The sequence below is a fragment of the Rutilus rutilus genome (genome assembly GCF_951802725.1).
Source record: "Rutilus rutilus genome assembly, chromosome: 11".
Classification (NCBI taxonomy): Eukaryota; Metazoa; Chordata; class Actinopteri; order Cypriniformes; family Leuciscidae; genus Rutilus; species Rutilus rutilus.
Window position 1 is genome coordinate 41786210 of NC_140216.1, and position 108485 is coordinate 41894694.

Consider the following 108485-nt stretch of genomic DNA (forward strand, 5'->3'; position numbering starts at 1 on the left):
ATGTGAAGGTCGCATTTGAATGCCGTTTGCTTCACCGCGACAAAGGCTACCCTGATTCAAAAGCGATGCCAAAAGCACCCTTTGTTTCCCCGTGAAAGGAAGGATACATAAAAGGATCCTTAGCGGCCTATCCTACCCCATAAATGAATGCGCGCCGGTGACGACTGCATTTTTATTTTAAAAAAAGATGTCCGAGAGTTCAGTGGTGGATGGAAAATTCACATTTAAATGTATTATGTTTTCATGTACTCAAACAGCTAGTGAAACCATTGTTAAAAGCCACAAGTTTTTCTTTCTTATAAACTTCATCTTAACTCTGTCACCATTGTGTGGCTTCATTTGTCAGGTGGTTTGAGGCAAAACTTGTGCTAATATTAGTTTAATGACCTATTTGCAGTGGTGGAAAGTAACTAATTACAAATACTTTCGTTACAGTACTTGAGTAGATTTTTCGATTTTTTCTACTTTCTTGAGTATAATTAAATTGTGGTACTTTTACTTTTACTTGAGTAGAATAAAAATAAAGTATTCAACTTCGCTACATTTATTTTTCACCAAAAGTACAGAGTACTTTGATGCCGACGGAGCAACAGAGCGACCTTACATTTCACAAACACATTTCAAACTACTGCGTGCGGTGGAGGCTGAGCCCTCAGCCCTCAGCCCTGCGCTTCAGCCTGAAAGCGCTTCAGCCAATAACAGACAGGTCTGACTCGGGTGCAAAACCAATCAAAACTTCCAGTTCAGCTGGGGGGCGGGGCGTTCAAACCGCGCTTTGTCATTCAATCACTGGCGCTCGTGTTTAGAATCTGTATCGCTAACGTTTCCATATTTTAGTGAATGTAAGTGTGAGCTATGCTCATATTCTGATTTTAAAATGTAATTATGGCAAATCCTGAAATGGGTCATCCCATTGATATTACCAGAGCACTGAGCATTTGAAGTAAATAAAAAACTCGGCTCATAACATGGACACCGTTATTGCATGGACGGAGCAAGAACAATGTAAGTGTCTTGAAAACATGAACACAGTTCAATTGAAAGGTAAAGCTCGCCCTCTTTAACAATACAATTAAACTAAATGTACGAAGCAAACTTTGTACAAAGCTGAAAACCCTCAACAACAGTGAAATTGGATTGCATGATTTATCTGTCAATCAGATGCATGTAAAAGTGTAGTTCGTTACTATAGCAATAGTCGGCTCCCAGCACATTTTCGGTAGAACGGGGAAAAAAAGGGCATTTAATTTTACATGTTATACCCCCACTTATTTTATTTTATTTTTTTTACTGGCACTTTTTTATTCATAGCTCTCTCTTTTTTATCAGACCTTTCACTAAACCTTCTTTGCTTTCAATTATGAAATTATTCAAATGATCTTACCTGGACTTACTTTTAAAGATTAGTAATACAACATTTGCTCTTGACAACAGGGAAAGCTAGTATGTTTGCTTAACATACCGTCAAAAACTACAATTTATGAGTTTAATATCATGTTTTGCTTCGAAATCAAAATTACTTGAAATCACTTCTGTGGTTTCATGTAGGAGAATATATTATTTTATTAAATTCTATAATACAGGCTGTTGATTAGCATTGCATTAATGGGTTAGGTCACCCAAAAATGAAAATTAGCCCATGATTTACTCTCAAGTCATGGTGTATATGACATTCTTCTTTCAGACGAATAGTTATATTAATTAATATAAATGTCCTGGCTCCTCTAAGCTTTATAATGGGAGTGAATGGCTGGAAAAAAATTAAAACCCCAAAAAGTGCATCCATTCATGATAAAAAAAAAAAAAAATACTCCACTCGGCTCCCGTGGGTTAATAAAGGCCTTCGGAAGCGAAGCCATGGGTTTTTGAAAAATACCCATATTTATAACTTTATAATCTAAAATAACTAGCTTCCGCCAGAGGTATCCTACGCAAATTGACTTGCGCCACAAGAGTAACCTGTGACACATGTATGACGTAGGATGTACTGTAGGAGTATCGTGAGCTTAGACGCCTCTCACGGCTCAAACAAATAGGGCTGATGCTGCTCTTCTAATATATATTTTACATTGTGCGTCGAGTCAGGGGTTAGTCTTCCACCGTAAATCGATGCGTATGGTCGTCTGGCGGAAGCTAGTGATTATAGTTTATACATTTTTCCTTACACAAACACATGGCTTTACTTCAGAAGGCCTTTATTAACCCCCTGGAGTAAAAGTGGAGCATATTTATTATGAATGGATGCACTTTTTTGGGCTTCAAATTTTCTCCAGCCGTTCACTGCCATTATAAAGGTTGGAAGAGGACATTTTTTAATATAACTCTGATTGTGTTCGTCTGAAAGAAGAATGTCATATACACCTAGGATGACTTGAGGGTGAACTATCTGGGGCTAATTTTCCTTTTTGGGTGAACTATCCCTTTAAAGACACATCATTCTTATGAAAATACCTGAGATAGCTTGATGAACACGGATATATTATAGCTATCATGTGTTTGTCTTCAGTTTCATCTCTATTTGCATGTTTTTATATCCATATTGGCATTTCCTGAAACGTCATTATGTGAATCATTCTATGAATCTCACTTGTGGACTTTCTGCGTGAGGTATGAATCAGTGTGTACTGGGCTTCCAGTATGAATGAAACAGAATTGACATGAGAGTGTTTAGCGCTCCATATCGCTATCATCTCCCCATTTTGGGTAAAAATAGAAAAATAATACTAAAGTAAAGTACTTTGTAACGTAGTTACTTGAGTAGTTTTTAAGCAAACTACTTATTTACTCTTACTTGAGTCATATTATTTTTCAGTACTTCTACTTGTACTCAAGTAAATTATTACTTAAGTAGCAATACTTTTACTTAAGTACAATTTGTTAGTACTCTTTCCACCACTGCCTATTTGTAATATTTGCACTAGTCTTACCAATGAGGAGGAGGAGCAGAAGTGTGTGTGTGTTTATGTCTGTGTGTTCAAGGACATAAAAGACTGTATCTGTGTCCCAAAGTGAAGGCTACGTCCTTCTAAGGACCAAGCCTACCCAGCCTTCCCAGCCGTCGAAGGACGCTCCGAGTCTAACCTTCGTAGGATTGTAATTGCCACCAGGTGTTCCCCATTATGCTGTCGCCTAGCAACGCTGAGATAGGAGAGCTGCCATCCTACGCGGCATCTATTAAAAATAAAAATGGAGCAAGACTACATCATTTTAGTTTTATTATTTTATGTTTTACTGGAGGAGATGGTGGGGATGTTTCATCCCAGGCGCCGCCGGGTGATGTATCTCCGGCTTTGTCAAGACCGTGGCCAGGTAAAGTAAACTGGTTTGCTGCATCCCAATTCAGAAGTTGCGTCCTTAATTAGGGTTGCCACCCGTCCCTTAAAATACGGAATCGTCCCGTATTTGAGAATAAAATAACGTGTCCCGTTTTGAATCAATACGGGACGGGGTTTGTCCCGTATTTTCGGAGTTGTCTTCAATGCAGCATCTCTCATGCAAATCATCCGACCGGCATTCTGTGAAGACTCGTCCTATTCTGCCCCTGATTGGGTAATACTCGCTGCCGCTGCTGCCATCGTTGGATTGATTGGTTTGTTTCAGGGTCACGGCCAATCAGAGTCAGAGGAGGGCGGGTTGGCACTCAGAGTGTCGATTTGAAAGAATGGCGGAGGCTGCTACAAATACAGATACATCTTCATACCTCAATCATCTCCTGAGGCAGATAGCGTAATGACAGTTTTTTAATCACCTCAATAATTTTCTGATTGATTACATTAGATTTCATATGCTGCCTATTTGTTAAGAAATAAGGTTAAAAATGTAAATGAATCATGTTATGGTATGATTGGTTGGTAAAACTTTACAATAAGGTTTATTTAACATGAACTAACAATGAGTAATACATTTGTTACAGTATTTATTCATCTTTGTTAATGTTAGTTAATAGAAATAAAGCTGTTCATTGTTTGTTCATGTTAGTTCACAGTGCATTAACTAATATTAACAAGATTTTAATAAAGTATTAGTAAATGTGGAAATTAACATCAAAGATGAACAAATGCTGTATAAGTGCAGTTCATTATTAGTTAATGTTAATTAATGTAGTTAACTAATGAACCTTATTGTAAAGTGTTACTGATTTTTTTTATTACGGTTAAGGTGTACAGTCAGACACATAAGCATTATTTTAATAAGAGATATATTTAATAATAGAAATATAGTGCCTATGTGAAGCAAATAAACAACTTAACTAATTTAAATGATTGCATCCTTCAATAGGCTACTGTAGAATTAACAATAAACTATATAAAATAGATTAACTTACCAATAATAAAAAAAATTGACATATACACGCCCCCCTTCCCCCCGCGCGGCAGGCGTCCCTTATTTTTCTGTATTGAAGGTGGCAACCCTATCCTTAATTGCTGGAGTAGCAGCTACACAAGTTGAGACCGTACTTGTCATGTTATGATAGGCTACTTATGAAAAAAATACACAAAGCTGTTCAAATGTTTAGTTATAGGCTAAGTTACCTCATGAAGATGCGATTTTTATGTATTTTATTCTCTTGATCATGGTGATCTTATTCAGGCATGTTTCCAGCGTGCTTTGTTTTAATGCAGTCGAAGCATAAAACACAAAACAATAAATAAACACAGTGAAATATACCTCTTAAATAAATACAGTGAAATATACCTCTTAAATAAATACAGTGAAATATACCGCTTTAATATATATATATATATATATATATAGATATAGATAGATATAGATAGATATATATATATATATATAGATATGGAAACATAAATCCATCATTATAAATGAAAAGGGCTCTAGGATAGACATCTGTCATTCTCTGCTATGAGTCTGGATTACTGTTTTCTGTTCAACACATTTCTGACATTAGGAGTTACTATGTCGCTTTTTCCCAAGTAATTGCACAGGTTTCAACACAAAGTGTGCAGCGCAATTGGAATTATCATTGTTATACAAAGTGAGAAAAAAAATGAATGTGATGTTTTCAATATTGCTCTGAACGGTTGCTGTGGTTACCAGTGCGTTATCTCGCGCACAGCGCATGCGCGCCACTCTACCGCTTTTTCCGTTATAGTGAAATAACAAAAAGTATAAACAAATGCGTTTCGACTATATATCTACTGACATACAGCGATTTTTTTCTTTAAAGAGTTATACAAATGCTAAACGTCAGTTTAGTAAAGTTGATTGAACACACCAGTGGTGTGCACAGACCTCCTCAGGGGCGGATGTTTGTTTTTACATTTATTTATTTACATTTACATTTAGTCATTTAGCAGACGCTTTTGTCCAAAGCGACTTACAAATTAGGACTACATTAAGCGAGTCATCGTGAAGAGGCAAAAAGAACGCAAGAAGTGCTCAAAATACAAAGTTCAGGTATTGATTAGAGTAGTATAAGCCCGATAAGCGAGGATTTAGAGGAAAAGGAAAAGTTTTTTATATTATTTTTATGAGGTTAAGTGCTCAGGGAAGAGATGGGTTTCCAGCTGTCTTTTGAATGTTGTCAGGGATTCTGCATTCCGGATGAGGGTGGGGAGAGCGTGCCACCAGCAGGGAACTGTGAATGAGAATGTTCTGGAAAGTGATTTTGTGGCTTTCTGTGATGGAACCACGAGACGTCGCTCATTGGCTGATCGTAGGCTTCTGGTAGGGATGTAGACTTATAGGAGTGAGTGAAAGTAGAAGGGAGCTGAGCCTGTGATAGATCTGTAAGCAAGCGTCAGTGCCTTGAACTTGATGCGAGCAGCGAGAGGTAGTTACTTCGTGGTACCTTGATGGGGTGATTGATGATGAATGAAGGCCTGATCTTCCTGATGTTGTGCAGTGCAAACCTGCATGATCGAGCTGTCTTTGAAATGTGATCTGTGAATGTCTGTGGTGGTGTTACTCCAAGATTTCTGACCGACCTTGATGGGGTGATTGATGCTGAATCTAGCTGGATAGTGAAGTCGTGCTGTAGAGACGGATTGGCAGGGAGGACGAGAAGCTCAGTCTTTGCCAGGTTGAGCTGCAGGTGATGTTCCTTCATCCATGCCGAGATTTCCGCCAGACAGCTTGAGATCCGTGCAGCCACTGTGGGATCATCTGGTTGAAATGAGAGGAAGAGCTGTGTGTCATCAGCATAGCAGTGGTAGGAGAAACCGTGTGCCTGTATGATGTGTCCCAGTGATGTGGTGTAGATGGAGAAGAGGAGGGGACCAAGCACTGAGCCCTGAGGAACCCCTGTGGTCAGTTGATGTGCTCTGGATACCTCGCCTCTCCATGCGACCCTGAAGGACCTACCTGTGAGATAGGACTCAAACCAGTGGAGGGAAGTTCCTGTGATGCCCAGTGATGAGAGGCTGGACAGAAGGATCTGATGATTCACAGTGTCGAAGGCAGCAGATCCAGGAGAATGAGAACTGAGGATTTGGAAGCAGCTTTTGCGATCCACAGGGCTTCTGTGACCGACAGCAATGCAGTTTCAGTTGAGTGCCCTTTCTTGAAGCCGGATTGGTTGACATCCAGCTGGTTGTTCAGAGACAAGAAGGATGTTACTTGGTTGAAAGCAGCTCTTTCAAGTGTTTTCGCAATGAATGGTAGGAGAGAGATAGGTCTGCAATTCTCTACAGATGATGTGTTTAGATAGATAGATAGATAGATAGATAGATAGATAGATTGTTTATTTAGCCACACAACAATGCCGGTGGAATTTGTTTTCGGTACAGTATGTTTAAGCTCTACATCATACATTACAAACAACAAATAGACAATACACTTCACAACATGTAACAATACAAGATACAGTGGGTTCATGACCATGCTTAGTGTATGAGAGGACAATCTAAACTAAAGAGAGGAGTTCAGAGTCCTGATGGCTATGGGGAAAAAGCTGTTTGTGAAGCGTTTGGTCTTGGTAGAGAGTGACCTGTAGTGCCTCCCTGAGGGAAGGAGCTGAAAGTGGTGGTTCGCTGGATGTGAGGGGTCAGAGATGATTTTCTTTGCCCACTTTACAATCCGATGTGTATAGAGGGAATCGACTGAAGGCAGTGGTTTCCCTATGATCTTGGATGCTTTGTTGACAGTCTGCTGTAGTTTTTTCTTTGTTTGGCTGTCTGTGCTACCATACCATACTGTTATTGATGATGTAATGATGGACTCGATGATAGCGGAATAGAACAGAACAAGGAGCTGATGTCTGATCCGGTATTTTTTAAGCTGCCTGAGGAAGTAAAGTCTTTGTTGAGCCTTTGCAATGATTTGATTAGTGTTAGTTGTCCACTTCAGGTTATTGCTAATGTGTGTTCCTAAGAATTTAAAGGAGTCAGTGATGGTGATTGAATTGCCATTTATTTGTATTGGTGTTTTAGGAAATGGCCTACGTCTAAAGTCAACAATGAGTTCCTGGCTTTTGGCTGTGTTGAGCTGGAGGTCATTGTTCGAACACCAATTTACAGCTTGGTCCACCACCATGCGGTACTGTGTGTCATCATTGTCTGAGATGAGGCCTACAATGGTTGTGTCGTCCGCATACTTTATTATTTTCACTGAAGTGTCCATGGATCTAAAGTATGATGTATAAAGGGAAAAGAGCCAAGGGGAGAGAACACAGCCCTGAGGAGCTCCTGTACTGAGGGTGAGAGGGTCTGAGGTTATGTTATTAACTTTCACCCTCTGTGATCTATTCCACATGAAGCTCCTTATCCAGTGGCATATGGCTGGGTCAATGTTCATGTCCAAGAGTGTGGTAAAGAGTTTAAATGGGTTAATAGTGTTAAAAGCGGAACTAAAGTCTATGAACAGGATGCGTGTATAGGTGTTTGGTGACTCCAGATGTTGCAAGGTATGGTGGCGTGCTATGCTGATTGCATCCTCAATGGACCGGTTGGCTTGGCAGGCGAATTGATATGAGTCCATCTTCAAGGAAGTGCAGGATTTCAGGTATGCCAGAATAATCCGTTCAAATGCTTTCATTACCACAGTTGTTAGGGCAACTGGTCTGAAGTCATTGAGGCAGGTGATCTAGTGTTGTTTTTTTAAGCAGTGGAGTTACCCGAGCCTGCTGGAATGCTGTAGGGAAAGTGCCAGTATGGAGGGATGAGTTGAGGATGTGTGTGAGTGCTGGGAGAAGTGTGGGAGAGATGGCTTGTAGAAGGTGTGAGGGGATGGGGTCTAGAGGGCAGGTGGTAGGATGACTGGAGAGGAGAAGTGTAGATACTTCTTCCTCGGTTAGCGGAGAGAAGGAGGAGAGAGGGTTATTGGCTGTGGAAGGGGTCGGTCTGGGTTCCTGTGTGTGTGGAGCTGAGAACTGACTGCTGATAGCTGGTGTTTTGTTGGTGAAAAAGTTAGCAAAATCGTCAGCAGTTACAAAGGAGGCGGGTGGTGGTGGAGGTGGACAGAGGAGAGAGCTGAATGTCTAAAACAGTGATCGTGTGTTAGAGGAGCTGTTGATCTTGAAGTATGAAGATTTTGAAGCATTATCATCCACAGAAAAGGAAGAGAGGAGAGATTTATACATACTCAGGTCAGATGTGTCCTTTGATTTGCGCCATTTCCTCTCCGCTGCCCTGAGTTTGGTCCGGTGTTCACGAAGAACCTCAGATAACCAGAGGTTGGAGGGAGTAGCGCGTGCTGGCCTGGAGGAGAGAGGGCAGATATTGTCTAGAGAAGAGGTTAGAGTGGAGCATAAGGTATCCGTTGCAGTTTTCACATCCAGAGATGAGAATTGTGAGGGTGGGGGAAGAGAAGAAACGGCAGAGGAAAGATGGGCGGGAGAAAGTGAGTGTGAGTTGCGTGTGTAAACCAGGTCCAGTTGATTGCCTGATTTGTGAGTGCCTGTGGTGATGAGCCGTTTGAGATCGAAAGAGGCTAGGAGAGAGATGAAGTCTGTCGCATACGGCTACGTCTGTTGCATATTTATTTAATAAATCACCTGTATTTAAAGCAGTACCCGTCTGTCTGTTGTGTTTTTAAATATTTTAATGACTTCCTCACAATTAATTGGAGCTCGCTGGATGGAGAGCAGCAGTCGGTCAGAGAGCCTCTCTTCATTACCAATGAAGAGACGTTGATGCAATTAGAATGCAGAACACATCAAACAAATATAGGGAAATGATGATAATATTTCTAAATATTACTTTACCAAACAAAACAGTGAGAATCAAAAAGGTAATTATGAGGAATTCATGTTAAGTTTTGTTGATGTTGTAAATTGTATGTTTTCATGAAAGTGTTAGCTATCATGAAATCAGTAACACTTTAAAAACTAGATGTACCGCATGGCGGTACAAAATATGACCGCCGCTCAGGCCTGCACTGGCTTTCCACAAAAATAAATGACGGGGAGCAATTTGGCTGTATTGCGTGTTTATGTATATACCTAAAAAAAGTAATAGTATGTGCATGTCTGTCTGTGTGTGTGTGTGTGTGTGTGTGTTTGTGTATGTGTGTGTCTGTGTGTGTGTGTGTCTGTGCGTGTATGTATGCGTGCGTACATGTGTGTGTGCGTGTGTGTTTGTGTGTGTGTGTGTGTGTGTGTCTGTGCATGTGGATTTGTATGTGTGTGTATGGGTGTGTGTCTGTGCGTGTGGATGTCAGTGTGTGTGCATGCTTGCGTTTGTTTGTATTCCTGCATGTGTGTGTGTGACAGTATCATCCTAAACCAGCAACCCTTCGCTCAACAGCACCATCTACAGGCCGATGAGTGTACAGTCACTAAATGTGCACATAAATGAATTTATTTTATACCCCCCCCATGTATGAAATTCTACGAAACTTAGCATACCCCCAGAGGATGTCAAGTTAATCATACACATGAAATATGGTGCAGTTCTGAACATCTCCACTGAAGATAGGGGCGATTAAAGCAGAATAATATTGCATTTTCATTTTTTATGGGAGGGGCGCAAATCACAAATGAGTGATTATGGGCTAGGTTGATGTGGGCCCTTAAGAGCAACATACCATAAAAATGTCTTCATCCTCGGTTCCACGGTTCAAGTAGTTATTTAGGAAAAACTGCATTTTTTGGGTTTGGGGGGGCCCAGCGCGGGGGGGGGGGGGGAGTGGCCCCCGGGGACCAAACGAAATTTTTCCGTAAAAGTCTAGTGGGGCTACATGCCCACCAAATTTCATGTTCCCCGGTGTTTCGGTGTCCCTGGTATCGTTGACGGAAAATTCAGTAGATTGACAAAAAAAAAAAAAAAAAAAAACCTTTGACAATCCCTATATGACCGCTTTCACTATCACTAGCTACGCTAGTAGCGGCGGTCATAATAAGGTTTCATTAGTTAAATTTGTTAACGAACTAATAATAAACTGCACTTCTACAGCATTTATTAATCTTAGTTAATAGCCTATTAATTTCAGCATTTACTAAAACCTTATTAACATCAAAAGTTGTATTTGTTAACATTAGTTAATGCACTGACTGTGACATTACATGAACAAACAATTAACAGTTGTATTATTATTAACTAAGATTAACAAATACAGTAACAAATGTTTTGCTCATTAGTTCATGTTAGTTAATATGAATAATAAACAAATTAACCTTATTTTAAAGTGTTACTATGAAATCAAATATATAAATTCCTTACAATTTAGAGTTGGACATGGACTTAACATTCCCTTTCACTAGATGTATTTCCCAAGCTAATAACACTTGCTAAAGCATAACTCGCATGCTGCCGCAACGTTTACAGTAGCAGTAGGTAGGATAATGTAACTTTTCCATAGATAGCACACGCCTATTTGATGTGATTTTTACATCTGGAAGACGTATTTTTAAGAGTGTTTGCTCATCTGCAATACGTCTATAGGACGTTTCCTGCAGATGTCAAATAGACGTTTAGAAGATGTCAGTTTAACATACATTCTAAATCATTAAAGACATCTTCTAAATGTCTATTTGACATCTGCAGGAAACACAAAATCACATCAAATAGGCGTGTGCTATCTGGGACGTTACTGATGCTCGTGTAGTTTGAAGACTCGCGGCGAACTGCTGAAACTCCGCCTACCACTTCAGCTCCGCCAAATGCTTCCGCCAAAAACATTTTTTAAATAATATTTTTTTGTATTATTATTATTGTTAGTGGCAATGGTGTATAAGAGTATTGCTATTTATTATAATATTTATAATTATTATTATTATTTACATTTATCAGAGAGGGGCACAATACATTTTGAGACAAAAGGGGCAGGGCTTAGTGAAAGTGAAAGTACATTCAAGTGTGTTTTAGGCCCCATTTACACGTACATGGTTATTTTGAAAAACGGAGACATTTCCTTTCGTTTGCGCCCTTCGTTTACACGCAAACGGAGGATTCGCCAATGAAACAGATTCTTTCTAAAAAACTCCGGCCAGAGTGGAGATTTAGAAAATCTTCGTTTGCACGTTTGCATGTAAAACTGAGAAAAACAGAGATTTAGCAGAGCCCGTCTACGGAGAGCCTACCCACTCCCTATTAAGCCCTATTGTACCGAATTTTGGCTGTAGTACCACCAGAGTTCCACTGGGGGCGATCGCCATGAGTGCAAAATGAATGGGAGTCAATGGGGCTAGACAGCTAAATGTGTCTCTTTCACCCGATTGCCGTTGAGAAATCTCAGATTTGATTGTAGGTTTTGCAAGTTCAACATGGGTTTTAGGTCGAAAGTTGAATGAACGAGTACTTATGTCCTTTTGATTTCTTACAGGTTGAGTTGTTGTTGCCCATAACACGCTAGCATTCTGCTAATGACGTCAGCATTCTGACGTCATTGACATTTTGAAAGACTTTTTAAAGCAAATAAGTGACTCTAAAAAATCTAACACCCAGCAATGTGTAATTTCTTTGCATCTCCTTTCGAATACAACATTCAAATTACTAGACAAAAAATTATATCCTGAGAAAAGTGGATTTTGAGGGGTATACCGCCATTGACCTCCATTCATTCTGCACTCGTCCTGTGAGCGCCCTCATATGGAATCAGAGTGGAACTGCAACCAGTTCAGAAGCCGGAAGTGTACTGAGAGTGAAACTTCTCGCCATATTAGACATTCTCTGGATTTAGGCAGCGACGTCACAGATTGTGACTATTTTCGGGATTCTGATTGGCTAAGGTGGGATTGAGCTTCTCGTTACACTGCCACCTACAGGTTTGGCATGCTCTTGACAGCATATACACAGGTTCGTGTGCACGATGTTATTTTTGAAAAACAAGACAAGATATGATAATAGAGATTATACAAGAATTACAGTCACTTAAGCAACTCAGTATAAAAGTTCAGTTTTTGTGGGTTCCGGCTCACATTGGGTTGAAAGGTAATGAAGAGGCAGATGGTTTAGCTAAAAAGGCCATAGAGCAAGAAATAGTTGATATTCAGATTCCTTTCAGTATATCAGAAATTAAATCAATTATCAAAAATAATATATGGAAATTATGGGACAAAGATATCAAAGGTAGGCATTTGTATCAAATTCAGTCATCAGTGAGTAAGGGAAGAGTGTCAGGATGGAGCAGAGGTGAAGAAAACATGATTACAAGGTTACGATTGGGGCATACGAGGTTGAACAATACAATGCATTTAATAAATAAACATCCAACAGGGTTATGTGAGGTTAATGAAACAGTCGAACATGTTATGATGTACTGCAGGAAGTATAGACCCCTTCACGGTTGACGTCACAGGAGAATTCGCAGTTCGCAATGCGCATGTCGGGGTCAGAAAGTTCATTCCATCCCATTGAATTGTGTGTTAACCAGAGAATTTCTCGTCAAGAAATAAATGCCTACTTGTTGTGTCGTGAACTGTGAAAAGTTTTTCAGGATTCCTGCAGGATCTCATCCGTTAATATAAAAAAATAGACGACATCTGTGTAGATAGATACTGCTATCTGCTAAATCTGTAGCATGACATAGGTCACAATTAATGCCAGATATCAAACAGTTCAAACTAAACTTCACTTAACTATTAAACCAGTTTACAGAAAACATTTGTTTACTTACCATGGCTTATCTCTACCGTTGTCACAATAACTGTCAATAACACCACAAACACAAGCATCTTTGATCGTAGCATTGTCCTAGTCTGCCCATTTATAAAAAATTTAAATAAAACTATGAACAGTTTTCTGTACACTAGCCGATAACGTTAAGCTATGCAGGTTAATAGTTTTGTAAATGTCAAGGACCTGTGTCATGGTAAAGACGGAGTCTGCTGCTAGTAGTTAGCTGCAGGCTAGCGCCAACATTAAGTTGTTAAGAGCCATGGTAAATAAACAAATGTTTTCTGTAAACTGTAGACTGGTTTAATAGTTAGGTGAAGTTTGATATCTGGCATTAATTGTGAACTGTGTCATGCTACAGACTTAGCAGATAACAGTATCTATCTGAATAGATAGCAGTACCAGTGAATATCTGGCCACTTGCTAACGTTGTCTACCCACAATATGCCGGTCTATTAGCCGCACCACTTTTCTGACCCCATGCTGCGCGCGCACCCAACCTAGGCATTCGATGTTTACAAACATTGAAGGGGTCTATACAGCTGAAAGAAATGAGTTGAAAGAGGAACTAGAGAATAAGGGTGAACAGTTTGCAATTAAGAATTTATTAAATCCAGAAAGAAACATCAAATCATTATTGTTGCAATATCTAGGAAGAACTGGTCTGAACAAGAGAGTGTAAGTGTTGATATTTTTTTTATAATGTTTTTCTTTTTTTCTTTTTTTCTTTTTTCTTTTTTTTTTTACTTTCTCTTTTCTCCTTCTAATTCCGCTTGAGAGGATGAGGGTGGACGGAGGAGCTGAACACGCAGCGCAGAATGAAACTCTATAAAGACTCTGGGAGGGTGGAGGAGAGAGAAGAGAAAGGAAAGGTTGAAGGTGTTTTAAGTTGAGTTGGGAGGTTAGTCAGGACTCAGGAGTTTGTAGGTAGAGTGTAAATGGTCCTTTTCAAAGATAGGTGGCGGTAATGCACTTATAAGTCTGCGATCCGCCGTAAAGCAAGAAGAAGAAGAGAAGATGTTATTTTTGAAAACAAAGAGGGGTGAAATGTGGAAATGTGCGTTTATGAAAATAGCTATCCACGTGTAAACGTAGCCTTATTTACAAGCGCCATTTTACACCCGGCTTTAAGAATCTTTAAATAAGAACAACGGATCATCCAAGTATCAAGTGATGTTTGTATATGTAAGTTTGATGCTGTTGATGGAAAACTTGAGCCTCGAGGTGTTTAATAACTTTATATTCAGAGCAAGTGTCCCTGTGTGGCGAATGGAAATTAACTTACTTCCTCACTAACGTAAGTAACCATGAAATATTAAAGTACATTACACACGAAATTCTTAATATACATTTCATTTTTATACTATTCTTTTTTACTTATCAATAATTGGACATAGACATAGGCCTATAGCCTAGAGACTAAAATTGGGTAAAAACCTGGGTAAAAATCTGGGTAAAAACAAAACATTAGACCTACATAAAGCGTATTTTATGTTAAAATACGCTTTATGTAGGTCTAATTTTTTGTTTCATTACTAAAAGCCAAACTTTCTTGAAACCACAGTGTTGTAACACTTTTCTCTTTAACATCTGTTGGTTAGTTTTAACTTTTTTTGTTGTTGTTGTTTTCTGTTTCTTAAACTGTACTTTCTGTGTAAATGAATGTCAATTATAAAGAGTGCTGTTGTCACAATCTCCCTTTATATATGATGTAATTGTTATTGAAAATTTAATTAAACTAAATCAATAGGAAACATTTTATTTTAAAATAGTTGGAAAAGATCTTGAACAAATATCTGTGTATGTCAGTCAGTTTCACAGATGTATTAAATGTGGGCTTACAGTAAACTGTCCCATTTGTACAATATTTGAGGCTTCAGTGGAAGAACATTAAACTCTAGTGTTACAAACTTCCCAGTCTGTTCAGCCGAGATATTTCTGTATTAAACACACAGATGAAATACTGGTGCAAAGGTGACAGATCTGACTGAAGAAGAGAATCTGCTGATTCTGATGATACCAGTTCTGAACATTCATTAACATGATTGATAAAATCACATTAAATGTTGATAATTATTTGATTAGAAATCAGAAATTTGATTAGTTTTGTCTCCATAAACACACTGAAAAAAATGTCAAATGAAATGTATTGTATTTGAGTGTGTGTGAATGAGTGTGTCTGATCTCTTACTCGAGCAGCTTCATGAAGACTGAATGAATCATGGACGACACACACACATTCAGACATGGAGATTCTTCTCCAGGATTCAGGTACTTCAATCTTCATATGATCTTAATGTTATAGAAGACTCATTTTCTGCACATAACAGGGTGTTGTGTGTGTTTGCCAGGGTTGGTATAGTGATCTGTTGTCTCTATCCTATTCTGGTGCCGGGATATACAGTAGTTGGAGCCACTCAGGGTCTTTAAACACTTTCCAAAGACACACAGATACAGTAGACAGCTAGATGATATATGACATTTAGGCCTGTCGCGATAGTCGATAAGTCAATTAATCGCACGATAAAAAAAAAAAGAGCTCGATAATTTTTCCGGCCGCGATAATTCCATTTGCATGCTTGTTTGTTTTCCTCGTCTCTCTCTCTCAGTCTCTACCATAGGGTCTCTACCAAAGAGACTGGATGACCACTCTTGGTTCTTTAGCGTATAGGAGGAGTGAACTCTCTTGTCAGTTGCATGGTCTTTGTGTGGGGAGGCGGCGCCGCGGCGCTTGTTAGTCACATGGTCTTTGTGTAGGAAAGCGCCGGCGGGACTGTTTGCGGCGACTGCCGGGAGAGAGAGAAGACGCTAGTTGTGAGTTGCGACAGCGAGCCCGATCACATGAAAATGCGTATCTATACCACGAATGTTATTTCTCGTGCCATTTATACGCCAAAAATAGTTTTTGCGTGCATATGATACGCTCTTTATGGCGTGTAATACGCACGCACTCCTCACCCCTAATCCTAGTGCGTAGCATATACACGCAATAAAGCGCGTCTCCGTCTTCCCGACAGTACACAATCACTTGACAAAGTAACAGGAGGACAAAGTAACAGGAGTAACAGTGCAAAATTGTGCGATATGGCTTGTTGAGGCTTTTTTTTTGTTTGTTTACAAAGGTCCTAACTGTCAGTTTTGCCTGTTATGGAATGTATCACTATTTATGCCTAATGTCTAAAGCCTAATGTTTAATATTTTTTGAAGTGCAATTTTGTTTACATCCATTTTATTTATTAACAGACATTTATTTTGTTAACAGACACTAAGAGTCCATTGCTTTTATTGTTTTTGGTTGTTTTGTTCATTTTTTTGGATATTTAAAATGTTTTCCGTTTTCAATGTTTAATATTCTTTAGAAATAAAAGTTTATAGATCGTTGAAAAGGTGTACCTGCATTATTATGCCATTATAATTATATTAAATGAAAATGGTCTCAGAACGACAATATTATCGTTTATCGCGATAATTTCTTGGACAATTTATCGTCCAGCAAAATTTGTTATCGTGACAGGCCTAATGACATTATCCTTGGACAGTCTCACTCTTCAACACACTGTCTTAATAGACAACCTTCTCATGTGGGATTTATTTTCATGTTAAATCAGCCAAGTTGATTCTTGTCTCTGTTCTGTTAAAGTCAGTTTAAGGGTGACAGATCAATCTCACTGGAGTCCAGCTGTGTGTCCATGAGGAGTGACGCGTCTATGGCGAAGTCAATCAACTTTAAGGGAAAACACTCATCAGCTGATCTGAGGTACAACATTTTTGTTTAGACAGACAGAGAGACCACAGACACACACAAATAATGCATGTATGGCATAATTTGGCAAATATCCACTTATTATCAAAACTCACACTATTATAAAGCGCTGCAATAGCAGGAGTCGAGCACAGGATCAGGTCTCCTCTCACAGCTGATCCAGAGCTTCAGTCCTGATGTTTGACGGACAGACAGAGAACTTTGAAAAGCGCTGAGCTTGATTAAGTAACTGTATTTGTTATTAGTTACTTTCCGCCTCTAGATATACTTGATACCCTGAGGGTCTCGTCTCACACAGGGTCTTTATACACTTTCCTATTAAAAGAGCACACATCTATGTCAATAAACAGGTGAAATGATCCTTGTACACTGTAATCTCTCTTCAACATTTTCAGAAGCTTTTCTGCATCTGGATGTAAAAAAACAAAAAACCATTGCCAAAATGAACTCTTGTCTGTTTTCTATTGAAGCCAAAGTTGCAGACAGAAATCAAACCCATCGGAGTCCAGCTGTGTGTCCATGAGGAGTGACCGGTCTATGAGGCAGCCAATAGCATTTAAAGGAAAACACACATCAACTGATCTGAGGTACAATATTTTTTATCTAGAGGAACTAGATCAGCTCTTCCCTGATCTTCTCTGGAGCCCCTAACACAACCACGACACATTTTCTTATGTCTCCCTCATATAAAACACCTGTTTCAGCTCATCAGCTCATTAGTAGAGACTGCAAGACCTGAATAGACAGATGGATGGTTTAATGTAGATAAACCTCATATAGAGACCAATCTATCCATGTAAAATAAACTATATATATTCTTGTCTGTATTCTGTTGAAGTGGATTCCCCCAGCAGAGATCACAGGCACCAGAGTCCAGCTGTGTGTCCATGAGGAGCGACCGGTCTATGGACAACATGACATCTAAGAGAAGACAAACATCAACTCAAATGAGGTACAACATTTCTGTCTAGACAGACTCATCCTGATAGTAACTCACTGTACCCAGACTATCCATTATTAATAATAGAAAAAGTAGAGATGCACCGATTGATCGCCTGGTGACCGGAATTGGCCGATTTTCAAGTGATCGGCCATGACCGGCGACCGGCCGGTTAGTCTGACATATGCCGATTTTATGCCGGTCAAATGCACCCGACATGATTAACATCGCGCAACATCAGCATCACACATGCAAACGGAACGCAATAGGAAACCTCGCGAATTACGGCCGTTTCACACCGCAAGCGTGAGCGGTGCATGAGCAGCGTGTATTTTTTTCGCCATGCATGTTAATCAACGAGTGCATTCACACCGCGAGCAGGAGCAGCGCGTGAGCAAGCAGGAGCGTCGCGTGAGCAGTGCGCGGGTTTTGGCGACGAGTCTATATTTGCTGCTGCTCACGCTCAATTAAAGTGAAAGCAGACTTTTGATGGACAAAATAAGTATTAATTAACACAAAAAAGTGCCCAAAATGCACAGTGTGTTTTAACAAGAAGTAGGGTATGTCAGAAAATAATATTTATAGAAATTTTACCCATTTAAACTTGATTTTATTATTCAGTTTGGGTAAAAAAATACTAATTGTGAATAATCAGAAAAATTAGACACTCAAACTAAAATGTGTTTGCGTCAAAGTGTGAAAATTATGAATCAGGTCACATTTCTTTTTCTACTAAAAAGAGTTCATTATTGTTACCATCAGTATTTCACAGACTTTCAGAGCCTCTCAACTCTTTCAGGAAGTTCAGGAGCTGCAGGTTATGGAAGTTCATTAAACCGGCCTTCAGATTTTCAGATTGAATTGAATGTTGATTTATTGAATTCAATAATTTGGACATTGTTGCTCATTTTTACCTTTAATATTATAGTAATGATCAAGTGAAGCAGGTCCACTGTATAGTTTACTGCATTAGATTTTTCCCTACAAAATGTTCATGTATCTCAGATATTTCCAGATTTATTTGAATTGAGAACAGAATCAAATAATGAAATTTATATCAATATCCAATTCCTAGAGACTTGTGCAAACGACCAAATAACAGTTTTACTGATATATAGACCAACAGCACTGTTGCTTGTGTGATATTGTCTCATTATTTAACCCTCTGGGGTCTGAGCTGTTTTCTGGGCCCTGGAGGTGTTCTGACATGCTCTGACATTTGTGCTTATTTCTGTTACTTGTGACATTTTCATGGCTAAAGTCTAATTACACTGTATTCAGCACAAACTCTGCTACAATAATATATCAACAGCATGTGTGTAAAAGTTTGTAGTTTTGAGATAATGACATTTATGCGTGGTTTGTGAAAATACAAAAAAAAATTCTCACTGAAATAAGGTCATGAAACCCATACTTATTATTTCTTCACAAGACTTTTGAAAATTGTATGACGTAGCCTAGAATATTTGCTCTAAAACTATGTGAAAATCACCCTGACTGCTCATTCAGAGAAGACAATATATTGATTTAAAATTTTTACGACGTGTTTTGTGTGAAAAAGCAATATGCGAAGGGGCGGATCATCTCATTAATATGTAAGGCTTTTTACACCTGAGAAAGACAAAGACACTCCCTAATGGCCCTATTAGGAGCTTATCAGGGCCCATCATTCTGACCAACCTTGCACAAAGAATGAGGAGATTAAAAAAAGAATGGCTTTTAAAATTGTTTGGATTTATTTACAACATAATCCAAAGATACACAACAAAAAAAAAAAACACTTATTGATAACAATGATCCAAAGAAAGAGACCTTTGTGCCATTCCTAAAAACATTGTACATACCTTTCATTTCCAAGGTGTTTGATTTTCACTTTACCATGTTCATGTACAGAGACATGTACTGTGAATGTTGAAGTCAGCAGGACTCAGTGGCATCTGGGCCCTGAAAAAAAAATTCACAGAATACACACACACACTCACACAAATGTTTCCAACAATATATTATATAATGAACACAGGTTTGTTGTGCCTTGTAGGTATAGACTATGCGCAGTGCTGCATAAAATAATAACAATATAGCAGCCTATATACATTTTCAAAAAGATTTCAGTAACAACTAAGCTAGAGAAAAATATATTGATTATCATGTTACTTCAAATGTTTCCATTCGTTATGATGATATGAAATGAGATAATAGTAAAACATGAAGCCGTTTGGAGCGTTTTGCTTTTCCAAAATATGATGCATTCAAACGCGATCGCGATCAAAAATATGATACATTCAAACGCGATCGCGCTCAAATATAAAACATTATGGTTAGGCCTACCATATACATATCTACGTTTGAGCAGATATCCACAAACACAGTAACAGTAAACACGGGTCTAAATATTATAATATTCACCATATATCTAGCAACAGTTCAACTGCAATGTGAAATTTATGCAATAATAACAAACTAATATGTAAGAATTTCTTACCTTATCTTTCTTGTCTTGAAATCGCATTCTTCTTCTGGGGTAAAGCCAATGTAAACTCACGTCTTTCAAACTCGACGAAAAGCAGAGACTGATGAAGTGTTTTGTTTTTGAGGTAACGAGCGCGTTCGCGTTCCATGTGGAGATTTGCATGTGAATATCTTTTGCGCGAGTAGGCGTGGCCAAATTAACTGTAATGAGCAAGCGTTTGAGAAGCTGGACATCTTGTTGGTTTTATACAAATTACTTAAACAGAAAATATTTGTTTTCAGTTTGAATCCGATCATTTAAAAGTACACACTTAAATGTTTATAAAGGTATATGGCTCATAAATGTGTGACAAGTATTCGCTGAGTTTTGTTTCAGTTTATAGACGTGCTCAAGAAAAAAAAGTTCACCGCGACGGAGAGGCAGAACGCACACCCTGTTTATTTTCTTTATTTTTCAAAAGCACAATGTTTTGATTTGATTGTAAGTGGACACATACAAAAGTAGAAATATCACAGATTCTTTTTTTATATTTATTTTTTCTTTATGACCATAAATGACGGAGTAATTTAAGTTTAAAGTGCTACAATGTAAAAAAAGTCCAGCAAAACGCGGGGGCGCGTTTGCCGACCTCAGAGGGTTAATTAGAGAGTGTTGGTATTTTACTAAAACTTTTCTCTTTATGTTTTAATCTGTCAATCTTTCACTGGTCCAAAGCAGATTCAAATCAAACCTGCTGAAGAAGTTTCAGTGTCTGTATGAAGGAACAGCAAAGCAGGGAAACCCAACACTCCTGAATGAGATCTACACAGAGCTCTACATCACAGAGAGTGAAAGTGGAGAGATCAATAATGAGCATGAGGTGAGACAGATTGAGACACAATCCAGGAGAGCAGAAACAGAGGACACACCGATCAAATGCAATGACATCTTTAGACCTTTACCTGGACAAGACAAACCCATCAGAACTGTGCTGACAAAGGGAGTCGCTGGCATTGGGAAAACAGTCTCTGTGCAGAAGTTCATTGTGGACTGGGCTGAAGGGAAAGAGAATCAGGACGTCCAGCTCATATTTCCACTTCCTTTCAGAGAGCTCAACTTGATGAAGGACAAAACACTCAGTCTTTCAGATCTTCTTCATCGCTTTTTCTTGGAAACTAAAGAAATGGAAATATCCAGTGATGAATATAAAGTGTTGTTCATCTTTGATGGTCTGGATGAGTGTCGTCTGTCTCTGAACTTTAAGAGTGAAGTGAAACTGTGTGATATATCTGAATCAGCCTCAGTGGACGAGCTGCTGATGAACCTCATTGAGGGGAATCTGCTTCCCTCGTCTCTCATCTGGATCACCTCCAGACCAGCAGCAGCGGATCTCGTCCCCTCTGAGTGTGTCCATCGAGTGACAGAGGTACGAGGCTTCAATGAGCCACAGGAGGAATACTTCAGGAAGAGAATCAGTGATCAGAGTCTGGCCAATACAATCATCACACACCTGAAGTCCTCGAGGAGCCTCCACATCATGTGCCACATCCCAGTGTTCTGCTGGATCTCAGCCACTGTTCTAGAGGAGATGTTGAGTGAAGCAGAGAGAGGAGAGATTCCCAAGACTCTTACTCAGATGTACACACACTTCCTGATCATTCAGACCAACATCAGACATGAGAAGGACTATGAGAAGAGAGTGAAAGATGAAGACATGATTCTCAAACTGGGGAAACTGGCTTTCCAGCAGCTTGTGAAAGGCAACCTGATCTTCTATGAGGAAGACCTGAGAGAGTGTGGCATTGATGAGGCAGAAGCATCAGTGTACTCAGGATTGTGCACTCAGATCTTCAGAGAGGAGTTGGGCTTGTATCAGGGGAAAGTCTTCTGCTTTGTTCATCTGAGCATCCAGGAACATCTAGCAGCTCTATATGCACACATTCACTTTACAAATGAGAACAGAAATGTGTTTGACAACACCATACAAAGTTTCTTTACTAAAATCTTAAACCAGAAGAAATATCCTTCATTATCTGAGCTGCATCAGAGAGCTGTAAATAAGGCCTTCAAGAGTAAGAATGGACATCTGGACCTTTTCCTGCGTTTCCTTCTGGGTTTCTCATTGGAGTCCAATCAGACTCTCTTACGAGAACTACTGACACAGACTGGAAGCTGCTCCTACAACAAAGAGGAAACAGTTCAGATCATCAAACAGAAGATCAGGGAGAATCGCTCTCCAGAGAGATCCATCAATCTGTTCCACTGTCTGAATGAACTGGGTGATGATTCTCTGATGCAGGAGATCCAAGATTATCTGACATCTGGAGAAATAGGAGAAACCAAACTCTCCTCTTCACAGTGGTCAGCTCTGGTTTATGTGTTGCTGACATCAGAGCAGAAGATGGAGGTTTTTGAGCTAAAACAGTTTATTGGAGCACATAATACAGCAGATAAAGTTCTTCAGAAGCTGCTGCCTGTGGTTAAAGAGTCCAGATCAGTTCAGTAAGTCACACTGACAACAGTCATTACACTGATAAAACATGATCATATTTATGCGTTTAGCATGTGCTTTCGTACCAAAGCAATACTGTAAAATGAGAAATTCATATATATCCTAGGTAACCCTTTACAATAACAGTACATGAATAATCATATACTAATCCCTGAATTAATAGTTATTTCAACATGAACTCATGATTAGCAAAGATATGAACTAATCCTAAACCAATGTAGAGCTATAAAGAGTAATAGAGTCATAAGGATTCACACATGAATAACAGAAGCCTTAACTGTTAGTACATGTTTGATAATTAATGCATTAATTAACATAGGGGTAAACTAAATCAACCAGGCTCCATAAGAATAAACAAGTACTCTGAATTTGAATTAAACATGATTTCATATCTTAGTGCACGTGCACATGAAGGGGGGTGTGGGGGGTAAAGGAGAGAGAAGCATGAAGAGGGAAGTTAGCTAGAGGAGAGATGTCCTTACAACGACTAACGTTAAAATTGTATATTCTTGATAATTTTGATATGGCCGACACACAGGGAGGAGGGAGGAGGGGGAGGGGACGGGATGAGGAGGAGGGAGGGTCGAGCTAGCCTCCGTTTTGTTTGACAATACTTCAAACGTCAACAAGAAGTGACATCACCCAACATCGCTTAGAGCAGCTTTAACTAGAAGGAAGAGATGATCGGTTCACGAGCAGCTTTAACTGAGGCTAGAGCGATCTGTCAGACACATTAAAGAGCCACAAAACGGTATTTATCGTTTAAATTTCTTTAAAAAATGACCAAATTTGAAGGGTGAGACTTTGTGTTTCATATCAAAAGTAGCCTGGTCTGTCCTGTCTGTCAGTGTGTTGTCAGTGTGTTGTCGGTGGACTCTCTGCTCCGCCATGTGTTTTCTCTGCTCTGTGTGAGATCATGATGTGGCGTGAGAGAGGCGTGGCTTGTTGGACATAGCAACAGTAACTAAAGGGGCAACAGTAACTAATTGAACGTTCGTCTTTGCGAACGTTCAATTGTCGTGTCACTATAGATCTTTGTTTGTATCTTTAAACTAACTTTGCAAGTGACCTCTGTATATTACTTTCTGCCCTTGGTATGTGTATTGCTTTTAACATCCTTCTACGTAGGCTACCCCCTTCTCTACAGTCACACCTTTTTCAGTAAGAGACAATATTTGCCCCCTTGAATCAATTTTTCCAGTGCATTTTTTACTTTTATAAATACCTTTATAAATTAAATAATGCTTTAAATAAAAAAAATAAAAATTCAATAATTAAGCAAATAGCTGCCTGTATTTATGAATGAATGCTGCTGTTCTGCTGTGGCTTTTGTTGGAGCTATTATTATGTTATGGTATTATGTATTATTATTATTCTGACAAAACTGAACACCACTTAATATTAACACCTTTCGTTTGTTGAACTGTTGTATAAAAAAAGTCACATTTGCATTCGTGTGGATATTCGTATAATGTGATTAACATTAAACAGGAACTCACACAGTTTTTTTGAACGAAGAGAGATTGAATTGAATTGCCTTGCCAAATCGCGCTATACTGCCGTTCTCGACCATGTACCTTTGTAAAAGTGGGTATTTAGCACTTACTAGCAAGAACAAATATAGACACAGACTGTGCATAGAGATCGATTTAAGATTCAAACTCTTCAAAGTTTCAAAGTTCCTGTGATCACATTACGAATATCCACACGACTGCAAATGTGACATTGATTTTATACAACAGTTCTACAAATGAAAGATATTAATATTAAGTGATGTTCATTTTAAACAGTATTGTCAGTATTTTTTGCAACAAAATAATAGCTACGAAATCCACAGCAGTGTTGGTGAACGAATCTGCAGCTTTGAATCAATGATTCAATGATTCATTCATAATTACAGTCACTTGCTTTGTTACTGAATGAATGAATGACTCGATGACTCACTCATAAAGACAGTGACTTACTGCCACCTACTGGCGGTTTTAATGTAAAATTTATAAGCATCACTTTGTTGTTTCCATCATTGCATATTTCTCTATTGATTTTTTTTATTTAATAAAATTGTTTATAAAAAAATTGGTGAAGGTGAAGGCGAAGGTGAATCGATTTTTTTTCTCCCAGCCCTAAAAATATTTGTTCAAGCTTGTAGTAAAATTTTATGAATTTATGCATAATATGAATTTCTACATTATTTCTAAATTATTTGTTAAGGATATTGAGTATTGTCTGTAATAAATAGAGTTCATAAACCTCTGTTTGACTAGTTTATTCTGAACCCGCTCAATAAGTGCCGCTTCGCCCTGCCCACCACAAGCACATTCTCAACCTGTGGGAAACACTGATATATACAAAAAAAGGTTTACCATCAAGTCACTGAAAAGGATGTTTAATCTTCATCAAATTCTTTCCAAAGCTTCTGAGCTCATTTTACTTTTGATAGTTTTTGATAGTGTTATGGTGCGTATTTCTAGACACTTTTATCCTTATGTTGATTATTCTCAGGTTAGGTAAAGTATGTCAAATCTGTCCTAAATCATAAGCATCTGAATTTTCATACTCACAATCTATAGGTCAGAAGACTTCTTCATGTTCTGTTCAGTTCAGTTTATTAGAAATCAAAGACTTTTGGCTGGCAAGCTTCTTAGTTTCAGTTAAATATAGTTTTATTATTGACAGGTTAACTAGATTACAAAAAGGCATACTTCTAACAGGACAATTGCATATTTTCCACAACAATAGTTATAAGCATGATTGGATGATGTGAAGAGGTGACAACTGCTTTCATATACAAATCTGTTGAGGAGAAATGCATATATATCTTATCATTTATATCAGTGTTTCCTGAACTGAGAGACTGAAGAGTGTCATTGTTCTCTACAGGTTGAGGGATTGTGGTGTTACAGATGAAGATTGTGCTGATCTGACTTCAGCTCTGAGATCAAACCCCTCACACCTGAGAGAACTGGATCTGTCATGGAATGAAGTAGGAGATTCAGGAGTCGAGCTGCTCTCTGATCTACTGAAGGATCCTCACTGTAAACTGGAGATACTGAGGTAAGATTGTATAAAATTTCCCAACATAGTCCTCTATTTTAATGGTAAATAATGGCTGCCATACAAATAAAAAATCTACTGTGAAATTACTAATGGAAATGTTGATTTTTATTTTCATTAGATTTTTTCCAATGTGTCTGACATCATTTTACAACATTAATGATAGATTAAACATGACTGGATGATGTAAAGATGTGACAGCCGTGTTCATATACAGATATGTTGATGATTTTTGGGTACCTGCATAAAAAAAAAATGAATATTTGGTTAAACTTGATTTTAAGGTGTCATTGTTACAGTGTAATTATATATTTAAGTACTGAGTAATATTAAGCAGCTACATGTACTCACTATAGGGTTAGGGTAGGATTAGGATTTGGTTGAGGGTTAGTTACGTGTAATTATGCATAATTTATTGTTATTACTATGGTAAGTTCATGTAACAGATGTAACAAGGACACTGTTAAATAAAGTGTTATTGAATATTCTTGTTATTTTTCTGATATGGAAACTAACTAATCAAGCAGTTTGTAGAAGTGGGTCTGAACCTTAGACTGGACCTGTTAATGGTGCCGTGGATTAAGTGTCTGATTGTGAAGTTCCTCTGATCTGAGCTGTAGATCCTGAACTGAGAGACTGAAGAGTGTCATTGTTCTCTACAGGTTGAGTGATTGTGGTGTTACAGATGAAGATTGTGCTGATCTGACTTCAGCTCTGAGATCAAACCCCTCACACCTGAGACAACTGGATCTGTCATGGAATGAAGTAGGAGATTCAGGAGTCGAGCTGCTTTCTGATCTACTGCAGGATCCTCACTGTAAACTGGAGATACTGAGGTAAGATTGTATAAAATTTCCCAACATAGTCCTCTATTTTAATGGTAAATAATGGCTGCCATACAAATAAAAAATCTACTGTGAAATTACTAATGGAAATGTTGATTTTTATTTTCATTAGATTTTTTCCAATGTGTCTGACATCATTTTACAACATTAATGATAGATTAAACATGACTGGATGATGTAAAGATGTGACAGCCGTGTTCATATACAGATATGTTGATGATTTTTGGGTACCTGCATAAAAAAAAAAATGAATATTTGGTTAAACTTGATTTTAAGGTGTCATTGTTACAGTGTAATTATATATTTAAGTACTGAGTAATATTAAGCAGCTACATGTACTCACTATAGGGTTAGGGTAGGATTAGGGTTTGGTTGAGGGTTAGTTGCATGTAATTATGCATAATTTACTGTTATTACTATGGTAAGTTCATGTAACAGATGTAACAAGGACACTGTTAAATAAAGTGTTATTGAATATTCTTGTTATTTTTCTGATATGGAGACAAACTAATCAAGCAGTTTGTAGAAGCGGGTCTGAACCTTAGACTGGACCTGTTAATGGTGCCGTGGATTAAGTGTCTGATTGTGAAGTTCCTCTGATCTGAGCTGTAGATCCTGAACTGAGAGACTGAAGAGTGTCATTGTTCTCTACAGGTTGTGGGATTGTGGTGTTACAGATGAAGGTTGTGCTGCTCTGACTTCAGCTCTGAGATCAAACCCCTCACACCTGAGACAACTGGATCTGTCATGGAATAAAGTAGGAGATTCTGGAGTCAAGCAGCTTTCAGATCTACTGCAGGATCCTCACTGTAAACTGGAGAAACTCGAGTAAGATTTTATAAAAGTCTCAACGTCGTCTGTTTTTCTCCTGTGGTGAATACTGAATGATATACAACAATAATATATACAAAAAAGGTTTACCATCAAGTCACTGAAAAGGATGTTCAATCTTCAGTGGATTATTTCCAAAGCTTCTGAGGTCATTTTACTTTTGATAGTGTTTTATGGTGCGTATTTCTAGACACTTTTAACCTTATGTTGATTATTCTCAGGTTAGGTAAATTACGTCAAATCTGTCCTAAATCATAAGCATCTGAATTTTCATACTCACAATCTATAGGTCAGAAGACTTCTTCATGATCTGTTCAGTTCAGTATTTTAGAAATCAAAGACTTTTGGCTGGCAAGCTTCTTAGTTTCAATTAAATATTGTTTTATTATTTACAGGTTAACTAGTTTGCAAAAAGGCATACTTGTAACAGGACAATTGCATATTTTCCACAACAATAGTTATAAGCATGATTGGATGATGCGAAGAGGCGACAACTGCTTTCATATACAAATCTGTTGAGGAGAAAGGAGAAATTCATATATATCTTATCATTTATATCAGTGTTTCCTGAACTGAGAGACTGAAGAGTGTCATTGTTCTCTACAGGTTGTGGTATTGTGGTGTTACAGATGTAGGTTGTGCTGCTCTGAGATCAGCTCTGAGATCAAACCCCTCACACCTGAGACAACTGGATCTGACAGGGAATAAAGTAGGAGATTCTGGAGTCAAGCAGCTTTCTGATCTACTGAAGGATCCTCACTGTAAACTGAAGATACTGTGGTAAGATTGTATAAAATTTCCCAACATAGTCCTCTATTGTAATGGTAAATAATGATTGCCATACAAAAAAATTTATAATGGAAATGTTGATTTTTATTTTCATTAGATTTTTTCCAATGTGTCTGACATAATTTTACAATATTAATGATAGATTAAACATGACTGGATGATGTAAAGATGTGACAGCCGTGTTCATATACAGATATATTAATGATTTTTGGGTACTTGCATAAAAAAAATGAATATTTGGTTACACTTTATTTTAAGGTGTCATTGTTACAGTGCAATTCTATATATAAGTACTGAGTAATATTAAGCAACTACATGTACTCACTATAGGGTTAGGGTAGGATTAGGGTTTGGTTGAGGGTTAGTTACGTGTAATTATGCATAATTTACTGTTATTACTATGGTAAGTTCATGTAAAAGATGTAACAAGGACACTGTTAAATAAAGTGTTATCGAATATTCTTGTAATTTTTATGATATGGAAACTAATTAATCAAGTAGTTTGTAGAAGCGGGTCTGAATTTTAGACTGGACCTGTTAATGGTGCCGTGGATTAAGTCTCTGATTGTGAAGTTCTGCTGATCTGAGCTGTAGATCCTGAACTGAGAGACTGAAGAGTGTCATTGTTCTCCACAGGTTGGAGGATTGTGGTGTTACAGATGAAGGTTGTGCTGCTCTGACTTCAGCTCTGAGATCAAACCCCTCACACCTGAGAGCACTGGATCTGTCAAGGAATAAAGTAGGAGATTCTGGAGTCAGGAAGCTCTCTGATCTGAAGGAGGATCCTCATTATAAACTGGAGACACTTCTGTGAGTAGTGATGATTAAAACTTTTCATATTTTAATTGAAAGTTAATTTAGTTTCTTAGTTTTCTTTCATTGTGATGTTGAATTACTCACTATAAACATGTTTAATAAGAGTTTAATTCTTAATTCTCTTTAATAGTTTATAGCAACAATTAAATATCTTCAAGTTTCTTTTTATTTCAAACAATTCAATATTTTGCTTTTATCATTGTCAATGTCAATTGCAATAAAAGATAATGGTAAATATTTATCACTAGTTTCTTTATCATAAATAAACCTGACCCAGTGACACAGAAAGAGGACAGTCATACAGGGTTATAGATAAGGGTCAAGGGTCATCATTCATGGTGACTTAGAAGCAAAATCAAAATCTGAATGTTTAAAAACAGCTTTAACAATCGTGTATCGCAGTATTATATTATAATCTCTCACTTAATCATCCAAGTAGTTTCTTTTAGTTGTTCTAAAGTTGATAATGCAATAATGTCGCACACATTTGACTGTCTGTGTTTTACTTACAGGTTCTAGATGTTAGTCTGACCTTCTCTGGATCAGCTGATGGAGAATAAAGAGCCTCTACAGACACAATCACATTCAACAGAATCAACAGACACAAACCCACAGTGATCATCACACACACACACATGTGTGTGTAACTTTACAGAATGATCCAATCCTTCATCCAAAGTCAAACCAGGAAACCTTCAACCAGATGAAACTGGATAAATATTCTGAATGTTCAGATCCAGTCTGACCTCTGACCTGTAATGCCTGAATCATAATCATACACTGTTCACTCGTTGGCCAGAGGAGAACTGAGCGACTGAGTCTGGTTTCTGCCAAGGTTTTCTTCTCCATTCTGTCACTGATGGAGTTTGAGTTCCTGCACTGTCGCCTCTGGCTTGCTTAGTTGGAGACACTTAATATTCAACAATATTATTGATCTTTATATATTCCCATTATATGAGAACTGAACTGAGCTGGACGATGACATCACTGTTTTCTCCAGAGTGGCTGTATAGATAAATGAACTAAAGCAATAACTTTTTTACAACAGAAACAAATCAACACTGAATTTACTTAAGCTGGACTATGGTATTATTTTCTTCTAGATCTGTTGTACAGCAGGAACAAACTTTGTTGCATTATTTTCCTGTTATCACTGTAAAGCTGCTTTGAAAACATCTGTATTGTAAAAAGCGCTGTATAAATAAAGGTAACTTGACTTTTGTTTCTACTGAAGTGACATTTATACTGCAAACGCTCTACTACAAACATCTCCATATATAATATTTGTTTAATGACTTAAAGTCCGCGTGAACCGGAAGTTGCAAACGACTTTTCTCCAGTGCTGTGACGTATTTCCCAGTGAAAAGGAATATTGAACAGAGGGCAGGGTTTTACTCTAGCGCTCCTCCTCTCCATCTCTCGCTCATTACAGACTAACGGTTTGAGGGGAGTGGTTAAGCGTTTCCCAAACCAAGCCGTCAAACCTACGTCATCAGGGAAGGTCCTCCAATGCAGAGGGGAGGGGCATTTTCAGATTTTGATTAAAGATTACGAAGCTAAAAAAAATGTTTCTGTGTTTTAACTTGCACGGATTAATTGTTTACCACAAGACTAGTAATATGCGCTAACAAAGTAAATAGGGTCCATTTTGATTTCAGTTGGACTTTAATTTGAGTAATTCAGCCCACCAAACATATTCAAATGCCTTTGATTATAGTAACATTCACAATTAAATCATCTATTGTCTTTTATTTCTTTTTTATTTAAAAGCAATGATACAGCACCACTTTTAAGTGTCAAATGAAAATCTATTTTTTTCATTTAGAATTGCAGAATATACATTCTTCTGTCTTTAATCTATTGCCAACTCCACATTAAATCTTCTATATGAATGATTAACTGTATTCTATTATAAGTCGATTCAGCCGTCAGAGATGAAACTCAGAGTCCAGCTGTGTGTCCATGAAGAGTGACCGTTCTGGACAAACCAGTGAAATCAACTGATCTGAGGTACAGCATTAATGTCTGGATGGAGAGATAGAAATAACTAACTAGATCTTTCTATGTGAGGTTTATCTGTCAAATTAACTATATTAATGCTTGTCTCAATTCTATTATCTCTGTTCTATTCTATTACTAATAGCAACTCACATTACTTTTACATTTTTAATTTGTGGTAATATATTATTGTAATATTTGTTCATGACTCTCTATTAACTCTTTCCCCGCCATTGTCAGGATTCCATCACCTTCTCCTTCCACTCATTCCCTCACTCCGCCCACTCAGTCATTCACACGCTCATAGTCACCTGATTACTAATCACCATCACCTGGACCTCATCATCAGTTCACCCATATATACCTGCTACGAACACTCAGTCATTGTCTGATCTCGTCATTACATGACACTCAGACTCTCTACACTACCTACTTGAATACTCACCGTCGATCCCGATCTTCATCAGCCTGTCTTCAGTCCTTCATCTGAGTTACTCATCATCTGCATCTGCAAGAGAGAGAGAGAGAGACTTGGTTATTCATTCAGTTAAGCTTCATCAGTTAATCTACTTCCTGTTTACTCACCTTCACGCTGTTACCGATCCATTCTGCTATTAAAATATCTAACTTACCATCTTGTCTGCTTCGTTTGTGCAAACCTGACAGCCATTGATGGAAATCTCCAGCTTTCCGTTGTAACACTTCAAATTAAAGACAAACTGAAACACAAAAAATAAGGGGAAACCACATCCAAGTATATTTGCCAAACAACAGTTCAGAACAAATGCATACCAATTTTTTTTTTTTAAATGAAAAATACAACCACACCAGAAATCAACAATAGGCCTACACCACAATCACCCAAAAACAGCTCCAAAGAGTCCTTCACTATCAACTTAGTCCATAAAATGTCCACACAGAAACTCAAACTGATAATATGGGAATATAGATAATGTCGGTGTAATGCTTTTATTGAAACATGTCAGTTTCAACATGTTAAGGAACCTGTAATCCCTGTAATCCAAAGATCAGTTCAAAGTCAGTTCAGTGGCGACCACAGTCTCGTTACAGCAAGTTGAAAAAAAGGGGGAAAAAATATAATCCACAAGGGAAGAAGAGACGAAGAAGAGTTGATGCTGGTGTAAAGTCTGTGGTGAATGCATAGATTTCGGGTAGCAACAGACAAACACAGTTGATGAATTATACGCCCTACAATGACTCATTTCACATAAAAAGACACAGTTGCGCCTGCTTCCATTTATTTGTGATTACAAGAATGCATAAAACAACTATATTCTACGATCTTTGTTCTTGTTCAGATGCTCAGGGCACTGTTTAGCCAGAAACAGGTAGATGGAGTAATATTCCAATGACAGAGTATTCTGTAATTATTGTAATCTAACTATGAATACCTATGTGACTGAAGACGAGAAGCATTTCTTGTATGACTTTTCTTTGTATGTAGATTGCGTAAGAAATATTTGGGTGATCTCACATTAGTTGGTGATGTTTGTATTGATGTGTCACAGGTTTGTGAGTCGAAGCATGCATGGAGATTGGCATCGTATATATCATGGAATGAAGAAAATACAAAGAAAAGCTTACTGGTGGAGAGGAGACCGTGATGAAGCCAATCAGTATATGTATATGTTCATGTCACACACACTGAAATAATACATGCATGCAGAGTTAGTTATGTACCATATTGTTACAGGACTAGAGAAGATGAACCCCATAACTGTAAGGGTATTTGATACCACCAAAGTTGTGCACAGATTTCTCGACATGTGCACCACAAGTGGAAGAAACTGTGGCACAGCTGATGTCATTTATAAAAAAATCAACGATGTCCTGATAGAGCGTAACATACCATGGAAAAATTGTGTCGGCCTGTCAGTTGACAATGCCCCAGTTAACACTGGAGCCAAAAATTCAATTGCAGCAAAAATGCTTAAGGAAAATCCCAGCATTTACATTCATGGATGCCCCTGCCATATAATCCATAACACTGCCAAACACGCTGGGAAGAGGTTTTTGGAAGTAAGTTTCAACATGTTTGCTTTCCATTAAATATCTGTTAAGCTAAGGTGAAGTAAATAATTTGCTATATGACATAATATATGTTTGCGCTCATATCATGTTCTGCAGATATCTGGATTTGACACTGAGGATCTTGTGGTTGACGTTGGATACTGGTTTAAGGGCAGCACAAACCGTAAAGGTTACTTGAAAGGTTTGTAATTCAATTAGCTCCAGTGTCATACACCCAAACTGAGGAAAAATTGGGTTAATTTTGTTTGTTTTTCTTACATATTTTACCAGAATTTTGTGAACTCCATGGCAGTGATTATATGGAAATGCTGCTGTACATTTCTGTGAGGTGGCTGAGTTTGGAGATGTGCATCACCCCCATTCTGCAGCGGTATGGCCCACTCACCAGCTACTTCAAATCTTTAAGTACTGTAAGTCACACATTATATTGGCACTAGTTCAACATGGTTATGTGAGACACCCAATTCTAACAACCTGTCTATTTGCAGATGAGAAACAACCAAGGTTCAGAAGGCTGGTGGAGGCGTTTTCCAATCCCCCGACGCAAGTCTACCTCCTGTTCCTTCAGGTCACATTCCCAGTGTTCTCTACACTGAACCTCCTTCTCCAAAGAGAAAAGGCATCCATATTCCAGCTGTATGAAGAGGTAAATGGGAGGGCAGGGCTATTTTGGCTATTTTGATGTCTCCTTTCTTAAGTGCAACACCCCTGTGAAATATAGGTTGTGTTACTTTGTCAAGAAAGACAATTAAGCTATCTAAAGCTATCTAATTTCAAAACAGCTGAACATATTTTTTTATTCTGTGCACTACATGTGTCCCTTGATAAATTACTTGTACAGAGTGAAAAGATAACTTAATTATCTAAACTTAAATCTACTCATAGTCATTTAACTGAGTAGCAATTGCATTAATAATGCATTTGAATCTTTTTTGACATTACATTTTGCAGATGACGAAATTCATCAAGAAACTCTGTTCGAGGTTCATGACACCAGCAGCACTACGAGGAGGAGAAGTCCATGACATCTCCTTCAAGGACTCACTGCACCAACTGCCAGGTAATGCTTTGAAGTCACATAGGGAGATCACAACAAATACACCTTTTCTATGGATTGAGTGGTCTTTCTGATGATGGAATATGGATACAAATTTTTTTTTTTAAGTATCCCAATAACAATATATTCACCCCTCTGCCATTTGGTAGAAGATATAAGAGCATCAGAAACAGCACTAGTAGATTCAAAGACAGCTTCTGTCCTCAAGCCATCAGAATGCTGAACTATACTCAACCATCTTCACTCTCCTAAATAGCACACTTGTCACTTTTTAGAATTAATCCTTCAACTTAAATTAATCCTTTTTTATTTTACCTTTTCTATTTATCTACTTTCTATTTAATTTATTTTTCTGTAAAGTTGAGATTGCTTTGAGCACAACAAATTTCATGACTGATAAATGTTATTTATGTGTATATGACAATAAACTTGAAACTTGTATAACCCAGAGATATCCTATAAGATGCCTGTATTTGACTAGCTTTCTTTATGTCTTCTGTCTCACTGATAGGAGAAAAACTCAAAGTGGGTTTCACCACCAGAGCTGCGCTCAACAGGCTCCTTGAGGCTGGAGAGGTCACATCACAGAAGGCTCAACAATTCCAGCAGGCAGCACTGGCCTTTTTGGTCGGAGCTGTGGAGTATGCCATGGATAAACTCCCGTTGAAAGATGCTCTCCTGAAGCATGCAAGATTTATTGATGTGCAGCTGAGTGTGGGGTTGAAGATGCCCTATACTTTGTAGACAGGCAAGGGTTTTCACATACTGATTATATATATTTAAGTTTAATGGTCATGATCACAAAATAAATCTGTCTCTCACTGTATTCTAATCAGTCTTGTACACATGTGCTCTTTTTAAGATTTCAGGAACTCCTTCCTTTTCATGACCCAAAGGAACAAGACCAAGTAAGTGAGGAATTTATGGAGTACCAACTCATGGACATTGCCTTGCCCCAGGACCCAACAGTCTCTGATGTTGAGGAGTTTTGGGGAAGAATGTCCACAACAAAGAACAAGGTAAGAAATATTTTGCACACAACATGACTTGCTCATTAGTAATTACGATGAAGGGAAAACATTTGAGAAATAGAGGCCCCTGGTTCCTTTTTTCAAAGGTGACTGGCTTGAACCAATTTGGGAGGCTATCAAAGATCGCAGCCGTGGTTTTAGTACTTCCACATTCTAATGCTGATGCCGAGAGGGCATTTTCGATGGTTGGTTTGAACAAAACCTCAACATGGATGTCTGGGGGATGTCACTCTTGCCTGTCTTCAAAACGTGAGAGCCCTGTTGACATTTTAAAAGACTTTTTAAAGCAAGTAAGTGACTCTAAAACATCTAACACCCAGCAATGTGTAATTTCTTTGCATCTCCTTTCGAATACAACATTCAAATTACTAGACAAAAAATTATATCCTAAGAAAAGTGGATTTTGAGGGGTATAGCGCCATAGACCTCCATTCATTCTGCACTCGTCCTGTGAGCGCCCTCATGTGGAGCCAGAGTGGAACTGCAACCAGTTCAGAAGCCGGAAGTTCACTGAGAGTGGCACTTCTCCCCATATTAGACATTTTCTGGTGTCGGCTTGCAATGCCATGAGATAGGTCTGACTGCAGAACCGCAGAACCATACGCCATAGCAGTGTGAGGACGACAGCGCCAGCCTTACAGTCTGGTGCCGGAAGTGGCCGCGGCAAGGCATTGCCCTACTTCCATGTTTTGGAACGTTTTAAAGTTTAAAACAACATTATAATAAAGACTTTGTTTTAAACGATTTAATTGAAAAGATATAATTAAGATTGATTAACAATATTATAAATTGAACAAAGTTTAAAAAAAAATATATAATAATAATAAAATGAAAACAAAGCTTGAGAGTTTGAACATTTTATTTAATTGAAAATAATTTTAAATAGTCAACCAACATAGACCATACACAATAATATGATGGACTGAAAACACACAAAAAAATATTGATTTAAAAAAAATTAGTTTTTCCTCTGAAATATAAAAATAAATCACACACTAGCTGTTTTCTAATTAAATAAAAATACAAAATCAAACTAAAATAAATTATATAAAACAAAATCAAACCAAAGAAAATAAATCTTATAAAAGTTATACAGGCACACATTTACAATAATTCAAACTTATCCCTGTTGTGGGTTTAAATGTTTAATGGGATGCATTCATAGATATGAAATTATAACAAAATACAAATACACAAATATATAATTCTTTGTGTTTTGTTAGCTCAAGTTTCAGTGTGCATTTGTTTTTACAACCTTTAGACGTAAATGAAGATAAATGAATATGTTATGGCTAAATCATGCAGAAAACCATCTAATTCCAAAGGGACTAATATTAAATATGTGTACCTTGAAATGCAATGCAAGTCGCTTTGGATAAAAGAGTATGCCAAATGCATAAATGTAAAATAATATCTATTTGCCACTGTATATTAAAAAATAACTCCAGATGTTCATCCCTCCATGAACAACAGCCTTTTTGAAGTGGATTTTAATATGATTGTTCAATTTGTCCCGTTTTGTTTGGTTTAAAAATACTGCCATCACAAAATGGGCAGTGAAAATGTCTGCAGCATGTTATGCATTGGTCCAAAGGTGTTAGCGCTGACCCTCTCTGAATCGTCATGTGCTTCTATAGGTGAAATAAAATACAATTAATGCAATTCTCATGGTCAGAAAATTACCAAATGATGTAGAATACAACGCCAACAACAAATTAAATCACAAACCATGAATATGTAACCCAACAAAGTGATACTGTGATATTGTTAAATATTAACTTACAAAATACTTTGTTTCAAAAAACAGTTCAGTACAGAGCCGTTTTGTATAAGCGTATAACGTTAAGTATGTTGCATCCGTCAAAGATAGAACTTCTTTTTACCTTTTTCTCTTCTTCTTTTCCTTGTTTTCCGTGTGCTCCGCCATAGTTAAACCTTTTACTGTCTTTTACTGTCTAAACCTTTTACTGTCCTTTTACTGTCTAAACCTTTTACTGTCTTTTACTGTCTAAACCTTTTACTGTCTTTTACTGTCTAAACCTTTTACTGTCCTTTTACTGTCTAAACATGAACTCCGTACACTTCCGGCATCAGAGTGTTAGGCTGGCCGGTCGTCTTCACACTGTTATGACGTATGGTTCTGCGGTTCTGCAGTTGGTTATTATTGAACACCATGTGACATCAGCTGACTACTGCGGCTCTGAGCTTCTCTGATGCTGATAGTGATGTTGGGATGTTTTCTCTTTCTGTAGATGATGTTTTGTCCCGGGGCTCGATATGCCTGGATGACATGGTTCAGGGGGACACTATCGCTCGACTGCACTGTCTCTATGTCGTGTTCAGAACACCTCACAGTTTCACATGAGAAAAGAGCAGATATTACACACTTTACACACATATTCTCCCGTTACCTACAATCTCATGTGATAAATATTAGATATGATAGATAAACTATTTTTCTTGAGCTAGCATGAAAACTATATCCAGCGATTAAAAAAGACTTCTACACAAATAGTAGGAGAGAGATAGGTCTGTAATTCTCTACAGATGATGTGTTTAGTGTTGTTTTTTTAAGCAGTGGAGTTACCCGAGCCTGCTGGAATGCTGTAAGGAAAGTGCCAGTCTGGAGGGATGAGTTGAGGATGTGTGTGAGTGCTGGGAGAAGTGTGGGAGAGATGGCTTGTAGAAGGTGTGAGGGGATGGGCTCTAGACGGCAGGTGGTAGGATGACTGGAGAGGAGAAGTGTAGATACTTGTTCCTCGGTTAGCGGAGAGAAGGAGGAGAGAGGGTTATTGGCTGTGGAAGGGGTCGGTCTGGGTTCCTGTGTGTGTGGAGCTGAGAACTGACTGCTGATAGATGTTGTTTTGTTGGTGAAGAAGTTAGCAAACTCATCAGCAGTTAAAGAGGAGGTGGGTGGTGGTGGAGGTGGACAGAGGAGAGAGCTGAATGTCTTGAACAGTGATCGCGTGTTGGAGGAGCTGTTGATCTTGTTGTGGAAGTAAGACGATTTTGAAGCATGAACATCAACAGAAAAGGAAGAGAGGAGAGATTTATACATACTCAGGTCAGATGTGTCTTTTGATTTGCACCATTTCCTCTCCGCTGCCCTGAGTTCGGTCCGGTGTTCACGAAGAACCTCAGATAACCAGGGGTTAGAGGGAGTAGCGCGTGCTGGCCTGGAGGAGAGAGGGCAGATATTGTCTAGAGAAGAGGTTAGAGTGGAGCATAAGGTATCCGTTGCGGTATTCACATCCATAGATGAGAACTGTGAGGGTGAGGGAAGAGAAGAAGATACGGCAGAGGAGAGATGGGCGGGAGAAAGTGAGTGTGAGTTGTGTGTGTAAACCAGGTCCAGTTGGTTGCCTGATTTGTGAGTGCCTGTGGTGATGAGCCGTTTGAGATCGAAAGAGGCTAGGAGAGAGATGAAGTCTGTCGCATACGGCTATGTCTGTTGCATATTTATTTAATAAATCACCTGTATTTAAAGCAGTACCTGTCTGTCTGTTGTGCTTTTAAATATTTTAGTGACTTCCTCACAATTAATTGGAGCTCGCTCGATGGAGAGCAGCAGTCGGTCAGAGAGCCTCTCTTCATTACCAATAAAGAGACGTTGATGCAATTAGAATGCATTACACATCAAACAAATATAGGGAAATGATGATAATATTATTAAATATTACTTTACCAAACAAAACAGTGAGAATCAAAAAGGTAATTATGAGGAATTCATGTTAAGTTTTGTTGATGTTGTAAATTTTATGTATTCGTGAAAGTGTTAGAAATCAGTAACACCTTACAATAAGGTTTCATTAGTTAAATTTGTTAACGAACTAATAATAAACTGCACTTCTACAGCATTTATTAATCTTAGTTAATAGCCTATTAATTTCAGCATTTACTAAAACATTATTAACATCAAAAGTTGTATTTGTTAACATTAGTTAATGCACTGACTGTGACATTACATTAACAAACAATTAACAGTTGTATTATTATTAACTAAGATTAACAAATACAGTAACAAATGTTTTGCTCATTAGTTCATGTTAGTTAATATGAATAATAAACAAATTAACCTTATTTTAAAGTGTTACTATGAAATCAAATATATAAATTCCTTACAATTTAGAGTTGGACATGGACTTAACATTCCCTTTCACTAGATGTATTTCCCAAGCTAATAACACTTGATAAAGCATAACTCGCATGCTGCCGCAACGTTTACAGTAGCATGGTAGGATAATGTAACTTTTCCATAGATAGCCCACGCCTATTTGATGTGATTTTTACATCTGGAAGACGTATTTTTAAGAGTGTTTGCTCATCTGCAATACGTCTATAGGACGTTTCCTGCAGATGTCAAATAGACGTTTAGAAGATGTCAGTTTAACATACATTCTAAATCATTAAAGACATCTTCTAAATGTCTATTTGACATCTGCAGGAAACACAAAATCACATCAAATAGGCGTGTGCTATCTGGGATGTTACTGATGCTCGTGTAGTTTGAAGACTCGCGGCGAACTGCTGAAACTCCGCCTACCACTTCAGCTCCGCCAAATGCTTCCGCCAAAAACATTTTTTATAATATTTTTTTGTATTATTATTATTGTTAGTGGCAATGGTGTATAAGAGTATTGCTATTTATTATAATATTTATAATTATTATTATTATTTACATTTATCAGAGAGGGGCACAATACATTTTGAGACAAAAGGGGCAGGGCTTAGTGAAAGTGAAAGTACATTCAAGTGTGTTTTAGGCCCCATTTACACGTACATGGTTATTTTGAAAAACGGAGACATTTCCTTTCGTTTGCGCCCTTCGTTTACACGCAAATGGAGGATTCGCCAATGAAACAGATTCTTTCTAAAAAACTCCGGCCAGAGTGGAGATTTTGAAAATCTTCGTTTGCACGTTTGCATGTAAAACTGAGAAAAACGTAGATTTAGGCAGCGACGTCACAGATTGTGACTATTTTCGGGATTCTGATTGGCTAAGGTGGGATTGAGCTTCTCGTTACACTGCCACCTACAGGTTTGGCATGCTCTTGACAGCATATACACAGGTTCGTGTGCACGATGTTATTTTTGAAAAACAAGACAAGATATGATAATAGAGATTATACAAGAATTACAGTCACTTAAGCAACTCAGTATAAAAGTTCAGTTTTTGTGGGTTCCGGCTCACATTGGGTTGAAAGGTAATGAAGAGGCAGATGGTTTAGCTAAAAAGGCCATAGAGCAAGAAATAGTTGATATTCAGATTCCTTTCAGTATATCAGAAATTAAATCAATTATCAAAAATAATATATGGAAATTATGGCAGCAGTTATGGGACAAAGATATCAAAGGTAGGCATTTGTATCAAATTCAGTCATCAGTGAGTAAGGGAAGAGTGTCAGGATGGAGCAGAGGTGAAGAAAACATGATTACAAGGTTACGATTGGGGCATACGAGGTTGAACAATACAATGCATTTAATAAATAAAGGTTAATGAAACAGTCGAACATGTTATGATGTACTGCAGGAAGTATAGACTCCTTCACGGTTGACGTCACAGGAGAATTCGCAGGTCGCAGTGCGCATGTCGGGGTCAGAAAGTTCATTCCATCCCATTGAATTGTGTGTTAACCAGAGAATTTCTCGTCAAGAAATAAATGCCTACTTGTTGCGTCGTGAACTGTGAAAATCGCACCAGTTGTGGAGTCAAGTTTTTCAGGATTCATGCAGGATCTCATCCGTTTATATAAAAAAATAGACGACATCTGTGTAGATAGATACTGCTATCTGCTAAATCTGTAGCATGACATAGTTCACAATTAATGCCAGATATCAAACAGTTCAAACTAAACTTCACTTAACTATTAAACCAGTTTACAGAAAACATTTGTTTACTTACCATGGCTTATCTCTACCGTTGTCACAATAACTGTCAATAACACTACAAACACAAGCATCTTTGATCGTAGCATTGTCCTAGTCTGCCCATTTATAAAAAATAAAAATAAAACTATGAACAGTTTTCTGTACACTAGCCGATAACGTTAAGCTATGCAGGTTAATAGTTTTGTAAATGTCAAGGACCTGTGTCATGGTAAAGACGGAGTCTGCTGCTAGTAGTTAGCTGCAGGCTAGCGCCAACATTAAGTTGTTAAGAGCCATGGTAAATAAACAAATGTTTTTTGTAAACTGTAGACTGGTTTAATAGTTAGCTGAAGTTTGATATCTGGCATTGATTGTGAACTGTGTCATGCTACAGATTTAGCAGATAACAGTATCTATCTGAATAGATAGCAGTACCAGTGAATATCTGGCCACTTGCTAACGTTGTCTACCCATTCTGTTAGATGATCGGGATCAGGCAGACAATCGCCATTAGCTAAAACAAGTTTATTATGGTTCTGCTCCCGTTCCTGAGTTGGCAAAGATAGTGCATACCCTTGACACAATATGCCGGTCTATTAGCCGCACCACTTTTCTGACCCCATGCTGCGCGCGCACCCAACCTAGGCATTCGATGTTTACAAACATTGAAGGGGTCTATACAGCTGAAAGAAATGAGTTGAAAGAGGAACTAGAGAATAAGGGTGAACAGTTTGCAATTAAGAATTTATTAAATCCAGAAAGAAACATCAAATCATTATTGTTGCAATATCTAGGAAGAACGGGTCTGAACAAGAGAGTGTAAGTGTTGATATTTTTTTTATAATGTTTTTCTTTTTTTGTCTTTTTTTTTTACTTTCTCTTTTCTCCTTCTAATTCCGCTTGAGAGGATGAGGGTGGACGGAGGAGCTGAACACGCAGCGCCGAATGAAACTCTATGAAGACTCTGGGAGGGTGGAGGAGAGAGAAGAGAAAGGAAAGGTTGAAGGTGTTTTAAGTTGAGTTGGGAGGTTAGTCAGGACTCAGGAGTTTGTAGGTAGAGTGTAAATGGTCCTTTTCAAAGATAGGTGGCGGTAATGCACTTATAAGTCTGCGATCCGCCGTAAAGCAAGAAGAAGAAGAAGAAGAGAAGATGTTATTTTTGAAAACGAAGAGGGGTGAAATGTGGAAATGTGCGTTTATGAAAATAGCTATCCACGTGTAAACGTAGCCTTATTTACAAGCGCCAATTTACACCCGGCTTTAAGAATCTTTAAATAAGAACAACGGATCATCCAAGTATCAAGTGATGTTTGTATATGTAAGTTTGATGCTGTTGATGGAAAACTTGAGCCTCGAGGTGTTTAATAACTTTATATTCAGAGCAAGTGTTCCTGTGTGGCGAATGGAAATTAACTTACTTCCTCACTAACGTAAGTAACCATGAAATATTAAAGTACATTACACACGAAATTCTTAATATGCATTTCATTTTTATACTATTCTTTTTTACTTATCAATAATTGGACATAGACATAGGCCTATAGCCTAGAGACCCTATATGTTAAAATACGCTTTATGTAGGTCTAATTTTTTGTTTCATTACTAAAAGCCAAACTTTCTTGAAACCACAGTGTTGTAACACTTTTCTCTTTAACATCTGTAGTGTTTGTTTTAACTTTTTTTGTTGTTGTTTTCTGTTTCTTAAACTGTACTTTCTGTGTAAATGAATGTCAATTATAAAGAGTGCTGTTGTCACAATCTCCCTTTATATATGATGTAATTTTTAGTGAAAATTTAATTAAACTAAATCAATAGGAAACATTTTATTTTAAAATAGTTGGAAAAGATCTTGAACAAATATCTGTGTATTTCAGTCAGTTTCACAGATGTATTAAATGTGGGCTTACAGTAAACTGTCCCATTTGTACAATATTTGAGGCTTCAGTGGAAGAACATTAAACTCTAGTGTTACAAACTTCCCAGTCTGTTCAGCCGAGATATTTCTGTATTAAACACACAGATGAATTACTGGTGCAAAGGTGACATCAAGCACGGCGCTACACCGGGGCTAGGGGGCGCTAAAGCCCTGTCAAAAATCTGTGTAGCCCCAGTTAAGCCCACGCAACCATGCAGGGTGCAAAAGACCCGCGCTCTTAGTTCGTACCGGAGTACATCTGATCTGACCTCAACACGCAATAATCGTCAATAAGCTCATAATTTGTACTAAAATAGTCTAAATTTTTAGTTTTAAAAAACATTTTAAAAAGCTGGCTATGTCTATTTTGATGTTTCTGCGCAAGTTCATAGACAGTGAGGTTCGGATTTGTTCCGATCAGAGCTCGTGAGCGGAGAGCACATCTCTGAATATTCCGCTCTGGTCACTCATTCGGGTCGCTTGCTCAACCCAGAATGGCCTGTTGGTTCGAAAATATGTGGAATTTAAGGGCTGCCTCCGACTAATTTTTTTCTAGTCGACTAGTAGTTGTTCATTTAAGCCATTCGTGGACAAATCGTCCCTTGATATTAATTTAATTACATAGGCTATAGCCTACAGGATAATAAGCGTTATGACCGCACGCATAAAGCTTGCCACAAAGAACCGGTTAAAGTAATGATTATGAATGTGTCTAAAATAGCAAGGAGACATTTAATTGTTTAGTAATAAACTGGTGTTTTCTGTGTCGCTGCAAAGATGAAGCTGACGATTCGGACTGGCCATGAACGCCAGAGAGAAATGCACATTTCATTACATAATCAGAGAGTAGCCTATTTCTTTTGGTTTGAATATTTTCTTTTAAAAGTAGACATTTCAAGCTTTCTGTAATAGATAGCCTATATTTCTCACATCTGTGAGGCACAAGCTGAGTTTCGGCACCCTCTAGTTCACATGCAATGCAAGTGATCGTGCCTGTGCCTTATTACATTGCCTGCTATATATTTGCTTCTTATTCATTTAATACAGGCAAATGATTGATAAAACATTGATCAAAATTAAGATACAATTTATACAAAACGAAAATCTTTTAAAAAGAGTTTTCTATAAAACAAAACTTAATGAAGTCGTCAAAATCATGTTTTACCAAAAACAGCGCCGTTGCTAGGAGGGCGCCAGCGCCTCTGCCTTTCTGCGCCTCTGCCTTTCTGCGCCTCTGCCTCGCGAGTGGATGATAGCCCTGAAGACGCCTAGCAATGATATACCTTTAGTGGTAGTATACCTTTAGTTAAGTCATACCTTAAGAGTCTTCGTAGCGCGCTAAGAGACAATGTTATCGGAAAATGAGGCCCCATGCGTATGATGCGTAATGGAGATTCTAAAGCGCTCTTCTTTGGTCAGAACCATGGAGAGTGATCGCGGATAGGTCTGTCCTATGCACCGAAACTTTTAAAAATGCAACAAAATATTTAAAGAGCATCAAGCTGTTAAAATATATATTATGTATACGCACAGATAATAACATATGCTATATTAGTCAATATTTTTTATTAGGTTAAGCAGTGATTGGATAACGTTTTTTATTTTTCATTTAACGTTTTTAATTTAAGGCCCACCCACAATTGGTCTGGCTTATCCAAAACTGGAATCCTGGCGCCGTGCCTGGTTGGTCGTGCCAGTTTTGTGGCTATCAAATGTGTAAATAGCATCGCAAGAAGTACACATGACAAAGCCAGCACTTTGGTCATCATTTCATTATTTCGGCAAATGTCTCCCACACTCCCATAGCTTCCACTCCCCAGTCTCCACCTTTTCTCTTGCCGCCTCCATCTCTACCTGCAGACTGAGCTCGTGCGTCATCGTACTTCTTGCCAGTTATTCAGCCAATAAAGTGTAGGCCTATGTATTTCATAGAAAATTGTGTCTAGTACTATATAAATTACAAAGGTTTAATTGGCATCTTTATTTCAAACGACCCGACCGACCGCAACCCGAATATCATTAAAAATATTTTTGGATGACTCGTAACCGCAGGCACCCGCTCATTTTGAATCAACCCGCGCATCACTGCTGTGTATCATAGCTGCTTTTATTGAAAAAACGAGAACCTCTATATTATAGAGTAACTTAAGTAATGAAAATCGATTGTTTTCTTAGCACCCCCACGTATCGGTCCAGCTCCCCATTAGCACCAGTAGAGAAAAAATCCTGGCGCCGTGCCTGGGTGACATCTGACTGAAGAAGAGAATCTGCTGATTCTGATGATACCAGTTCTGGACATTCATTTACATGATTGATAAAATCACATTAAATGTTGATAATTATTTGATTAGAAATCAGAAATTTGATTAGTTTTGTCTCCATAAACACACTGAAAAAAATGTCAAATGAAATGTATTGTATTTGAGTGTGTGTGAATGAGTGTTTCTGATCTCTTACTCGAGCAGCTTCATGAAGACTGAATGAATCATGGACGACACACACACATTCAGACATGGAGATTCTTCTCCAGGATTCAGGTACTTCAATCTTCATATGATCTTAATGTTATAGAAGACTCATTTTCTGCACATAACAGGGTGTTGTGTGTGTTTGCCAGGGTTGGTATAGTGATCTGTTGTCTCTATCATATTCTGGTGCCGGGATATACAGTAGTTGGAGCCACTCAGGGTCTTTAAACACTTTCCAAAGACACACAGATACAGTAGACAGCTAGATGATATATGACATTATCCTTGGACAGTCTCACTCTTCAACACACTGTCTTAATAGACAACCTTCTCATGTGGGATTTATTTTCATGTTAAATCAGCCAAGTTGATTCTTGTCTCTGTTCTATTAAAGTCAGTTTAAGGGTGACAGATCAATCTCACCGGAGTCCAGCTGTGTGTCCATGAGGAGTGACCGGTCTATGGCGAAGTCAATGAACTTTAAGGGAAAACACACATCAGCTGATCTGAGGTACAACATTTTTGTTTAGACAGACAGAGAGACCACAGACACACACAAATAATGCATGTATGGCATAATTTGGCAAATATCCACTTATTATCAAAACTCACACTATTATAAAGCGCTGCAATAGCAGGAGTCGAGCACAGGATCAGGTCTCCTCTCACAGCTGATCCAGAGCTTCAGTCCTGATGTTTGACGGACAGACAGAGAACTTTGAAAAGCGCTGAGCTTGATTAAGTAACTGTATTTGTTATTAGTTACTTTCCGCCTCTAGATATAGTTGATACCCTGAGGGTCTCGTCTCACACAGGGTCTTTATACACTTTCCTATTAAAAGAGCACACATCTATGTCAATAAACAGGTGAAATGATCCTTGTACACTGTAATCTCTCTTCAACATTTTCAGAAGCTTTTCTGCATCTGGATGTAAAAAAACAAAAAAACATTGCCAAAATGAACTCTTGTCTGTTTTCTATTGAAGCCAAAGTTGCAGACAGAAATCAAACCCACCGGAGTCCAGCTGTGTGTCCATGAGGAGTGACCGGTCTATGAGGCAGCCAATAGCATTTAAAGGAAAACACACATCAACTGATCTGAGGTACAATATTTTTTATCTAGAGGAACTAGATCAGTTCTTCCCTGATCTTCTCTGGAGCCCCTAACACAACCACGACACATTTTCTTATGTCTCCCTCATATACAGTAAAACACCTGTTTCAGCTCATCAGCTCATTAGTAGAGACTGCAAGACCTGAATAGACAGATGGATGGATAAATGTAGATAAACCTCATATAGAGAACCAATCTATCCATGTAAAATAAACTATATATATTCTTGTCTGTATTCTATTGAAGTGGATTCCCCCAGCAGAGATCACAGGCACCAGAGTCCAGCTGTGTGTCCATGAGGAGCGACCGGTCTATGGACAACATGACATCTAAGAGTAGACAAACATCAACTCAAATGAGGTACAACATTTCTGTCTAGACAGACTCATCCTGATAGTAACTCACTGTACCCAGACTATCCATTATTAATAATAGAAAAAGTAGAGATGCACCGATTGATCGCCTGGTGACCGGAATTGGCCGATTTTCAAGTGATCGGCCATGACCGGCGACCGGCCGGTTAATCTGACATATGCCGATTTTATGCCGGTCAAATGCACCCGACATGATTAACATCGCGCAACATCAGCATCACACATGCAAACGGAACGCAATAGGAAACCTCGCGAATTACGGCCGTTTCACACCGCAAGCGTGAGCGGTGCATGAGCAGCGTGTATTTTTTTCGCCGTGCATGTTAATCAACGAGTGCATTCACACCGCGAGCAGGAGCAGCGCGTGAGCAAGCAGGAGCGTCGCGTGAGCAGCGCGCGTGAGCAGTGCGCGGGTTTTGGCGACGAGTCTATATTTGCTGCTGCTCACGCTCAATTAAAGTGAAAGCAGACTTTTGATGGACAAAATAAGTATTAATTAACACAAAAAAGTGCCCAAAATGCACAGTGTGTTTTAACAAGAAGTAGGGTATGTCAGAAAATAATATTTATAGAAAATTTACCCATTTAAACTTGATTTTATTATTCAGTTTGGGTAAAAAAATACTAATTGTGAATAATCAGAAAAATTAGACACTCAAATTAAAATGTGTTTGCGTCAAAGTGTGAAAATTATGAATCAGGTCACATTTCTTTTTCTACTAAAAAGAGTTCATTATTGTTACCATCAGTATTTCACAGACTTTCAGAGCCTCTCAACTCTTTCAGGAAGTTCAGGAGCTGCAGGTTATGGAAGTTCATTAAACCGGCCTTCAGATTTTCAGATTGAATTGAATGTTGATTTATTGAATTCAATAATTTGGACATTGTTGCTCATTTTTACCTTTAATATTATAGTAATGATCAAGTGAAGCAGGTCCACTGTATAGTTTACTGCATTAGATTTTTCCCTACAAAATGTTCATGTATCTCAGATATTTCCAGATTTATTTGAATTGAGAACAGAATCAAATAATGAAATTTATATCAATATCCAATTCCTAGAGACTTGTGCAAACGACCAAATAACAGTTTTACTGATATATAGACCAACAGCACTGTTGCTTGTGTGATATTGTCTCATTATTTAACCCTCTGGGGTCTGAGCTGTTTTCTGGGCCCTGGAGGTGTTCTGACATGCTCTGACATTTGTGCTTATTTCTGTTACTTGTGACATTTTCATGGCTAAAGTCTAATTACACTGTATTCAGCACAAACTCTGCTACAATAATATATCAACAGCATGTGTGTAAAAGTTTGTAGTTTTGAGATAATGACATTTATGCGTGGTTTGTGAAAATACAAAAAAAAATTCTCACTGAAATAAGGTCATGAAACCCATACTTATTATTTCTTCACAAGACTTTTGAAAATTGTATGACGTAGCCTAGAATATTTGCTCTAAAACTATGTGAAAATCACCCTGACTGCTCATTCAGAGAAGACAATATATTGATTTAAAATTTTTACGACGTGTTTTGTGTGAAAAAGCAATATGCGAAGGGGCGGATCATCTCATTAATATGTAAGGCTTTTTACACCTGAGAAAGACAAAGACACTCCCTAATGGCCCTATTAGGAGCTTATCAGGGCCCATCATTCTGACCAACCTTGCACAAAGAATGAGGAGATTAAAAAAAGAATGGCTTTTAAAATTGTTTGGATTTATTTACAACATAATCCAAAGATACACAACAAAAAAAAAAAACACTTATTGATAACAATGATCCAAAGAAAGAGACCTTTGTGCCATTCCTAAAAACATTGTACATACCTTTCATTTCCAAGGTGTTTGATTTTCACTTTACCATGTTCATGTACAGAGACATGTACTGTGAATGTTGAAGTCAGCAGGACTCAGTGGCATCTGGGCCCTGAAAAAAAAATTCACAGAATACACACACACACTCACACAAATGTTTCCAACAATATATTATATAATGAACACAGGTTTGTTGTGCCTTGTAGGTATAGACTATGCGCAGTGCTGCATAAAATAATAACAATATAGCAGCCTATATACATTTTCAAAAAGATTTCAGTAACAACTAAGCTAGAGAAAAATATATTGATTATCATGTTACTTCAAATGTTTCCATTCGTTATGATGATATGAAATGAGATAATAGTAAAACATGAAGCCGTTTGGAGCGTTTTGCTTTTCCAAAATATGATGCATTCAAACGCGATCGCGATCAAAAATATGATACATTCAAACGCGATCGCGCTCAAATATAAAACATTATGGTTAGGCCTACCATATACATATCTACGTTTGAGCAGATATCCACAAACACAGTAACAGTAAACACGGGTCTAAATATTATAATATTCACCATATATCTAGCAACAGTTCAACTGCAATGTGAAATTTATGCAATAATAACAAACTAATATGTAAGAATTTCTTACCTTATCTTTCTTGTCTTGAAATCGCATTCTTCTTCTGGGGTAAAGCCAATGTAAACTCACGTCTTTCAAACTCGACGAAAAGCAGAGACTGATGAAGTGTTTTGTTTTTGAGGTAACGAGCGCGTTCGCGTTCCATGTGGAGATTTGCATGTGAATATCTTTTGCGCGAGTAGGCGTGGCCAAATTAACTGTAATGAGCAAGCGTTTGAGAAGCTGGACATCTTGTTGGTTTTATACAAATTACTTAAACAGAAAATATTTGTTTTCAGTTTGAATCCGATCATTTAAAAGTACACACTTAAATGTTTATAAAGGTATATGGCTCATAAATGTGTGACAAGTATTCGCTGAGTTTTGTTTCAGTTTATAGACGTGCTCAAGAAAAAAAAGTTCACCGCGACGGAGAGGCAGAACGCACACCCTGTTTATTTTCTTTATTTTTCAAAAGCACAATGTTTTGATTTGATTGTAAGTGGACACATACAAAAGTAGAAATATCACAGATTCTTTTTTTATATTTATTTTTTCTTTATGACCATAAATGACGGAGTAATTTAAGTTTAAAGTGCTACAATGTAAAAAAAAGTCCAGCAAAACGCGGGGGCGCGTTTGCCGACCTCAGAGGGTTAATTAGAGAGTGTTGGTATTTTACTAAAACTTTTCTCTTTATGTTTTAATCTGTCAATCTTTCACTGGTCCAAAGCAGATTCAAATCAAACCTGCTGAAGAAGTTTCAGTGTCTGTGTGAAGGAACAGCAAAGCAGGGAAACCCAACACTCCTGAATGAGATCTACACAGAGCTCTACATCACAGAGAGTGAAAGTGGAGAGATCAATAATGAGCATGAGGTGAGACAGATTGAGACACAATCCAGGAGAGCAGAAACAGAGGACACACCGATCAAATGCAATGACATCTTTAGACCTTTACCTGGACAAGACAAACCCATCAGAACTGTGCTGACAAAGGGAGTCGCTGGCATTGGGAAAACAGTCTCTGTGCAGAAGTTCATTGTGGACTGGGCTGAAGGGAAAGAGAATCAGGACGTCCAGCTCATATTTCCACTTCCTTTCAGAGAGCTCAACTTGATGAAGGACAAAACACTCAGTCTTTCAGATCTTCTTCATCGCTTTTTCTTGGAAACTAAAGAAATGGAAATATCCAGTGATGAATATAAAGTGTTGTTCATCTTTGATGGTCTGGATGAGTGTCGTCTGTCTCTGAACTTTAAGAGTGAAGTGAAACTGTGTGATATATCTGAATCAGCCTCAGTGGACGAGCTGCTGATGAACCTCATTGAGGGGAATCTGCTTCCCTCGTCTCTCATCTGGATCACCTCCAGACCAGCAGCAGCGGATCTCGTCCCCTCTGAGTGTGTCCATCGAGTGACAGAGGTACGAGGCTTCAATGAGCCACAGGAGGAATACTTCAGGAAGAGAATCAGTGATCAGAGTCTGGCCAATACAATCATCACACACCTGAAGTCCTCGAGGAGCCTCCACATCATGTGCCACATCCCAGTGTTCTGCTGGATCTCAGCCACTGTTCTAGAGGAGATGTTGAGTGAAGCAGAGAGAGGAGAGATTCCCAAGACTCTTACTCAGATGTACACACACTTCCTGATCATTCAGACCAACATCAGACATGAGAAGGACTATGAGAAGAGAGTGAAAGATGAAGACATGATTCTCAAACTGGGGAAACTGGCTTTCCAGCAGCTTGTGAAAGGCAACCTGATCTTCTATGAGGAAGACCTGAGAGAGTGTGGCATTGATGAGGCAGAAGCATCAGTGTACTCAGGATTGTGCACTCAGATCTTCAGAGAGGAGTTGGGCTTGTATCAGGGGAAAGTCTTCTGCTTTGTTCATCTGAGCATCCAGGAACATCTAGCAGCTCTATATGCACACATTCACTTTACAAATGAGAACAGAAATGTGTTTGACAACACCATACAAAGTTTCTTTACTAAAATCTTAAACCAGAAGAAATATCCTTCATTATCTGAGCTGCATCAGAGAGCTGTAAATAAGGCCTTCAAGAGTAAGAATGGACATCTGGACCTTTTCCTGCGTTTCCTTCTGGGTTTCTCATTGGAGTCCAATCAGACTCTCTTACGAGAACTACTGACACAGACTGGAAGCTGCTCCTACAACACAGAGGAAACAGTTCAGATCATCAAACAGAAGATCAGGGAGAATCGCTCTCCAGAGAGATCCATCAATCTGTTCCACTGTCTGAATGAACTGGGTGATGATTCTCTGATGCAGGAGATCCAAGATTATCTGACATCTGGAGAAATAGGAGAAACCAAACTCTCCTCTTCACAGTGGTCAGCTCTGGTTTATGTGTTGCTGACATCAGAGCAGAAGATGGAGGTTTTTGAGCTAAAACAGTTTATTGGAGCACATAATACAGCAGATAAAGTTCTTCAGAAGCTGCTGCCTGTGGTTAAAGAGTCCAGATCAGTTCAGTAAGTCACACTGACAACAGTCATTACACTGATAAAACATGATCATATTTATGCGTTTAGCATGTGCTTTCGTACCAAAGCAATACTGTAAAATGAGAAATTCATATATATCCTAGGTAACCCTTTACAATAACAGTACATGAATAATCATATACTAATCCCTGAATTAATAGTTATTTCAACATGAACTCATGATTAGCAAAGATATGAACTAATCCTAAACCAATGTAGAGCTATAAAGAGTAATAGAGTCATAAGGATTCACACATGAATAACAGAAGCCTTAACTGTTAGTACATGTTTGATAATTAATGCATTAATTAACATAGGGGTAAACTAAATCAACCAGGCTCCATAAGAATAAACAAGTACTCTGAATTTGAATTAAACATGATTTCATATCTTAGTGCACGTGCACATGAAGGGGGGTGTGGGGGGTAAAGGAGAGAGAAGCATGAAGAGGGAAGTTAGCTAGAGGAGAGATGTCCTTACAACGACTAACGTTAAAATTGTATATTCTTGATAATTTTGATATGGCCGACACACAGGGAGGAGGGAGGAGGGGGAGGGGACGGGATGAGGAGGAGGGAGGGTCGAGCTAGCCTCCGTTTTGTTTGACAATACTTCAAACGTCAACAAGAAGTGACATCACCCAACATCGCTTAGAGCAGCTTTAACTAGAAGGAAGAGATGATCGGTTCACGAGCAGCTTTAACTGAGGCTAGAGCGATCTGTCAGACACATTAAAGAGCCACAAAACGGTATTTATCGTTTAAATTTCTTTAAAAAATGACCAAATTTGAAGGGTGAGACTTTGTGTTTCATATCAAAAGTAGCCTGGTCTGTCCTGTCTGTCAGTGTGTTGTCAGTGTGTTGTCGGTGGACTCTCTGCTCCGCCATGTGTTTTCTCTGCTCTGTGTGAGATCATGATGTGGCGTGAGAGAGGCGTGGCTTGTTGGACATAGCAACAGTAACTAAAGGGGCAACAGTAACTAATTGAACGTTCGTCTTTGCGAACGTTCAATTGTCGTGTCACTATAGATCTTTGTTTGTATCTTTAAACTAACTTTGCAAGTGACCTCTGTATATTACTTTCTGCCCTTGGTATGTGTATTGCTTTTAACATCCTTCTACGTAGGCTACCCCCTTCTCTACAGTCACACCTTTTTCAGTAAGAGACAATATTTGCCCCCTTGAATCAATTTTTCCAGTGCATTTTTTACTTTTATAAATACCTTTATAAATTAAATAATGCTTTAAATAAAAAAAATAAAAATTCAATAATTAAGCAAATAGCTGCCTGTATTTATGAATGAATGCTGCTGTTCTGCTGTGGCTTTTGTTGGAGCTATTATTATGTTATGGTATTATGTATTATTATTATTCTGACAAAACTGAACACCACTTAATATTAACACCTTTCGTTTGTTGAACTGTTGTATAAAAAAATGTCACATTTGCATTCGTGTGGATATTCGTATAATGTGATTAACATTAAACAGGAACTCACACAGTTTTTTTGAACGAAGAGAGATTGAATTGAATTGCCTTGCCAAATCGCGCTATACTGCCGTTCTCGACCATGTACCTTTGTAAAAGTGGGTATTTAGCACTTACTAGCAAGAACAAATATAGACACAGACTGTGCATAGAGATCGATTTAAGATTCAAACTCTTCAAAGTTTCAAAGTTCCTGTGATCACATTACGAATATCCACACGACTGCAAATGTGACATTGATTTTATACAACAGTTCAGCAAATGAAAGATATTAATATTAAGTGATGTTCATTTTAAACAGTATTGTCAGTATTTTTTGCAACAAAATAATAGCTACGAAATCCACAGCAGTGTTGGTGAACGAATCTGCAGCTTTGAATCAATGATTCAATGATTCATTCATAATTACAGTCACTTGCTTTGTTACTGAATGAATGAATGACTCGATGACTCACTCATAAAGACAGTGACTTACTGCCACCTACTGGCGGTTTTAATTTAAAATTTATAAGCATCACTTTGTTGTTTCCATCATTGCATATTTCTCTATTGATTTTTTTTATTTAATAAAATTGTTTATAAAAAAATTGGTGAAGGCGAAGGTGAATCGATTTTTTTTCTCCCAGCCCTAAAAATATTTGTTCAAGCTTGTAGTAAAATTTTATGAATTTATGCATAATATGAATTTCTACATTATTTCTAAATTATTTGTTAAGGATATTGAGTATTGTCTGTAATAAATAGAGTTCATAAACCTCTGTTTGACTAGTTTATTCTGAACCCGCTCAATAAGTGCCGCTTCGCCCTGCCCACCACAAGCACATTCTCAACCTGTGGGAAACACTGATATATACAAAAAAAGGTTTACCATCAAGTCACTGAAAAGGATGTTTAATCTTCATCAAATTCTTTCCAAAGCTTCTGAGCTCATTTTACTTTTGATAGTTTTTGATAGTGTTATGGTGCGTATTTCTAGACACTTTTATCCTTATGTTGATTATTCTCAGGTTAGGTAAAGTATGTCAAATCTGTCCTAAATCATAAGCATCTGAATTTTCATACTCACAATCTATAGGTCAGAAGACTTCTTCATGTTCTGTTCAGTTCAGTTTATTAGAAATCAAAGACTTTTGGCTGGCAAGCTTCTTAGTTTCAGTTAAATATAGTTTTATTATTGACAGGTTAACTAGATTACAAAAAGGCATACTTCTAACAGGACAATTGCATATTTTCCACAACAATAGTTATAAGCATGATTGGATGATGTGAAGAGGTGACAACTGCTTTCATATACAAATCTGTTGAGGAGAAATGCATATATATCTTATCATTTATATCAGTGTTTCCTGAACTGAGAGACTGAAGAGTGTCATTGTTCTCTACAGGTTGAGGGATTGTGGTGTTACAGATGAAGATTGTGCTGATCTGACTTCAGCTCTGAGATCAAACCCCTCACACCTGAGAGAACTGGATCTGTCATGGAATGAAGTAGGAGATTCAGGAGTCGAGCTGCTCTCTGATCTACTGAAGGATCCTCACTGTAAACTGGAGATACTGAGGTAAGATTGTATACAATTTCCCAACATAGTCCTCTATTTTAATGGTAAATAATGGCTGCCATACAAATAAAAAATCTACTGTGAAATTACTAATGGAAATGTTGATTTTTATTTTCATTAGATTTTTTCCAATGTGTCTGACATCATTTTACAACATTAATGATAGATTAAACATGACTGGATGATGTAAAGATGTGACAGCCGTGTTCATATACAGATATGTTGATGATTTTTGGGTACCTGCATAAAAAAAAAATGAATATTTGGTTAAACTTGATTTTAAGGTGTCATTGTTACAGTGTAATTATATATTTAAGTACTGAGTAATATTAAGCAGCTACATGTACTCACTATAGGGTTAGGGTAGGATTAGGATTTGGTTGAGGGTTAGTTACGTGTAATTATGCATAATTTATTGTTATTACTATGGTAAGTTCATGTAACAGATGTAACAAGGACACTGTTAAATAAAGTGTTATTGAATATTCTTGTTATTTTTCTGATATGGAAACTAACTAATCAAGCAGTTTGTAGAAGTGGGTCTGAACCTTAGACTGGACCTGTTAATGGTGCCGTGGATTAAGTGTCTGATTGTGAAGTTCCTCTGATCTGAGCTGTAGATCCTGAACTGAGAGACTGAAGAGTGTCATTGTTCTCTACAGGTTGAGTGATTGTGGTGTTACAGATGAAGATTGTGCTGATCTGACTTCAGCTCTGAGATCAAACCCCTCACACCTGAGACAACTGGATCTGTCATGGAATGAAGTAGGAGATTCAGGAGTCGAGCTGCTTTCTGATCTACTGCAGGATCCTCACTGTAAACTGGAGATACTGAGGTAAGATTGTATAAAATTTCCCAACATAGTCCTCTATTTTAATGGTAAATAATGGCTGCCATACAAATAAAAAATCTACTGTGAAATTACTAATGGAAATGTTGATTTTTATTTTCATTAGATTTTTTCCAATGTGTCTGACATCATTTTACAACATTAATGATAGATTAAACATGACTGGATGATGTAAAGATGTGACAGCCGTGTTCATATACAGATATGTTGATGATTTTTGGGTACCTGCATAAAAAAAAAAAATGAATATTTGGTTAAACTTGATTTTAAGGTGTCATTGTTACAGTGTAATTATATATTTAAGTACTGAGTAATATTAAGCAGCTACATGTACTCACTATAGGGTTAGGGTAGGATTAGGGTTTGGTTGAGGGTTAGTTGCATGTAATTATGCATAATTTACTGTTATTACTATGGTAAGTTCATGTAACAGATGTAACAAGGACACTGTTAAATAAAGTGTTATTGAATATTCTTGTTATTTTTCTGATATGGAGACAAACTAATCAAGCAGTTTGTAGAAGCGGGTCTGAACCTTAGACTGGACCTGTTAATGGTGCCGTGGATTAAGTGTCTGATTGTGAAGTTCCTCTGATCTGAGCTGTAGATCCTGAACTGAGAGACTGAAGAGTGTCATTGTTCTCTACAGGTTGTGGGATTGTGGTGTTACAGATGAAGGTTGTGCTGCTCTGACTTCAGCTCTGAGATCAAACCCCTCACACCTGAGACAACTGGATCTGTCATGGAATAAAGTAGGAGATTCTGGAGTCAAGCAGCTTTCAGATCTACTGCAGGATCCTCACTGTAAACTGGAGAAACTCGAGTAAGATTTTATAAAAGTCTCAACGTCGTCTGTTTTTCTCCTGTGGTGAATACTGAATGATATACAACAATAATATATACAAAAAAGGTTTACCATCAAGTCACTGAAAAGGATGTTCAATCTTCAGTGGATTATTTCCAAAGCTTCTGAGGTCATTTTACTTTTGATAGTGTTTTATGGTGCGTATTTCTAGACACTTTTAACCTTATGTTGATTATTCTCAGGTTAGGTAAATTACGTCAAATCTGTCCTAAATCATAAGCATCTGAATTTTCATACTCACAATCTATAGGTCAGAAGACTTCTTCATGATCTGTTCAGTTCAGTATTTTAGAAATCAAAGACTTTTGGCTGGCAAGCTTCTTAGTTTCAATTAAATATTGTTTTATTATTTACAGGTTAACTAGTTTGCAAAAAGGCATACTTGTAACAGGACAATTGCATATTTTCCACAACAATAGTTATAAGCATGATTGGATGATGCGAAGAGGCGACAACTGCTTTCATATACAAATCTGTTGAGGAGAAAGGAGAAATTCATATATATCTTATCATTTATATCAGTGTTTCCTGAACTGAGAGACTGAAGAGTGTCATTGTTCTCTACAGGTTGTGGTATTGTGGTGTTACAGATGTAGGTTGTGCTGCTCTGAGATCAGCTCTGAGATCAAACCCCTCACACCTGAGAGAACTGGATCTGACAGGGAATAAAGTAGGAGATTCTGGAGTCAAGCAGCTTTCTGATCTACTGAAGGATCCTCACTGTAAACTGAAGATACTGTGGTAAGATTGTATAAAATTTCCCAACATAGTCCTCTATTGTAATGGTAAATAATGATTGCCATACAAAAAAAATTATAATGGAAATGTTGATTTTTATTTTCATTAGATTTTTTCCAATGTGTCTGACATAATTTTACAATATTAATGATAGATTAAACATGACTGGATGATGTAAAGATGTGACAGCCGTGTTCATATACAGATATATTAATGATTTTTGGGTACTTGCATAAAAAAAATGAATATTTGGTTACACTTTATTTTAAGGTGTCATTGTTACAGTGCAATTCTATATATAAGTACTGAGTAATATTAAGCAACTACATGTACTCACTATAGGGTTAGGGTAGGATTAGGGTTTGGTTGAGGGTTAGTTACGTGTAATTATGCATAATTTACTGTTATTACTATGGTAAGTTCATGTAAAAGATGTAACAAGGACACTGTTAAATAAAGTGTTATCGAATATTCTTGTAATTTTTATGATATGGAAACTAATTAATCAAGTAGTTTGTAGAAGCGGGTCTGAATTTTAGACTGGACCTGTTAATGGTGCCGTGGATTAAGTCTCTGATTGTGAAGTTCTGCTGATCTGAGCTGTAGATCCTGAACTGAGAGACTGAAGAGTGTCATTGTTCTCCACAGGTTGGAGGATTGTGGTGTTACAGATGAAGGTTGTGCTGCTCTGACTTCAGCTCTGAGATCAAACCCCTCACACCTGAGAGCACTGGATCTGTCAAGGAATAAAGTAGGAGATTCTGGAGTCAAGAAGCTCTCTGATCTGAAGGAGGATCCTCATTATAAACTGGAGACGCTTCTGTGAGTAGTGATGATTAAAACTTTTCATATTTTAATTGAAAGTTAATTTAGTTTCTTAGTTTTCTTTCATTGTGATGTTGAATTACTCACTATAAACATGTTTAATAAGAGTTTAATTCTTAATTCTCTTTAATAGTTTATAGCAACAATTAAATATCTTCAAGTTTCTTTTTATTTCAAACAATTCAATATTTTGCTTTTATCATTGTCAATGTCAATTGCAATAAAAGATAATGTTAAATATTTATCACTAGTTTCTTTATCATAAATAAACCTGACCCAGTGACACAGAAAGAGGACAGTCATACAGGGTTATAGATAAGGGTCAAGGGTCATCATTCATGGTGACTTAGAAGCAAAATCAAAATCTGAATGTTTAAAAACAGCTTTAACAATCGTGTATCGCAGTATTATATTATAATCTCTCACTTAATCATCCAAGTAGTTTCTTTTAGTTGTTCTAAAGTTGATAATGCAATAATGTCGCACACATTTGACTGTCTGTGTTTTACTTACAGGTTCTAGATGTTAGTCTGACCTTCTCTGGATCAGCTGATGGAGAATAAAGAGCCTCTACAGACACAATCACATTCAACAGAATCAACAGACACAAACCCACAGTGATCATCACACACACACATGTGTGTGTAACTTTACAGAATGATCCAATCCTTCATCCAAAGTCAAACCAGGAAACCTTCAACCAGATGAAACTGGATAAATATTCTGAATGTTCAGATCCAGTCTGACCTCTGACCTGTAATGCCTGAATCATAATCATACACTGTTCACTCGTTGGCCAGAGGAGAACTGAGAGACTGAGTCTGGTTTCTGCCAAGGTTTTCTTCTCCATTCTGTCACTGATGGAGTTCGAGTTCCTGCCACTGTCGCCTCTGGCTTGCTTAGTTGGAGACACTTAATATTCAACAATATTATTGATCTTTATATATTCCCATTATATGAGAACTGAACTGAGCTGGACGATGACATCACTGTTTTCTCCAGAGTGGCTGTATAGATAAATGAACTAAAGCAATAACTTTTTTACAACAGAAACAAATCAACACTGAATTTACTTAAGCTGGACTATGGTATTATTTTCTTCTAGATCTGTTGTATAGCAGGAACAAACTTTGTTGCATTATTTTCCTGTTATCACTGTAAAGCTGCTTTGAAAACATCTGTATTGTAAAAAGCGCTGTATAAATAAAGGTAACTTGACTTTTGTTTCTACTGAAGTGACATTTATACTGAAAACGCTCTACTACAAACATCTCCATATATAATATTTGTTTAATGACTTAAAGTCCGCGTGAACCGGAAGTTGCAAACGACTTTTCTCCAGTGCTGTGACGTATTTCCCAGTGAAAAGGAATATTGAACAGAGGGCAGGGTTTTACTCTAGCGCTCCTCCTCTCCATCTCTCGCTCATTACAGACTAACGATTTGAGGGGAGTGGTTAAGCGTTTCCCAAACTAAGCCGTCAAACCTACGTCATCAGGGAAGGTCCTCCAATGCAGAGGGGAGGGGCATTTTCAGATTTTGATTAAAGATTACGAAGCTAAAAAAAATGTTTCTGTGTTTTAACTTGCACGGATTAATTGTTTACCACAAGACTAGTAATATGCGCTAACAAAGTAAATAGGGTCCATTTTGATTTCAGTTGGACTTTAATTTGAGTAATTCAGCCCACCAAACATATTCAAATGCCTTTGATTATAGTAACATTCACAATTAAATCATCTATTGTCTTTTATTTCTTTTTTATTTAAAAGCAATGATACAGCGCCACTTTTAAGTGTCAAATGAAAATCTATTTTTTAAATTTGAATTCATGACCTATGGACACCTTTCAGTAATAATATGGTTAATCATGTTTTCATTTTCATTTAGAATTGCAGAATATACATTCTTCTGTCTTTAATCTATTGCCAACTCCACATTAAATCTTCTATATGAATGGTTAACTGTATTCTATTATAAGTCGATTCAGCCGTCAGAGATGAAACTCAGAGTCCAGCTGTGTGTCCATGAAGAGTGGCCGTTCTGGACAAACCAGTGAAATCAACTGATCTGAGGTACAGCATTAATGTCTGGATGGAGAGATAGAAATAACTAACTAGATCTTTCTATGTGAGGTTTATCTGTCAAATTAACTATATTAATGCTTGTCTCAATTCTATTATCTCTGTTCTATTCTATTACTAATAGCAACTCACATTACTTTTACATTTTTAATTTGTGGTAATATATTATTGTAATATTTGTTCATGACTCTCTATTAACTCTTTCCCCGCCATTGTCAGGATTCCATCACCTTCTCCTTCCACTCATTCCCTCACTCCGCCCACTCAGTCATTCACACGCTCATAGTCACCTGATTACTAATCACCATCACCTGGACCTCATCATCAGTTCACCCATATATATCTGCTACGAACACTGGCTGCGTTCCAAACCGCATACTCAATGAGTAGGTACTTAATTTCAATAAGTACTTACTTAACGAGAGCTAAAAGAGTAGGTACTTTATAGCCAGATCTCGTTGAGTATGAATGCGAACCGGACATCTGCCATGTTGACGTTATCATGTGACCTACGACGCGTTATCACACGCGCAACAACTTAAAAGATTTGAACGACACGTTTAATTCATCTATCTGTACAATATCTTGATATTGATTAAACTTGCTCATTTTGTGGTCTTTTTGAAGAAACTGCTGCCCATTTATTTTGTGAATACATTTAGGGTTGATTTAAGTTCTTATATTTAACCCTACTAATGTGACCCACCGTTTTATTCTTAACGATATTATTTATTTTTATTACGAAATCCCAAAATTGTCATCTCTTGAATATGTTGTTAATTTTTTTTTTTTTACCCAAACATTTTCATCCACAAGCAAAAGTAGCTAACTGCTTTATTTTTTCCTCTTTTTCTTGTTGAATTTAACTGTCGTTTCATCCCTCAGGCCTATAAATAACAAAAAATGTGTTTTTTAAATGTATTATAATGAATTATTTAAGAAAATATATATTAAGATATTCAGCCTTGTAGGTTCTTTTTTCCTGTGTAAAAAATCTCATATTATGTATGCAAACCCATAATATATATATATATATATTATGGGTTTGCATACATGAGATTTTTTACAGATCTCATAATATCAGTAACTCGACAGCCCTACCTAGAACGGGTTTCCTCAGCGTTTGTAATGTCTGCACAAAGGGCAGCTTTTCGAAGATTCGCCTTTGGAGGAAAACTGTTGATTTTACACTTGAAAAATTTAAGTATCATTAATATTAAAAATTAATATTACCTCAGAATGAATTGCATTGCTATCCCACCCCAAAACATACAATAACAACAACGATAAATGCTGACCAATACTTAATTATATTACTTTTTACTGAAAATGATATAATTCAATAAAACAAACAAAATGTAATGTATGTCATATGACATAGCTCTGCATGATTGAATACACTCTAGATGTGTATATAGTGAACATATCAACATTTTCTTTCAAACAATTAAATAAAACATTAATTAAATAATTATATTTTATTTACTGACAACATATGAGAAATATTAATAAATTAGTAAAAGAATGAATGAAAGTCACCATCACACAATAAACAAATGCATAAGTCAACATATGAAACAAAGCTTTATTCAAACTACAATCATGTATGTATGTATGGCTACAGGCGCTGAACCCCACATCCTTCTGCCATCTCAACACAGCGGTTCCCATTCTGCAGCTTTATTCTGATGAATCAGCTGACCGCCAGAGGTGAGCCGTTCCCTCGTGCCGGAGGTTGTTGCGTGATGTGTTGTCACTGTTGTGCTTCACAATCTGAGGCAATAAGAGCAGGTGGAGTGATGGAGGGTCTCGTAAGGGCAGGTGGAGTGATGGAGGGTCTCGTAAGGGCTGGTGGAGTGATGGAGGGTCTCATCCATGGCATCATCTCCAGGATTCAGCTCTGGGCTCCTCAGTGCTCACACCAGCCTGCTAACATTTCAGATCCTACAAAATGCACAAACATAACACAAAAGCAGTAATTTTAAACGCACAATGTCATTTGATTTCAGTATTATTTAGAAGACAGAAACGCTTTTTTTCCACAAACGCCGCCATCATCTTCCCTTGCAGGTCCTGCTCCACCACAAAAGATCTGCAGCAAATGCACAGAAATCAAGAATCAGAAAGGTGCTGTAATAGCTCTGTTTGAAATTACAATAATTAAAATAAACTACAACTTAAGATTTAAATAGTTGTTATTCATTTCTGTAGTATACTCACTCAAAGCCTTCATGAGCCACTCTCCACTGGATAAACACACATCTGTTCATCTGTCCCTGTAACATCCAGACAAGATTCACATTACCTCTGTGATTTATGAACTCAACACTACATTTACATGTTGAGGTTGTTTTAACTTTTTATCCAACATAAATGTTCCTCAATTTATCAACTACAAAAAAAAAATAATAAAAAAAATAATAAAATAGATAACTTATGTTTAACGTTAGTTACTTCATAGATTCTACATAATAGCACACATTCATCACTCAGATGTCTATTTCATGTTGTGATATTTCAAGATTTTCCTGTCAGAAGTAAATAGACATTTAAAATAATCGTCTTTAAGATGTATATGGTTTATGTAAATCCACTTTAGAGACGTAACTTACGTGTCCTTACTGGAGCTCGCCTGTTAGCTAACGTTATACATAATAAAACGTGTTTTTACAGCAAAATCACAACTATACTATACTGTGTAACGTCTTTACACCTTCAACAATTCAACAGTTTACTCTACAGTAGTTCAACACATGCAATTTTAACACAAGGAACCGTGTTTACTCACATTTGAAAGCACCCGCGTCGCCGATCTCTGCGATGTTTAATAATGACGTATCCTCTCGCGTGGCCTCCCGGGATAGAAGAGTATCCATCGGTCGAGCACTCAAAAATCTGGCCGAAAGCAGTAAGCCATCCGGGAACTTCTCGCCTACTCTTTTATGAATACTGATGTTTCGAACGTACTGCTTCCTTCACGTACTGTTTTCGCCTACTATATAGTAGGAAAGTAGGCATATTCGAACGCACTTAAGTCCGAATCTCGCGATAATTAGTACGTCACCCAGGTAATTCTCGCCTACTCTTTTGGATTCGTACATACTTTTTCGCTCGCTTACTCTTTTTCCCATACTAAATAGTAGGGAAGTATGCGGTTTGGAACGCAGCCACTCAGTCATTGTCTGATCTCGTCATTACATGACACTCAGACTCTCTACACTACCTACTTGAATACTCACCGTCGATCCTGATCTTCATCAGCCTGTCTTCAGTCCTTCATCTGAGTTACTCATCATCTGCATCTGCAAGAGAGAGAGAGACTTGGTTATTCATTCAGTTAAGCTTCATCAGTTAATCTACTTCCTGTTTACTCACCTTCACGCTGTTAACGATCCATTCTGCTATTAAAATATCAAACTTACCATCTTGTCTGCTTCGTTTGTGCAAACCTGACAGCCATTGATGTAAATCTCCAGCTTTCCGTTGTAACACTTCAAATTAAAGACAAACTGAAACACAAAAAATAAGGGGAACCACATCCAAGTATATTTGCCAAACAACAGTTCAGAACAAATGCATACCAATTTTTTTTTTTAAATGAAAAATATAACCACACCAGAAATCAACAATAGGCCGACGCCACAATCACCAAACAACAGCTCCAAAGAGTCCTTCACTATCAATTTAGTCCATAAAATGTCCACACAGAAACTCAAACTGATAATATGGGAATATAGATAATGTGGGTGTAATGAATATAAGGAACCTGTAATCCCTGTAATCCAAAGATCAGTTCAAAGTCAGTTCAGTGGCGACCACAGTCTCGTCACAGCAAGTTGAAAAAAAGGGGAAAAAAATATAATCCACAAGGGAAGAAGAGACGAAGAAGAGTTGATGCTGGTGTGAAGTCTGTGGTGAATGCATAGATTTCGGGTAGCACCAAACAAACACAGTTGATGAAATATACAGCCTACAATGACTCATTTCACATAAAAAGACACAGTTGCATCTGCTTCCATTTATTTCTGATTACAAGAATGCATAAAACAACTATATTCTACGATCTTTGTTCTTGTTCAGATGCTCAGGGCACTGTTTAGCCAGAAACAGGTAGATGGAGTAATATTCCTATGACAGAGAGATTCTGTAATTATTGTAATCTAACTATGAATACCTATGTGACTGAAGACGAGAAGCATTTCTTGTATGACTTTTCTTTGTATGTAGATTGTGTAAGAAATATTTGGGTGATGATCTCACATTAGTTGGTGATGTTTGTATTGATGTGTCACAGGTCTGTGAGTCGAAGCATGCATGGAGATTGACATCTCATGGAGATTCCATATCATGGAATGAAGAAAATACAAAGAAAAGCTTACTGGTGGAGAGGAGACCGTGATGAAGCCAATCAGTATATGTATATGTTCATGTCACACACACTGAAATAATACATGCATGCAGAGTTAGTTATGTACCATATTGTTACAGGACTAGAGAAGATGAACCCCATAACTGTAAGGGTATTTGATACCACCAAAGTTGTGCACAGATTTCTCGACATGTGCACCACAAGTGGAAGAAACTGTGGCACAGCTGATGTCATTTATAAAAAAATCAACGATGTCCTGATAGAGCGTAACATACCATGGAAAAATTGTGTCGGCCTGTCAGTTGACAATGCCCCAGTTAACACTGGAGCCAAAAATTCAATTGCAGCAAAAATGCTTAAGGAAAATCCCAGCATTTACATTCATGGATGCCCCTGCCATATAATCCATAACACTGCCAAACACGCTGGGAAGAGGTTTTTGGAAGTAAGTTTCAACATGTTTGCTTTCCATTAAATATCTGTTAAGCTAAGGTGAAGTAAATAATTTGCTATATGACATAATATATGTTTGCGCTCATATCATGTTCTGCAGATATCTGGATTTGACACTGAGGACCTTGTGGGTGACGTTGGATACTGGTTTAAGGGCAGCACAAACCGTAAAGGTTACTTGAAAGGTTTGTAATTCAATTAGCTCCAGTGTTATACACCCAAACTGAGGAAAAAATGGGTTAATTTTGTTTGTTTTTCTTACATATTTTACCAGAATTTTGTGCACTCCATGGCAGTGATTATATGGAAATGCTGCTGTACATATCTGTGAGGTGGCTGAGTTTGGAGATGTGCATCACCCCCATTCTGCAGCGGTATGGCCCACTCACCAGCTACTTCAAATCTTTAAGTACTGTAAGTCACACATTATATTGGCACTAGTTCAACATGGTTATGTGAGACACCCAATTCTAACAACCTGTCTATTTGCAGATGAGAAACAACCAAGGTTCAGAAGGCTGGTGGAGGCGTTTTCCAATCCCCTGACGCAAGTCTACCTCCTGTTCCTTCAGGTCACATTCCCAGTGTTCTCTACACTGAACCTCCTTCTCCAGAGAGAAAAGGCATCCATATTCCAGCTGTATGAAGAGGTAAATGGGAGGGCTGGGCTATTTTGGCTATTTTGATGTCTCCTTTCTTAAGTGCAACACCCCTGTGAAATATAGGTTGTGTTACTTTGACAATTAAGCTATCTAAAGCTATCTAATTTCAAAACAGCTGACATATTTTTTGATTCTGTGCACTACACGTGTCCCTTGATAAATTACTTGTACAGAGTGAAAAAATAACTTAATTATCTAAACTTAAATCTACTCATAGTCATTTAACTGAGTAGCAATTGCATTAATAATGCATTTGAATCTTTTTTGACATTACATTTTGCAGATGACGAAATTCATCAAGAAACTCTGTTCGAGGTTGATGACACCAGCAGCACTACGAGGAGGAGAAGTCCATGACATCTCCTTCAAGGACTCACTGCACCAACTGCCAGGTAATGCTTTGAAGTCACATAGGGAGATCACAACAAATACACCTTTTCTATGGATTGAGTGGTCTTTCTTATGATGGAATATGGATACAAATTTTTTTTTTAAGTATCCCAATAACAATATATTCACCCCTCTGCCATTTGGTAGAAGATATAAGAGCATCAGAAACAGCACTAGTAGATTCAAAGACAGCTTCTGTCCTCAAGCCATCAGAATGCTGAACTATACTCAACCATCTTCACTCTCCTAAATAGCACACTTGTCACTTTTTAGAATTAATCCTTCAACTTAAATTAATCCTTTTTTATTTTACCTTTTCTATTTATCTACTTTCTATTTAATTTATTTTTCTGTAAAGTTGAGATTGCTTTGAGCACAACAAATTTCATGACTGATAAATGTTATTTATGTGTATATGACAATAAACTTGAAACTTGTATAACCCAGAGATATCCTATAAGATGCCTGTATTTGACTAGCTTTCTTTATGTCTTCTGTCTCACTGATAGGAGAAAAACTCAAAGTGGTTTTCACCACCAGAGCTGCGCTCAACAGGCTCCTTGAGGCTGGAGAGGTCACATCACAGAAGGCTCAACAATTCCAGCAGGCAGCACTGGCCTTTTTGGTCGGAGCTGTGGAGTATGCCATGGATAAACTCCCGTTGAAAGATGCTCTCCTGAAGCATGCAAGATTTATTGATGTGCAGCTGAGAGCTGAGTGTGGGGTTGAAGATGCCCTATACTTTGTAGACAGGCAAGGGTTTTCACATACTGATTATATATATATTTAAGTTTAATGGTCATGATCACAAAATAAATCTGTCTCTCACTGTATTCTAATCAGTCTTGTACACATGTGCTCTTTTTAAGATTTCAGGAACTCCTTCCTTTTCATGACCCAAAGGAACAAGACCAAGTAAGTGAGGAATTTATGGAGTACCAACTCATGGACATTGCCTTGCCCCAGGACCCAACAGTCTTTGATGTTGAGGAGTTTTGGGGAAGAATGTCCACAACAAAGAACAAGGTAAGAAATATTTTGCACACAACATGACTTGCTCATTAGTAATTACGATGAAGGGAAAACATTTGAGAAATAGAGGCCCCTGGTTCCTTTTTTCAAAGGTGACTGGCTTGAACCAATTTGGGAGGCTATCAAAGATCGCAGCCGTGGTTTTAGTACTTCCACATTCTAATGCTGATGCCGAGAGGGCATTCTCGATGGTTGGTTTGAACAAAACCTCAACATGAAACAGCTTGTCGGGACATTGTCCTCAATCATGACCCTGAAAATGGCTGGGCTTGAACCGAACTGTTTCAAATGGGAGCCAACACCACAAATGATAAAGGAGTCCAAAAAGGCAACAAACACTTATGTCATGGATTTCTTTCCCTAAACCTAACTATCTGGGGCGTCTGCACTCGACACCCTACTGATCTTAATATCTGTGGCGTCTCCACTCGACACCAATACCTTAAACTCTCTCTGGCGGCTACACTCGACACCAATACCTTAACTCTCCGGCTCTTGCGTCTTCAGTCGACAAATGGCCGAGTTTCTAAATAACTTGTTTCCCTAAACTAGCTTCCTGCGCAGGAATAAATCGACAAACAGATCTGCAAATGTCCTTTAAATGCTTTAATCACGGCCAGGAGATCTTCCCGAGCAGTTCTCAGGGAATCTCTCCCAAGAAGCAGGGCCGGAGGATCTCAGACAAATTCCATTGAGAATCCCACCGAAAAACACATATACAACAGTTTTTATAGTATAGAGGTATGACATAAATGTCAGGCTGCATTACATAATATCCCCACTATTTGATTGGTTCTTCATATGCAAACCCCTCTGTTACTAGGTAAAGCAAACTCTGATCTTGTGATTACTTATCACAAGGTTTTGATGACTTAATTTGTTCTATCACAAGATACTAACAGACTAGTCTAGTTTCATTTCCCAAATGTGTTATTTATACACAGGACAGAATGTTTTAGTACATTGTGTTTCAAAGTGTTATCATGTTAGGCCTGAAAAGAGAAGTAAGGTTAGATGTTAGAGACATGGTTAGTTTAATATACAGTTTACTATTTTATCTATTAAAAATCCACCACACTTACAATAAACAACACCAGTCAAAATCTCTCTCTCTCTAGCCCCTTTCACACAGAGATTCCGGAAAATACACGGATAAAGTGACCCGGGATTTGACCCGGGTTCGTTTGATTTTGGTTCATTCACACTGCCAGTGATTTTCCGGAATCAGAGAGTGCGTTCACACACAACCCGTAAAAATCCCGTAAAGACACGTGACAGAAGTGACATGTAATGTCTCAGCAGCGTCTTAAGTTTGCTTATGAGCTGCGATTTCTCTCTTGAGAAACTACACTTGTGCATTTTTTGCTCTGATTCGATCATAAACTTGCGCATTTACTTACCGTTTCACAGCTGGCGAACGATCCCGGCTTCAGCGTCATCACTACGACACGGCATTATTACGGCTTTTGTTCACACAGCGCGCGTTCCGGGACTGAACACGGCAATGTTACTAGGTCTCCAACCCGGCATCGATGCCGGCATCATTCCCGGGTCGTGTTTGCGTTCACACAGAAGGCGTTTCTGGCAATTTCCCGGCAATTTGCCGGGATCATCGCGCTGTGTGAAAGGGGCTTCTCTCTCTCTCTCTCTCACACACACACACACACACACACACACACACACAAAAATCACTCTTGCCTCAAAGTCACTCTTGCCTGTCTTCAAAACTTGAGAGCCCTGTTGACATTTTAAAAGACTTTTTAAAGCAAATAAGTGACTCTAAAAAATCTAACACCCAGCAATGTGTAATTTCTTTGCATCTCCTTTCGAATACAACATTCAAATTACTAGACAAAAAATTATATCCTAAGAAGAGTGGATAGACCATAGACCTCCATTCATTCTGCACTCGTCCTGTGAGCGCCCTCATGTGGAGCCAGAGTGGAACTGCAACCAGTTCAGAAGCCGGAAGTTCACTGAGAGTGGAAGTTCTCCCCGTATTAGACATTTTCTGGTGTCGGCTTGCAACGCCATGAGATAGGTCTGACTGCAGAACCGCAGAACCATACGCCATAGCAGTGTGAGGACGACAGCACCAGCCTAACAGTCTGGTGCCGGAAGTGGCCGCGGCAAGGCATTGCACTACTTCCATGTTTTGGAACGTTTTAAAGTTTAAAACAACATTATAATAAAGACTTTGTTTTTTAAACGATTTAATTGAAAATATATAATTAAGATTGATTAACAATATTATAAATTGACCAAAGCTTAAAAATAAATAAAATAATAAAAATAAAATGAAAACTAAGCTTGAGAGTTTGAACATTTTATTTAATTGAAAATAATTTTAAATAGTCAACCAACATAGACCATACACAATAATATGATGGACTGAAAACACACAAAAAAATATTGATTTAAATAAAATGAGTTTTTCCTCTGAAATATAAAAAATAAATCACACACTAGCTGTTTTCTAATTAAATAAAAATACAAAATCAAACTAAAATCAAATATATAAAACAAAATCAAACCAAAGAAAATAAATCTTATAAAAGTTATACAGGCACATATTTACAATAATTCAAACTTATCCCTGTTGTGGGTTTAAATGTTTAATGGGATGCATTCATAGATATGAAATTATAACAAAATACAAAATACAAATACACAAATATATAATTCTTTGTGTTTTGTTAGCTCAAGTTTCAGTGTGCATTGTTTTTGCAACCTTTAGACGTAAATGAAGTTAAATTAATATTTTATGGCTAAATCATGTAGAAAACCATCTAATTCCAAAGGGACTACTATTAAATATGTGTACCTTGAAATGCAATGCAAGTCGCTTTGGATAAAAGTGTATGCCAAATGCATAAATGTAAAATAATATCTATTTGCCACTGCAGAACTTCTTTTTACCTCTTTCTCTTCTTCTTTTCCTTGTTTTCCGTGTGCTCCGCCATAGTTAAACCTTTTACTGTCTATCTTTAACTGTCTTTTACTGTCTAAACCTTTTACTGTCTATCTTTTACTGTCTAAACCTTTTACTGTCCTTTTACTGTCTAAACATGAACTCCGTACTCTTCCGGCATCAGAGTGTTAGGCTGGCACGGTCGTCCTCACACTGTTATGACGTATGGTTCTGCGGTTCTGCAGTTGGTTATTATTGAACACCATGTGACATCAGCTGATACTGCGGCTCTGAGCTTCTCTGATGCTGATAGTGATGTTGGGATGTTTTCTCTTTCTGTAGATGATGTTTTGTCCCAGGGCTCGATATGCCTGGATGACATGGTTCAGGGGGACACTATCGCTCGACTGCACTGTCTCTATGTCGTGTTCAGAACACCTCACAGTTTCACATGAGAAAAGAGCAGATATATTAGACACTTTACACACATATTCTCACATTACTTACAATCTCATGTGATAATAGTAGATGTAGATAAACTATTTTTCTTGAGCTAGCATGAAAACTATATCCAGCGATTAAAAAAAGACTTCTACACAAATGTGTGTGTTTTTCATCTGCAGATCTTTCCAGTAAAGAAGAGCAGAAAAGGGCTCCGCTAATATTTTCTCCAGGATCTGATCAGCTTTGACACTAGATGATGAATCCATCACCATCTGAGACCGATATGAGCTCAAACCTGCTGTGTCAAATCTAAAGGAAAGATTTTCTTTACACTTTTGATGTTTGAAATGACAAACCTTTGAATGGTTGTTGATGGTTTTGGCAAGTGCTGTTAATTTACTGTTAACAGGTACAAGTGACAAACACAATAATGTAGTGTAGTGTAATATATATATAATATTGCCATGAGTTCTCATCTGGAAACATAAATCCATCATTATAAATGAAAAGCGCTCTAGGATAGATATCTGTCATTCTCTGCTACGAGTCTGGATTACTGTTTTCTGTCCAACACATTTCTGACATTAGGAGTTACTATGTCGCTTTTTTCCAAGTAATTGCACAGGTTTCAACACAAAGTGTGCAGCGCAATTGGAATTATCATTGTTATACAAAGTGAGAAAAAAATGAATGTGATGTTTTCAATATTGCGCTGAACGGTTGCTGTGGTTACCAGTGCGTTATCTCGCGCACAGCGCATGCGCGCCACTCTACCGCTTGTAGCGTTTATACGCCCACGTATAAATATTATTAATTATTGTTCATAACGGAATATGACCAATAATTAATATTTTAATTATTTTTTATTATTTTCAGAATTTACTGTAGCAGAATCAATAGTATGATCATTTTATCAGTTCATCCAATGAACAGAAAGCATAAACAAGTATTAACTCTAGGAAATATAATATCTTCCTGGCCAAGAAAGAATTAATCCCCAGCTAACAATAAATTACGAAGTAAATTAAGGGTAAAAGCATAGGTAACTTAAATCGAAGTTCAAGACAATAAATCTGATAAGCACACACGAGTAATCTCTTTTAAATACAAACAATACTTTATTGATTATATAGGCTACTAACACATAAAGCTAATATCTAACACAAACACACGCACACACACACACACATACACATTCATACGCGTTGCAGAAAGGGATAGAGTGAGGAAAGAGTGGGTTTAAGAGTGAAAGGATGAAATCTCACAATTCCATATGCACTTAGACATGACCTGAAAGAACCATCAATCATTAATTTAACCCTTCTATCGTTTCTTAAGACTGGTTATTACCCTTATCAAAACACCAGTTTCAGCTTAAAAGTCTGGAGGTAGTCGTCGGCTGGCCTCCTCGTGCTTGGATAAATGTCTGTGGCGCGTTCCAGTCACGTGGTGTGCTGGAGCTGCTGAATGAAAAGTCTTTGAAGTTGAAAGTGTTCGTTGCAGCCGTAAATCGTTGACCGAAGCTCTGCCGCAAAACTTAACTTAAAACCGAGACTTTCAATCGGAAAGGGAAAATAACACAAAGAAAGAAATTAAATGAGATATGGAGAGTAGTTAGATGACTGGAAATGAATCTAACCCATCTGATCTTAATTTGGGTTGGTCTGCTCTTCAGTTACATGCTACTAGTCTTGCTTTAGATCTTCATCTTTTTCTGCCCATCTTTGTTCTGCCTTTGTTGAGAGTTCTTCTTCAGAGCGAGAACCGAGAGAGAGCACAGAGAGAGAGCTTCGAGAGCAGCGAGAGAGAGCACCGAGAGAGAGAGCTTTGTTTTTGGGTCTAAGGTTTTAAACTAAAATTTTGTCCAACCTCCAGGATGAGTTCTGGCCAATTAGACACTGGCTGAATTTAGGAGGTGACGTTCTTTTCAGTTCTGATCGTAAATCATGCTTATCTGTGCTCTCCTTACTAACAGAGAGAACAGAGGCCACAGTTTAGACATCATTACCATTATAAGAATACGAACATTTTACACAGATTTCAATCAAGTCATCTTTTGAATCATGAGCATACGATCATATTGACATGAAACACAACACACTTTCTTTCAAACATCTAACAGTTATAACAATTACATGAATTATATGGGATCTAAGCACATTAGACACACATTTATTGTAGAAACAAAATCGAATCATTGTAGTTGCATGATGTTTGATTTATAAGTCCGTTGAAAATTGTTCTTGAATGATTTTATGTATAGTTATTGATAAGAATCAGTTCTCTGGTGAAGAGACAGAACTCTGTTTGTTCAGAGGTCTTAAGGAGGAGGTGTTCAGGAATGTTGTCGGGGGTTTCAGTAACATCTGCTGGTGTCGATTCTCCTTTTAAAAACCTTAAATTGACAAGCTTTTCCGTTAGTTGGGTCATTAGAAGGGTCTTTTGCAGACTCTGTGGCGCCAGGATGGGTGACTTATGGCTCTGGCCTTGGTGATTTGACTCTGGAATGTGCGGACACTGTCTTTATCTTAACCAGTCCGTAGTTGGCCACAAAGCTAGCCATTGACCAGTTATGTGTTAGTGCTGGGGGGGAGGCTCTTTTAAATAGCCTGAATGATGACGATCATGAGACGTTCTGAACAAATCTTCTCTTTTGGTTCGGCCGGAAGTAGAGAGTTCGAATTAATTTTCTGGAAGAAAATTAGTCTGTGGTTGGTTTCTCCTCATTTTCGTTACACGCTTTTTCCGTTATAGTGAAATAACAAAAAGTATAAACAAATCTGTTTCGACTATATATCTGCTGACATACAGCGCTTTTTTTCTTTAAAGAGTTATACAAATGCCAAACGTCGGTTTAGTAAAGTTGATCGAACATATCAGTGGCGTGCACAGACCTCCTCAGGGGCGGATGTTGTTTTTTACATTTATTTATTTACATTTACATTTAGTCATTTAGCAGACGCTTTTGTCCAAAGCGACTTACAAATTAGGACTACATTAAGCGAGTCATCGTGAAGAGGCAAAAAGAGCGCAAGAAGTGCTCAAAATACGAAGTTCAGGTATTGATCAGAGTAGCATAAGCCAGAGAAGAGAGGGAAAAGGAAAATGACTGGTGGGGGGGTTGGTGGTGCAGGGATAGAGAGTTGTAGACTGAAAGTAATGAGGAAATGATCTGAAACATGGAGAGGTCTCACCAGAATGTTGTCTGTGATGCAGTTGCGTGTGTAAACCAGGTCCAGTTGGTTGCCTGATTTGTGAGTACCTGTGGTGATGAGCCGTTTGAGATCGCAAGAGGCTAGGAGAGAGATGAAGTCTGCCGCATACGGCTACGTCTGTTGCATATTTATTTAATAAATCACCTGTATTTAAAGCAGTACCCGTCTGTCTGTTGTGTTTTTAAATATTTTAATGACTTCTTCACAATTAATTGGAGCTTGCTCGATGGAGAGCAGCAGTCGGTCAGAGAGCCTCTCTTCATTACCAATGAAGAGACGTTGATACAATTAGAATGCATTACACATCAAACAAATATAGGGAAATGATGATAACATGCAGGGGCGGACTGGCCATCTGGAATACCGGGACTTTTCCCGGTGGGCCGCTGGCCAATGTGGGCCGGCCCACCCGGTACACAAATATATATATATATATATAAAAAAATGACGGAAATCATTACATTTCTTTTCTACGCAAATGGATGAGTGAGTCGATCGCGCGGACGCGGCCGACAAGTGCTTTGTGAGTGTATTGCCCTCCCTCCCTGTTTAGTTTGGTCTACTCCATTGCGTATCTTGAAACACGCCCCCTTTCACGTCCTGGAACACACCAAGCCGACGCCGATGAACTAGCGCTGATGAAAGCCGACTGTGTGTGTTGTCGCCTTGCGTCGCCTGTGTCGCGGGAAAAAAGCTCCACTTGAACACACCGAGAGAAATGAAAGCTTTAGCATAAGTTCTGCTGGGAAGACTCAATTATTACGTCACTTATTGCTTCACTTCTATCCAATCATATTATTATGCTTATCGTATAAAAGCACGGTACTTACACATGTTTGAGTTCGCAGATACTGAAGCGACGATTACCCCCATCCTCCCCACCACCACCAGGATGGTCCCGTCCATACCTCCCAGGAGGGGGGTCGGCTGCGCCCCTGCCTTCATCTTTAGGCAGGAATTGCAGATCCGATACTCTCGGACTATGCACTACGGACGGGGCCTACGCCAAATGACTTTGTAGATTATCAGCTTGCTGAGCTGTCAATAAATGTATGGTTTATTGAAATAACTCTCCCGAGTCTTTCTGGTAGAACTACAGCCGACTGTCAGCTAGAATGTGCGTTCTTCGCCTGCGTGTAAATGAGACAACTGTCTATTTCTGCAGATATATTCATCATTCAAAAAGAGAAACCGACGCTGCAGGCTACAGATACACAAACAACCGTAAACAAAGCAGTGCGAATATCAATCCTGCTAAATACTTCCACTAAATTCCACTCCGCTCATGTTAATATTGAAATATGCGCCAAGGAACACTCAGGTAAGATGACGTTACATTAAAACAGCCTTCTATCTATCGTTTTGACTTCTTTGCTCGCTGTTTTGCTATTATTATCGTGCACTGACTCATTCACTAAGCTGAACAGCCAATCAGGGTTCCCTCTTTCACCGAAGCCGCGATGCCGATTCAACATGTCGAATCGGCCGAAAACAAGTCAACGAGGACCAATTTCAGCCGACGGTGCTGAACACACTGACCCCGGATTTCCACCAACTGCGGAACGGCTGCGGATCGGCTCCGTGCTCCGTCGTCCTTCAAAACCCACCAGGTCCGGATTTGTTAACCGGATCTTTTTTTTTTTTTTTTGGATTGTTCTGTTTTTTGCTCGACTTCCTGTCCTGCGCACTCTGCCCTGTAGTGCTGCGGAGCTCTCCGGCATCCGGCAAAAATAGAAGCTCTGCGTATCTGCTCCGGAGGGCTGCGGATTGCTGGAGTCGGAACGCAGCCGTTCTGCAGTCAGTGAAAATACACACATTGACTTTAATGGAAACCTACTGACTCCGTCACCGTTCCGGAGCGGATCCGCAGCCGTTCCGCAGTTGGTTGAAATTAGGGGTCAGTGGGCCGACGCACAAAAACTGCCCGAGGCTTAAACTAAGAGAGAGAGATTGATCCGTTACATTGAATTTCTCTGAGCAGATAATTATTTTATAATAATTTGTATAATTATTATAATTTTCCATGGATGAAAAGGGGAAAAAGAAGAAAAGGTTGAGCTGAAAAGTTACGCGTTGAAAAAGCATTAGAGGTAGATGCTGTGAAATGCTTCAAATTAACATATTATACATTTGGCGCGAAGAGTAGCAGTTCAGCAGGCTCCTCCCCCTGACTAGCTGATATTCTGTCTTGATAGTTTTATATTAATAATGTTGTGTGTCTTAATGTTCTTCTGTTTGTTTCCCTTTGTTTTACAAATATATCCTAATATATGTTGTTACTTAAAATAAATGTTTAAATTGCATTTATTTTTGTATTGTGTTATGTATTTATGCTATAAGTGGTGTTAAAAATTATTATGCACATTAATGTGCCAATGTGTAATGAGGTGGGATGTGGTGGGCTGCTGTGGGCCAGAAAGTCCAGGGCCACTTTTTGGTCCCCGTCCGCCCCTGGATGATAATATTACTAAATATTACTTTACCAAACAAAAAAGGTAATTATGAGGAATTCATGTTAAGTTTTGTGGATGTTGTAAATTTTATGTATTCATGAAAGTGTTAGCTATCATGAAATCAGTAACACTTGTGTCTTTACTATAAGGTTTCATTAGTTAAATTTGTTAACGAACTAATAATAAACTGCACTTCTACAGCATTTATTAATCTTACTTAATAACCTATTAATTTCAGCATTTACTAAAACATTATTAACATCAAAGGTTATATCTGTTAACATTAGTTAATGCACTGACTGTTACATTACATGAACAAACAATTAACAGTTGTATTATTATTAACTAAGATGAACAAATACAGTAACAAATGTTTTGCTCATTAGTTCATGTTAGTTAATATGAATAATAAACAAATTAACCTTATTTTAAAGTGTTACTATTAAAAATCAAATATATAAATTCCTTACAATTTAGAGTTGGACATGGACTTAAAGATGTATATTCACTAGATGTATTTCCCAAGCTAATAACACTTGCCTTAGATGAAAACGAATGACATTGTCAGACTCAGAATGCGGCAGACATCGAGTTATACTTTTATTAGCTTAAAGCGGGGCTCAGTAACTTCGGGATTTCTTCGCTGTATTCTCGCTTTTTGCTGGCAGATTTCTCTCTAGAGCTCCCCCACAGCTTCGGAATAGATATTTGACAAAACTCGTTGGTGATTCTCAGACACCAGAGGCTAGTAGATCAACGACATCAAAGCAGATGGAACATGCTTTAAAACGTCTTCTTCATTCGGGTTCAAACAGCGTGAGGGAGCGCAATAATGACAGCATTTTAGCAGATTTCTTTTGGCCGTAAAACAATTGTTTACATCGCGAGACCTGATATCACGCGATACTTCCTGACGCGGCGGCCGGCGGCCCGCCGCCTCAAAGTTGCAAGTGCGAATTTTCCGAAATAAGTAATATAACCATTCCAATGACTCCGAAGCTGTTCAGTTAAGGTAAAAAAGTTACTTAGTTCACCTTTAACGTTACTGATGCTCGTGTAGTTTGAAGACTCGCGGCGAACTGCTGAAACTCCGCCTACCACTTCACCTATGCCAAAAACATTTTTTAAATAATATTTTTTTGTATTATTATTGTTAGTGGCAATGGTGTATAAGTGTATTGATATTTATAATAATTATTATTATTTACATTTATCAGAGAGGGGCACAATACATTTTGAGACAAAAGGGGCAGGGCTTAGTGAAAGTGAAAGTACATTCAAGTGTGTTTTATTTACAAGCGCCATTTTACACCCGGGTTTAAGAATCTTTAAATAAGAACAACGGATCATCCAAGTATCAAGTGATGTTTGTATATGTAAGTTTGATTTAACTGTTGATGGAAAACTCGAGCCTCGAGGTGTTTAATAACTTTATATTCAGAGCAAGTGTTCCGGTGTGGCGCATGGAAATTAACTTACTTCCTCACTAACGTAAGTAACCATGAAATATTAAAGTACATTACACACGAAATTCTTAATATGCATTTCATTTTTATACTGTTCTTTTTTACTTATCAATAATTGACATAGACATATAGCCTTGACCCTGTATGTTAAAATACACTTTTACACTTTTTATGTAGGTCTAATTTTTTGTTTCATTACTAAAAGCCAAACTTTCTTGAAACCACAGTGTTGTAACACTTTTCTCTTTAACATCTGTAGTGTTTGTTTTAACTTTTTTTTTGTTTCTTAAACTTTGATATAATTTTTTGTGTAAATGAATGTCAATTATAAAGAGTGCTGTTGTCACAATCTCCCTTTATATAATGTCATTTTTATTGAAAATTTTATTAAACCAATAGGAAACATTTTATTTTTAAATAGTTGGAAAAGATCTTGAACAAATATCTGTGTATGTTAGTCAGTTTCACAGATGTATTAAATGTGGGTTTACAGTAAACTGTCCCATTTGTACAATATTTGAGGCTTCAGTGGAAGAACATTAAACTCTAGTGTTACAAACTTCCCAGTCTGTTCAGCCGAGATATTTCTGTTTTAAACACAGGGATGAAATACTGGTGCAAATGTGACAGATCTGACTGAAGAAGAGAATCTGCTGATTCTGATGATACCAGTTCTGAACATTCATTAACATGATTGATAAAATCACATTAAATGTTGATAATTATTGATTAGAAATCAGAAATCTGATTAGTTTTGTCTCCATAAACACAATGAAGAAAATGTCAAATGAAATGTATTGTATTTGAGTGTGTGTGAATGAGTGTGTCTGATCTCTTACTCGAGCAGCTTCATGAAGACTGAATGAATCATGGACGACACACACACATTCAGACATGGAGATTCTTCTCCAGGATTCAGGTACTTCAATCTTTATATGATCTTAATGTTATAGAAGACTCATTTTCTGCACATAACAGGGTGCTGTGTGTGTTTGCCAGGGTTGGTATAGTGATCTGTTGTCTCTATCATATTCTGCTGCCGGGATATACAGTAGTTGGAGCCACTCAGGGTCTTTAAACACTGTCCAAAGACACACAGATACAGTACAGATAGATGATATATGACATTATCCTTGGACAGTCTCATCACTCTTCAACACACTGTCTTAATAGACAACCTTCTCATGTGGATTTATTTTCATGTTAAATCAGACAAGTTGATTCTTGTCTCTGTTCTGTTAAAGTCAGTTTAAGGGTGACAGATCAATCTCACCGGAGCCCAGCTGTGTGTCCATGAGGAGTGACACGTCTATGGAAGAGCCAATGAGATTTGAGGGAAAACACACATCAACTGATCTGATGTACAACATTTTTGTTTAGACAGACAGAGAGACCACAGACACACACAAATAATGCATGTATGGCATAATTTGGCAAATATCCACTTATTATCAAAACTCACACTATTATAAAGCGCTGCAATAGCAGGAGTCGAGCACAGGATCAGGTCTCCTCTCACAGCTGATCCAGAGCTTCAGTCCTGATGTCTGACGGACAGACAGAGAACTTTGAAAAGCGCTGAGCTTGATTAAGTTACTCTATTTGTAATTAGTTACTTTCCGCCTCTAGATATAGTTGGTACCCTGAGGGTCTCGTCTCACACAGGGTCTTTATACACTTTCCTATTAAAAGAGCACACATCTATGTCAATAAACAGGTGAAATGATCCTTGTACACTGTAATCTCTCTTCAACATTTTCTGAAGCTTTTCTGCATCTGGATGTAAAAAAAAAAAAAAAACATTGCCAAAATGAATTCTTGTCTGTTTTCTATTGAAGCTGCAGACAGAAATCAAACCCACCGGAGTCCAGCTGTGTGTCCATGAGGAGTGACGCATCTATGGCGCATCCAATAGCATTTAAAGGAAAACACACATCAACTGGTCTGAGGTACAACATTTGATAGATAGATAGATAGATAGATAGATAGATAGATAGATAGATAGATAGATAGATAGATAGATAGATAGATAGATTCTACATAAAGTTTATCTACATGTAAAATTAGCAATATGAATTCTTGTCTATTATGTCATATCATATGTGTTTATTTTAATCGTCTTTTCTATTGAAGCCAAAGTTGCAGACAGAAATCAAACCCACCGGAGTCCAGTTGTGTGTCCATGAGGAGTGAAGCGTCTATGGCACATCCAATATCATTTAAAGGAAAACACACATCAACAGATCTGAGGTACAACATTTTTATCTAGAGAGACTCGATCAGCTCTTCCCAGAACTTCTCTTGAGCCCCTAACACAACACATTTTCTTATGTCTCCCTCATATAAAACACCTGTTTCAGCTCATCTGCTCATTAGTAGAGACTGCAAGACCTGAATAGACAGATGGATGGATAAATGTAGATAAACCTCAGATAGAGAACCAATCTATCCATGTAAAATGAACGTCTCGGGTTACGTATGTAACCCTCGTTCCCTGAGTAGGGAACGAGACGCTGCATCGATACTCGATACTTTGGGGAATGCCCTCGGCATGACGCGTCTGAAGTCTGTAATGGAACTATTCCAATCTTGATTGGTGCTGTGTCTTTCGTCACTCGTGACGTTGCATGTGACGGTGATCCGGAAGCTATAAAAGGACAACGGAACATAGCCGCGTCAGCTTTTAACCCTCTGGGGTCTGAGAGGTTTTTGGGGTCCTTGAGATGTTCTGACATGCCCTGACATTTGTGCTTTTTTCAGTTGCTTATAAACATATTAATGGCAAAGGTGTAAATTCACTCTATTTAGCACAAACAGGGCTACCATAATATGTGAACAACTTGCATGTACATGTTTGTATTTTTGAGAGAATAATGTTTATGCATGGTTTTTTTAAAAACAAAAAACTAAAGTTTCTGAAATAAGGCCATAAAACACATTCTAAATATATGTAAATAAGACTTTTGACTAATGGATGTCATTGCCTACTGTTTTTTCTTCAGAATTATGTGAAAATCATCCTGCCTAATCATTCACATAACACAATACATTGATTTAAATCTTGTAAAACACTTTTTGTTTGGAAAGGCCATATGCGGGTGGGCGTGATTCACACCTGCAGAGTCAATGGAGCCCGCATAATGAGGCTGCATACGTAATGAGCCTTTCATTCAGGTGTGTGACTGAGCCACAAGAATGCAAGGACAATATATAACTGGTTTGTTGTTTTTTCCACAAATTTTGCTTGCAAATTGTACAATATCCAAGGTAAACATTTCTAGTAATTGTGCAGTTAATTGTTCTCATACTGTCAGATTTGGAATATATTCTCTTCCCAAATGTGTCACTAATAAAGCATAATAAAATTATTTAAAGAGAAGGCTTATAATGACCTTTTAAGATTTTGTTTACATCTATCCTTATATAGGCCTATATATACGTATACGTATATATATATATATTAAGGTTATACAATTACAACAACATTTAAAATTGTAACAGTATTTCCAGTGTAATCTTTCTTTGTATTCGCGATTCATATTAAAACAGTATTTTTGCCAGCTGTAGTAGCTCCACAACAGCGCGCATCTGTGCGTTCATTCATTCCGATTAGAACAAAGCAAACAGAACTGACCTATTCCTCAGCGGGATCCGTTTGCTCCTCGAAATGATACTTCCAGAACTTCTGAGGTACATTTTTGCAGGATTATTATCAAGATAGTATTATTCCTCACAGCATCGTAAAGTACATACGTCTGAAAGTGAACTCGCGGTGTGTGTTATCCAGCTGATGTGGGCGTTTCACAGGTTTGTTTGGATCGCCTCACATTTGCGTTTGAATAGCGCGCGCTCTCCGTGGGCGGAGCACATTATAACGTAATTAGCTGAGATGAGAACGACTGACATCTCTCTCTTTGCATACATATTACATAAACTGTGAATATTTGTTTTTTATAAAAATTACTTCATTTAAAAGGAGAGAATTCAAGCTTCATGTCTGTATGCCTGTATGCCTGTTTGACTGAGTATTCGCTGAGTTATGGTTAATTTTCGGACGCGTTTCAGAATGGACTACACTGAAAGAGAGGAGGCAGAACTCGCTTCGTTTTTATTTTTCTTTATTTGGCAAAAAGCACAACACTTTGTTTTTATTGTGAGTATACACAAAAATAATACACATTTAACAGAATCTATTGATGTATGAAACTCCAATGAAAAATCTAAGTCAACAGAGTATTCATGAGTTTCTTTTACACTGCTAAAAAAAAAGCGAGCTGGTATCGCCGGCGATACCGCCGACCTCAGGGGGTTAAAGGGTCGAAGCAAGTCGTTCTCAGGAGCGCGAAAAGTGTGGCCGAGGGATGCAGCGTCTCGTTCCCTACTCAGGGAACGAGGGTTACATACGTAACCCGAGACGTTCCCTTTCGTAAAGGGAACTCCCACTGCATCGATACTCGATACTTTGGGGAACGAATACCCACGCCGCCACACTGAGAGACCCCGCCCTGGTGTGAAGCAATCTGGCACACTCAAGACATGAGAACTTGTGAACCTGGTGTAGAGGGCAGATCCAGACTGTAATGTTTGATGAAGGTGTGTGGGGAGGCCCAGCCAGCGGCATCACAGTCCTCTTGAAGAGAAACCCCTGCTAGCAAGGCTCTAGAGGATGCCACTCCTCTGGTTGAGTGAGCTTTTATCAGGAGAGGTGAAGGCAGATTGCGCACCTCGTAAGCTGAAGAAATAGCCTCTACTATCCACTTGCTAATAGTCTGTTTGGAGACCGGGGAGCCCTTCTTGGATAACCCAAAACACACAAACAGCTGGTCCGACTTCCTCCAGCCCGAGGTCCTATGTACATAGGCCTCAAGAGCTCGGACCGGGCATAACAAGTGTAATTTAGCTTGATCAGCCGACACATGCGGTGGAGGATGAAAGGCCGGAAGGATTATAGACCGTGCCACATTCGTGGGCACCTTAGGCACGTAGCCAGGTCTAGGGTGGAGAATGGCTCTAACTCTGCCAGGGGAGAACTCGAGGCAAGAGGGAGCCACAGATAGCGCCTGCAGGTCGCCAACTCGCTTCAGGGAAGTAATAGCGAGCAGGAAGGCTACCTTAAAGGATAAAAATTTCTCAGACACCTTATCAAGGGGTTCGAAGGGTGCCAGGGATAACCCTTCGAGGACCACTGCCAGGTCCCACGTGGGGACCCTAGGCTGGATGGCAGGCCTCATCCTCCTGGCTCCACGAAGGAAACGAATTATGAGTGGGTGTGTCCCCAGCGTGCCCACCCTTAAAGGCGTGTGGAAGGCTGATATAGCCACCACATAGACCTTAAGCGTGGACGGGGAGAGCCCGTCAGAGAAACGATTCTGGAGGAACTCCAGTACTGAAGCCACTGGGCAGTTAACTGGGTCCAACTGACGTTCTCTGCACCATAAAATGAAAATTTTCCATTTAAATGCATAAAGTTTCCTCGTGGAGGGGGCTCTAGAGTTTAGAATGGTCTCAACAACCTCGGTTGAGAGACCAGAATTTATGAATTGGTCCCCCTCAGGGGCCAATCCAGCAGCTTCTTGGGCTACAGCCAAGGGTGAAATATCACGACCTCGGACTGAGGAGGGAGGACCATCCTGATCCGGATTTACCGCGGAAGGCCTGCCAGAAGGGCCCAGATGTTTGGAAGCCATATTTGGGCCAGTCAGTACGGGGCTACTAAGAGTAAGCTGATCCCGTACTGCCGAACCCTCTTGTACTCTAGAACCCTCGGGGGCAGAACAATCGGGGAAAATATACGCAGACATGGCCTCAACCATGTCTGTATCATGATATCCAGACCCAGCAGAGCTGGAAGAGCACGGGAGAGGTGGCGCAGAAGGTGGCCGTCCGCATGAAGGGGAAACAGGACCACCTCCGACACACCGACCTCCATCCCGGCTAAAGCCAACTTGGGGTGGAGTTTGAAATCCCCGGGCTGCAGCCCCTGCCTCGACAGGATGACTGCCCCCTCTTTGATCAGAGAGACCACCGACGTAGTGTCTGTCAAAAATAGAACCTGATGGCCTGTCTGAAGCTTCCTCAGACCCTGTGTTTCCAACACAGGTTCTAGGAGCAGAAACCATAACTTTCTCCCCATGATCAGAAAACGAGGGCATGTGCGCGTAACTCTGGTCAAGCGGAGTGGGTTCCCTCTCGGGAAAAACCCATTGGTCCTGAGCCACTACTACAGGGCCCCCACGTACAGCAGGCCAAAGAATAGTATGTTGAACACTGCTGCCAGCGAGCCCACTCTTTGATAAGGTCATATAGTGGTGGCCTGGCCTAGCTTGATATTCACGACTATGGTCAGGAAGGTGAATGTCCGAGCTGGAGACAATTGTGCCTGCATCGTGACTATAACCTACACCGCCCCCAGGAATCGGTTTCTCTGAAGAGGCACTGGTGATTTTTCCTAGACTCTGAGCCATATTCCCGAGCACCTCACGAGACTCAGAACAACACCTCGGTGTTGAACCGTCTGCTCTAGTAGTCAATGGACGGGAATGAGGATGCCTTGAAGACTCCATGGAGCTAGGACAGTGACCATGCATTCCGAGGAGGTGTGGGGATACAATACTAGGCCGAATGGAAGAATCCAGAACTGATGTGCTTTTCCCCCAAAAGCGGATCTCGGAAACTTCCTGTGATGGGGTTAGAAGGGAATGAGGAGTTAAGGAGCTTGTGGATCTATCACGACAGACCAGTCCTCGGAGCTGGTCTGACTGACAGTCGGAATCTTGAATCTGAACCCCCTCGGAGGTTGATCCAGTACCATAAGATCCGAAACAAGGCCTAACTCCCCTTCCCTCACAGGAACTATGAAGTACCGGCTGTAGAACCCGGGCTCCCGTAACCAAGGAAGAGCCCACCTTGAGGTTTCCTGTGTTAAGAGAGACTAGACTTCCTGTTCCAAGAACCGACCCTGCTCGGGGCTGGCCGACATGTGAACCACCCTTAGTAGATAATATTTGTATATTAGCTCCACTGTAAGCAGGACCCCCTAGGCTATATTTTGAAGACCCCTCGGGGTGTCTAAATATGCCATTTTGGGGACCAGTCCCTCGAGACTGGCCTCGACTATAAATTTCCAAATGGTTTCGGTGACCTGAAGCAGCTAACTGGCAGGAACTAACCGAAATATGCTCTCTACAGACCTCCTGAGAGGCGGCGAACTCGACAGGGCCGCAACGTTTTCGGGCAGATACTGCGATTTGTGTTCGCTGGAAGCCGATGTGTCCCGAAGCGCCATCGGCGGCGGGAAGTAAACATCGATTTCCTAAGGGCTGTATAAGGGGGCGAGACTCCTGTACTCGCTCTCCTGGGGGAACGGCCATAAGAGTCTGCGTGTTACGACAAGACCTCTTAGTTGAAGCCCTCTTAACCCGAGAGACAGTCCTCAGACCTGTCTTCGATATAGAGGGCTTCATGCGAGAATGTTTCTTCTGGCCCCAAGCCTTATACGGGGGGGCACGAGAGGAAACCTTCTCAAAATATGAGGAACTGGTGGCTGTCCCATGAGGCTGCCCCCTGGCAGCAACCCCATGAGACCTGGACTGACAACTGGGGATAGCTGATTGTCGCTCTGCCTCCTGAAGCCTCTCGACAACGGTTCTTGCCGCGTCGCCAAAGAGGCCAGAAGGCGAAAGGGGGGCATCGAGAAGGAAAGCCCTGTCTTTTTCCCCGATCCCCAAGCGATTAAGCCATAAATGTCTCTTTGAGACGACTAGTGCTGCCATAGAACGGCCAATAGCACTGGCCGTCTCTTTAATAATACGGAGAGATAAGTCAGCTACTCTACGAAATTCAGTAATACCGTTGAGTGAGACCTCCCAGTTATCATCCACCTCTTTGAGGAGGTCAGCCTGGTATGCCTGTAATAACCCCATCGTGTGTAGGCATGCACCGGCTCGACCCACCGCCATATACGCTTTCCCTAACAAATTCGATGTACGAGATTTGGAGGGAAGTGTCTGAGCTATCAGGGGTGACGCAATGTCGGGGAGAAAATATTTCGCAAAATATTCCTCAACCCGAGGCATCACCTCATAACCATTCTCATTAGATTCCCTAATGGATGAGTAAATATATACATGGGGGGAAAATAATTGAGATGAACATGGATTTTTCCACGATCTCGATACCTCAGTATGGAGATCAGTGAAAAAGGGAAGGCTCTGACACAAAGATTGTGACTGGGTCTGCAGGAAGCGCTCATCCATTTTATTTTTCTTAGTCGCTTCCTGCTTATTATATGGCCATTCAACATTTAATTTAACCACTGCCCTGGTCACAACCTCCAGCAACTCCTCAATAACGGGAATATGGGGTGGCGAATCCCCATATCCACGTGATTCAGTGTTGATAATATCTAACTCCTCGGAGTCAGATAAATCAAACGCTGTGTCTTTAACACGGTCGGAAGAAGCCGCAGCGCGGGCTTCCGAACCGTGCGCGAGACCAGTGGAGCTGGTTAATAAACACTGAGAAAGGGTCGCAACCGTCTCAGTATTATATGCCAGCCCCACGTGCGAATCCCATGCATACAAGCGGCGCGCTGCCTCAGACGCGGGACCTGATGCACTGGGAACGCGAGCCTGATCTAATTGATCGAACAAGCTCAAACGGGAGCGGAGCTTTTTCATAGATAGCTGAAAACAGTTTGCACAGACAGCGCCCTCGAGCACTGCCCGTGCATGCTCCACTCCCAGACAAACAACACAGAACGAGTGCGTGTCATCCTCGCTCAAATAGCGTGGGCAAGGGGACGCACACCGCCTGAGTCGTTTCTCTATATTCGCCATATATATTGAGATAGACAGACAACATCAAATAAGACAATACAGTCACACAGAACGCTTGCTGAAGACAGAAAGCTGACGCGGCTATGTTCCATTGTCCTTTTATAGCTTCCGGATCACCGTCACATGCAACGTCACGAGTGACGAAAGACACAGCACCAATCAAGATTGGAATAGTTCCATTACAGACTTCAGACGCGTCATGCCGAGGGCATTCCCCAAAGTATCGAGTATCGATGCAGCGGGAGTTCCCTTTACGAAAGGGAACTGTATATATTCTTGTCTGTATTCTATTGAAGTGGATTCCCCCAGCAGAGATCACAGGCTCCAGAGTCCAGCTGTGTGTCCATGAGGAGCGACCGGTCTATGGACAACATGACATTTAAGAGGAGACAAACATCAACTCAAACGAGGTACAACATTTCTGTCTAGACAGACTCATCCTGAGAGTAACTCACTGTACTCAGACTATCCATTATTAATAACAGATAAAGTAAATAGATAGTAAACAAAGATAATGTACACAAGCAGGTGAACAGGACACAACAGTGTGTTTTAACATAGACACGAACAATAACCGGCCAAGGACAGAACTGAACGGGAGAATAAATACACAGGGTAAACGAGGGAACTACTGTAACTAGACACAGGTGGATGAAGGTTAACTTATCAGGGACTAACAAGAACAGATGCAGACGTACGGTTTGTCACTCTTTAATGTGGCATGACAGATTATTTATCAGACACTTTATCAACCCTTCCTTTAAATGGCAGCAAGAACCAATCATATCTTTATTGCTTGTTATAGCATGAAATAAACATGAATAAACCATGAACACAAGAATATATGTTGAAATATACGGTACAACTTACTGACATGTGTTTCAACCATGGAGAGATAAAACAGCTTGTGGACCAAGTAACATTACATTTAACTCAGAAAAGTTATACAGTGGTCGTACAGTAGTTCATTAGTAAGCTAGAAAGAACACTAGAGAGTTATGATCTTAACCTGTTAGGGATGTATTCATTATTTAATGTATATCTAAATCTGTGTCAGTTATATTGTTAATTAAAATATGTTAACTAATTGCAAATAATTAGAAAAATTAGAAACTCAAGCTAAAATGTGTTTGCGTCAAAGTGTGAAAATTATGAATCAGGTCACATTTCTTTTTCTACTAAAAAGAGTTGATTATTGTTACCATCAGTATTTCACAGACTTTCAGAGCCTCTCAACTCTTTCAGGAAGTTCAGGAGCTGCAGGTTATGGAAGTTCATTAAACCGGCCTTCAGATTTTCAGATTAAATTGAATGTTGATTTATTGAATTCAATAATTTGGACATTGTTGCTAATTTTTACCTTTAATATTATAGTAATGATCCAAGTGTAGCAGGTCCACTGTATAGTTTACTGCATTAGATGAGAGTTTTTTTTTCCTACAAAATGTACATGTATCTCAGATATTTCCAGATTTATTTGAATTGAGAACAGAATCAAATAATGAAAATTATATCAATATCCAATTCCTAGAGGCTTGTGCAAACGGCCAAATAACAGTTTTACTGATATATAGACCAACAGCACTGTTGCTTGTGTGATATTGTCTAATCATTTAATTAGAGAGTGTTGTTATTTTACTAAAACTTTTCTCTTTATGTTGTAATCTGTCAATCTTTCTCTGGTCCAAAGCAGATTCAAATCAAACCTGCTGCAGAAGTTTCAGTGTCTGTATGAAGGAACAGCAAAGCGGGGAAACCCAACACTCCTGAATGAGATCTACACAGAGCTCTACATCACAGAGAGTGAAAGTGGAGAGATCAATAATGAGCATGAGGTGAGACAGATTGAGACACAATCCAGGAGAGCAGCAACAGAGGACACACCGATCAAATGCACTGACATCTTTAGACCTTTACCTGGACAAGACAAACCCATCAGAACTGTGCTGACAAAGGGAGTCGCTGGCATTGGGAAAACAGTCTCTGTGCAGAAGTTCATTGTGGACTGGGCTGAAGGGAAAAAGAATCAGGACGTCCAGCTCATATTTCCACTTCCTTTCAGAGAGATCAACTTGATGAAGGACAAAACACTCAGTCTTTCAGATCTTCTTCATGTCTTTTTCCCTGAAACTAAAGAAATGGAAATATCCAGTGATGAATATAAAGTGTTGTTTATCTTTGATGGTCTGGATGAGTGTCGTCTGTCTCTGAACTTTAAGAGCGCAGTGAAATTGTGTAATATATCTGAATCAGCCTCAGTGGACGAGCTGCTGATGAACCTCATTGAGGGGAATCTGCTTCCCTCTGCTCTCATCTGGATCACCTCCAGACCAGCAGCAGCGGATCTCGTCCCCTCTGAGTGTGTCCATCGAGTGACAGAGGTACGAGGCTTCAATGAGCCACAGAAGGAGGAATACTTCAGGAAGAGAATCAGTGATCAGAGTCTGGCCAATACAATCATCACACACCTGAAGTCCTCGAGGAGCCTCCACATCATGTGCCACATCCCAGTGTTCTGCTGGATCTCAGCCACTGTTCTAGAGGAGATGTTGAGTGAAGCAGAGAGAGGAAAGATTCCCAAGACTCTCACTCAGATGTACACACACTTCCTGATCATTCAGACCAACATAAAACATGAGAAGGACTATGAGAAGAGAGTGAAAGATGAAAACATGATTCTCAAACTGGGGAAACTGGCTTTCCAGCAGCTTGTGAAAGGCAACCTGATCTTCTATAAGAAAGACCTGAGAGAGTGTGGCATTGATGAGACAGAAGCATCAGTGTACTCAGGATTGTGCACTCAGATCTTCAGAGAGGAGTTGGGCTTGTATCAGGGGAAAGTCTTCTGCTTTGTTCATCTGAGCATCCAGGAACATCTAGCAGCTCTATATGTACACATTCACTTTACAAACGAGAACAGAAATGTGTTTGACAAAACCAAACAAAGTTTCTTTACTAAAATCTTAAACCAGATGAAATATCCTTCATTATCTAAGCTGCATCAGAGAGCTGTGGATGAGGCTTTACAGAGTAAGAATGGACATCTGGACCTTTTCCTGCGTTTCCTTCTGGGTCTGTCATTGGAGTCCAATCAGACTCTCTTACGAGAACTACTGACACAGACTGGAAGCTGCTCCTACAACAAAGAGGAAACAGTTCAGATCATCAAACAGAAGATCGGGGAGAATCGCTCTCCAGAGAGATCCATCAATCTGTTCCACTGTCTGAATGAACTGGATGATGATTCTCTGATGCAGGAGATCCAACATTATCTGAAATCTGGAGAAATAGGAGAAACCAAACTCTCCTCTTCACAGTGGTCAGCTCTGGTTTATGTGTTGCTGACATCAGAGCAGAAGATGGAGGTTTTTGAGCTAAAACAGTTTATTGGAGCACAAAATACAGCAGATGAAGTTCTTCAGAAGCTGATGCCTGTGGTTAAAGAGTCCAGATCAGTTCAGTAAGTCACTCTGACAACAATCATTACACTGATAAAACATGATCATATTTATGAGTTTAGCATGTGCTTTCGTAACAAAGCAATCCTGTAAAATGAGAAATTCATATATATCTTAGGTAACCCTTTACAATAACAGTACATGAATAATCATGCATTAATTAACATAGGGGTAAACTAAATCAACCAGGCTCTGTAAGAATAAACAAGTACTCTGAATTTGAATTAAACATGATTTAATTCTCATTTAATTATTTAAGTCTCAACGTTGTCTGTTTCTCTCCTGTGGTGAATAATGAATGATATACAAAAAGAATATACAGGGTTTCCCATACATAAGGTTTACCTGAGCGGCCCAGGAAAATACAATTCTAAATCCAATTCAGTGGATGACCCGTGTAAAATGCGTAAAATGTTTTGTTTTGAGAGAGAGAGAGTGAGAGAGAGAGAGATGCATGCAGCGTCGAGCGTGAACTGATCGTGAAATGACCGTGAACAAAGCGGCAAACTGGACATCATCAACTGCATGCTGAACGCTGTTTAATTCAGGACCTAATTCAGGCAAGTTACGAGTCCTGAGAGTCCATGAAAAATAAACACCAAATAAAGATACATTTTTACTCATAAAAAGATGTAGTGAAATTTCAGTCATTTTCTCTTCAGTGGGGAATTGACCCTTCCCAGGGAGTTTGATTGACAGGCAATCTGACCAATCATAATCATAATCGAGCTAGCCTCTGTTTTGTCTGACAATACTTCGAACGTCAACAAGAAGTGACATCACCCAACATCGCTTAGAGCAGCTTTAACTAGAAGGAAGAGATGATCGGTTCACGAGCAGCTTTAACTGAGGCTAGAGCGATCTGTCAGACACATTAAAGAGCCACAAAACGGTATTTATCGTTTAAATTTCTCATAAAAATGACTGAATTTGAAGGGTGAGACTTTGTTTCATATCAAAAGTAGCCTGGTCTGTCCTGTCTGTCAGCGTGTTGTCAGTGTGTTGTCGGTGGACTCTGCTCCGCCATGTGTTTTCTCCGCTCTACATGAGATCATGATGTGGCGTGAGAGAGGCGTGGCTTGTTGGACATAGCAACAGTAACTAAAGGGGGCGGGTCTTTGCGAATGTTCAATTGTCGTGTCACTATAGATCTTTGTTTGTATCTTTAAACTAACTTTGCAAGTGACCTCTGTATATTACTTTCTGCCCTGGGTATGTGTATTGCTTTTAACATCCTTCTACGTAGGCTACCCCCTTCTCTGCAGTCACACCTTTTTCAGTAAGGCACATTATTTGCCTCCTTGAATCGATTTTAAAATAAATGTCACATTTGCATTCCTTTGGGTATTCGTATAATGTGATTAACATTAAACAGGAACTTACACAGGGTTTTTGATCGAAGAGAGATTGAATCGCCCTAGCTCCCTCTATTGGCCAGCCGCCCCTGACTGCAATCTAACGTATTTATGAATAAACGTCTCGTTTCAAAATCTTCCTGGTCTATTGACATTAGTTAAGACATCTGATTTAAACATTATAATGCTCATGATATCTTTTGTTAACTTTACAATAAATAAATGCACTTCGCCAGTTAATACTCCTCGAGAGCGATGCCACTGAAATACACAGAGCGACCGCATAAACGGAAGTTCAAAGACAATATTCTAAAGTAAAATGGAATTCTGAGTATTCCGAATACTAACCCGTTCATTTCATTCTATTCCACCTTAAAATAACATTTAAACTGAGCATGTATTTCTAGCAGGTAAAATGCCGTAAATACATGACATCCGATCAAATAACCTCATCTTTTGTGGTCAAAAGTTTTTTGCATTCACACAAGCAGCGTGTATGATATGATAGGAGCGTTCAGATTATATTGCCTTGCCAAATCGTGCTTTACTGCCGTTCTCGACCATGTACCTTTGTAAAAGTGGGTATTTAGCACTCACTAGCATGAAGAACAAATATAGACACAGACTGTGCATAGAGATCGATTTAAGATTCAAACTCTTCAAAGTTTCAAAGTTCCTGTGATCACATTACGAATATCCACACGATTGCAAATGTGCAGGCCCGTCGCGACAAGGCAGGCAAACCAAGCAATTGCTTGGGGCCCCGAGCTGGCCTGGGGCCCCAAGACAACGACTGGTTAAGAATAAAATGCAACGACAAACTGTGTGAGCGCCCCTTTGATAGTCAATGCAGTAAAGTGCAATGACACTGTTATCTCCCTCTAGTCGCTGACAGCAGCCAGCCAACCACGCAATCTCTGCTGCCAGCAAAATACAAAACCTCCTCGGCAGTCATCATGAAGTGGAATTATGCTTCAGGAAGCCAGAAAAGAAAGAAGAGAAAGGAAGAGGAGGATAAGAAAAAACAAGATAGTGGTAAATTACACTGGATAAAAAAAGCTCTACTTGTCTTGTACAAATTGTGTAATTTTGCAGCAGGTAGGCTTAGGTTAGCAAAAATATGTTTGTTAGCTACCTGCCTGACGGAAAATGCTGCTTGTAACGAACAGTTGGTTCCGGACGGAATATGGTTACATACTGTAATATGTTTTTTTAACGGGATAAGGAAGATCTGTTCCAGAATCACTGTTTATCGTATTTAATGACATTACATTGCTATAGCTTTGTAATAGGTTTTGATGAAAGTGGCATAGCATGCTATTCTAACTATTCCACCGTGATAATCTATTTACCAAATGGGGGTTAAGAAAACCACACAATAAATTCTGTGCATCAAACATTAGCTTGGGATGTTTTTAAGCATTGGTAGTCCATGTCCATGTCCATGCCCATTTTGCTTGGGGCCCCCAAATTCCTTCAAACGGCCCTGCAAATGTGACATTGATTTTATACAACAGTTCAACAAATGAAAGGTATTAATATTAAGTGATGTTCATTTTAAACACAGTATTGTCAGTATTTTTTGCAACAAAATAATAGCTACGAAATCCACAGCAGTGTTGGTGAACAAATCTGCGGCTTTGAATCAATGATTCAATGATTCATTCATAATTACAGTCACTTGCTTTGTTACTGAATGAATGAATGACTCGATGACTCACTCATAAAGACAGTGACTTACTGCCACCTACTGGCAGTTTTAATTTAAAATTTAAAGTTGTTACCATCATTGCATATTTCTCTATTGAAATTTTTACTTAATTAAAGCATTATTTATTTTCTAAGGGTATCTGTAAAGGTAGAAAGTGCACTGGAAACATATTAGGGCTGGGACGATACACCTATCTCCCAAGTCAATATTATAACGATACTTGGGTGCCGATACGATATGTTTTGCGATATTTTTAAGAATTGCGATTCTACAAGTATTGTGATTCGATATTGCAATTTTTTTTATTATTTTTTTACACTAGACCATGGGGGAAAGTTAAATCATACACTTATACAGACTGTACATGATGTATAAGATAAGTCATATTTACAAAAACAATTCATCACATTTTTCTTATTTTAGAAATATACAGTACTACATTCTCTTTCATAAATGATTCAATAACAAATAAAAAAAAATTACAGTCACTTGTATCGATAAATGCGTTGTTTTAAGCACCAAATAAAAAGCTGATTTACTCTATTTTGATCGCTATCGAAGACATCAGTGTTTGAATCGAGATCACAGTCTTTTAAAGATGAATCGTGCAGCTCTACTGTCTTATCTCTCTCTCAGCATATGAGTAGCACTGCGCGTCTTGCGAGGGCTTTTCAATGCATTTAGTCTCAATACGCTTTCTTTGTTATCTCTCGTTATCTTTGTTATCTTTGAGTGTTGAGTGACGTAATATAAGTGGACGCGTGTCACTCAACACTCACAGATAACGACACATTTCATCCTCTGTTAAAACGAAAGTGGCTAACTTCAGTCAACCTCATCTACAAGCAAGGGCAAATATAAAGCAATTTATTTTGAATTAATATTGATTCTGTAATAAAAAAAAACGATTTTAAAATCGTTTGAAAAAATACCAAGGTCAATCGATTTTTTTTTCTCCCAGCCCTAAAAAATATTGTCCCTTTCTGAAAAAGGTGTGACTGCAGAGATGTACGCAAAAGGATGTTAAAAGCCTTAGGCATGCCACTCTAAAAAGTTTGAGAACCACTGGTCCACTGGAACCATATGATATCCATTTAAACAACATAAACTAAACAATATATAGACTGAAATCGCGAAATGGCCTTAAACAATATCAAATTGTGAGCGAGACTTCTCAGCAATGAACAGGGCAAGTGATTTTAAACCATAATGCAAGAAAGCACAATTTGAAAATTGTCAGTTAATCTTCTCTTGTGCTATCTTACAAAATGGTTATGTAAGTTTGTTTCTATTTCAGATCAAAACTGACATGTGAAATAAACTTCAAGGAGAGCACCTTGCTGCACGCTTAAGCATTAGTAAACGCTCCTGCCCCTGAAGCCGATCCGTACAGGCAGGCCTTAGAAAGTTGTTTTCAAAGCAGAGAAAAATTAATTGCTCAGACAGAAATTGTCAACTTTGTAAATAGTTTTCATTATGAAAATATTTGTTCAAGCTTGTAGTAAAATTTTATGAATTTATGCATACTATGAATTTCTACATTATTTCTAAATTATTTATTAAGGATATTGAGTATTGACTGTAATAAATAGAGTTCATAAACCTCTGTTTGACTAGTTTATTCTGAACCCGCTCAATAAGCGCCACTTCGCCCTGCCCACCACAAGTACATTCTCAACCTGTGGGAAACACTGATATATACAAAAGTTTACCATCAAGTCACTGAAAAGGATGTTTAATCTTCATCAAATTCTTTCCAAAGCTTCTGAGGTCATTTTACTTTTAATAGTTTTTGATAGTGTTTTATGGTGCGTATTTCAAGACACTTTTATCCTTATGTTGATTATTCTCAAGTTAGGTAAAGTACGTCAAATCTGTCCTAAATCATAAGCATCTTAATTTTCATACTCACAATCTATAGGTCAGAAGACTTCTTCATGGTCTGTTCAGTTCAGTTTATTAGAAATCAAAGACTTTTGGCTGGCGAGCTTCTTAGTTTCAATTAAATATAGTTTTATTATTTACAGGTTAACTAGATTACAAAAAGGCATACTTGTAACAGGACAATTGCATATTTTCCACAACAATAGTTATGAGCATGATTGGATGATGTGAAGAGGTGACAACTGCTTTCATATACAAATCTGTTGAGGAGAAAGGAGAAATTCATATATATCTTATCATTTATATCAGTGTTTCCTGAACTGAGAGACTGAAGAGTGTCATTGTTCTCTACAGGTTGTGGGATTGTGGTGTTACAGATGAAGGTTGTGCTGCTCTGACTTCAGCTCTGAGATCAAACCCCTCACACCTGAGAGAACTGGATCTGTCAAAGAATAAAGCAGGAGATTCAGGAGTCAAGCAGCTTTCTGATCTACTGCAGGATCCTCACTGTAAACTGGAGAAACTGAGGTAAGATTGTTTAAAATTTCCCAACATAGTCCTCTATTTTAATGGTAAATAATGATTGCCATACAAAAAAAAAAAAAAAAAAAAAAAAAAAAATCTACTGTGAAATTACTAATGGAAATGTTGATTTTCATTTTCATTAGATTTTTTTCCAATGTGTCTGACATAATTTTACAATATTAATGACAGATTAAACATGACTGGATGATGTAAAGATGTGACAGCCGTGTTCATATACAGATATGTTGATAATTTTTGGGTACTTGCATAAAAAAAAATGAATATTTGGTTGCACTTTATTTTAAGGTGTCATTGTTACAGTGTAATTATATTTTTTAGTACTGACTGAGTAATATTAAGCAAATACATGTACTTACTATAGGGTTAGGGTAGGATTAGGATTTGATTGAGGGTTAGTTACGTGTAATTATGCATAATTTACTGTTATTACTATGCTAAGTTCATGTAACAGATGTAAGAAGGACACTGTTAAATAAAGTGTTATCGAATATTCTTGTAATTTTTATGATATGGAAACTAACTAATCAAGCAGTTTGTAGAAGCGGGTCTGAACCTTAGACTGGACCTGTTAATGGTGCCGTGGATTAAGTCTCTGATTGTGAAGTTCTGCTGATCTGAGCTGTAGATCCTGAACTGAGAGACTGAAGCGTGTCATTGTTCTCTACAGGTTGAGTTATTGTGGTGTTACAGATGAAGGTTGTGCTGCTCTGAGATCAGCTCTGAGATCAAACCCCTCACACCTGAGAGAACTGGATCTGTCTGTGAATAAAGTAGGAGATTCTGGAGTCAAGCAGCTTTCTGATCTACTGAAGGATCCTCACTGTAAACTGGAGAGACTCAGGTAAGATTTTATAAAAGTCTCAGCGTTGTCTGTTTCTCTCCTGTGGTGAATAATGAATGATATACAACAATAATATATACAAAAAAAAAAAGTTTACCATCAAGTCACTGAAAAGGATTTTTAATCTTCAGTAGATTCTTTCCAAAGCTTCTGAGCTCATTTTACTTTTGATAGTTTTTGATAGTGTTTTATGGTGTGTATTTCTAGACACTTTTAACCTTATGTTGATTATTCTCAGGTTAGGTAAAGGATGTCAAATTTGTCCTAAATCATAAGCATCTGAATTGTCATACTCACAATCTATAGGTCAGAAGACTTCTTCATGTTTGTAACGATAAACTGGACGGAAGCAAATGCAAGTGCAAAGATGTATTTATTAGATAACAAATACTCAATGGTAAAGACAGATCGATGCAATAATATCTCCAGTGCTGAAGGCAGTCACTCATAAGGGAAATCCGATGATCAGGAACACAGCAGCAGGAGAGCGTGACGCAGGGACTGAGACAGGCAAAATCCTAGGTGCAGAGTGAAGGTGATGGTGAATCCATGGTGAGATCAGAAGTGTAGTAATCCAGAGTCCAGTACACAGGAAACACGAGGGAACAGGAACAGACACGAAGACAGGAAAACTCAAACAACGATCTGACAACATGAGACAGGAGAGAGGGCATTAAATAGGCCGCTAGATGACATTCAGCTGCCGCTGATCGGGATGATTGGCGGCCACGCCCACCAGAAACAAGGAACGTAACGAGACACACCCATACACACACAAAACACACACACACTAGACTAGAATGAGACAGCGGATCTACCAACTGTGACAATGTTCTTTTCAATTCAGTTTTTTAGAAATCAAAGACTTTTGGCTGGCAAGCTTCTTAGTTTCAATTAAATATAGTTTTATTATTTACAGGTTAACTAGATTACAAAAAGGCATACTTGTAACAGGACAATTGCATATTTTCCACAACAATAGTTATGAGCATGATTGGATGATGTGAAGAGGTGACGACTGCTTTCATATACAAATCTGTTGAGGAGAAAGGAGAAATTAATAAATATCTTATCATTTATATCAGTGTTTCCTGAACTGAGAGACTGAAGAGTGTCATTGTTCTCTACAGGTTGAGTAAGTGTGGTGTTACAGATGAAGGTTGTGCTGCTCTAACTTCAGCTCTGAGATCAAACCCCTCACACATGAGAGAACTAAATCTGTCTGAGAATAAAGTAGGAGATTCTGGAGTCAAGCAGCTTTCTGATCTACTGCAGGATCCTCACTGTAAACTGGAGATACTGTGGTAAGATTGTATAAAATGTCCCAACATAGTCCTCTATTTTAATGGTAAATAATGATTGCCATACAAAAAAAAAAAAAAAAATCTACTGTGAAATTATTTATTATTGATTTTTATTTTCATTAGATTTTTTCAAATGTGTCTGACATAATTTTACAATATTAATGACAGATTAAACATGACTGGATAATGTAAAAATGTGACAGCCATGTTCATATACAGATATGTTGATGATTTTTGGGTACTTGCATAATAAAAATGAATATTTGGTTACACTATTTTAGGTGTCAAGATGTTAGTCTGACCTTCTCTGGATCAGCTGATGGAGAATAAAGAGCCTCTACAGACACAATCACATTCAACAGAATCAACAGACACAAACCCACAGTGATCATCACACACACGTGTTTGTGTAACTTTACAGAATGATCCAATCCTTCATCCAAAGTCAAACAAGGAAATCTTCAACCGGATGAAACTGGATAAATATTCTGAATGTTCAGATCCAATCTGACCTCTGACCTGTAATGCCTGAATCATAATCATACACTGTTCGCTCGTTGGTCAGAGGAGAACTGAGCGACTGAGTCTGGTTTCTGCCGAGGTTTTCTTCTCCATTCTGTCACTGATGGAGTTTGAGTTCCTGCACTGTCGCCTCTGGCTTGCTTAGTTGAGGACACTTAATATTCAACAATATTATTGATCTGCTGTAACAATGCTGGAGAAAGCAGGCGGAAGCGAGGATCTATTTGCAGGATTTTAATAGAGAAACATGTAGTACATATAATAAAGAACACGAAGGACAAAGAAACAAAACCACGAGCAGGACCGAACTAGAAGCACCCATACATGTACAACAACTGACCAAGTAACAAGTGAAACACAAGGGCTATAAATACACAGGGACAAACAAGCTAAACAAGATAACAAGGGGGTGTGGCTAATTAGAAACACCTGGGGAGACTAATCAACATGAAAAACTACATAGGACTACAAGACTGAGCACAAGACAGGAAATGACAAAAGAACACACAAAACAAGTGGAACACAAGACAAGAATCATGACAGAGCCCCCCCTTTAAGGAGTGGATTCCAGACACTCCACACAAAAAATAAATAAATAAAGGTCAAGGAGGGTGGTGGAGCAGAGGTGGAACGGGGGAGGGATGGAGGGCCAGGCCCATGAAACAGAAGAGGGCCTGGAGACTGTGACAGGACGAGAGGCCAGGGTGGAGCAGGCTGTGCAGGCGGCCAGGGAGGAGACGACCCTTCAGGCGGCCAGGGCAGAGACGAACCTTCGGGCGGCCACGGCGGAGACGACCCTTCGGGCGGCCAAGGCGGAGACGACCCTTTGGGCGGCCAGGGCGGAGACGACCCTTCGGGCGGCCAGGGCTGAGACGACCCTTCGGGCGGCCAGGGCGGAGACGACCCTTCGGGCGGCCAGGGCGGAGACGAACCTTCAGGCGGCCACAGCGGAGACGAACCTTCAGGCGGCCAGGGCGGAGACGACCCTTCAGGCGGCCAGGGCGGAGACAGCAGTTCGGGCGAAGAGGGCTCTGAGCTGGGCAGGACCAGCGGCGAAGAGGGCTCTGAGCTGGGCAGGACCAGCGGGGAAGGAGACTCTGAGCTGGGCAGGACCAGCGGGGAAGGAGACTCTGAGCTGGGCAGGACCAGCGGGGAAGGAGACTCTGAGCTGGGCAGGACCAGCGGGGAAGGAGACTCTGAGCTGGGCAGGACCAGCGGCGAAGGAGACTCTGAGCTGGGCAGGACCAGCGGGGAAGGAGACTCTGAGCTGGGCAGGACCAGCGGCGAAGGAGACTCTGAGCTGGGCAGGACCAGCGGGGAAGGAGACTCTGAGCTGGGCAGGACCAGCGGGGAAGGAGACTCTGAGCTGGGCAGGACCAGCGGGGAAGGAGACTCTGAGCTGGGCAGGACCAGCGGGGAAGGAGACTCTGAGCTGGTGTGAAGTGCAGGCTCGGCTAGACTGGCGTGAAACTCTGGATCGGCAGAAGTGACGTGAACAGTCTCTGGATCAGCAGAAGCGACGTGAACAGTCTCTGGATCAGCAGAAGCGACGTGAACAGTCTCTGGATCAGCAGAAGCGACGTGAACAGTCTCTGGATCAGCTGAAGCGACGTGAACAGTCTCTGGATCAGCAGAAGCGACGTGAACAGTCTCTGGATCAGCTGAAGCGACGTGAACAGTCTCTGGATCAGCAGAAGCGACGTGAACAGTCTCTGGATCAGCTGAAGCGACGTGAACAGTCTCTGGATCAGCAGAAGCGACGTGAACAGTCTCTAGATCAGCAGAAGCGACGTGAACAGTCTCTGGATCAGCAGAAGCGACGTGAACAGTCTCTGGATCAGCTGAAGCGACGTGACCCCTCTCCACCTCCCCTACAGTGAAGGGGGAACCACAAAACTGCAGGACAAAGTCAATGTACTGTACCAGGGTCCAGCTGGGGTCCTCCTCTGGTAAATTTAGGCTAATGTCCTGTTCTAGTCCACTCCAGAAACAGTCCTTTAGCAAAGCATCGTTCCCAGGAACGAGGTGACTATAAAAAAGGAACTCCTCCACATAATTTTCGATGCTACGATCATCTTGATAAATTGAACAAATTTTGCTCAGTGGGTCCCGGATAATACCTGCTAGATCCATAGTTTGTTCAGTTGTTCTGTAACAATGCTGGAGAAAGCAGGCGGAAGCGAGGATCTATTTGCAGGATTTTAATAGAGAAACATGTAGTACATATAATAAAGAACACGAAGGACAAAGAAACAAAACCACGAGCAGGACCGAACTAGAAGCACCCATACATGTACAACAACTGACCAAGTAACAAGTGAAACACAAGGGCTATAAATACACAGGGACAAACAAGCTAAACAAGATAACAAGGGGGTGTGGCTAATTAGAAACACCTGGGGAGACTAATCAACATGAAAAACTACATAGGACTACAAGACTGAGCACAAGACAGGAAATGACAAAAGAACACACAAAACAAGTGGAACACAAGACAAGAATCATGACATCTGCATTGACACCATTATATGAGAACTGAACTGAGCTGGACGATGACATCACTGTTTCTCCAGAGCGGCTGTATAGATAAATGAACTAAAGTAATAACTTTTTTACAGCAGAAATTAATCAACACTGAACTTACTTAAGCTGGACTATGGTATTATTTTCTTCTAGATCTGTTGTACAGCAGGAACAAACTTTGTTGCATTATTTTCCTGTTATCACTGTAAAGCTGCTTTGAAAACATCTGTATTGTAAAAAGCGCTATATAAATAAAGGTGACTTGACTTTTGTTTCTACAGAAGTGACATTTATACTGCAAACGCTCTACTACAAACATCTCCATATATAATATTTATTTAATTACTTAATTTGAGTAATTCAGCCCACCAAACATATTCAAATGCCTTTGATTATAGTAACATTCACAATTAAATCATCTATTGTCTTTTATTTCTTTTTTATTTAAAAGCAATGATGCATTGCCACTTTTAAATGTAAAATGAAAATCTATTTTTTAAATTTGAATTCATAATATATGGACACCTTTCAATGATAAAATGGTTAATCATGTTTTCATTTTCATTTAGAGTTGCAGAATATACATTCTATATGCTGTCTTTAATCTATTGCCAACTCCACATTAAATCTTCTATATGAATGATTCACTGTATTCTATTATAAGTCGATTCAGCCGTCAGAGATGAAACTCAGAGTCCAGCTGTGTGTCCATGAAGAGTGACCGTTCTGGACAAACCAGTGAAATCAACTGATCTGAGGTACAGCATTAATGTCTGGATGGAGAGATAGAAAGAACTAACCAGATCTTTCTATGTGAGGTTTATCTGTCAAATTAACTATATTAATGCTTGTCTCAATTATTTTATCTCTGTTCTATTCTATTACTTATACCAACTCACATTACTTTTACATCTATAATTTGTGGTAATCTATTATTGTAATATTTGTTCATGACTCTCTATTAACTCTTTCCCTGCCATTGATGGACATCTCCAGCTTTCCGTTGTAACACTTCAAATTAAAGACAAACTGAAACACAAAAAATAAGGGGAAACCACATCCAAGTATATTTGCCAAACAACAGTTCAGAACAAATGCATACCACTTCTTTTTTTTTTTAAAGGAAAATACAACCACACCAGAAATCAACAATAGGCCTACGCCACAATCACCAAACAACAGCTCCAAAGAGTCCTTCACTATCAACTTAGTCCATAAAATGTCCACACAGAAACACAAACTGATAATATGGGAATATAGATAATGTGGGTGTAATGAATATAAGGAACCTGTAACCCCTGTAATCCAAAGATCAGTTCAAAGTCAGTTCAGTTGCAACCACAGTCTCGTCGCAGCGAATAACTCACTCAGACAAAAATAGTTGAAAAAGTTTAAAAAAGGGGGAAAAAATATAATCCACAAGAGTGATCCAAGCAAAGAAGAGTTGATGCTGGTGTAAAGTCTGTGGTGAATGCATAGATTTCGTTGCCTGGAAATCCAGACCTAAATCTTGAAGATTAATGGTCTGGGGTCGAGTAATGAAACCCATGCCCAGCACGAGGGGCGGCACCAAGTCAATGTAATGACTTCGACGTCACAACGCTGTCGTCATCTGTTTAGCTCGCCTCTGGCCCGCCTATATCAGAGAACCCGCTGTGACAGGTGCAGCTCAGATTGAGGGGCATATTTAATGACACCAGAGTAACTCGCTGAGCAAGTTCAACTTGTGCTCTTGCAAAAAACTCTGGATTTCCAGGGTATAGATTTCGGGTAGCACCAAACAAACACAGTTGATGAAATATACGGCCTACAATGACTCATTTCACATAAAAAGACACAGTTGCGCCTGCTTCCATTTATTTGTGATTACAAGAATGTATAAAAAAACTATATTCTACGATCTTTGTTCTTGTTCAGATGCTCAGGGCACTGTTTAGCCCTAGAAACAGGTAGATGGAGTAATATTCCAATGACAGAGAGATTCTGTAATTATTGTAATCTAACTATGAATACCTATGTGACTGAAGACGAGAAGCATTTCTTGTATGACTTTTCTGTGTATGTAGATTTCGTAAGAAATATTTGGGTGATCTCACACTAGTTGGTGATGTTTGTACTGATGTGTCACAGGTCTGTGAGTCGAAGCATGCATGGAGATTGGCATCATATATGTCATGGAATGAAGAAAAAAATGACAAAATATCATGTTTACGTCACATTTCAGAGAATTTCTATTCATTTTCCACAAAATTATGCAATTATTGCATAATTATTTAATTATTGCATAGTTGTGAAGACCTGGTTAGATTTGTTACCCGAATTCAAACTGAATAGATAACATTAACCTTAAATATTTAAGTTGAGTTTGCTCTAAAGATTGACTAAACCAACGATTACAAACCTCTCACGTCGAGGGAGAATAAGGAATGCAACATCAAAACACTGAACGTGTAGCGGAAAACAATCTCACACAAACCAGTCAGATTTAGGTAAAGTGATCATTTATTACAGTGATATACGAGATGAAAAGAGGAATACCCCAAGATACTCATTTACATAAATGTACAACTTACATACAAAATCTTAACCAAGAAAAAGGTTCACAATAGAACGAGGAAAAGAGAAAATAACTAGACCGTGCCAAATCAAAGAAAGAAACAAAACAAACCAATCTTACTATATATTAACAAAATCAATTTCTAATCTAACTAAAATCAACATTCACCAAAAACTCAAAATTAAAACAAAACAAAAGAAAAGAAAAGATCTTCAGCGTCAAAGATGCCCTATAGGGATCCAAATGCAGTGTTTTAATGAAAGGGTAATCCACAACCGTAGTCAAAGACAGGCAACAGGTCAGAGCACAGTAAAGCAGTCCAATCAAACAAAGAAATCCAGAGGGTGAGACAGGAACGGGAAAACCAGGAACATGGAAAAGCTCAGGAATGCAGTGTTACACGTACAAGACATCGCAGGGAATGAATGTGAAAACCAGGCTATAATAGGGCGAGTTAAACAAGGTAATGAGACACAGGTGGATGCAATCAGGGATGATGAGTCCAGGCAGAGAGTTATGGGAAATGTAGTTTGTGAGGGAATGACAATAGTCTGTTGTGGAGTGCCCTCTGGTGGCTTTCAAGGGCACTCCAGCTGGACAGTTACAAGTCTCACCTGTTCTTTCCTTGTCCCCTTTTAATAACAGGTCTATCAACCAGAACAGAAAAATGGCATTCTTATCATTCTGTAAGTTACACACACATGTGTGTGTGATGATCACTGTGGGTTTGTGTCTGTTGATTCTGTTGAATGTGATTGTGTCTGTAGAGGCTCTTTATTCACCATCAGCTGACAGATTAAAACTCTACATATCAACAATAATTCACGGAGACCATTCATACTGTATTCCGAAACGTACGATATTTGATAATTTGTTTCTGCTTCGTGATTTGATATCATTTGCCAGAGATAATAATGTTAATGTGGGTTTTTTATCTTTGGATCAGGAAAAAGCTTTTGATCGTGTGGATCATGAGTTTCTCTTTAAATGTTTTGAAGCATTCGGATTTGGTTCTTCATTTATCTCTTATGTTAAATTACTGTATATTGATATCTATAGTTTCTTAAAAATAAATGGTTCACTCACAAGACCCTTTTTAGTTGGTAGAGGCATAAGGCAAGGATGTAGTATGTCAGGCATTTTATATGCCATGGCCATCGAACCTTTGCTAACTGCTCTGAGGCGTCAACTTTGTGGAATTTCAACGGTGGGCCATTTTACATCAGAGATGGTAACCGTTAAACTCAGTGCTTATGCTGACGATGTCACTGTAATAATAAGATCAAATGAAGATGTTTGCATTCTGGAAGCGGCTCTTGAGATGTATCAACAAGCCTCTTCAGCTCGAGTCAACTGGATAAAAGTACATCTTTGTTATTGGGCCAATGGGAGGAAGAAGCTAATTCCACTGCTTCCTCTGCTCTGCCCCTGGAGTTCAGAAGGGTTTAAAGTGCAAAGAGCAATACATGCAGAAAAATTGGGAAGGCTTTTATGAAAAGGTGGCTGGCCGCTTACAGAAATGGAGATGGATTCTTCCTCAAATGTCTTATAGAGGGAGGGCTCTTGTTGTTAACAATCTAGCAGCATCTATGCTGTGGCATCATTTGACTGTTATTGACCCCCGAAAGAACTACTACAAAAATTACAGAAGGATTTTGTTGATATTTTTTGGAGGGGGGATGGTTTCCACTGGCTTCCTTCTGGAATTTTATATTTGCCAGTAAATGAAGGATGATAAGGGCTGATTGAACTATCAGCTAAAGTCACAGCCATGAGACTCAAATCTGCCCAGAGACTGCTTTTTTCTACAGAGTTTATCCCTTGGGTATCATTTGGACTAGCTTCACTAAGATCCCTTTGTGGTAGTGAGCTTGATAAACAACTGTTTTTGATGTCACCTTTTATTGAAAATGTTACATTTGGTGCTAATTTCTATGCATCAGTTTAAAAATCTTGGAAAGTGTTTAGGTTGAATCGGTCTCAAAATGATCATTATGGCTTGAATGTTTCTCAAACCACTGTTTTTTAATCCTTTTTTAAGGGGATGTTTGCTTGTCTAATAGTATAATTAAGTCATGTATGAAGAAAGGTTTTACTAAAGTGGGACACTTGATTGATTTGGACTCAAAAGAGTGGAGATCAGCAGAAGATATTGACAGTCAGGTTGATTTGAGGTCTGTGAGGGTGGTGGAGCGGATGATTTCAGGTTTAAATCATCTCTTCCGTCTCCTCTCTTTCAGTTTGTAGATCATTCTCTACTTTAGACGGTGTGAATGAAACAAACAGAAAAAATAATCCCCAAAAACACGCGATAAAGTGTAAAGCAGAGGTAAGAATATGCATTTAATATCGCTTTTGCAACGTTATTTGGTACTAGAGTGAAAATTGAAAGTTTATGTAAAATTTATGAGGTGTTTATTATTGTTTAAATCTCTTTATATGAGATATAAACTCCAGGACATAGGATTTATAGTGTTGATATTAACTTTAGACAACAAATGTTTCATTGTTGAATTAGTTTGTGGACTTCTCTTGGCCTTGTGAGTGTATCTTGGTGATACCTGTGTTGTCAAAAAGTTGCATTGACAGTTTCTGGACTTGCAAATGATAACTTTCAGCCAGAGATGACTTTCAGCACTTCAGATGAGGAAATTACTGATGCTAATAGGCCTATGAGTTTTCATGATTTCATATATAGTCTATATAGCAGGGTATATATAATATAGGCCTAACAATATTTAATTATAGACAAAGGTGTTGAAATTCAATTTTCACAAAAATATTTTAGAAATGTTTATGATTTGATGATGTAGTTGGACCGTTGGAACCAAAACCATTTGTACCATAGTACATAACTCTTTATTTGCTTGTATAAAGTTCATTTAAGGTTATAGATTTACAGTAATGATATTTAAATAGCCTATGTGCTGTTGTTTAAATTCAAACAAAAACGTCCTTATACTTCTGCTTATAAATGCCTTATTTTATAATCTTATAAGCGCATTAGAAAAACAGCCATATTGCTTGTGGACATACATTACAGAATGTGTGTGTTTGGGTGCACATGACCAGGCCGAACAAATGCAACTTAATACTGCACATGCAGTTTGGTGCTTTCTGTTCAAGCAGCTGAAGTTAAACCGCTTGAATGAGTGCAGTGTGGTCTGTCTCTAGTGTGTTTACATTAGCATTGAAGTCCATAGAGGCAATAATCAGCTTTCCTCTGCCTGGTCCCATGCTGCATGTATGGACATGGATCAAGCTCATGAAGACTAACACCTTGACCCTGTGATTGAAGCCGGCCATTGACAAGTGGATAAGTGTCTCAGTTTACACTCCATGACCCCGGTGCTCTTGGTACTGGGCTGCATTGCTCAAAAGCATTGTGAACTATATTGATCGTAGAGACCATTGATGGCAATGGTTCTACCTTGATTAGGCTTACAATGCTTTTGTGAAATGCAGCCCTGGGCGCAACAGTTTGATGCATTATTGTTTTAAACACAAGGAGCAGCTTCTCTGCCAATTATCACCAAAGACAACGATTTTGGGTTGCAAATCAAAATTTGGCTTTTGCATACAAATGCCTAGAAGTTTAATAAATAGGCTACCCTATCTATGCGATTAATTTAATAATATTTTATAAATAATATCAAATAACAATATTTTAATTTTTTTCATTTTTTACCTTTTCAAGTCTTCACCTCAAGAAATGAATTAAGTAATTATCATTGCATTTAATTATTGTCATAGCATGATTTGTCCAGCAGATGACTCTCTTCCTTTGTGTACAGTGTTTTTGGAAGGGACTTGTTCCATCATTTCATTTTTTTAATATTTTCTTTTCATAGTACTTTCTAGATACAGTCACTTGTTACCCCATCTATCTGTTGCCATGCTACTTTTGAAGTGGTTGAAGTGTTTCCTGAATGGGTGAATTTTAATAAAACAAATATATCTGCAGAAAATCAATAATATATTTTGTATATGCTCACTAATTATATTCTCAGTAATTATTTTCTTTACTCTATAAAATGCTTTAATACTTTTATTTAAATCATCATTGGTCTCAAAAATGACAGGTTTTGTGAAATTCACCCATATGTCAGAATAAGGCGTGTTTAGTTAGGTTATAAAGTAAAAGGGTGCTTGTGTTTTCTTTTGGGATAGACATTCTTCTGAGTTTATAATTATGAGCATAACTATGATTTCCTTGGAAAAAAACTTCACCTTGGCATGAGTCTTAATTTGGATAAAGTTGTGCAATGATAAAATTCACAAACAGATGCCATCCTTTGCCGTTTTTGGTGAGAAAAACATTCAAGGGTGTTTCGTAAGTTTGTCATGAGCTTGAACAGGTTGAGTGTGTATGAAAGTGACACTGCGGCAGCGTGACCATGTGCTGGTCATAAAAGTTGTTCAGAGCTGAGGTTCAGATCACCCAGCTGGGCTTTGTGCCCACCTGCAGCCTGATCTGCTCTGGCAATGAGTCGGCATTCACTGCCACACTCAAGGCCAAAGAGACAACATTAATATAACTGGGTTAATACAGCTATGGTCCCTTGTCCACTTTTTGTCCCCATTTGATGCAGTATTGTTATTCAGGTTTTTTTTTTATTTTTTTTATAAACATTATAATTGAAACCCATTATTTTAGTCATAATGCATCATTTCTAAATTGCAAATTAGCATACATACAGTATTTATAATTTCCCAACATTTTTAATTGAAATAAACTTGCAAGAAATATTGCACAATTGCATTTTAATAAATGCTACACTTGAAATGTAAGCCGCACTTAATTTCAATGCAAAATAATCTATTATCTTTGATCAATATTAGCTAGTTTTTTTTAACCACTTATCTTTGAAATAAGCTTACAACAAATCTTGCATAATTCCATTTAAATAAATACCAGTTTGCTCGTTGCAACTTATGATGCACATTGATTTTAATGCTGAATTCATTAACAAACTGCTTTTTACCACTTTTAATTGGAATAATCACAAGAATTGCACAATTCTATTTTAATAAATGCTACACCATTTGCTCTTTGAAACATGATGCACATTGATTTTAATTTAGAAAAATTGATTAACTATTTTTTAAATTATTTAACCACTTTTTATCATAATAAACTTACAACAAATCTTGCACAATACCATTTTAATTAATTCTACACTCACTGTTAGCTCCTTGCAACTGAAGATGCACATTTATTTCATTTCTAAATAATTTAATACTGTTTAACAAAACACTTCGATGTTCAAAGGATCAATGTTTTATGTGATCATATTGGAA

At 38.6% G+C, this 108485-nt stretch overlaps 4 protein-coding genes across 12 annotated transcripts; 3 read left to right on the forward strand and 1 right to left on the reverse strand.

Moving 5' to 3' along the window:
* The first annotated feature begins 13592 nt into the window (after nucleotides 1-13592).
* Nucleotides 13593-30240, forward strand: LOC311300290 (protein NLRC3-like). Its single transcript, XM_084424511.1, has 12 exons — nucleotides 13593-14310; nucleotides 15213-15284; nucleotides 16654-16770; nucleotides 17247-17363; nucleotides 17615-17728; nucleotides 20904-22667; nucleotides 25558-25731; nucleotides 26394-26567; nucleotides 27231-27404; nucleotides 28014-28187; nucleotides 28833-29006; nucleotides 29525-30240. The coding sequence occupies exons 2-12, from the start codon at nucleotides 15235-15237 to the stop codon at nucleotides 29529-29531; spliced, it is 3039 nt and encodes a 1012-aa protein (XP_084280637.1). The 5' UTR covers nucleotides 13593-14310; nucleotides 15213-15234; the 3' UTR covers nucleotides 29532-30240.
* An 11928-nt stretch (nucleotides 30241-42168) lies between these two features.
* Nucleotides 42169-59397, forward strand: LOC311300289 (protein NLRC3-like). Of its 8 annotated transcripts, XM_084424505.1 has the most exons (13): nucleotides 42169-42336; nucleotides 42399-42448; nucleotides 45399-45470; nucleotides 45796-45912; nucleotides 46389-46505; nucleotides 46763-46876; nucleotides 50066-51829; nucleotides 54715-54888; nucleotides 55551-55724; nucleotides 56389-56562; nucleotides 57172-57345; nucleotides 57991-58164; nucleotides 58683-59397. In XM_084424505.1, the coding sequence occupies exons 3-13, from the start codon at nucleotides 45421-45423 to the stop codon at nucleotides 58687-58689; spliced, it is 3039 nt and encodes a 1012-aa protein (XP_084280631.1). In that variant the 5' UTR covers nucleotides 42169-42336; nucleotides 42399-42448; nucleotides 45399-45420; the 3' UTR covers nucleotides 58690-59397. The 8 variants fall into 8 exon arrangements, with proteins under 8 accessions (XP_084280631.1, XP_084280629.1, XP_084280630.1 ...); XM_084424503.1 differs by having other exon boundaries at nucleotides 42310-42448; nucleotides 50063-51829; XM_084424504.1 differs by having other exon boundaries at nucleotides 42310-42448.
* Nucleotides 59398-77443: 18046 nt separating this feature from the next.
* On the forward strand, nucleotides 77444-98585 carry LOC311300295 (NLR family CARD domain-containing protein 3-like). 2 transcript variants are annotated; one of them, XM_084424521.1, is made up of 10 exons: nucleotides 77444-77671; nucleotides 78494-78565; nucleotides 79485-79595; nucleotides 79780-79896; nucleotides 86780-86893; nucleotides 88174-89943; nucleotides 95246-95419; nucleotides 96105-96278; nucleotides 97409-97582; nucleotides 97864-98585. In XM_084424521.1, exons 2-10 carry the CDS (start codon nucleotides 78516-78518, stop codon nucleotides 97910-97912), a joined length of 2733 nt encoding a protein of 910 aa, XP_084280647.1. In that variant the 5' UTR covers nucleotides 77444-77671; nucleotides 78494-78515; the 3' UTR covers nucleotides 97913-98585. The 2 variants fall into 2 exon arrangements, with proteins under 2 accessions (XP_084280647.1, XP_084280648.1); XM_084424522.1 differs by lacking the exon at nucleotides 95246-95419.
* On the reverse strand, nucleotides 79957-86577 carry LOC311300277 (uncharacterized protein). The gene is made up of 2 exons (XM_084424465.1): nucleotides 82063-86577; nucleotides 79957-80037 (listed from the first exon to the last, which is right to left on the reverse strand). Exon 1 carries the CDS (start codon nucleotides 86481-86483, stop codon nucleotides 82176-82178), a length of 4308 nt encoding a protein of 1435 aa, XP_084280591.1. The 5' UTR covers nucleotides 86484-86577; the 3' UTR covers nucleotides 79957-80037; nucleotides 82063-82175.
* Nucleotides 98586-108485: the final 9900 nt, after the last annotated feature.

What these genes read in the sequence shown, in the direction of transcription:
- LOC311300290 (XM_084424511.1), top strand. Translation starts at nt 15,235, where the DNA reads ATGGACGACACACACACATTCAGACATGGAGATTCTTCTCCAGGATTC. An exon ending in AAAGAGTCCAGATCAGTTCA is followed by an intron (nt 22,668 to 25,557) that starts GTAAGTCACACT and finishes TGTTCTCTACAG; the next exon opens with GTTGAGGGATTGTGGTGTTA. An exon ending in TGTAAACTGGAGATACTGAG is followed by an intron (nt 25,732 to 26,393) that starts GTAAGATTGTAT and finishes TGTTCTCTACAG; the next exon opens with GTTGAGTGATTGTGGTGTTA.
- LOC311300277 (XM_084424465.1), bottom strand. Translation starts at nt 86,483, where the DNA reads ATGGCGAATATAGAGAAACGACTCAGGCGGTGTGCGTCCCCTTGCCCA.
- LOC311300295 (XM_084424521.1), top strand. Translation starts at nt 78,516, where the DNA reads ATGGACGACACACACACATTCAGACATGGAGATTCTTCTCCAGGATTC. An exon ending in CACACATCAACAGATCTGAG is followed by an intron (nt 79,897 to 86,779) that starts GTACAACATTTT and finishes ATTCTATTGAAG; the next exon opens with TGGATTCCCCCAGCAGAGAT. An exon ending in TGTAAACTGGAGAAACTGAG is followed by an intron (nt 95,420 to 96,104) that starts GTAAGATTGTTT and finishes TGTTCTCTACAG; the next exon opens with GTTGAGTTATTGTGGTGTTA.
- LOC311300289 (XM_084424503.1), top strand. Translation starts at nt 45,421, where the DNA reads ATGGACGACACACACACATTCAGACATGGAGATTCTTCTCCAGGATTC. An exon ending in CACACATCAACTGATCTGAG is followed by an intron (nt 46,506 to 46,762) that starts GTACAATATTTT and finishes ATTCTATTGAAG; the next exon opens with TGGATTCCCCCAGCAGAGAT. An exon ending in CAAACATCAACTCAAATGAG is followed by an intron (nt 46,877 to 50,062) that starts GTACAACATTTC and finishes ACTGGTCCAAAG; the next exon opens with CAGATTCAAATCAAACCTGC.